The following is a 126,334-nucleotide window of genomic DNA, read 5'->3' as shown; positions in this document are numbered from 1 at the left end:
ACAGCTACACAATATGGGTCAGATGGTGACTTTTCCGTCTCTAGTGGTGGAGGAAGACCCAAAACGCAGATTAGAACCACCAACCTTCCGTAAACTAGCTGGATGGCTTCCTCACATAAGGAATTCTAGGTTACATTATACCAATTCAGTTCCTTCTTTATTTCACATAAACAATGAAATCTTGAGACCTCATTTTCAGTACTTTAGAGCATTTCAATGATATAAAAACCATACATGATCATTTAGTATGACATGTCTTCTTATCAAAAACAAAAAGATATTGACATTTTATGCTACAAATAAGAAAAATAATCTGTTCTGAAAAACATCACCCTCTTAAAATGCTCCCATGAAAATAGCCGTTTAGCAATTACGCGTATGTAGACATATTCCCAAAGAATAAAACTAAAACCTTGAAATTCACAATGAAAATAGTCCAGAGCTTTTCTCAAAACACTAACCATTAAAAGTAAACCAAAAATATAACTGCCATATCCTGATATGACTCATTAAACCAGGTTTCATCAACAGCATGGAACTACATTTTGGACTACTTCACTGTGTAACACTGAGTAATCACTTCCTGTTTGGTGTTAGCAGTCCTTCTACACCCACTGAGAGAGTTTCCGAACTCACATCAGTGAGGTGACAAGCCAGCGACCATATCAACTCGGGCATGGATTCCTAGATGTATGAGTACCTCTGTGGTGTAGTGAAATTTTAAGAGACAAGCAACCAATCTGAGATTTTAACGTATTTTTGGAAGAAAATTATCAAAGATGTTAGTTTCCACTTAGTATAGTGGGCGTTTTTTAGAATGCGAAACATACTTTATTGACAGAATCATATAACATTGATTCTACGTTAACTTGTTGAATTCAGAAATAAAAATAGTTGAAAACACCTATCTTCAAATGGTTTTTGAGTGTTTTTATGTGATTGAACAATGTTTCAACAGTCAACATCTGAAGTCAGTGGACCCAAACAGGCCCTAGATTTTGTACTAGAATATAAGAATTAACACTCTGCAGGTACAGCATAAGATACGTTATATTGAATAATATACATTCCCCCAAGGCCAGAATACGCTGCAAAAATTTGTTTTTCGTGTTTGTCAAAAGAAAGTTTTATAAGAAATGGCTTTATGAACAATTCAATAAGAAATTTTCTAATAAAAGTAAAATATTTCATATTTGACAGATCTGGTTGGTGGACTTTTTAAAGTTTACTACTTTCAATTCCTAAAAGTTTTAATACTTTCAAGAAAAGATACATTTATCCAGTGATTTTATATCAAAATCAGTCAAAACTGTTCGTCCGTTTATTGCAACGCATATTTTAAAGTAAACTCCTCTGAAAATCTTTAAAATCTGTTATAACATGACCGTCTCAAGCATAACGTATCTTATGCTTTTTGCAATGTTTCTTAAATTATTGTTTAAAGATAATTATTAATGTCTCATACGAAAAAAAATCATAATCCAAAACCATTTATATAAAGTCAAAATATTACTGGTTACAGAATTTCTCTCACATGTTTAAAATATTTGACATATATCACCTTCAGTAACACACAAAAGCAAGGAAAAACGTAAACAATTCAATCAGATATTATATGTTCAATGAATTTACTTTTAAAAAAATACACATGTAGTGTTTTTCTTTCTAACCTTTTTAAAGAATACACCATCATGATCATGATCTCAGTCATATGTCGTATCTTAAGAATATTCAAATATGCAGGTTCAGACACTTACAATTTCATTAACGTTTTCAGGTTCTTATAAAGTTATAAATGATGGATCTTTTAAAGTATTGAACATAAATTGTATCTATCTTTCGGCCTCTTTCATATATCTAATATATTCTATTCCTTTCTCTTTTGTGCTTGTTGGTGTTTTTAATATGTTCACTGGCCGTGGGATTCGGTCTTTTTTTAGACTCTGTCCTTTTCAGATAATCAAAATCAGATTTCTTCGCTATTCATTTCTATTCTTTCTGCCTTACATTATGCATGGTTGATATTATTGGTGACAATAAAAGAATATGAAATGTAGATTTACTGATTGTATTGCAAACATATGAGTTTTTCTTCCATTGCTACACTTTAGAACAAAACAAGAGATTTTCATAAGACACGTTATGATTTTCGTAAGATACGTTACATAACTGGCCTTGTTCAGCATACTCAATAGGGGAAAACACGTCTTATTAGCTTATGTTTTGTCTAGATATACACTAGAAAAGTTTATTAACCTACATTTTCTTAAATCAGAATTATAAATTACATGTATAAATAATGTGTTATTCTTTCATAATATACGTTATAATGCATAAGATACGTTACATAACTGACGACTGTTTTCAGTTTCCTAAACGACCAACTTTGGCTAAAGAGACCGTCAAAGTTAATTCCACATCAAGTCTAAATGTATAACCTGTAATAATATTGTCAAATATCATGTCCAATACAAGACATATTTAATTACTTCTCAGTTTTTATAGGCTATTTCTAACACTTTCACTAAGTAAGCATTATATGTGAACAAACATGTTCGCGATGTATTTTGCTTCCACCAGATGTTGTTAAAGTACCTAATTGCGCATACATCGATTTACGTGATTAGTCGTTGTGAATTAATCAATTATTGTATCTTACTTGCATCTTATAAAATGGAACCCCACATAAAAATGTTCATCTTTTTTATTACATTTCCTTCACATATATAAAGCAGGCATAGCTGGCTTAATAATAATACGATTTGTGGCCACCCTTTCCAAAAGTTATTTTCATTTTCTTGCAAACTCTGTATAACGTATCTTATGTATTTTAGTTAAGTTGGTCTGCAGTTCGCAGTTCGCAATTCGCGTTTCGAATTGCGAACTGCAAACTGGTCTGCAGTTCGCAGTTCGCGATTCGAATTGCGAACTGCAAACTGGTCTGCAGTTCGCGATTCGAATTGCGAACTGTAAACTGGTCTGCACTTTACGATTCAAATGTCAACGTGCAGTCTGATCAACAATGTCCTGCACATTGCTGACAAGAATGCATTTCACAGTTGGTCTGCAGTTCTCGTTTCGAACTGCGAACTGCAAACTGGTCTGCAGTTTGCGATTCGTGTTGCGATCTGCAAACTAGTCTGCAGTTTACGTTTCAAATTTCAAAGTGTGCAGTCTGATCAGCACTGCCCGGCAAATTGTAGACAAGAATGCATTTCACATTTGGTCTGAAGTTAGCAGTTCGCGTTTCGAATTGCGAACTGCAAACTGGTCTGCAGTTCACGATTCGAATTGCAAACTGTAAACTGGTCTGCGCTTTACGATTCAAATGTCAACGTGCAGTCTGATCAACACTGTCCTGCGCATTGCAGACAAGAATGCATTTCACAGTTGGTCTGCAGTTCGCGTTTCGAATTGCGAACTGCAAACTGGTCTGCAGTTCGCGATTCAAATTCGAACTGCAAACTGGTCTGCAGTTCGCGATTCGAATTGCAAACTGTAAACTGGTCTGCGCTTTACGATTCAAATGTCAGCGTGCAGTCTGATCAACACTGTCCTGCGCATTGCAGACAAGAATGCATTTCACAGTTGGTCTGCAGTTCGCGTTTCGAATTGCGAACTGCAAACTGGTCTGCAATTCGCTATTCGAATTCGAACTGCAAACTGGTCTGCAGTTTGAGATTCATATTGCGAACTGTAAACTGGGCTGCAGTTTACAATTCAAATTTCAAAGTGCAGTCTGATCAGCACTGTCCAGCGCATTGCGGACAAGAATGCATTTCATAATTAGTCTGCAGTTTGCATTTCGCGTTTCCAACTGCGAACTGCAAACTGGTCCGCAGTTCGAATTGCAAACTGCAATCTTGTCTGCTGATTACAATAAAAATTTCAAAGTGCAGTCTGATCAGCACTTTCTTGCGCATTGCAGACAAGAATGCATTTCACAGTTGGTCTATAGTTCGCAGGTTGTGTTATCAATTGCGAACTGCAAACTGGTCTGCAGTTCGCAGTTCGCGTTTCGAATTGCGAACTGCTAACTGGTCTGCAGTTCGCAGTTCGCGATTCGAATTGCGAACTGCAAACTGGTCTGCAGTTCGCGATTTGAATTCGAACTGCAAACTGGTCTGCAGTTCGGGATTCGTATTGCAAACTGTAAACTGGGCTACAATTTACGATTCAAATTTCAAAGTGCAGTCTGATCAGCACTGTCCAGCGCATTGCGGACAAGAATGCTTACCCTAAGTTACCCTAAACGGTGTTATATTATGCTAAAATCTTTAGATAACGTAGGTAGAATCACCTGGGCTACTCAGGTCAAACACTTGTTATTTTTGTATGGTTTGGTTATGTTTGGGTTTCACATGATGTTGGAAATATTGACTACTTCGTTAGTATTTTTCGTCAAAGACTCATAGATTGTCATAAACAAAACTGGAAAGAGTCTATCGAAGAATCAAGTAGATGTCACCGTTATAAACATTTTAAAACTTTATTAAATACAGAACGTTACCTTACAATAAATTTGCCATTTAAATACAGACTAGCAATGTCAAAATTTCGTTGTTCAAGCCATAAGCTGCATGTTGAAACTGGTAGGCACAACAATACACCTTTTGAATCTCGTATCTTCGTATCTGCCAATTTTGTTATAATAGAAGTAACACTAGTATTGTTGAATGAGAATATCATGCTTTTTTTTCAATGTGAGAAATTTAGTGAGATCCGTAATCAGTATACAAAGTTTTTATAACATACTTAGCTCTGATAATGAAATGGTGTTATATCTAACAGCATTGTATCTTAAGAAACTCTTAAATAATGTTTGACCTGTTAAATATGATATTCAGCAGCCTATGTTTACTAGTCGACTGTGTGCTGAACCTATGAAAATGTATTTTAACTTATCCGATTGTATATGTATACATTTTGTGGGATCACAATTGTTTATATATTTACTTACTATATATTATGTAGTGTATTTTGGCCATAAACTTTTGACTTGACTTGAATTGACTTGACTTGACTGTCCAGCGCAATGCGGACAAAAATGCATTTCATAATTAGTCTGCAGTTCGCATTTTGCGTTTCCAACTGCGAACTGCAAACTGGTCCGCAGTTCGCGTTCCGAATTGCAAACTGCAATCTTGTCGGCTGATTACAATAAAAATTTCAAAGTGCAGTCTGATCAGCACTTTCTTGCGCATTTCACAGTTGGTCTATAGTTCGCAGTTTGTGTTTCGAATTGCGAACTGCAAACTGGTCTGCAGTTCGGGATTCGTATTGCAAACTGTAAACTGGGCTACAATGTACGATTCAAATTTCAAAGTGCAGTCTGATCAGCACTGTCCAGCGCAATCAGCACTGTCCAGCGCATTGCGGACAAGAATGCTTTTCATAATTAGTCTGCAGTTCGCATTTTGCGTTTCCAATTGCGAACTGCAAACTGGTCTGCAGTTCGCGTTCCAAATTGCAAACTGCAATCTTGTCTGCTGATTACAATAAAAATTTCAAAGTACAGTCTGATCAGCACTTTCTTGCGCATTGCAGACAAGAATGCATTTCACAGTTGGTCTATAGTTCTCAGTTTGTGTTTCAAATTGCGAACTGCAAACTGGTCTGCAGTCCGCGTTTCGAATTGCGAACTGCAAACTGGTCTGCAGTTCGCAGTTCGTGATTCGAATTGCGAACTGCAAACTGGTCTGCGGTTCAAGATTCAAAATAAAAATATATTTGAACGTTACTCTTATACTTTTAAGTAATAGGTCAGTATTTGCTAAATATAAAATTTTGAGCCGTTCCATGAGAAAATCAACATAGTGGGTTTGCGACCAGCATGGATCCAGACCAGCTTGCGCATCCGCTCAGTCTGGTCAGGATCCATGCTGTTCGCAAATGGTTTCTCTAATTGCAGTAGGCTTTAAAAGTGAACAGCATGGATCCTGACCAGACTGCGCGGATGCGCAAGCTGGTCCGGATCCATGCTGGTCGCAAACCCACTATGTTGATTTTCTCATGACACGGCTCATTAATATTAATGGTCTGCACTTCCTCCCTCTTCAGTAGAACTGCAAAGTGCCGGCAAGTCTGCGGCTCCTAGTTTTCGATTCGAACTACGAACTGCAAACTGGTCTGCAGTTCTCAGTTCGCAGTTCGCAATTCGTAGCTCATAATTCGAATTGCGAACTGCAAACTGGTCTGCAGTTCGCAGTTCACGATTCGAATTGCGAACTGCAAACTGGTCTGCAGTTCAAGATTCAAAATGAAAATGAATTTGAAGGTTACTCTTATACTTTAAAGTAACAGGCAAGTGTTTGCTAAACATAAATGTGAAAAGTCTGCACTTCCTCCCTCTCCATTAGAACTGCAGACAAGAATGCATTTCACAGTTGGTCTACAGTTCGCAGTTTGCGTTTCGAATTGTGAACTGCAAACTGGTCCGCAGTTCGCAGTTCGCCTTTCGAATTGCAAACTGCAAACTGGCCTGCAGTTCGCAGTTCGCGATTCGAATTGCGAACTGCAAACTGGTCCGCTGTTCGCAGTTCGCCTTTCGAATTGCGAACTGCAAACTGGCCTGCAGTTCGCAGTTCGAATTGCGAACTGCAAAATGGTCTGCAGTTACTTAGCGATTCAAATTCGAACTGAAAACTGGTCTGCAGTTCGAGATTCGTATTGAGAACTGTACACTGTGCTGCAGTTTACGATTCAAATTTCAAAGTGCAGTCTGATCAGCACTGTCCAGCAAAATGTAGACAAGAATGCATTTCACAGTTGGTCTGCAGCTTGCAGTTCTCAGTTCACGTTTTCAAATGCTATCTGCAAACTGGAAAAGTAAAGAAGAATTGAAAAATCTTGAAATAGAGCTTCTCTATCTTGCAGGATTTTTTCCAATGTATTTAGTAACATTTTTATGGAGGAGCCGCCCATATCAATTACCGGTGACGAATATAGATAAGCTTAAATATAAACAATGAAAACATGTAGAAGTTATAGCATGTTTGTCACGGGATGTAACATTTCATGTTCTTTAAACTTAATAGTGACGTGCGCCGCGCGTAGCGGGGAAACTAATACTTTTCCCTGGCGGTATCGTCTGCTGTTTAATTGAATTGGATATCTTCGGCAATGAACGTGTTATTACGAATATTAACGGAGATGTCCGAGGCACTTCAGCCTTGCCCGTACAGTCTTTGTGAATTCTTGTCATGTAGGTTACATTCTACCAATTCAATTCCTTATTTATTTCATATTAATAACAAAACATTCAGACCTCATTTTCAGCACTTTAGAGCATTTCAATGATATGAAAACCATATATGGTCATTTAGTATAACATGTCTTCTTATCAAAAATAGAAAAATATTGACATGTTTTATGTTGTATATAAGAAAAATAATCTGTTCTGAGAAACATCACCCTCTAAAAATGCCCCCATGAAAACAGCCGTTTAGCAATTACGCGTAGGTAGACATTTTTCGCAAAGAATAAAACTTATTCCAGGAAATTTACAATGAAAATGGTCTAGATCTATTCTCAATACAATAAGCAATAAACATAAGCCAAAACTTTAACTGTCACCTCCTCATGTCACTTATTATACCAGACCTGGTCAATAGCATGGAACTACATTTTGGACTACTTCACATGTAACACTGAGTAGTCACTTCCGGTTTGGTGTAATCCGTCCTGTATGACTAATCTTCTTGGTTTGTTTTATGAGTATAAAGGAGAGCTAGAATGAGAGAAAGAAATTCACTGGTGTTCTCTTAGTACCTTTTACTGCCAAATTCCTTCTACGCTCAGAGTAGTTAATGTACTCTTACGAGCAATACAGTAAAATTCATAGAAAACTGAATTAAAATCATTTAGAATTCTTATGATTACTTCAATTAATTCACCAGTCGGTGTGGCAAGGAATATTTTGAAATATCTTTAATATTGTAGTTTGTATTTCTTTACAGAGCGCGTGAATTTATTTTTTGTGAAAACCTTGTATTATTTTATCTTTATTTTATCAGTTGATGTATATTGTGTAATGTTTCAATGTAAAGACATTTACACCCATTATAAGGATCGTCTACAGCCAAGTATGGCCTAATGTAACTCTTGAATGGCTTAAAGCCCAACTCGTTTACTGTCATGATGTTATAACATTTTTATTTATGGAATGTTTTTAAATCAAATACATTTCTATTGTATTTAGGACTTATTAAAAGGTCATAAAACACATGAACTGACATATAAAAAATAACATAAAAAATCTTGTGCAGCTTTTGCAGTAGTGCGTTGTTCCTGTAAAATAATTCAGCTTTACATTGTGTGATTTCTATTACAGTACATGTGTGTATATCATTTCAATTTTAAACAAAAATTATATTGCCCTTTGTAAATAAAATCAACGAAAGATTAATTGTAAGATTAATCAAAGAACTGTTTCATTTGACGGAATTTGCCCGGATACTCAAAAATGCTCATCTCACGTCTGACTATAGCTCACCTGACTTTGGATTATTTCTGACATATAAAATATTCAGATTGTAACCTACAGGTCAATGCAAGCTTGACATATCTGCGTCGAAGCCTGTATTGATTGTCCAGTCAGAGATAGAGGCTAATTTTGCGATGAACTGCACCTGAGACGGGCTAATTTTGCTATGAACTTTACCTATTTCTAACTTTCTGAAACAGAACAATTTGATAAATAGTAACGAATATTAACGAAAGTAGTCCACACACAAGCAAAGTACGCAGTCGTATTTTGACAGTGTTTAAAGCGAAATATACTGGACTTATTGTACAAAATATTCATAGATAGTGTCATATAAAGAAGAAAGTCCGTAACTCGTCCCTGGCAAAACCAGCATATTACATACATCTGCTAATAAAATACCAACATTTAACACCATTCTTGCCGCCGCCTTCGGATATGTCCAAAGGTAGCACTGGAATGGCTCATCGACAGACCCGTTTTATTGTCTTGGTATTATAATGAAATATGACATAAGAAATCTGCAAACGGTCAGTACTAGAGCCTGGGCTTTGATCTTGGCTTAGAAACATTACTTTATAAATCTTGTTTGGTTTAATGTAAGTGGGGCTTTGATATGTGCAGGTGTCTAATACTTTTAGAGATTTTATCTATTTGTGCCATTGATAAGTAATTTGAATTAAATTGTCCATAACTAATTGGAACGACGACTTTTTTGTCGCAGTCGAAATTATGCACTCGGCACTAAGACCTGCATGATTGGTCAACATACCTTAAATGGGCGTAAGAAGAGAGTTGCGTTGTTTGTCTGTGCAAAATGTAACCAATCAAAGTGTTTAAATGATCCAATGGGGCTAAAGTGATTGAATATATGTCTCGCAATTTTCTTAAAAAAATATATGGACATTAAACAATAAATGTCAAATAACTTAGTTGACTCCTTTATTTGTTTTAAGGTCATTTTTTTTACCAGTTCCAAATGATCGCTAATCAAAGTTCAATGCATTATTCACAATTTTAATTGTAAACCGCATATACTAGTACATTATGACAGAGAATGTTTAAAGTCCAGTGATTAATCCTTTTTTGTATTGTATTAAAAACCGCTAACTTCAGGCCGTCTTTACGTATCTTTAGAAAACATCAATTTTTCCTACAACTACTTTTCAGAAAAGCTCTGTTACAAATGATAATAACAAGAAAATGGGGGTTGGATATTCCTATTAAAATGCCAGCCAGTTGTGGTCTGCTACCCTTAAAATAGCGCATATTTGCTCCAGTCCGCAAAATAAACATTTACTTCCAGTTTCGATCTGCAAAACTTGCCATGTGGGGTGTATGAACAGTAAACTGTCTCATTCCATGTAGAAAGTATTCCAGTAGTGCAAAAGTGTGATTTATTAAAGCACTCGTTCTACACGAATGTGCCCAAATAAAATTGGTAAATTAGGTACCATTTATTATGGACTGATTTCGAATATACCACGAACATTTGTTTTACCAATTTACTGACCCTATTCCGAAAGGACAAAACATATAATGTATATGACTCTGATTAGAGTAATTGAAATTATTATTATTATACCATGTTTATATATAGTCCTTTTCATGATAAGCCCGTTTAAAGGCGTTTTACATAGCACAAACGCAGCCACTCTGGTCGCGAAAGTAATCTGACACCGAACGATCTCACCAGATGAAGAGCGAGATCCCTCAGAGCAGATGGAGAGAAATCGTGTATTTAGATACAGACTCTTTGTGGAAAGACAGACTGGTGCTTTGATATACCTTGTGCATAGCAATGACACTTTAGAAGCCTTCTTTTAGGAGAAGACCCGGTACAGGTCGCTTAGTCAGACCAGCTTACAGTTTACAATTTCGATTCGGATAAAGTGACTGCAGCTGAGGGACCATAACCTCTTTTAAGCAAAAACTTACTAAGTACGAAATTCTAGGCATAAGAGTAATGTTCCAATATACTTTCATTTTAAATATTGAACTGCAGACCAGTTTGCAGTTCGCAATTCGAATCGTGAACTGCGAACTGCAGACCATTTTGCAGTTCGCAATTCGAATTATGAACTACGAATTGCGAACTGCGAACTGAGAACTGCAGACCAGTTTGCAGTTCGTAGTTCGAATCGAAAACTAGGAGCCGCAGACTTGCCGGCACTTTGCAGTTCTAATGAAGAGGGAGGAAGTGCAGACCATTAACATTAATGAGCCGTGCCATGGGAAAACCAACATAGTGGTGTGCGACCAGCATGGATCCAGACCAGCCTGCGCATCCGCGCAGTCTGGTCAGGATCCATGCTGTTCGCTTTTAAAGCCTACTGCAATTAGAAAAACCATTAGCGAACAGCATGGATCCTGACCTGAGTGCGCGGATGCGCAAGCTGGTCTGGATCCATGCTGGTCGCAAACCCACTATGTTGATTTTTTCATGGCACGGCTCAAAATTTTATATTTAGCAAATACTGACCTCTTACTTTAAAATATAATAGTAACCTACAAATTCACTTTCATTTTGAATCTTGAACTGCAAACCAGTTTCAGTTCGAATTCGAATCGCGAACTGCAGACCAGTTTGCAGTTCGCAATTCGAAACGCGAACTGCGAACTGCAGACTAGTTTGCAGTTCGCAATTCGAATTGCGAACTGCAGACCAGTTTGCAGTTCGCAATTCGAATCGCGAACTGCGAACTGCAGACCAGTTTGCAGATTGCAATTCGAAACACAAACTGCGAACTATAGACCAACTGTGAAATGCGCAAGAAAGTGCTGATCAGACTGCACTTTGAAATTTTTATTGTAATCAGCCGACAAGATTGCAGTTTGCAATTCTGAAACCAAACTGCGGACCAGTTTGCAGTTCGCAGTTGGAAACGTGAAATGCGAACTGCAGACTAATTATGAAATGCATTCTTGCCCGCAATGCGCTGGACAGTGCTGATCAGACTGCTCTTTGAAATTTGATTCGTAAATTGTAGCCCAGTTTACAGTTTACAATACGAATCCCGAACTGCAGAGCAGTTTGCAGTTCGAATTCGAATCGCGAACTGCAGACCAGTTTGCAGTTCGCAATTCGAATCGCGAACTGCGAACTGCGAACTGCAGACCAGTTTGCAGTTCGCAATTCGAAACGCGAACTGCGAACTGCAGACCAGTTTGCAGTTCGCAATTGGAAACACAAACTGAGAACTATAGACCAACTGCGAAATGCATTCTTGTCTGCAATGCGCAAGAAAGTGCTGATCAGACTGCACTTTGAAATTTTTATTGTAATCAGCAGACAAGATTGCAGTTTGCAATTTGGAACGCGAACTGCGGACCAGTTTGAAGATCGCAGTTTGAAAGCCGAAATGCGAACTACAGACTAATTATGAAAAGCATTCTTGTCCGCAATGCGCTGGACAGTGCTGATCGGACTGCACTTTGAAATTTGAATCGTACATTGTGTCCCAGTTTACAGTTTGCAATACGAATCCCGAACTGCAGACCAGTTTGCAGTTCGAATTCGAATCGCGAACTGCAGACCAGTTTGCAGTTCGCAATTCGAATCGTGAACTGCGAACTGCGAACTGCAGACCAGTTTGCAGTTCGCAATTCGAAACGCGAACTGCGAAATGCAGACCAGTTTGCAGTTCTTAATTGGAAACACAAACGGCGAACTATAGACCAACTGTGAAATGCATTATTGTCTGCAATGCGCAAGAAAGTGCTGATCAGAGTGCACTTTGAAATTTTTATTGTAATCAGAAGACAAGATTGCAGTTTGCAATTTGAAACGCGAACTGTGGACCAGTTTGCAGTTCGCAGTTGGAAACGCGAAATGCGAACTACAGACTAATTATGAAAAGCATTCTTGTCCGCAATGCGCTGGACAGTGCTGATCAGACTGCACTTTGAAATTTGAATCGTAAATTGTGTCCCAGTTTACAGTTCGAAATACGAATCCCGAACTGCAGACCAGTTTGCAGTTCGCAATTCGAATCGCGAACTGCAGACCAGTTTGCAGTTCGCAATTCAGATCTCGAACTGCAAACTATAGACCAACTGTGAAATGCATTCTTGTCTGCAATGCGCAAGAAAGTGCTGATCTGACTGCATTTTGAAATTTTTATTGTAATCAGCAGACAAGATTGCAGTTTGCAATTTGGAACGCGAACCGCGGACCAGTTCGCAGTTGGAAACGCGAAATGAGAACTGCAGACTAATTATTAAATGCATTCTGGTCCGCAATGCGCTTGATTAGTTTGCTGTTCGCAACACGAATCGCGAACTGCAGACCAGTTTGCAGTTCGCAGTTTGAAACGCGAACTGCAGACCAACTGTGAAATACATTCTTGTCTGCAATGCGCAGGACAGTGTTGATCAGACTGCACGCTGAAATTTGAATCGTAAACTGCAGACTAGTTTGCAGTTCGCAACACGAATCGCGAACTGCAGATCAGCTTGCAGTTCGCATTCGAAACGCGAACTGCAGACCAACCGTGAAATGCATTCTTGTCTGTAATGCGCAGGACAGTGTAGATCAGACTGCACGTTGACATTTGAATCGTAAAGTGCAGACCAGTTTACAGTTTGCAATTCGAATCGCGAACTGCAGACCAGTTTGCAGTTCGCAATTCGAATCGCGAACTGCGAACTGCGAACTGCAGACCAGTTTGCAGTTCGCAATTCGAAACGCAAACTGCGAACTGCGAACTGCAGACCAACTTAACTGATATATCTTATGTGTTTATTTAAGAATTCCAGTCGCGGTTGATAAACTTGCTTGTGTCTAGAAAGTATGTATCCTACTATGAAATAACTTGCAAAATGTATACAGCTATGCTGCGTGTTCCATTTAAAAGTTATATGAGGTTCCATAAAACTTAAATGATAGGTTATTTTGTAAGTTAAATTTGCATAACGTATCTTACTTGGAAATCGGGACAATGGATTAATGGAAAATGCAAAAGGATATCACTCAATACAGTAAAAGTTTGTGTTTTAAATTCCACACTTACCCTAGTTCTTTTAGTTCAGGCTTTATGCGCAAGTGTACAGTACGCACTGACTTTGCAAAATAGCTTGCATTATACACACCTATGCTAGGGACAGGCAAAAATGGTCAGAATTGGGCTATATTTGGAGCTACTGCTGATGAATGACTAAACATATCGCGCAAAAATGTTGTCCTGGTGTCACCCCATTATTGTTCTACATTATAAATATATAAGCACAAATACCGATGATCTACCTTTTAATATATAAGCTTGGGACAGGTAAAAAACGTAATGTGACGAGTTAACGTAGAATCAATGTATATCAGAGGAGGACATGAGCAAAATTAAATAAGGAAAAAGCAAAATGTAAAGATTTTTGGTGGGTAGTGTGTGTGTGGAGGGAGAGTGGGGGCGGTGAGCAGGGAATGTGTGTGGCAGTGGGGACATGACCCTAAAGAGCAATATACTAAAATTATCTTTATTTGGGTGGGGAGATGTAATGTTGTAGGCTGCACATCGCATTAACATCACCCGTCCATATTCCAAGATTCAGGTCAATATCTTTGATATTTTTAAGTATGCTCTGGACATGAAAATGATGGGCAGATTTGACATTGACCTTTGACATAGCACACAAGTTCATGCACTCTGCACATCGTCTTATCACCACGTACCTACCTACATCCAAAGTTTGAACTGGATAATATGTTTTGCTCCGGACACTAAATATTAAGGACAGCTCAAATTGTGACCTTGACCTTCAACCTACAGACCAGGTTCATGTTCTCTACACATCGTCTCATCACTACCTACCTACATGCCAAGTTTGAAGTCAGTACATTGAATGGTAATAAGTAATGCTAAGGACCTTGAACTCAAATTGTGACCTTGACTTTCGACCTTCAAACCCAGTTCAAGCGCTCTGCATATCGTCTCATCGCCATCTATCGATCAATTTATTACAGACCGACAGACAGACAGACAGACGTATGCGCCATCACATAATAATAGTAATAGTAATAGTAGTAATAATAATACAATAATAATCACATAATACAAAAACTAAAATTCCTTCTATTTGATATGGCAAAAAAGCAACCCTTCTGTCATTACTTATTTACAATGTGTGAACGTTGCAATTCAACAAGTTGTGTAGACACTTATTAACAAAAGAAATAAGCGTTTTCTTCCAAAAATTCCTAGGCTAATCGCTCAGTGCGCGTGCCGGAAGGACACATTTTTCATTTGAAAGTTACTAGTTTCATTTGGTATCTCGCATGTTGCCTTAGAGGGATCAGTCCCGATTTTCGTCGCTTCGCCGTGAAAATGGACTGGATCGATTCTCTAATAATGCATGCATAAGGGAAAGCATGGTAAACGGTCCACTTAGGCACTGTTGTAGAGAAAAAATTACAACCGACAGCTGTATCTCCATTTTTTACTATTTACTAAGTCTTATTTGAGTACGCCGTCGCTATAAAACCATAACCTATGCATTTGAAATAGAGCGAACGCAGTAGGCCAATGGTAAAGCTGTCTGACTACGAAACCAAGGGTCGTGAGTTCGATCCCCCGCTCTTCCAACTAAAAATAACTACCATTCGGATAAGAGTTCCGTGTATGGGTTCTTTACATCTGTCATGCTAAATTACATGGGAAGCTTCTGGCATTTGAGAGTCTTCTTTATCTTGCACTATCCTCCAGAGTAGCCCATATGGACTACCTATAGCGACTTTAAAGGTGGTCAATCACATTTAAACAACATTTAATGTCATTTTTTACTTTTTGTATATTCTGGTAGAGAATTATTTAAGGAACAAAAAGACCGATTACATAGAGTTAGATTCCTATTTGAAATGTATATTTTATTATTTTAATAAAATTTTGTAATTACTCCCCTTTAATATGAAAGTGTATAAAAAGCTGGGTATTTCTTTTTATTTCGATACAATGTCTAGTTTTACATTTGCATTTGATAGACATATCAACTATTGAACAATCTGAACCAAAATGCAAGTTTAAAAGCTGTGTGTAGCTTCTGAATTCATTTATTTCCAATCTATCTTGGTTGCGCAACCAAGATAGGCAAAGGGAGGTAATAATAATTTTTCAAACTTGTGTTTCTTATGAATTCCATCTAAATACATAATTTTTAATGCAAATATTTTACAAATATATTACAATATGTCTAATATTTATACATTTCCTTAGGCAAAGTATGTTTATCAAATTTATACTTATGATAAAATAACTCTATCTTGGTTGGGCAACCAGGATAGGAAAATGAAATTTTAAAAATACCTCCAGTGAAAATCTTATTTGTATTAAGTGTTAAGTGAACATAAATGAGTGTAAATGATCAGATGCTAAAGTTTCGAACAAATCCGTTACATGGCCAAAATCTGATTATCCACCTTTAATGGTCCATGATGCTTTATTTTCTATCTTAAACTGTCCAAATAGATGTCATGCGTAATTACATGGTTAGAAAAGCACTGCTTTTAATAGGGAATCGATCCTACCGAATCCCTCTACGGTAACATGCGATATATTCCAAATGAGATATACTATCGAACTAAAAAACAAAAAACTTGCTGAACTTCCCTGGTGAAGTTCCGGTCTAGATTACAGACACACTCTGATTGGCCGATGTGAAAATGTATGTCCGTCGTCATTTTACTACACGTGTACGCTTAAATATTTATATGAAGCATAAATGTGCAAAATGAATTAAATAAACAGGATAGATGTATACCAATGTATGATTTCAAATTCAAAATCATATACAAGATGAATTTCATTCATCATTTCGAGTCTTATCGTAAAACTGTGAATATACTGCATTCTGTTTTTGTTTGTTTACATTTCGCTTAACATGTGCACACTGCCGTGACCTCTAGACCGGATGTTCATTAGGGGAGTTCACGCAAGTTTTTCTGTAACGTTGACTAAAGCATAAAATATATGGAGCATCTCTGCAATATGGAATATTGAGACAATGTGACAGGTGCACGAATGAAGATAAATTATCGCTTGTTTAATATCAATAGTACACATTTACTGAACTGCGTGTTTTAGGTATGACATACGCGATTGAAATGGGTTAGTATATTTCCCGTTCATGATCATGGTTCTTATATGATACCTAGGGGTAGGGTATAACATGTACTGAGGCATTTTCTTTCTGGTCTGGTGCCAGTGGTACATCCATGTAGTCTAATCATGATCTGCATTGTTCGCCATTCAGCCAGTAACTTTTTGTACGCATCCCTTTTAACAGTTAATGGTACTGTCCAAACTGAAAGGTAGAAAAAATCATTATGGAAATTTAGCAGGGTAAGGGTTAAAGAAGCCATTGTCCAGTTACCCGACACAATTCGAGTTACTGAACCACTTGAGAGCACCTTCGATGTATTTATGATAATATTTTTACCAAGATTTCATTCTTACTCTCGGATGCAATAAAGAAATACGGTCATGGGGTAAAATGTCTAAAAATGAATTATTCTAACGGTTCGTTGTTATTTTTAACTGGTGGTATTATTATTATTATTATTTTTTTTTTTTTGATAAACTAGTATCAATTAGAAGTAACTCATTTATTTCATAAAAGTATATTTTTATGTCTTTCATTCATTAAGTGCAAAGCGTCAGGGTGGCCTTCTGTTAATGAAATACAACAACGCGCATCTGCATAACATATATAAAAGCGCAAGTATATACGCGAATTTTATACATTGACACCAAAATTGTTGGAAGTAATTCCGGTGACAGTTTGATAAGTTTAGATAAATGTGATTAGAAATGTTTTACTCTGCGCATCGAACAGTTTTAATACAGTCAAATAGACTCTTCCATAATGTCGACGTCCAAACGTCATGACAATACGTGACGTAACCTGACGTTGCTCACTAGCAACCGCACACTACATCTTGGTATTGTAAACTACTTTCACAATGGCCGGAGAAAAATCTGGCTGTTTTACCTGGTGTGTAAGGCTGAAAGAAGCCTGTAATGAAAGGGTAAGACATCTTTGTTATATAAATGAAAAACGCACATTAAAGAACAACATTCTTCCGCCAGGTTAAGAATTTGTCAATGATTTTTATTGTCCATGAATGATCACGAATGAGTCATTATGTGAATGTACATTTTTAGAGTGAGAATTCACTGATTTTTAAAAGTTTTATAACAGTCATTCTGCTTATTAAATGTTTCAATATATAAAACAAATTTCTGTATTATTTCTGTATAAAATGGCATACGCATTTTATTACTTTTTTTTTTTTTTTGCTTTTACTCTATCATATTTTTCCCTGTAATACATATACAAACTTCAATATATACATCACAGATTTGGAAAAAAAATAATCAGGAAAGAAAAAAGAAAGACTTCATAGTCATATAGTCTTCTACTTCGCGGAAAAAAAACATTTAGATAATATATTGTTTTATTTATGTCCTTTGTATGAAAAGACTGTTTTGCATCTTGTAAACAGCATCATATTTTAAGAGTCGTTGCTAAAACAAATCTAACTGCATTCATCTACATGATAGACATTAAGTTTTAAATTACTAATGTGATATATTCAACAATAAAAAGTTGTTTTTTAATTTCTCTAACAGTGGGCGCGGTTTATCAACAGACTCCGCCGCCGATTCTACGCAAGAAGAGGCCAAAGAGTCGACCCAGCCAGTGTCTTAAATGAGACTGGAACAAAAGATATGGTGCTATCTAAAACACCACGCAGATCCAACATAGTGATTCCTGACATACTTGCTGGAAACAGTGTCACAGGTTTTTGATTTTAGTTATATCATATAAAGATCTATATTTAAATATGTTCTTTGAATGGTTGGGATGACATGCTTGTGCGGATAGCTGTAGGAATTCTCTAATCTATTTGTTTGTTTTTGGGTCCAGGGCCGTTTTTCACCAGTATTTCAGTTACGAGAACATTCAAAACATATCTTTTTAAATTGTTTAAACTATGTACGCTTTAAAAATTAAAATGAACGTGTGAGTTTAATTTGAAATTTTAAACGAATGTAGTGGGCAACATGGTGCACTCGGTAGACGCATGTTACTGTACGAAGTGTAACGTGTTGGAGCCCTCCAAAACCCTTTGATAGAACAGAACGAACCAAATCATGACTATAATCCTCAAAAATGACTCTAATCATCAAAATCCTAATTTGGACCCTAAACGTAACCCGAAAATGTATCACTCTTTACCTCACTTTGTTACCCTACGCCCCTTCCCCCACCACGCACATGGGATAATACATGCATTTTTAGTAAACACTTAGCCTATATGAAATCGTATTTAACTTGATTTCAGCTTCTGATTTTGTGTATATCTCGTAAAATACCCCTTAATTTATTTTGTAAGTGATGCCTTTTTTTATCCGCAGATGAACCACTGAGTGTTGGAAATGTGACTGACAAAGACTTTGACAGACAAGGTACTCCTTTTTTTCTTGGAAAATAGTTCCACAGAGTGCTCACTGCATATATTTTAATATATTCATGTTTCTACTTTAAAACACAAGCTCTAAACACACATTCCTTTCCTGTGCTATTTTTAAAAACATTTGTACTAATGGTTTGAAAATATACACTGTCTCACATATATGAAATATATCGTGAACATTTTGCATGGACATAAAAACGCTAAAATTTGAATTTTGTTTGCAACTAGAAACAACATAAATGCAGGAATCTTGTTAATTGTATGCGTTTCTGATGACATTATACATATTATAAGACTGGCTTTATTTACAATATAGTTGGGGACTACGTAGCAAGGATAATACAGACAGCAGCCGACACATTGAGGTCTGAGGATCAGTTGCTTAGCAACACAAGAATAATCACTGTGAACGCAGACGACAACGTTTCCCTGACTTCAAGCGTTATCAGCCGTAAGTGCATGTTTTCTTGGAAGATGATACTCAATACAATGATAGTCTTCCTTAAATTAAACATCACCTTGGTCATTGGTCAATTTTAAAAATGAACTAAAAATCAACGAATTTGAATCGGGTTTTCAACTTGGATGTACTTCTTACTTATTGTAACATATTTTCATTTCTGTCCATTTCGCCAAACTCAAATATGTAATCACCAAAAGGGTGATCTTGTTTATTGTAGTTTAAAAAATCCTCGTTTTATTTTCATATAAAATTATATCAGGTTTCTGTTGAACTTCAGAGATCGCAGACATTGCTGTGACTGACAGTTTGAGTAACATCGTCATGGAAGACGCCAACCAATCGGCAATCAAATTAAACAAATCGAGGACAGGTGTAGAATTCATGCGTAAGTAATCTTTGTACTATGTCACCTATCGAGGAGTCTAATAAATGCCCGATCCAGTATCGCTAAACCTAGCAATCTAGCCTACCCGTCAGGTAGTTCAAGAACTGCACCGCAAAGCAAATTCCAAAACATGCCTCCTCGTCCAGCAAATCAATACCTGTCCGAATCAATCTCGTCCGGCAATCAAGGACCAGTTTCCTATGGTCCAAAGCCCTCAATCCAATATTTGCCAGGTCCTGTCATTCATGACATGTACTTTCTAGCAATTTCAAAAGGTCAAGAACGGGATTGTCAGAATAATAGGCCTTTGAGAAAGAATTTTAAGTCTTTAAAATTCCAAACTAAGTTGGTAAACAAAATTTCACTTTAACTGAATAAACGATCGATTCGTTTATGATATTATGGTTGACTGTAATATGTCTCTCTTATGCATTTTCACATTTCTGTTACAGAGAAACATGGAACCGTTGCAGACGACAAGGATGATGCACCCTGGGTACCATCTAGCAAGGCTTAAAGCAAGTAAGTAGCAAGATCATACATTATATAATGCGATGTAATATTTTCGAATGTAAACAATGTAGCTTGACTGTTAATAGTTTATCATAGAATGCTGACTTTTAGTAGTTCACATAGAATGCCTCTAGCATTTCATTTGACTAGTGATAACAGTTTAAACCCAAGTCACGATCACCTATACTCTAGTATGTAATGTCTACTATATGACACGGATAATGCAGTTTAGTTGTAGAACAAGTTGACTTATTGTCGCCTCAGTTGAACGCTGAAATGACGAAATAGCGAGTAACAAGATAATTTTTCAGTATATTCCCAAAGCTGTTGACCAATCTGTTTATCTATTTATTTTCAGATGACACTGAAGAGATGCAGCCTATTTTACTTCTACGTTTTTTCTTTTTTTTTTCTTTTTTTTTCCTTCTTTCTTTGTTGTTCAAAATGTTGTTTTATGGAGAAGTTCTGAATTTTGAATAAAATTCATCGATACTTCAATGAAGTATTTATTTTTATTATATAGTTTGATATCCAAGACCTCCCACTGTCAGCAAAATAAAACCTGAGTTGCCCATAAAAATTAGCTCGCCTTTCTTTTCATCTAAAGAAAACTAATTCATAGGTTGCTAAATACTTCGAACCGAATCTATAATCAGATGCCAAGCTAAATATACTCAGTTTGATGTTCCTCAGCGTTAATTCATTGAAAAAGAAACATACCCTTCTAACCCCCACCACAGGTTAAGCTGAACTTATATCATACAGATACATTGCTTAATGATTCCTTACAAATCAGAAAAAAATGTGCAACATGTAATCCTAAATTTACCAACGGAAGCCTTTCATGTTCCGCATTTGATTTTTTTTTTTTTTTTTTGTAACTCAAATGTTGAGAAAACAGTACTTCAGTCTATTTGAACTTTTACTGAATATTTTTGCATTAATCTTCGCCTCTCAGATATATGAATATCTAGTTTAAAATCAAGTGTCATTTGAGCCGCGCCATGAGAAAACTAACATAGTGCATCTGCGCAGTCATGTCAGGATCCATGCTGTTCGCTTTCAAAGCCTATTGAAATTAGAGAAACCGTTAGCGAACAGCATGGATCCTGACCAGACTGCGCGGATGCGCAGGCTGGTCTGGATCCATGCTGGTCGCAAATGCACTATGTTGATTTTCTCATGGCGCGGCTCAATTGAAGAATTCTACACCCCAATCAAGACTTCGAATCTACATCATTGAGTGGTTCGAGATCAGTGACCTCAGCCACTCGTTCGATATATGCATATCGACAGTAGCATTGTGGAATGTCGGCTTCATGTATATGGTGTATACCAAATTTCATTTTATCCGATGTAAATTGTTGGAGGAGTTGAGTTCACCATGTTCTGATGCAGTTATAATGTTTAAAAGTACAGAAAGGGTTATACTAGTAACTCCAGAACGTATGATCAAACATGTAAGTCCTGACAACATGCGCATCTTAACTTCATGCTTATCATGTATACCAAGTTTCATTTCACTTGAATGGAAAATGTACGATTGTCTGTCTATAGTAAGTGTACATGCACTGCCGCTATAAATAAATTATGTTCGCTCATAATGCAATGGCTCTCTCTAGACTGGAAATAACCACTTCGTTCAGTTGATGCGGTTCACTTTCCAACACTATTCAGCTAGCCGTAAAAGATAAACAAGAGCTCCGCCAAGCTGGGCAATATACGCCCGAAGTGTTATATCAGAGGAAGACATGAGCAAAATTAAAGCAAAATGTAAATAATTTTGCTGGGTAGTGTGCGGCGGTGTGGATGAGGAGTGGGGCGGGGTGTAGGGAATGTGTGCGGCAGTGGAGACAGGACACTGAAGGGCATTATACTAATTTTTTTTTTTTTGCGGGGGGGGGGGGGGGGGGGTTGGGGTTCTTAATGGGGAGATGTAATGTAGATGGTTGTAGGCTGCACATCGTATTAACATCACCTGTCCGTATTCCAAGTTACAAGTCAATATCTTTAATATTTTAAGTATGCTCTGGACATGAAAATGATGGGCAGATTTGACATTGACCTTTGACATAGCACCATAGTTCATGCCCTCTGTGCATCGTCTTATCACAACGTACCTACCTTCATCCCAAGTTTGAACTGGTTAATATGTTATGTTCCGGACACTAAATATGAAGGACAGCTAATATTGTGACCTTGACCTTCAACCTACAGACCAGATATATGTTCTCTACACATCGTTCCATCACTACCTACCTACATGCCAATTTTGAAGTCAATACCTTGAATGATTAATAAGTTATGCTAAGGACTTTGAGCTCAAATTGTGACCATGACCTTCGACCTACAAACCCAGTTCAAGCGCTCTACATATCGTCTCATCGCTATCTACCTATCAATTCATTACGGACAGACAGACAGACAGACAGACGTATGCGCCATCACATAATAATAATAATAATAATAATAATACAATAATAATCACATAATACAAAAACTAAAATTCCTTCTATTTGATATGGCAAAAAAGCAACCCTTCTGTCATTACTTGTTTACAATGTGTGAACGTTGCAGTTCGACAAGTTGTGTAGACGCTTATTAACACAAGGAATAAGCGTTTTCTTCCAAAAATTCCTAGGTTAATCGCTCAGTGCACGTCCCGGAAGCCCGGAAGGACACATATTTTATTTGAAAGTTACTAGTATGGTTTCATTTGGTATCTCACATGTTACCGTAGCGGGATCGATACCGATTTTCGTCGCTTCGCCGTGAAAATCGACTGTATCGATTCCCCCTAATAATGCATGCATAGGGAAACGTATAGTAAATGGGCCACTTAGGCAACGTTTTAGAGAAAACATTACAACCGACAGCTATATCTCCATTTTTATTATTTACTAAGTCTTATTTGAGTAATCCGTTGCTATAAAACTATAACCTATGCATTTGAAATAGAGCGAACGCAGTAGGCCAATGATTTTAGACTATCTGAGTACGAAACCAAGGGTCGTGAGTTCAATCCCCCTCTTTTCCAACTAATTGGATAAGAGTTCCGCGTATGGGTTTTTACATCTGTCATGCTAAATAACATCGAAAGCCTCTGGAATTTGAGAGTCTTCTATACCTTGCACTATCCTCCAGAATAGCCCATATGGACTACCTGTAGCGACTTTAAAGCTTACAAACACATATTATATTCTTCACATACCATCTATCAATGAGGATAACTGTGTACAAATGCATCGTTTTAGATTTAGTCATATTTCACCAAATTCTGTGTAATCATGTATGTGTAACGACATTTTTATTAATGATGCAAGAGGTAAGTAAAAAGTTAGAATAATGAGATGTATTTTGTTAAATTTTATCGACATTAGAAAACAGAGATAAATTATTGAACGCCAATGACCAGGAATTGAGTGTGGAAGGAAGAATTGTGGGAAAAGGTACATACCAATTAAATCATGTTCTAGTTTGAAAATAAAGGTCTTAATGTAAGTAAACAAAAAAGTAAAGAAATTTCTGTCTGCATTAATTTTGTATTCTTTAACCCTTATCAAGCTGAACATAATTGATTCTGCCTTTGCGACCAGTGTAAATCATAATCAGTCTGAACATCCGTGCAATCTAATCACGATCTGCACTGTTCGCCATTCAGTTAGTAACTTTTTTGTAAGCACCCCTTTGTTTAACAGTCCAAACTGAATGATAGACAGGTTCATTTTGGAAATTTAGCAGGGTAAGGGTTAAAGAAGCCATTGTCCAGTTACCCGACCCAAGTCGAGTTACTGAACCACTTAAGAGCACCTTCAATGTATGTATGATAATATTTTTTAGTAAGATTTCATTCTTGCCCTCGAATGTGATAATGAAATACGGGTCTAGGGTAAAATTTACAAAAATGAATTATTCTAACGGTTCGTTGTTATTTTTAACAGGTGGTATGCATAGCGTCTGGGTGACCTTCTGTTGATGAAATAGAACAAAATGCATCAGCATAAAACAGATAAAATCGCAAGTTATACGCGAATTTTATACATTGACACCAAAATTATTTATTTTAATTTTGGAAGTAATTCCGGTGACAGTTTGATAAGTTAAGATGATTGTTATTAGAAATGTTTGACTCGTTTTAAAACAGCCAATAGACTTTCCATAATGCCGACGTCTAAACGTCATGACAATACGTGACGTAACATGACGTTGCCCACTAGCAACCGCACACTACATCTTGGTATTGTAAACTTGTTTCACAATGGCCGGAGAAAAATCTGGCTGTTTTACCTGGTGTGTTAGGCTAAAAGAAGCGTGTAATGAAAGGGTAAGTGAGCTTCGTTATGTAAAAGAAAAACACACATTTAAGAACAACATTCTTCTGTCAGGTTAAGAATTTCTCAATTATTTTTATTGTCCATGAAGGAGCACGAATGAGTCATTGTGTGAATGTACATTTTTAGAGTGAGAGTTCACTGATTTTTAGAAGCTCTATGACAGTCATTCTGCTTATCAAATGTTTCAATATATAAAACAAGTTTCTGTATTATTTCTGTATAAAATGACATACGCATTTTATTACTTTTTTTTTGCTATTACTCTATCATATTTTTCCCAGTAATACATATATATACTTCAATATATACATCACAGATTGAAAAGAAGAAAGACTTTATAGTCATAAAGTCTTCTACTTCGCGGAAAAAAAATCTTTAATAACATATATTAATATTTTGTTTTATTTATGTCCTTTGTATGAAAAGACTGTTTTGTATCTTGTAAAGAGTCGTTGCTAAAACAAATCTAACTGCATTCATCTACATGACAGACATTTAGTTTTAAATTACTAATGTGATATAATCATCAATAAAAAACTGCTTTTTAATTTCTCTAACAGTGGGCTCGGTTTATCAACAGACTCCGCCGCCGATTCTACGCAAGAAGAGGTCAAAGAGTCGACCCAGCCAGTGTCTTAAATGAGACTGGAACAAAAGATATGGTGCTGTCTAAAACACCACGCAGATCCAACATAGTGATTCCTGACATACTTGCTGGAAACAGTGTCACAGGTTTGTGATTTTAGTTATATCATATAAAGATCTATATTTAAATATGTACTTTGAATGGTTGGGATGACATGCTTGTACGGATAGCTGTAGGAATTCTCTGTTCTATTTGTTTGTTTTGGGTCCAGCGCCGTTTTTCACCAGTATTTCAGTTACGAGAACATTTAAAACATATTTTTTAAATATTGTTTAAACTACTTACACTTTAAAATGAACGTATAATTTGATTTGAAATTTTAAACGAATGTAGTGGGCAACATGGTGCACTCGGTAAACGCATGTTACTGTACGACGTGTAACGTGTTCGAGCCCTCCAAAACCCTTTGATAGAATATAACGAACCAAATCATGACTCTAATCCTCAATAATGACTCTAATCATCAAAATCCTAATTTGGACCCTAAACGTAACCCGAAAATGTATCACTCTTTACCTCACTTTGTTACCCAACGCCCCTTCCTAACCACGCACATGGGACAATACATGCATTTTTTGAGTAAACACTTAGCCTATATGAAATCGTATTTAACTTGATTTCAGCTTCTGCTTTTGTGTATATCTCGTAAAATACCCCTTAATTTATTTTGTAAGTGATGCCTTTTTTATCCGCAGATGAACCACTGAGTGTTGGAAATGTGACTGACAAAGACTTTGACAGACAAGGTACTCCTTTTTTTTCTTGAAAAATAGTTCCACAGAGTTTTTACAGCATCAAATTATACTGTAAAATATTTTAATATCTTCATGTTTCTACTTTAAAACACAAGCTGTAAACACACATTCCTTTTTTGTGCTGTTTTTAAAAATATTTGTACTAATGGTTTGAAAATATACACTGTCTCACATATATGAAATTTATCGTGAACATTTTGCATGGACATAAAAACGCTAAAATTTGAATTTTGTTTGCAACTAGAAACAACATAAATGCAGGAATCTTGTTAATTGTATGCGTTTCTGATGACATTATACATATTATAAGATTGGCTTTGTTTACAATATAGTTGGGGACTACGTAGCAAGGATTATACAGACAGCAGCCGACACATTGAAGTCTGAGGATCAATTGCTTAGCAACACAAGAATAATCACTGTGAACGCAGACGACAACGTTTCCCTGACTTCAAGCGTTATCAGCCGTAAGTGCATGTTTTCTTGGAAGATTATGCTCAATACAATGATGTCTTCCTTAAATTAAACATCACCTTGGTCATTGGTCAATTTTAAAATTGAACTAAAAATCAACGAATTTGATACTAGACTTTTGAATCGGCTTTTCAACTGGGATGTACTTCTTACTTATTGTAACATATTTTCATTTCTGTCCATTTCGCCAAATTGAAATATGTAATCACCAAAAGGGTGATCTTGTTTAGTGTAGTTTAAAAAATCCTCGTTTTGTTTTCATATAAAATTATATCAGGTTTCTGTTGAACTTCAGACATCGCAGACATTGCTGTGACTGACAGTTTGAGCAACATCGTCATGGAAGACGCCAACGAATCGGCAATCAAGTTAAACAAATCGAGGACAGGCGTAGAATTCGTGCGTAAGTAAACTTTGTACTATGTCACCTATCGAGAAGTCCAATAAATGCCCCGTCCAGTATCGTTAGACCTAGCAATCCAGCCTACACGTCAAGTTGTTCGAGAACTGCATCGCAAGGCATCCCAAAACATGCCTCGCCTAGCAAATCAATACTGTCAGGTAAAGCTTTCCAAATCAATCTCGTCCAGCAATCAAAGACCAGTTTCCTATGGTCCAAAGCCCCCTTGGACTGTCCAATTCAACAATCCAATATTCGTCAGGTCCTGTCATTTCAGACATGCCCTTTCTTGCAATTTCAAAAGATCAAGACCGGGATTGTCAGAATAATAGGCCTTTGAGAAAGAATTTTTAGTCTTTGACAGAAGTTGGTAAACAAAATATCACTTGAACTGAATAAACGCTCGATTAGTTTACGATATTATGGTTGACTGTTGGTGGCAAAATATGTCTCTCTTATGTATTTTCACGTTTCTGTTGCAGAGAAATATGGAACCGTCGCAGACGACAAGGATGATGCACCCTGGGTACCATCTGGCAAGGCTTAAACCAAGTAAGTAGCAAGATCATACATTATAATGCGACGTAATATTTTCGAATGTAAAGAATGTATCTTGACTGTTAATAGTTTATCATAGAATACTTACGAATGTAGCTTGACTCTTAATAGTTCACATAGAATGCCTAACTTTTCATTTGACTAATGATAACAGTTTAAACCCAAGTCACGATCACCTATACATTAGCATGTATTGTCTACTACATGACTCGGATAGTGCTATTAAGTAGTTGTAGAACAAGTTGACTTATTGTCGCCTCAGTTGAACGCTGAAATGACGAAATAGCGAGTAACAAGATAATTTTTCAGTATATTCCCAAAGCTGTTGACCAATCTGTTTATCTATTTATTTTCAGATGACACTGAAGAGATGCAGCCTATTTTACTTCTACGTTTTTTCTCTTTTTTTTTCTTTTTTTTTCTTTCTTCCTTTGTTCTTCGTATGTTCCAAATGTTGTTTTATGGAGAAGTTCTGAATTTTGAATAAAATTCATCGACACTTCAATGAAGTATTTATTTTAATTATATAGTTTGATATCCAAGATCTCCCACTGTCAGCAAAATAAGACCTGAGTTGCCCATCAAAATTAGCTCGCCTTTCTTTTCATCTAAAGAAAACTACTTCATAGGTTGCTAAATACTTCAAATAGTGTTTGTAATTAGGTACCAAGCATACTCAGTTTGGTGTTCTTCAGCGTTAATTCATTGAAAAAGAAACATACCCTTCTAACCCCCTACCGCAGGTCAAGCTGAACGTATATCGTATAGATACATTGCTTTATAATTCCATGAAAATCACAAAAAAATGTAACATGTAACCCTATATTTACCAACGGCAGTCTTTCATGTTCCAATTTTTTTTTTTTTATTTTTTTTTTTTTTTTGTAACTCAAATTTTGAGAAAACAGTACTTCAGTCTATTTGAACTTTTACTGAATATTTTTGCAGTAATCTTCGCCTCTCAGATGTATGAATATCTAGTTTAGAATAAAGTGTCATTTGAGCCGCGCCATGAGAAAACCAACATAGTGCATTTGCGAACAGCATGGATCCAGACCAGCCTGCGCATCCGCGTAGTCTGGTCAGGATCAATGCTGTTCGCTTTCAAAGCCTATTGCAATAAGAGAAACCGTTAGCGAACAGCATGGATCCTGCGCGGATGCGCAGGCTGGTCTTGATCCATGCTGGTCGCAAATGCACTATGTTGGTTTTCTCATGACGCGGCTCATTTGAAGAATGCTACATCCAAATCAAGACTTCGAATCTACATCAGTAAGTGGTTCGAGATCAGTGACCTCAGTCACTCGGTCGATATAGGCATATCGACAGTAGCATTGTGCAATGTTACAATTTGAAGAAACGTGCAATCAGTCTGAGATTTTAATTCTGAAATTCTTGAAAATATGCGTACGTCAACTTCATGTTGAAGGCGTATACCAAATTTCATTTCAGCTGAATGGAATCTGTAGGAGGAGTTGAATACATACTGTTCTGATACTTTGTAATATTTTGAAATCCCAAGAAGGTTTATGACTCCACATAAAAACAATAATAAAACATAGAATTCGTGAAATGTTGGAGCGGCAGTTATGGCTGAAGGGCCACGTGGTGATGATGATGACGAGAAACAACTGTTCGAAGGAAATGCATCGTGTAATAACAGAGATAAAGTTTAAGTGCTAAAACATTTTCCATATACTCCAATTAATCAAACAAAAATCTGAAACAAAGCGGGACCTGAATACGACAGATGGGAAAGTGCAATAGCTTTATCTATTCTTCGAACAGAGGAGTAAACTCATCATCTAACATTAGCAGCTGTACCTTACTATGAAAATGTTATAATGGGGGATAAATCTACAGACCATAAATATACACCTATATTTAATAACATGGAGTTGTCTCTCTTCTTTTTACTACACTGATATATTTTATGGATATGATTTTCTGTCATGTTGTACATTTTATGAGATAATTGACTTGCCTTGCAACAAATGTTCTGTAATTATCAAATGCCCAATAAACTGAAATTTAGAGAAACAAGAGATACCGAAAAACACAAGCTGAGCCTCGTTTCTAAAGTAAGATGAATAGATAAATCGGATGATAGCAGCACACTCGGCTATTCAGAAAAAGGTTAATTAATGAAAAATGACATAAACAGGTACAAAAGGGGCAACAATTTTGAATTATATGATGCTTAATGAGAAAACACATTACAACGTTGAAAAGGGGAACTAAATACCAAATAGAGTTATGAAATCTGTGCAGTGCATGTCTTGTCATCAAAGTGAACAAGTTTGTGGCGAACAAGAGCGTGAAGTTTCAATACATTCCGATATACCAACATACATACAAAAGTAGTTTCAATCCATTCCCTTTAGTGGTTTAGAAAAACTTAACCAAAATTTTTAAAGTCGAAAAAGTTAAATACGTATACCTTTGCAAATTTGGAAAACAGGGCTCAAGGACATGTGATCATCACCGTCGACAAGTGTGTAAAGTTTCAATATATTCCCACAGGTGCTTACTCATATACAAGCTTACAAACAACAAGAGCTACGCTCGTCTATTCTAGAACTTCATAACGTGACTAAATTATCTTATTACCCAGCGAGGCTGAAGTCTGGATTCTTTCATACCTAAAAACCAACAAACCCAAATCAAACCAAAACCCCACCCTGTTTTATCATTGTGCCCGGCGAGCACAGGTCCTGTATACCCGTCTTAAAAGTAATTACAGAGGCTTCAGCAAAACATTATTAATTCTTGTCTGTACTTGTGGTGTCATTGAAACAGCGTACTATCATCTGTGCATTTGTCCCAGCTTACCCGATACGGGAAGCAGAGCGCTTCGACAATATAAAACCTCTAGCGGATACTCTACTGCGACGATGTGTGCAACAAAACAAGCAGACAGATATTTAACGCTGTATGTATCAAGGAGATTCAACCACAGCTCTAGCTTTTTCGGTACGTTCAGTCAAACCAGTCATAACCATTTCTTCTCGAAACTACTTCTCTCCTAAACTCAGTTTTTGGGTTACTATACTAGGACATAACTATACAACATTAGTTGTTTCCCTCTGCTAGTTAGCACTAGTCCAGTATCCAATGGTAGAGGTGTAATAGTTTAGGTATAAACAACTCACTTTACATAAGACAAAGACATCGATCATTACTATAAATTCTCAGACGTGCAATGCTAGGTATATTCAAATTTAAAACATGTGTGCAAAACTTGTCCTTAACAGGAAGAAATTTGACAGTTCCAAACAAGCATTGTATGACTTACATTGGTTGCCTGTGAAAAACAAGGACTGAGTTTAAGATCCTTTCTTTCATGTACAGCTGTCACATTGGCAGAGCACCTACGTATTTAACAGAACTGCTCGCAGAGTATGTTCCTAGTAGACAAGGTTTGAGATCGTCAGAAAATTCTGAATGTCGTTATATTGTTCCAACAAGTGTAAAACATTCAATGATAGATGTTTCTGTACTATTGATCAAAAACTGCGGAATAAACTGCCGTTAGCACTACGCAAAAGTGAATCGCTTGATACATTCAAACAAAATCTTAAGACACTGTATTTTAGAGACTTTATGGCACTGTTTTACATTTTTTGATAATTGTTTTAAATGCAATAACAGCAGATGTTAGTTTTTAAATTTCTGTGAGTTTTTTTACATTTCATCATTCATATTTTAAGGCTTATTAAATTAGTTGTATAAATATGTCGTTGTATAGAAATAGGCGTTTATCAATAAGTTTCAGTTTTTAATCTTTTCGTACTCGTTGTAATCGCAACATTTCAAAATTGTATTTATACACCATTTTTCTTAACTTTGTAATTAGATAAAAGCAGCTGATTTCAATGTAATATACATCTATTTATGGTTGCACATTCAACGCTTGCCACCATTGCATGTTATTTATCTACAAGGAGGGAATCCATTTTAGTCAATTCTACCATTGCAATTATTCAATATTGTATGTAATTTATTACATTTGTCAAATTATGAAATAAATACGTTTAGTTTAGTTAGAATACGAAACTTCATTTCGTGACTACAACCAGGCTGATGGTGCAGCATTACAAGATTGTGTGACAAAGTGCTTAGATTTCCTACGCTTTCAAAAATTAAAACCGACAAAGTGTTGACCCTGATTAGAGCATGTGTTAATGTCTGTTTTTATAGAGTTTCTTTGTGTCAAAATGTAGAAACAAATAAAAAATAGAAAAGAAATTCTTTCTATCAATTATGTACAACTCCATTAAGTGTTCAGTCTAGACAGACAGTGTTGCACGTGCACATTGAATGTAATCAGAGTTTAAAATACCAGCTTTGACTTCTGGGATACACGAATTCCGCTTAAAAGATTATTCAATATTTATGAAAAGTCAGTCTTTTTGTAAAAAAAAAACATAGCAGGTGCATAATAATAAAAATGATAAAATCCTAAATGTTTAATTTATATTCATAATAATATTGTGTCAACGCGTTTCATCATAACTTATCAAATTCAGTTTTTGATAAACAGGGAAAAACGGTTCCTTATCAAAAGGAATGTTTTATTATAAATCTCTTAAATAGAAATCGGTGTCTTCACGACGGTGTGAATAATTGCATGCTTTTTTCATGCAAATTGATCGCCTATTTACACCTCGGACTCAATATAATGGGACCAGAAACAAAACAGAGATAAAAATTATGCTGTATCGCCTTACTGACATGATGGGAGTAAGAGTGAGGTGGTTAGGTGCACAGCATAAACCAGTTTAAGCTCGGCAGTGTTGGTTTTGCCACTGATCTTTCCAAGGCGATGCTCCACTGTGTTGCTCTGTTTGCTCAATTTGTGTTGCGCTTTGGAGAGGTTGCGTTTTTGAAACGTGACTTTATCTGCTGGATATTTATCATTGTTTATTCTCATATTTTTTCAGTCCATAAAATCTTTCATAGTAGTCAGATTAAAAAGTCAAAGTTAAAGATTGTGTTCATTGTAAACAAAATACATTTGGTTTCAAATAACTCTTATTTTCCATTAAAAAATCTTATATTTATTTCACTTTCAGTCAATCTTAGTGTACCAGTATGTCTGTCCTTTATCAAATGGAAGATAAAATAACCTTTTATCACATGTTTGACGTCGCGGAAATGAAATAAAGTCATTACGTAATGTTGGTATTACACAAGTGTAATGAAGGTCAGAGACTACCAATTCAAAAAAGTACAGGGAACTTACTGTTTGCAGGGAACTTACTGGGAATATGGTAAGTGTATTCCTGGGAATGAGGTAATGTTTGTCCATTCTAATTGGTCGGTCATGAAAACAAACCCAAAAAGTGATATTTTTTTTCATATTTTTACTGCGTTTACAGTAATTTATTATAGATCTATGTGTTTATCAGACGATTTATTTCCTGCCATGCCAACGATGTAAACAGGAGATCATCTCATTCACAAGAAAATTACTCAAATAAAGTATCACTATTCATATGTTTCTCGTCTGATATTTTGATTGAACTAATATAGTTCTTGAAAAAAAAATATTATCATATATACATGTTTCGATTTATGGAAGATCGTACACGCTATAATGTTAAAGTGGAAGTCTATGGGAAAACAACTGGTGATCTCTAACCTATAGAAGCTTGGACGCTAACATCGTTTTAATAATAGAATGTAAGATTCTTTCATTGGTTGTAGGTGCAGATGGGAATTTCCGGCCTCGAAGATAACTGTTTAGGCGGTAACGAGGTTCCTGCCGAGTTATCGCTTAAACAGTTACCCGAGAGCCAAATATTCCCATCTTCACCTATAACCAGTAACAGACTCTTTTTCTTGCATACCGATTTCAAGAAATGATAATAAAATCAATCGAACGGCTTTCTTTTTAGAACTATTTCCTATAGCAACGTTTTTAAACAAAGCGCGGGAAACTAGCGCAAATATGCTGTTTTAAAATATACTAGTAAATAAAAACTTATCCATCCAGAATAAAACGCTAATTTACACAATTGATTTGCAAACAGGAAAGCCGTCATGACGTTTCAGAGACAAATAACAATGTTTAGTTCCGGTTTTTGTTTTATCGGTTGCAGCGTAAATTATGAATTTTTGATAAAATAACGTGTTTTGAATCAAGATATATGCAATCAGGAACAAGGAGGAATGCCGAGGTATTGGACTTTTATTCCCTTTTTAAAAAAAAAAAAATATAAATTACTACATAAATCTGCTACATATATGTTATCCTTAATACGTCATATACAGCACTAGAGTCATCTTACACCCCGGTGTGTAAGATAGTTTTTTTCCAGCACCGGTAAAATACCGGAAATCCCCGTCTGGTATGCAAAAAAAAAAAACGTTGGTCAAAAATGATTGGCTATAATAGGTTAAGAAAGAAGAATTTTTGATGTTTCAGTATGAAAATTTTACTTCTGATAAAAAGAATATTACATTTGTGTCTTACCACATTGAATTTATTAAACTCGTTCATTCTTATTAAACTCGCGTTACCCATATAATCTGTATTCTCCATCATGTGAATAGTCTCGCACATATTGCCCCTAAAACACAAAACGAATATGCTGTTTTAAAATATACTAGTAAATCAAAACTTATCCATCCAGAATAAAAAGCTAATTTACACAATTGATTTGCAGACACCAGAACACCAAGAAAACACCATTAAGAATATCGTGATAGGACAATGATCAAACTAGTTCTGGTTGATGTTTCTTTTTTATATGCCCGAACAGATATATTATGTTATACCCCTGGTGTCCGTCTGTCCGTCCGTCCGTTAGCAATTTCGTGTCAGCTCTGTCACTCTTGAACCCCTTGAAGAATTTCAAAGTAACTGGACACAAATATTCACCTCATCGAGACGACGTGCAGAGCGCATGCTTTGGATGTCTCGCTTCAAGGTCAAGGTCACACTTAGGGGGTCAAAGATCATATATGACTTTGTTTTCTGTATATTGCTCTGCATTGCAGTGCTCTTGTTTTTATTTGGCATATTCCTTTTTTGTTCACTTACAATAACTTTTTTTTGGAATTACTTCCCTTTTATGTTACTATAAGTAGCTTATTTTAAAACTTTTTTTATTATTGTCCGTAGGGAAAAACCGAGACCACTTTTCCGTAATACAACATGGATGGTACCTCCAATTTTTAGGTGTATTTTGACATACCTGTACCGGTTAAAGATTTTTTTGTGGACTTGGAATATTTTTTTGTGGACTTAGAATATTTTTTTTGGACTTAGAATATTTTTTTTGGAATTTCTTCCCTTTGTTGTTCCTTTCCTTTGGGCTTCAACAGTCCTAACGCGAAGTTCGCTAGTATTGATAAAATACATGTATTTAATGTCAAGATCAATGTTGTTATTATAATCTGTTTCAACTTAGAGGTCAGCGTATCATCACAAAAAAATCAACCAAAGATAACGAATCTATGCAGCTATCCTACCTTTTTTACTAACTTTTATCTAGATACAGTAAAATGTTGAGCATTGCAACAAAGTGCTGAACATTAATTACTCCTAGTACAAGCATTGTTCTTGAATGCTTGAATAAACTTTTTAGCAGATCTAACACTGTCAAATATGAATTCATGGGCACAAAAGTATTTTAGTGCTCGTGATATTTTGAATATTTTTGACTGACATATCCGGACACGGTAAACATTTGACCATTGCACCAGACTGACGTGAAGATGACTGGCATTGACTGCCAGGAAAAAAAGAATAAAATACTGCAATTCAGTAATATGTACTGTTTCATCATCATGAATTCGAAAATAAATACTTCAGTTAAGTAATATATTTTTTGACAAATAAATGAAATCCACCAAAGGTACCATTAATTCAAATATCAATAAAAAATGCGACGTCTATGATACCCAGCATCATTTTGTTATTATTGACATCGAGGTACCAATTTTCAAACCCCTAAGGAATATGGGGAAATTACTTTTAATTATTGACATTTACAGATCATAATAATTTTTTTATCAAGTTAAATTATGACTTGAACATTTAAAAACAGTAGATTTATAGATCTAAATAAAGTAACGTATCTTTTGATCTTAATAGCAGTTATTATTATTACTATTATTTTATTATTATGATGTAAATATAGATATATAACCAATTGCTGTATCAATATTAATATTCTACGGGTTAAAATGTCATACCGGGGTGTCGGAGACTCTTTTTGGTAGTTTTAGTTCTTTGGGTTAAAACAATGATTTCTTTTTGTATTTTTGACTCTTTTCAAAGGAGGCGATCGCGCAATTTTCCAATTTTTCAGAAATTTGGACAAATTCTAAAATATAACTTATTTCTGACATTCTTATCAACAGTAACAAATATGCCGTGTCTGAATGTTTCTTAGGCATGCTGTGGCCGACGTATGCCAAATTGCAATCCGCTGTAGAATTGTAATTTTGTCAGTTTGCAGGCCAACTGTGGGTTTTATTGAGCGAAGGTTTTCTTCAAAAATGTCGAGTATGAAATTTGCAATATCGCTTGTCTGCCCTGAAGGAAATCATGATCCAATTAAGCTTCCTCATAGAGAACTTGTCTATGTTGGTAGATCACCAGATACTCGCATTGTTGATCCAAGATGCTCCAGAAAACAGCGTAAGCAAATACTGTGTAATTTAATTAGAGTTGTATTAAAAAAGTGATATTTATCACAGACACTAACTGTGACTTAAGAGAGAGAGAGTAGCGTCAGACAACTCCACAGTGACCACTGCCAACTTTCAGGCAATGTCGAGCTGTATCACGCTACTAGCTATATCATATGGATTGGATTGAAACTTCAGAATGCGAATGCTTATCAGTCATCAGATCTGAAATAATGAAGATAGGATACTCTCAGTTGTATTTCAGTTGTGGGCTTTTTTGACTTGGAAATATCGGTTGAAGTTTTGCATGCAAGCAGTTATTAATGCCATAATATAATTTTAATTTTAACTTAAAAAATGTTTGACCAAGTCAAAATCAATGACAATGGTGACAAATAGGAGAGATCCCCGTGATGTCATGCACTAACACCTGTTTATCTGGTGGTGGGCTAAACAAGTGTTTTTACATTTTATGTGTGTGGGATCGGAATTTTTAATACATTTTTCGCTAATTTATGGATGTTAAAAATTCAAAAAGTTTTGAAATGCTTACGATTTTCATATTTTCTTATTTGAATATCTTTTTAAAATGAAAAACCGTTTTAAATGACATATGATTTTAATAGCGGTTTAACGATGTTCCAGAGTTTTAGAAAAAAACACTACAAGTTAAGCGTTCATAATTAATCCATTTTATTCGAAATAATAATTAAAAGTAATCAATAAATTGCTTGTTTTATATCATTTCCATTGATCAAAAAATTATTGATATCATTTGTGTTTTAAGAAAGTTTAAGCCGTTAGAAAAACATCGCTGTTTACAAAAAAACATGGACGCTTGGCATCTGCCCACCCGACCATTGTCTTATCAGTTCTAAAAATAGAAAATACAACGGATTTGTATACAAACACGATTTCTCCTATACCCTAGAGAACCAAACCAAATTGAGAGTATGCTCTTGTAGAGTGAGGCAAATACTTGAGATGATGATGATGAGAACAAAAAGAGACTGGGCCTCAACAGAACAACATTATTTGACCAATGAGAATAAATGTAACAATTCTCGATAACCAATGAAGTAAGCCTCTTGATAACCAATGAAGTAAGCCTTCACTAATTAAGAGGAAAGACCCAAATGTACAGAATTATCCACATTAATATTAAAGCAATTTTAAGCTTGTTAATTAAATATTTTAAAATTATTAAAATAAATCATTTACTGTGATGATCTGACACACATTTCAGTTTCCATAGCTATTTTTGTATTGTTAAAAAGTTACATGTTTATTCTTTTTCAGCTTAGCAATTTTGGTATGTAATCTATATTGTCCTGTAAAGCATCGTAGGTGGGGAAAATGAGTTATGTATGTCTGTAAAATTGTTGCCGGTTCTTTACGCACAGTCTGGTCAGGATCCATGCTGTTTGCTTTCAAAGCCTATTTCAATTAGAGAAACCATTAGTGAATAGCATGGATCCTGACCAGACTGCGTGGTCTAGATCCATGCTGGTCGCAAATGCACTATGTCGTTTTTCTCATGGTGCGGCTTATATTATGACATAATGTTCTCTTGAAAGTTAAAAGAAGAAAAACATGTTACATTTTAAAAGAAAAAAAAAGAGAAAAAAATAACCCCAACTAGAAGTGAACCCATGGCCTTGAGAAGAAACTAAAGCATAGTGATATTGAGTAGGTCTCTCTATAAACATGGATATTATTTGATATGAGTGAATAAATATCATATTAAGAAAATCGTTACATTTGATTTACTGACTGATCATTGTCAGAATGATAGGTGTGTTAATTCATATTAAAAATATTGAATCACACTAGAGTTTAAATTGATCTGCTCAGATGATACTTTATCCGAATTGAGTTTAATAATATTAATCCAATTATAGAAATTACATTGTTTCTTGTATTTTTTTTACAGTCCAATTAACAGCTGATCTGAACAGCGGAGATGTGCAAGCTGTGCAGTTAGGTCAGAACAGTTCGGCTCTAGATGGTATTGAGATGATTAAGGATAAAGTATACACAATGAAACCAACTTCTACACTACATGTGCTCACTGGGTGCTTTCCGCAGAAACTTGATGTGAAGAAGTTGAAGGTAGTTAGATGATGTTCCAGGGTTTTTTTTATTTTTATTTTTCATTGAAAAAAGGGGAAGAGCATGCACCTATTATTTCACTAAAATTTTAGTGAGGAGGGGGAAGTACTTGGTATTTTGGTAACTGGGAAGAAAAGTATGACAGAACATCAATTTCTAGTGTAGGTTGTTGTGGAACATGTTCAAGTAACATGTATTTATACAATGTATTCTTACAATGGCAGAAGTGCTAATGGACAAAGGTAAAATTATGAATACCATGCCTATTCTTAAATTTATGTATTATCCAGCAGATGCAGGTACTAACTTGGATGAGGACAACTAGCCTTTCAGTTTATTATGTCTCCCACCACACAGTGGTGTGGGAGACATATTGATTTACTCCTGTCTGTGTGTGTCTGTCTGTCACAAACCTTGTCCTTACTCTTAAGTCGAACATTTCTCATCCGATCTTCACCAAACTTGAACAAAATGTGTTTGACCATAAGACCTCGGCCAAGTTCGATAACTAGCCAAATCCGCCCAGGCATTTGAATTATTGCCCTTGAATAACTGATTGGATCCAGTCATCTAGGCCATGATTGGATCCACTCATCTAGCCCATCCAGAGAAACAAGGCAGTTGTGGGAGGCATGCCCATCTATAGTTAAACTTTAAAAAAAATAATTTTAGGAATCAGATGATAAAAAACACAGACACAAATCTGCCTCAGATGTTGAAACAACGAACCATGAAAGAAGTAAGCACCGATCATCAAGCTCCGGTTCAACTCCGAAAAGTTCTGGTACATCATCATTGAAATCATCTGGTTATGGTTCATCATCAAACTCATCACTTTCTGGTTCAAAGTCAAAATCATCAAGTACGGATTCATCATCGAAGTCTAGCAACAAAAGGCCCTCCTCTGGTGAAATTAATAACAGTGCTGCAAAAAAGCCTAAATTGAATGGTGATGGACATTCTGGCAGGAAAAGTTCATCAAAAGATTTTGCAGAAAATGACGATGATAGTGAACATATGAAAGATGTCGCAGCAAAATTACAGCTTCTGAAATCAAGTGCAAAAAATAAGAAGACTCCAACTAAATCCTCAACTTCTTCACATAGAGAGTTAAAAGGTAATTTTGTTTGTGCCATATTGCACAGTTCTGTCAAAATGTTTTATCTTTAATGTATTTTGAAATATTGACAAGATTAAGGATTTCAGTATTTTTCACCTGTCATGGAATTCTTTGCTCATTTTTGTCAAGTAAAGACTTGCTTTTTTGAGATTCATTCTTTAGAGAAACACTGTTACCAGACAGTAAACCAGCAGCTGCAAAATGTGAAGTTAGATTGACTTTTAAAAAAGGATTGGTTGCAATTTCTATTAGATTTAATTAGATTTAAAAATGATTTGGTTACAATAGTGCTGTGCTATTAATCACCAAGAAATGGGTATTTTTGCAGGTAAAGAAATCTTTATGTTATCTGCTTCTACTTTGCTTCATATTGTTTTAATTTTGTGCCTCTTTGAAGAAGAAAAGGTATATTTATTATTTTACCCATTATGGTCAGTCAGTGTTTGTTGTTCCTTCTGTCCATCTATTGGTATTAGTCACTTTGGTTTCCAATCAATAACAAGAGAATACTTTGGCTTACCGTGATCAAACTTTCCAAGTATACTTGCTTGTGATCAGTAGTGAACCATATTGTTTAAGGAAGCATTTAATGGCCAAACTTTGAAAGGTCAAGGTCAGTGTGACTACAAAACCACAAAATTCCATGCCCACAAAGTTATTTAGTACGGTATATGTTTGAAAACTGTTATTTAAAATATAACTATGTAGCTCCAGAAAATCCTGCCAAACAAGAGACATCTACTACCAAGAATGGTCCAGTATCCAAGGGTCCAGCCCCGGAGTCGAGATGGGATCAGTATGACACATTGTACGTCTTTACTGCAAAAGGACTTGAAAGTAGGAGAAAGGTAGCTTATACATTGTAAATTTTAACTCAGAATGAGGTTTATCTGATTGGTAATAGTTCTAGTTTTGTATAGTATACATTTTTATACTTAGCATTACTACAAGACTTACTTCATATTGTTTTTTCAAGAAAAGGATATTCCAGAGGAATATTTTGTTATTTTTCAGTTGATGAAATAAGGGAACCACACAAATCTTCAAATATAAACTTTAAAGTCAGTCCTGTTCATAATTTTGAGACACCATGTCTTTTAAATAATAGAGGGGGTTTTCAGTCAGGGGGATTTTGATAGCCATATAAATTTCATGAAGGGGATTGTGATAACCCAGATATTTTTTACTAGAAGGACTTAATTTTCTGTTAATTTCGCAGAGAGGATTATGATACCATTTGTAAAGCTAGAGGGGATTTCATAACATGCCATATTTTTTTTTTTCAGTGAAAGAGACTTTGATCAAGGGGATTTTGAAATACACTGTAATATTCCCTGCTTCATTTTATAAGTTGTGCAGGTCTTAAATCAGGAGAGAGTATCCATTATGGAAAGTTTGAATGCTGCATGTACCATACATTTTATCTGATTATTTGAAGGAGCATTTAGGTGAAAACATACCAATGAAAATAACGAAAGTAGTGTTAATTATGTCAGGATGGGGTGAGTTAGAGGGGAATATGAAAATCTGTGTAAAATGCATGGAATGTATAAATTTCAGGTTGCAGCATTTGATATAGATGGTACAATCATAACAACACAGTCTGGCAAAGTGTTCCCAACACATCCAGGTGATTGGAGGTAATATATTACTGTTTTGGTAAAACTGTCTGCAAAAAAGATGCTTACGCTTTTATGACAACAAAACATGTACAGTTTTCAAAAATGAGGTATAATTGCTTTAAGACACATTGGAGATGTTAGAAATGTTGCATTGAGGTACAAATGGTCCATATCGCTTCATGTCTCTGGTAACAAATTATTCTCAGAATATTTCGTCTGAGAGCATTATTTTCTTCATTTATAGCAGTGTCATTCAGAAAAATGGAAAAGGTGAAATAACGTCTGATAGTTAAAAAGGCTCTTCACCCACTCCAACTCCTGTGTTAATATTTGCCTATTTGCCTCAAAAACCTCCAAATCAGCCGATACACTTACATGTAGATGGTATCATTTTAAAGGTCCATTACTAAGGGAAAGTGAGTTGGCAATATTTTTCATAGCCAGTGCATAGACTTCTGCAAGACACTAAATAATGAAGATTGGCAGGTCAAAATTTACAGAAGGTCTTTGGAACTCAAAGAAATGTATGTGTATTATGTTGAAATTTCAATGAATCGACAGAATGACCCCCCAGGTCTTTTTAACTTTCTTCATACTTCATAGAAAAATAATTGTACATATACTGCGATTTATTTCAAATTTTTACATACCAACTTTCATTTTCCAATAAAATGAAATAGTTTCTGTGCTTTTATAAAGAAATTAAAATGTTCACTTTCCTTAGTATTGGACCTTTAAAACACAATGAATTTTAAGTGAAAACTGACAAGTTCCTATATTTTATTGTCTGATCAATTCCTGATAGCTTAAGAATGTATATTCTTGCATACCAGACTGGGATTTCTGGTGATTTCACTCGGCAGAGCCTCGTTACCACTAGAACAGTTACCCTCGAGTTGCATATTCCCATCTGCACGTACCACCAGTAAAAGAGTCTCGTAATCATATGAAAAAAAGGTTAAAAGTGATTGATATAAAAGTTAAACCAATACTTACATGCAGATAACTGGGCAATTTTCATGAAACTTGTTCAATATTCAGACTTTGTTGAAGTGTTCTCTATGTCTTTCAGACTTGTGTATTACAAGGACATTCCGAAAAAATTAAAGAAGTTGCATGAAGAAGGATATAAAGTCGTATTCATTACAAATCAGGCAAGTCTTTATAAAAGTTTGATTTTGTTTATGGCAAAACGTAAGGAGGATATTTCATCGACATTACAGAACATCAATGAAAATACCAAAAGACATTCTGTAGAAGTTATGTTGTCCAAATATTTTCTGTGAGTTTTAAGCGATACCTGCTTGAACGTTTCTGGTTTCAGAATTACCTGTTGAAGTGGATGATTTTAGAGGATGGATAAACTGGACATGGATTGAATATAAATAGCTGTAATTAAGATTGTTGTGTGTATCTATGCTATATTTCAGATGGGAGTGTCTAGAGGTAAAACCAACATTGCTGATTTGAAATCCAAGTTTATAGATTTAGTGGATGACATAGGAATTCCTATTCAGGTTAGTAAAAAAGAAATTAGAATATAATACAGACAATATTGTGAAATCATTTATTTAATTTTCACATGGGGCCTCCGTAGCCGAGTTGTTAAGGTCACTGACTACGACTCTCTCACTCGTCACAAATATGAATTTGAGCCTCAATCGAGGTATTGAATTCTTCATGTGAGGAAGCCGTCCAGCTGGCTTACAGAAGGCCGATGGTTTTACTTAGGTGCCTGCCCGTGATGGAATAAAGCACAGAGACAGAGGGCACCTTGGATCTACCTCCCACAGCAAAGCTGGAAAGTTGCCATATGACCTATAATTTTGGCTGTTCACTTAAACCCCCCCCCCCCCCCACTCCCCATCCCCCAAAGAAAAAAAAAAGTAATTTCCCAGTCCCATAATTGTGTAGTTTTGACAATAATGGCAATTTTACAGGGGATGTAAATTCATGAATTTTGACCTATGATGAGAATATGAATAGGAATTTTACTGCTTCATTAGGATTAGTTAACATGGATTGATTCAGCCAAGAAATCCATGAAAATTAGTCCACAATGAAAATTCATGATTTCACTGTAAATGGAAAATAGCTAAGCTGATTAAAGGATAAACTCAGTTTTAAATTTGTGGCAAACTTGCTTATTGTTTACAGACTTTGGACTTTGTTGTACAGTCTGATTATGATCTGCACTGTTTGCCATTCAGTCAGTATCTTTTTTGGTGTGTACCACTTAACAGTTAATGGTACTGTCTAAATTGAAAGATGGACAAGTTCATAATAGAAATTTAGCAGTGTAAGGGTTAAAATACAAGGTCTCTGCTGCCATATCCATGTACTCATTTTGTTTCAACACTGTACAGTCCAAAATATATTGCGTACATTTAGTTTACTCATTTTGATCATGTTTATTGTCTCATTCTAATTAGGTGGTGTTGAAGTTATCCCAAATGATCTGTCATGGTTGCACTTCACTGTTACTGGATATACATTGCGGTTTCTGTGTATGTCAGGTTTTATATTAATGGTAATGAATGTGACTAGGAAGCTCAGTACGTTTACATCATTTTCTCCATGATATTGAAAAATAAAAATTCTTCAGTTCCTTCATTTGTTCAGTGTATTTTTAGATCCTGGTATCAACAAAGAGTGGTCTGTATAGAAAACCTTGCCCTGGAATGTGGAACTTCCTCACAGAAAAGGTTTGTATCTATATCTGGTCTAACAGGTGTGAGTTGCTGAATAGCATTGTGCCTTAGGACATTCATTTTCAGTGTTTATGTTTGTTTGTTTTATTGGTTTTATGCCGTTTTTCAACAGTATTTCAGTTATGTAACGGTCGGCAGTTAACCTAACCAGTGTTCCTGGATTCTGTACCAGTACAAACCTGTTCTCTGCAAGTAACTGCCAACTTCCCCACATGAATCAGAGATTGAGAACGAATGATTTCAGACACAATATCTGTTATCAGATTGTCACGGAGAACAAACGCCTTGCCCAGGGATCGAACTCATGACCGTGCAATTTGTAGATCAGTGCTCTCACTATTTAGCTAAGCAGGCGAGATTTTCAGTGTTTAAGCAGAGAAATAGTTACTGGGTTTTTCAGGATGTAGGTTTTCTGCATCCCTGACGCACTTTTGCTGCTTTGAACTCGCATTTTTTAGCGCCTCTGCGTCCACTGGACCCACAAAATCTGTCACGAAACTCCTTTGCGCTGAAACCTCCTTTGTGCCTTTTGATACTCTTTTTTGGTAATTTTTGCGATCAAAATTGTCACAGCGCTTGCGCAAATATGATACTGCATAATTGAAAGTGTCTGCTTGATGTATTCTAATCATGACTTCCCAAACCAGCAAAGGTCGCCAAGTTTCTGTTGCCGATATGTCATAGAGACAGTAAGACTATAGCCTACATGTAGGTCAGGGACGCAGAAAACCTGTGTCCGGGAAAATCCTGAACTAGCTTGCACAAGAGTGATTTATGCAAATAAGGATGTGAATGCAAACTATTACAATTCATGTATTTTCTTATGTATACTCACCTGCCCATGTAGCAAGATGAGAAGTTTTGATAAAAGGAAATATTGTATTCTGTCATGGTCTAGATTTTAAGACATGCTGGAATGTTTTCTAAATGGCTTTGAATGCTACATATGTTTATTCTTTATTTGTCAATAGAAAGTGTGTTCTTTATTTGTCAGTTAAATGTGTTCTCTCTTTGTCAGTTAAATGTGTTCTCTCTTTGTCAGTTAAATGGTGGAATTGAAGTGGAACTGTCACAGAGTTTTTATGTTGGAGGTATGATAGAAAATTAGACAGTTATGAAATTGACCAGTGGCAAGGTTGCATTGTTAAACTTTAGCCTCCTGGCAGCAAGCGATTCTACCTTTGTGACCAGTGCAGACAAAGTTCGCTATTCATTTAGTAAATTTCAGTGAACACCCTTCGAATAATAAATGGTGTTGCCCAAATTAATTGATGGACCAGTCAATTTTAGAAATTTAGCAGGCTAAAGGTTAAACTGATTTCCAGATTCAGTTATGTAACCTTGGAAACAGAAATCAGTGCCCACAACAAATGAAATCAGATGCTATAAATTTTCAAAATCCTTGCGGTTTTACCTGAAGAGATATATAAAAACTGGTATGTGGGCTGTGCACAAATTCTGTTGTTTCTACTGAGCTGATTTAATTTGATATGTGATCTATTAATATATTAAGGTGCAGATGTTGATAGAATGCCCTGTTGTAAGTTTTGAAGTTAATGACCTATACTTTTGTAGATGCTGCTGGCAGACCTAAAGACTGGGCACCTAAGAAGAAAAAAGACTTCTCTTGCAGTGATAGGCTGGTAACTACTTGCTTTATGCATGATTATATTGTATGTTTGTTGATTTTTTCAGTGTGAAGAAACATTATCTTTCTTAGTGGAACTGAATGCTGAGTGGTTAGCAAGATTCGAACATTGCCAGTTTTTTGGCTTGACTATTCATAGAATAGTCTAGCTATTCTACTCACCCTGGCGTCGGCATCCCACCTTGGTTAAAGTTCTACATGCAAGTATATATGGTTATAATTTAAAGGCATATAGCTTTGAAACTTATTTTTTCTTTTTCTAGGTCAATTACCAACCTCACTGGGTCAAGTCCCATAACTCTCACATGTATTTTGGGCAAATTATGCTCCCTTTTGGACTTAGAAAATTCTGGTTAAAGTTTTAAGTGCAAGTTACTGTCTGCAGAACAAATGCAGATATTAAATTGAAACTTCACATGCTCCTTCGGGGTTATAAAACTAGTTGATTGCATTAGGTCCCATAACTCGTGCATTTTGGGCAAATTATGCCCAGTTTTGAACTTAAAACTTTTGGTTAAAGTTTTGCATTCAAGTTACTATCTCCAAAACTAATGCAGGTACTGGATTGAAACTCTATAGATATTTTCACATTTACGGTAATATTTTCCTGCTTCTGGGACAATAATCCGAATAGTTAAGCATTGGTTGTCTTACGGACAGCTCTTGTTAGCTTGACTATTCGAAGAATTAGTAGAGCTATCCTACTCACCACAGCGTCGGCGTCACACCTTGGTTAAGTTTTTCGTACCAGTCCACATTTTGACAAAGTCTTTTGAGATAAAGCTTTGAAACTTTCAACACTTGTTTACCACCACCATGGCCAGTTATAGGCAAGAGCACATAACTCCATCATGGATTTTGGCTGAATTATGGCACCTTTTGACTTAGAAATCATGGTTAAGTTTTTCGTACCAGTTCATATTTTGACAAAGTCTTTTAAGATAAAGCTTTGAAACTTTCAACACTTGTTTACCATCACCATGGCCAGTTATAGGCAAGAGTACATAACTCCATCAAGGATTTTGGCTGAATTATGGCCCCTTTCAACTTAGAAATCTTGGTTAAGTTTTTCGTACCAGTTCGTATTTTGACAAAGTCTTTTGAGATAAAGCTTTGAAACTTTCAACACTTGTTTACCATCACCATGTCCAGTTATAGGCAAGAGTACATAACTCCATCAAGGATTTTGGCTGAATTATGGCCCCTTTCGACTTAAAAATCTTGGTTAAGTTTTTCGTACCAGTTCGTATTTTGACAAAGTCTTTTGAGATAAAGCTTTGAAACTTTCAACACTTGTTTACCATCACCATGTCCAGTTATAGGCAAGAGTACATAAGTCCATCAAGGATTTTGGCTGAATTATGGCCCCTTTCGACTTAAAAATCTTGGTTAAGTTTTTCGTACCAGTCCACATTTTGACAAAGTCTTTTGAGATAAAGCTTTGAAACTTTCAACACCTGTTTACCATCACCATATCCAGTTATAGGCAAGAGTACATAACTCCATCAAGGATTTTGGCTGAATTATGGCCCTTTTTGATTTAGAAATCTTGGTTAAGTTTTCCGTACCAGTTCATATTTTTTGTAAAGTGTTTGACATATGGCTTTGAAATTTTTATCACTTGTTCAGTATAATAGTCTCTACTGTAGGAAAGAGTACATAACTCTGTCATCTATTTTGGCTGAATTATGGCCCTTTTTTGACTTTGAAATTGGTTCTGTTTTCATACAAGTCCACGTTTTGTCAAAACTATTTGACATATGGCTTTTAAACTTTGAACACTTGTTTATCACTATTATTTTAATCCGTAGGCAAGAGTATCTAACTATTTTGACTGAATTATGGCCCTTTTTGGACTTTGAAATTGGTTCATACATTGCCATTTAGTGCAAGACTTATCGAAATCAAAGAAATACAGGAACATTGTTTGTCTAATCTATTTATTTCTTTTGTCTGAATATCTGTGGAAATATTTTGACCCCATTCTTCAATCAATTCTTCGAATAGTCGAGCGCGCTGTCATCAGACAGCTCTTGTTATTCTTTAAAATGGATCTGTTAGGCTGGTTCAGTGTTGTTCACCATTCATGCCTAAAAAAGTTCAAAGACAATAACTGAGGGGTATTCCAGCAACATTTTAGCTTGGAAGTAACATTATTACTGTTGTGAATGTGACTGTAAACACTATTAATTCAATTTCTGTTTATTTTTGCTTGGACACTGTTTATCATGACATTGTTTTGTAATATGATGATTTTTCTTCAGTTCTTAGAAACCTTTTGTGGCTTTTTAGCGCACCTGAGCCAAAGGCTCATGGTGAGCTTTGGTGACCGCTCAGTGTCCGTTGTGTGTTGTCCTTCATGTGTCCGTCAACATTTTCTAAAAAAAAATCTTCTTCTTGAAAACAACTGGGCAGAATTGCATCTTCACAGGAATGGTCCTTGGATGGCCCCCTTTCAAAATTATTCAAAGAATTGAATTCCATGCAGAATTCTGGTTGCCATGGCAACCAAAAGGAAAATCTTTAAAAATCTTCTTGTCCAAAACCGCAAGGCGTAGAACCTTGATATTTGGCATGTGACATCATCTTATGGTCCTACTGACTTACTTTCTTAATATTTTAGCATCAGTTTGATATTTGGAACATGTAGCTGATATTACTCGGGTGAGTGATCCAGGGTCATCATGACCCTCTTGTTTGTGGGAGATGGGCCTTTAAGCAAGATATGAATAAATTGTTTCCACTGCATAACATGTTTTCTCACGGCTTAGCTTAGTGACATCTTTTGTTTGCATTTACCAGAACTGTACATGTATGGTAGTTTAGCAATACTTCACAAAATGCTGAAATATTTTATACAGGTTTCCTATTTCTTTACTTCATGCACTTTCTCTTGATGCTTCACAGTTTGCATTGAATATTGGTATAGAGTTCAAGACACCTGAAGAATATTTCCTTGGTTACCCATCAACAAAATACAGCATGCCAGAATTTGATCCGGTATGTATATTAATTGTTACATCTGAGATAATTCTTAAAGTTGGGAGCTTGCTTGTTCTGGGCATTTATATAGCTTGAGATATTGCTCCTGCTCTCAGGTTCTCTATTTCCTTCTGTGCTTCGGTTTAACAGATTTTTATGTGTGTGATGTGCCTTTAACACCTATTTTTTGCAACTCCTAAGTTATGTAAAAGCAACCACTTGTCCTACCAAGCGTTCTTTGATTTCCAACCAGTTCTTACTTTTTTTTTCTCTATGCATAACTGACAACATTCTTTAATAAATTGGAAATGAAAGAAAAAATGAAATAACAAGCATTGCCCTGGGAGAAATCTTTATGGAGCACATGGCGTTATCTGAAGGTTAGAATGCACCCCCCTGTGCTCTACTTACTGGTCTAACCTTGCAGGCTAATTATTTAAATGTAAGGAAGTTGTGAAAAAAAAACCCAACATGAAGCAAATTGCTTTGTACAAGTTCAAGGTAAAGGATAACACATTGGGTGTTTTTGCCATTATGTTATTTTGTTAATTTGGAAAATAGTGCGGAATATTACAAACACAATTTGGATAGTTTTAGTTTTAAGATTTTTTTCTGAGTGAGAAATGGTCAAGAGGAGAGAGCAGCAGATTTCTAATCCTCTGTATCTGAGCCTCTAAAATACCATTGTTCTACTTGGATACAGAGTAGCTTTGATCTAATAATGAAAATTGAAGTTTTGCTGTCAATTTTAATTTCTACATTTCAGAGGAAAATCAGTCCAAAAACACAATTATTGGATCCAGCAGATGCTAGACTAACTTCAGGAAGCATGGAGGTATGTTGTTTGTGGCGTTTGCTTGAAATGTTTTACCGTAGTTCATGTTTTTCCTGTACTGAAATTTACTTTATCCTCTGAACTCATTCATTTTTGAGCCCCTCACCATTGTTGGTTAGAGCCTCACTTGGGGCATTGAATTCTTCATGTGAGGAAGCCTTCCAGCTAGCTTACAGAAGGTCGGTGGTTCTAGCCAGTGCCTGCCTGCATGAAATAATGCATGGAGGGGCACCTAGGGTTTTTCTCCACCATCAAAGCTGGAAAGTTGCCATTTGACTTATAATTGTGTCAGTGTGACAGTAACCCATCAGAAAGAATAATCATTCAGTTTTGAAGTGATTATGCATGTTATGTATTCTACAACAAATTACACTGAATTTCTTTCTTTTGGAGAATCTCATATACAAAGTAAGGATTTATAGTGGTATACACTAGGAAATTACTGAATATACTTGTTGATAAAACAACCGGGTAAAATGAAAAGTTGGTTACTGCTTCATTTAGAATGAAATTAAGAATTAGTTGTGAATTAAATATAGTCATATGAAACATGTTTAGTTTCTTTATGTAAACTTTGTGAGCACCTTGGAAATTTGTTTGTATGATTCAGTATCGTAGTTCAAACAAGATCTGTAGAGACTTTGCAAAGACAGTTCAGTGTGAGCTATTTGAAATCCGGCTAATGAAAGTTGGAAAATATTTGGTTTTTCAGGCCTTGTGGATGAATACACATATATTTAAAGTTTGTACTGTTTTACAGGTTATTCTGCTGGCTGGGTTCCCAGCATGTAAGTATACTGTTATGCCTTTTATTATCAATATTAATTAGTTTTAATGCCATGTTTGAAGAGTGCTGTACTTTCAGATATAGATAATATTTGTTTGATTAGGTCTTTGCTTCAGTAATGGTATTAAATTTACCATTTTGGCACCTGAAGGTAACATATACAGTCAAACCTGTATTAAACAGCCAGCCAAAGGAGGACACAGTCTGGCTGATAAGGTAGTTGACTGCTTAGGACAAAATTACATTTGAACAGGAAGTTAATTTTGGAAGTTAGCTGATTGGCTGCTTAAGGCAGGCGGTTACTTAACAAAGTGGTTGCTAAGGGAGGTTCAATGGTTTAATGCTTAACAAATGCTTTTGAGTTTACTGTTGAATTTGTATATTCTATTTTTTAGCTGGAAAATCATTCTTCGCAAAGAAATATCTTGAGCCTAAAGGATATGTTGTTGTAAACAGGGTAAGTAGAGAGAAAATGTAGTCGCTAATATAAATGTCTACCAAATGACAGTGGGTACTTCCCAACACATAAGCACAACTTAGAAAGGCCTTTGTTTCTTGTTTTATCAAATCTTGTGTATACGACATTGTCATTCACTGTACATTATAAACTAATCTGGCTTCATGGTCAAGCATTTACCAAACATGAATATTACTTTTTCTTATACAGTTGATAAATTTGTCATAACTTTTAATAGTTGTACTGTTATGCGATAATGTTTGCTTCACAGGGCCTTGATTAATGCTTTACAAATTCTTTTACTGATCACCCTGTTAGTTGGGCTGTCCAGAAATTTCCTTGTATGCCTGCAACTTTTCATCAGTTATCATGTTGTTCCTTGAAACAATTGATCGAATTGCAATAATTATTATTAGAGCAAGATCCCTTGAAGTATTTCATTCTTGTAGCTATTGAGTTGCTTTCTTACTTTAATTGCTTCATAACAAAGAATGATAATTTATTTTATATATATTAGCCCAGTTGTTCAAAAGCGTGATTCCCTATGACGAATTTGTTAAGGTCATTTGCCCGTCTGCTGCAGAAGTTTGTTAGTTTTACTCAGGTGCTTGCCTTTGCCTAAAACAATGTATGATGGTCCTTCAGAATCACCATATGCTCCAAAATTATGTCCGAGCAACTAAATAACTAACTGACGAAACAAATCATGTAATTTGTATTGAAGCACCTGTGCTTAACCCTAACCATGCTAAATTTCTATAATGAACTTGTCCATCTTTCAATCTGGACAGTACCAACTGTTTAAAGGGATGCATACCAAAAATATACTGACTGAATGGCAAACAGTGCAGGTCATGATCAGACTGCACGGATGTGTAGTCGGATCATGATCTGCACTGGTCGCAAAGGCAGAATCAGTTGTGTTCAGCATAAGAGTTAACATAAATACGTATAAAAATACCTTTCAGGATACACTTAAAACATGGCAAAAGTGTGTAGCATTATGTAAGGACAGCCTGAAGAAAGGAAAAAGTGTAGTTGTAGATAATACTAACCCAGATGTGGAGTCAAGAGCAAGGTATTATTCTGATATAATCATGTAGATATTACTTTTCTTGGTAACGTATTATTCGTAAAATTTAAAACAAAGGATTGTCTAATTTTCTGAAAATCAAGGTCAAATAATGGACTTAACAAAGATGAATGTAACAGTCTGAAATATCTTATAAACAGTTACTTAAAGACAAGAAACAAAAACTAGTACAAGCTTTTCCTAATGTTTTTCAAATTGTTCATTTGGAAAAACTTTTAGATGAAGGTAAGTTTTGACTGGACAATTCACTTCAATTCATTAAGTATGTCTTTGTGAAAATAAATTTTGATATCTTTGGAATGTTTTTAATACTTGTGTGAAACTAAGTCCTCTGGATTTCTTGGTTCCATCAATACAAGATATAAAATTCTAGCAAACAAGCAAATTTCCTATTCTTTCATCTTGGTAAGCGGACATCTGCTAATTCATATTCCAGTGCAGCAGTTATGGCATTCTACGAAATTTTGAACCCTCAAAAAATGATTTTACAGTATACAGTCTGAGAATGACAGTAATAAACTAAAGGTCGGCTTCCATGCCAAAGTGTTTATTGTCTTTGACTGAAACACCTGCCCCTAGAGTATGTGGGTTTGTATAGAATTCTTCAGCAGGCTTGCGGAAGGTTGGTGGTTCTACCAAGGTGCCTGTCTTGGCTTGAAGGGCACATGGGATCATCTTTCACCAACAAAAATTTAAAAAAGTGATCATATCACATGACATAAAATTTTTTGTAACTCTAAATTCAATAAAAACAAAAATCGAAAATGTTTTTACAGTTTTATGAATGAGTTTACATATTTCAGGTATATACAGGCAGCATCAGCCAGTGGGGCGCCTTGTAGATGTTTTGTTTTCACTACTTCATTTGAACATGCAAAGCACAATGAGAGGGTAAGATATTCCATGCTATATTGTGTTTCTGAAATATGACTTTACCACTTTTATATATCAGAGCTTACTACAGCATGAAAGCTGTACTAAAGCAATGAAATTCACATTAATTTATTAAAGTAAAAGTTGCTTAATAAACCATTCCCTATTCAGTATGACCACATGACCTTTTATATCACAATTGCTGGTCTATAGTTTGTGCTGTATAACTTGTCTTTAATCAGCACATGTTTTCTGGAGAAGTTAGTAAAAAAAGCCTTAATATTGTGAAGAACAATTTCTGATGTCATATAATAAAACACTTATTGAATGGCTTGTGGGTCAATAAGTCGAGTGTGTACTGTTGTTAAGATGTTTCAAAAAGGCTGAAATATCAACTGGCGAAAACATGCATTGTTATTGTTGCTTGCTTAAAATGTTAACACTGTCATTCTTCAAAGAAATGTTTTTACATGTACATAGTCAACATTGTATAAAATGAATCATATTTTATACCAATTCAATGAAAACAAAAGTCACACTCCTGAAATAAAACAACTTGAATGTCCACTATAGATATTACTCTCATTTTGAACTCATTGGAGGCTCTAAATACCATAACAGACTGAGTGTGATTGTAGATTTAAGAGTCCAAATTTTCTGCCTTTGATAAAGTTATAGTTGTTGCATTCCATTGCCTGTGACTGTTTTGACCCCATAGGTGGAGCTTTATAAAGGTCTCTGTTCGTGATTGATCTGTGATTGTTTTTTTTTTCGAAGAAAATGTAGAGCTATTGCACTCGCCCCGGCGTCGGCGTATGGTTAAAGTCAGATATCTCTGTTACTGTCAAAGCTATTGGCTTGCAACTTAAAATAGTTATTTACTATCAAAGTTTACACCAGGAGAAATAATCTCCATAACTCTGATTTGAATTTTGACAGAATTATGCCCCTTTTTAACTTAGAATTTTTGGTTAAAGTTTTTGATAAAGTCAAATATCTCTGTTACTATCAAAGCTATCCGCTTGAAACTTAAAATAGTTATTTACTATTAAAGTCTACACCAGGAGAAACAATCCCCATAACTCTGGTTTGAATTTTGACAGAATTATGCCCCTTTTTAACTTAGAATTTTTGGTTAAAGTTTTTGATAAAGTCAAATATCTCTGTTACTATCAAAGCTATTGACTTGAAACTTAAAATACTTAATTTACTATCAAAGTCTACACCAGGAGAAACAATCCCCATAACACTGAATTGAATTTTGACAGAATAATGCCCCTTTTTAACTTAGAAATTTTGTTAAAATGTTTGATAAAGTCAAATATCTCTGTTACTATTAAAGCTTTTGACTTGAAACACAAAATAATTATTTACTATCAAAATCTACACCAGTAGACAAAATTCCTTTAACTGGTTTGAATTTTGACAGAATTATGCCCTTTGTAACTTAGAATTTTTAGTTAAGTTTTTGATAAAGTCAAATATCTCTGTTACTATCAAAGCTTTTGACTTGAAACTTAAAATACTTATTTACCATTAAAGTCTACACCAGGAGAAACAATCCCCATAACTCTGTTTGAATTTTGACAGAATTATGCCCCTTTTAACTTAGATTTTTTTGTTAAAATTTTTGATAAAGTCAAATATCTCTGTTACTATTAAAGCTTTTGACTTGAAGTTCAAAATAGTTATTTACTATCAAAGTCTACACCAGGAGACACAATTCTCATAACTATAATTTGAATTTTAACAGAGTTATGCCCCTTTTTAACTTGGATTTTTTTTTTTTACTGGCAAAGTTCAAATTCAGAGTCAAGCACTGAGAAAAGTCGAGCGCGCTGTCTTAACGGACAGCTCTTGTTTATATTGCAAGCCAATACCGTACGATACAAAAAATTATCATTATACCAGACATTGACAATAGTAAGGTAGCATTGTGATGCGTATTGTCGCTGGTATTTTACAATTTTGCCAATTTTCAGATTGATTACAAAAAAAGTGTGCAGCATTAGATCACTTAAAACAGTATGAAGAAAAAATTGTTAAAGATAAAAAACTGTGATTTATTTCTTAAATATTGTGTTTTTTCTTTATAATTGGTAATATGAGAAAATAATTTTATTTCAGTTCCGGGAGATAATTGACAAGACACATGATGCAATCAATGACATGATTATGAACTCCTTTAAGTAAGTTCAGTTGTAAAATTTGAATAATTTATCGATACTTACCTTCAGCAGGGAAGACACGTGCCTACCTCAAGATATGATACAAATTTGTTTCAGGAGAAATGTTTTATAAAAACTGTCTAATTTTTTTGGCCCACATACATATTCATAATTTTAACATGTCCAAAACATTGCAGAATGATAATAATTTCACTTGGACAATGATTACATTGTACTCGGACTTTAGCATAGACACCCTGTGTGAAATCTCAAACTTTAAACTAAAATCAAAGTATAGTAATAAATTCATTTAATATATCAATAAAACTTCAAAAAACTGCAGTTTGAAGCATCATCTGTGGCATATGCAGTCAAAATTCTAACTGGATTTCTGAAATAATGTGATGTTTATATTCTTAAAAAAAAAGACTTATCAAGAGCCTACAAGTTTCTGTCACTCGTATCTCAAAAAGAATTTGACTTATAGCAGTCAGTAAGTAAGGTAACTATTGTCCTACAGACACAAATCTAGATGAATAAACTATTCCATGAAATTATCATAAAGGAAAAAACTAAATTGTAAATGTTTGAATCTTAAAATAGTAAACACTTTACCAGATTGCCAGATTGTTTAGATTTTTAGCTCACCTGTCACAAAGTGACAAGGTGAGCTTTTGTGATCGCGCAGTGTCCGGCGTCCGTCGTCCGTCCGTCAGTCCGTGCGTGCGTGCGTGCGTGCGTCCGTAAACTTTTGCTTGTGACCTCTCTAGAGGTCACATTTTTCGTGGGATCTTTATGAAAATTGGTCTGAATGTTCATCTTGATGATATCTAGGTCAAGTTCGAAACTGGGTCACGTGCCATCAAAAACTAGGTCAGTAGGTCTAAAAATAGAAAAACCTTGTGACCTCTCTAGAGGCCATAATTTTCAATGGATCTTCATGAAAATTGGTCAGAATGTTCACCTTGATGATATCTAGGTCAAGTTCAAAACTGGGTCACGTGCTTTCAAAAACTAGGTCAGTAGGTCTAAAAATAGAAAAACCTTGTGACCTCTATAGAGGCCATATATTTCACAAGATCTTCATGAAAGTTGGTCAGAACGTTCTCCTTGATGATATCTAGGTCAAGTTCGAAACTGGGTCACGTGCCATTAAAAACTAGGTCAGTAGGTCAAATAATAGAAAAACCTAGTGACCTCTCTAAAGGCCATATTTTTCATGGGATCTGTATGAAAGTTGGTCTGAATGTTCATCTTGATGATATCTAGGTCAAGTTCGAAACTTGGTCAACTGCGGTCAAAAACTAGGTCAGTAGGTCTAAAAATAGAAAAACCTTGTGACCTCTCTAGAGGCCATATATTTCATGAAATCTTCATGAAAATTGGTCAGAATTTTCACCTTGATGATATCTAGGTAAAGTTCGAAAGTGGGTCACATGCCATCAAAAAGTAGGTCAATAGGTCAAATAATAGAAAAACCTTGTGACCTCTCTAGAGGCCATATTTTCCATGGGATCTGTATGAACGTTGGTCTGAATGTTCATCTTGATGACATCTAGGTCAAGTTTGAAAGTGGGTCAGGTGCCATCAAAAACTAGGTCAGTAGGTCAAATAATAGAAAAACCTTGTGACCTCTCTAAAGGCCATATTTTTCAACAGATCTTCATGAAAGTTGGTCTGAATGTTCATCTTGATGATATCTAGGCCAAGTTCAAAACAGGGTCATGTGCGGTGAAAAACTAGGTCAGTAGGTCTAAAAATAGAAAAACCTTGTGACCTCTCTAGAGGCCATACTTGTGAATAGATCTCTATAAGAATTGGTCAGAATGTTCATCTTGATGATATCTAGGTCAAGTTCGAAAGTGGGTCACGTGCCGTCAAGAAGTAGGTCAGTAGGTCAAATAATGAAAAAACGTTGTGACCTCTCTAGAGGCCATTTTTTTCATGGGATCTGTATGAAAGTTGGTCTGAATGTTTATCTTGATGATATCTAGGTCAAGTTCGAAACTGGGTCAACTGTGATCAAAAACTAGGTCAGTAGGTCTTGAAATAGAAAAACCTTGTGACCTCTCTAGAGGCCATACCCTTGAATGGATCTTCATGAAAATTGGTCAGAATGTTCACCTTGATGATATCTAGGTCAAGTTTGAAACTGGGTCACGTGCCTTAAAAACTAGGTCAATAGGTCAAATAATTGAAAAACCTTGTGATCTCTCTAGAGACCATATTTTTCAATGGATCTTCATGAAAATTGGTCAGAAATTTTATCTTGATAATATCTAGGTCAAGTTCAAAACTGGGTCACATGAGCTCAAAAACTAGGTCACTATGTCAAATAATAGAAAAAACGACGTCATACTCAAAACTGGATCATGTGGGAAGAGGTGAGCGATTCAGGACCATCATGGTCCTCTTGTTTCTTTTAATTTATTTGTGCTTCAAAATGAGCACACAGTTGTATAATAATTTTTAAAGTATTAAATGTCTTTAAGAAATAGTGAATTGATGTAACCTGATTTTTTTGCTTAAATATACATGAAATCATTTTTTTTTTCCATGTTAAAATATAACTGATTTTTTCCTTTCAATTCAGGAAGAAGTATGTCCTACCCGAAAAGAAGGAAGGTTTTTCAGAAGTTGTGAAAGTGAACTTTGTTCCGAAATTTAAAGACCCTAAATTAGAGGAACTTTATAGAAAATTTCTTCTAGAAAAGTGATAATGATCCAGGATAACTGTCCATTGTGAGCTGTTTTGAAAACTATTACTGTCAGTGATAGGGAAGAAAGAATAATACCTTGAAGAAGTTGTCGTCTTTTTCCATCTGTGAAGAAGTTATTGAATATTTATGTTGATGAAGACATTGAATATTCATGTTGATGAAGCTATTGAATATTCATGTTGATGAAATTATTGAATACTCGTGTCTAATATTGTCTGTGGTGCCATCTGTTCATGTATAAACATGGGAGACAAGTTGCTACAGATGAAAGATAGCTTTGTGTTCCTTTTGTTATGAAATTTCTGTCCTGTCTCAGTTTATATATCAAGACTGTGGCACAGGATTTTAACAGTCTGAGTAGGAAAGAACTGCACAAGAAGAAAATAGAGTTGATTGTTAGAGTTTGCTTTTAGAGAATTTTACATTGCATTTTCTTTTGGGCATTAAGCTAGACTTATGGTTCATGTAAGGTATTTGCAAATGAAACTTTCATTTTGGAATTTTACGCTTAGTAGACCTTTGTCATATACACCTGGGCCCGGTTGTTCGAAACTTTAACCGGCTGTTAAACTAACCTCCGGTTAAATTTTGATTCAAAATACTAGGCTTGGTGGGACACACTAGTATGATGTATGAAGCTTAAAATAGAAAAACCAATAAACAACATTTCTCAAGAACCACTTGATGGATCTTCATCAGACTATGTTGCATCCTTGTATAGACCTCATTCAATTTTCTTTAAATGATACTGCTTCACCTCTTAGCTAAAACTAGAAATACTTTCAGACAACTTTATATTTGTTTACAAAACTTGATCTGTAGCATCTAAGATTCAAGATACAATATGTCTTGACATATTGCTGGTAAAATGGTCCTAGTCAGATGAGCTACTTGGGGCCATTATGGCCATCTTGCTTTAATTTCGTGTACTTTCTGATTTTTACCGGTAACTGTCATAAGTTCAGCTTAACTGAAGATGTTTAATAGCTAGGACTCAACAAAAATTTCAAATATTTGGGTGTCTCTTTACTTGGGAGAGGGTCTTCATTTTGGGGAGAGTTTGCTTTTATCAGCTATTGTCCAGATTCTTCTGTGTTAAATTGGTGGTTAGAAGACGGCCTTCTTGCCTTCTGTAATTACTATATGGGTTTGAGAATTACATTACTTGAAAATAAAAGTTGAAAAAGTAATGCAGCTTTATATTTTCACTTTTCTCCAAAAGAACTTAATATTACAGTAAATTTGCATCTGTTTAGTGTCTCTGTGAAAAATAGAGTTATCCTAGTAGACTGTAGAATCTATACAGTCTGTTCATCCCTTAGATCAGCCTTGCTTTTTTTGTATATTTTATTTTCCATTGCCTTTTTGGCAGAAAAGGGGGACATAGAAATTGGCAATCAATTACACTTTGTATTTGGTCCATAACTGTTATCAAGCAGCACGACAGTCTGCCTTTGTGACTAGTGTAGATAATGTTCAGCAAGCACCTCTGTGCAGTCTGATCATGATCTGCTCTGTTTGCCATGCAATTAGTGTCTTTATTAAGCACCCCTTTTAACAGTTAATGGGACATTCCAAACTGAAAGATGGACAAGTTCATTATAAAAATTTAGCAGGGTAAGGGTTAATATCATTCAAAACAAATATTACAATGAACTGTGTGTCATTGAGGAGACCCAGGCACTTAGCTCCAAGATTTGTCATAACTTGAAACGGTCAAGGAATTGTGCTATTACATTGAAAAGAAGATCTCTATTAATACAGTGCGTTCTGTGTAAGACCCAGGCCAGTAACTTGCCATGTCCAGATTACTTGAGGACAAAGGTGTACAGGGTTGCTTTTGTCATACCCATAACTACCATCCATTATCTAATTTGATTACTACTTTGTGCAAATAATCACAATAAAAAGACAATGTATTGCGCATCAGACCAAGGCCAGTAGGTCAAAGGTTAATGTCACAGTTTAAAGAGTCAGTTCAGTGTTGTGTCGATAACTGTGCCATGAAGCAATTTTCCAGTTTCTTGGAACAAATAATTCAGATAAAGGGACTGTTCTATGCAAGAGTGTTTAGTTTTCAGTCAATAACTGTGCCATTGTTAAAGTGAATTTCTTATTTCTTGAAACATGTTTCAAATAAAAACCTTAAAAAGTCTGTTGCTCGCAAGACCAAGGTCAGTAACTTCAAGGTCACACTTGGTTTATAGATGTCACGGTACAGACTTGGTCACGTTAGGGGAGAGGACAAGGACTTACCCAGGCTTTAGAAAAATATACACACCTGTGTGGGATGGGGTATCCACTTCCCACTGGTCAGGGTACGGGGGCCTCCTCTGGACTTTTTTTAAATATCGACTTGATTATATGGAACATCAAATTTGACATGGAAGTCTCTTAAAAAGAAATTTTGTGTCATTTTTGCTTGCAGGACAGTGCCTGCAGGAAAATTTCTTTTTGGTGTTTTCTTTCCTTTGAGTTAATTTATTGATCTTTAGTTTAGTTTAATTTTAAAATGTAAACAAGCTTCCGTCATTGGTCATATGATAAATTTGAGACAGGTAAAGTTGTGTATTTTTATGGACTTAGTATAGATCGTTACTTATTTTCATGTGTCAGTCATTGGTAGGGGATGAATATATGTTTTGTTCTTACTTAGAAAGCGTGTAAGACTGGCAAAACTGCAGTGAGACTAATCATTTTTGGTGGGTGGGGAAGTTCCAATTTCGAAATTAGTTTTTTTGCTTTCTTTTTTAAGCTTATCGGTTTATGCTCTTTCCTTCTGAGCACCTTAGCTGGTGTGTCTGCTCGTGTCTAATTCAGATGTTTGTAAAAACGTTTTTGCTACCTTGATGTACACTTTCAGATTAAACCAACCCATTTTATCAGGTTGGAAACTTCACCTGTAATAAAGGCAGTATTGATGGCCTAGCTTATTAAATGCCGAGTGTATAAATAGTGTTAAAATACAAATTATTTCAATTCTTTTAATATTTCACAGGGTGAGATATGTCACGGTATAGAACTTGAATAATAAAACGGGGAGAATATGTGCAGCCATACCGGGACTCGAATCCGGGGCCTCGGAATACCGTTCCGATGCTATACCGACCGAGCTACCCGGCTGCTTACACATATTCTCCCAATTTTATTATTCAAGTTCTATACCGTGACATATTTCCCCACTATTTTGAAATTCGTCGGCGAATTTCAGCGGGTACTTTATATATTTATAAGCAATTACAGGCGTTGGAGACTAACCAGTGTAATGCCGTCACGGTCCCATGTTGGGCGCCAAATGTCACAGGGTGAGAAAAATGTGCAGCCAGACCGGGACTCGAACCCGGGGCCTCGGAATACCGTTCCGATGCTCTACCGACCGAGCTACCCGGCCGCCTACACATATTCTCCCCGTTTTATTATTCAAGTTCTATACCGTGACATATATAAAACAGTAGATAAAATATAGTAGTGCTCTTTCTTGGTCGCAACAAAAAATTTGACGTTATCGTTAGCGATTGACGTCATCCTTAACATGATTTCATTCAAATTTAAGAGTACGTGTTTTAATGGAGAAAAGCATATTAGACTTTATGCTCAGATATTTTATAGTTGTCAGCCCTCTAATTAAGCCTTACCCGTATCTGCATTTTACTGCCATACTGGTAGGAAAACTAGGACATTAAAAAATCCAAAGAAGTCATACTGGTCAGACTTACTTCCTTTAGTAAATTCAACATTAATATTCATGTAGAAACTTCAAATGGTTTGAATTTAATTAATAATTTTAGATAAAAGACTTAAATCTTCGAAAATATGATGTGACAGGTGCGAGGAGATATCTACCCTGACACCAGTTTCAATAAACAACAATAAACAACAGACTGCCAATTTCAATGAATTGCAGAAACAGATCAGATATTTAATACATATGTTACTATATAAAGTAACAAAAATGAAGGTGTTTTCAGCAGGTTATTGCTTTCACGCACTGATTATCACTTATCGGCCCAAGCAAAAAAGTCATAATTCACCCGTTGAACATGTGCGTGTGAAACCAATGGCTAGGTAAAACGTCATCATGGTCAGTGCGCTTTCAACATGGCAGACGAGCGGACGTTGGAATTGTTATTGGACATCATAATGGTCTGTCAATGCTCTACAATATGTGGTGTAAAACAACATGATTTTTTTCGCGGAATGGCTCAAATTAGGCTCAAGTTATGTGTTGTTCCACATTTCTAGAATGGCGAACAATATGATTAGGTTGATAGGTACATAAATTATGATAAATATAAAATCAACTGAGTTCCTTACCGTCAAGAAAGTATGTAATTTATCTAAATGTGCAAGAGTACACAGGTGAGCGCTTAAGGGTCAATGACCATCTTGTTTTATGATTGGAATTGACTAAAGGCCCGGTAACCAGACGTCTTAGTCCGACTTATTTTACGGGATCCTATGAAATATTGAGTTGTTTTTCTTATGGGCAAAATCTCCACTCCTGTCAAACGCTGCTGATTTGGGTTTTAATGCTGATGACATAAATTCAAATAAAACTTATAAGTGTCACATAAATTCCTGATAGACTTATGTAAAAACTGTCAAGTATTTTCAAAAATTACTAATTTTCTGTTAATTAAAACCTTAGTGATGATGTATGTACTGTACTCATAGAAGGTCCTTGACGATGATCATGAGCATTACGGTTTATTTCATTTCGTCAAAGGTCACTGTTGGTATATAAAAGCGGTCACACATTAAACCGGAATCCACCTAAAAACCGGAATACAAAACCTTATTTAGTTATGGTATCCAGAACAAGTACTGTACATAATTAACATTTCCCCCATCTACAAGGCAATATGCGCAAGCAATAAAACCAATATTGTTACATGACTGTGTACTGTAATTTATCCTCTATTATTTTGGTCCTCCGAGGTTTTGACGGTTAGACTGCCTGTCAAAAATATATAACAATCTAGCTGACCGTTTAATTATTTTGACTACCATACCTCCAGACCTCCAGTATAGAAGTCCAATAATCAATATTATGTATGGTATTAATTACCAGTGTTTCTGTATTTGGGTAATTACATGTTATTTGTAAAATTTTATTTAACAGTTAGCTTTCACACAGGGTTGGAGACATATTGAATATATGTAATTTGAAAACAGCTTTGAAACAAAAAAGATGCTCCAAAGCATCTCAATGGATCCAAAACAAAAGGAAACTTCATGTAGAATAATTTCAATATTTATTTGAACTTGTAAGATAAATTTGTGCTTCTTAAATTAAGTCATTATCAAGCTTTTTATTTCACAATTCAAGGGAAAATAATGCTTAAACTTTTACAATTTTAAGAAGAATTGCACTTGTTTTTCACAAAACTGAAAGGCAAGGGTCTCTTCACAAAATAGGGAAAAAGCCCATGTGCAGTCATTGAACAATCAAAGCTTGAATGTGACAACCCATTTCATCTAAAACAGACAGATGTTTTCTCGTTGAGCAGAAACATAGGGATTATTCGTAGTGATTCTTAAAAGAAAAGAGTCTCTTCACTAGCATTGGCTTTTTTAAAATGAGAAGAGATGCAGAGTTGATACTTTACAGCTCAGAAAACACAAATATTTACCTTTCTCACTTTACAAAAAACAGTTTAGCTGAAATTTACCACATACTGAACAAACAAATCAAATTATGCGTGTACATATTAAATGATAATTGGACACCTAGGAAAACCCTAAAGCGAAGACTAGAATGGAGGCTTAAGGCATAATCTAGTCCTTAGTAATGGTACATATAGGCACAACGTGATAAATTTTGACTATCCCTGTCCCATCACATTTTATAGGGATCATGGCAACTATGAAATGTCAGATCTTAAAAAAAGCCATCACAGCCAAATAAGGAAGGCTAGGCATCTTCATGGTCACTATCTCCTATGGTGAAGTCATAAATTACCAGATTATATGGTTTGCCACAATATGCAATAAATTTTAAAACGGACAATAACTGCAAGTGTAATTTTCTAAACACTGCGAGGAATCACATGATCAAAATAATCTCTAAACCAAAATGAATTTATGAATGATATGGGATAATATTGAAGCAAATTTTGCTGTAAATCTAAAATATAGCCTATCATATGGCAACATAAATGTATCCTAAAACTACATAGATTTCAGTCACAATCACTTCCAGATTAACTAGAACACTTCAAGAAACTGAGACTTCTTATTTTTAGCTCGACTATTCATAGAATAGTGAGCTATTGCACTCGCCCATGCGTCGGCGTCCGCGTCCGCGTCCCGATTTTGGTTAAGGTTTTGTATGTAAGCTGGTATCTCAGTAACCACTTGTGGGAATGGATTGAAACTTCACACACTTATTCACTGTGACAAACTGACTTACATTGCACAGATTCCATAACTCTATTTTGCTTTTTTACAAAATTATGCCCCTTTTTCGACTTAGAAATTTTTGGTTAAGGTTTTGTATGTAAGCTGGTAACTCAGTAACCACTTGTGGGAATGGATTGAAACTTCACACACTTATTCACTGTGATGAACTGATCTACATTGCACAGGTTCCATAACTCTATTTTGCTTTTTTACAAAATTATGCCCCTTTTTCGACTTAGAAATTTTTGGTTAAGGTTTTGTATGTAAGCTGGTATCTCAGTACTTACTAATGGGAATGGATTGAAACTTCACATACTTGTTCACTATCATGATCTGACATGCACTAAGCAAGTCCCATAACTCTACTCTCTTTTTTTTCAAAATTATGCCCCTTTTTTGACTTAGCAGTTTTTGGTTAAATTTTTGTATGTAATCTGATATCTCAGTATCCACTAATTGGAATGGATTGAAACTTAACACACTTGTTCACTGTCATGATCTAACATGCACTGTGAAGGTCCCATAACTCTACTTGGCATTTCTACAAAATTATGTCCCTTTGACTTAGCAGTTTTTTGTTAAGTTTTTGTATGTAAGCTGGTATCTCAGTATCCACAAATTGGAAAGGATTGAAACTTCACACACTTGTTCACTGTCATGATATGACATGCAGTACAGAGGTTCAATACCTCTACTTTGCATTTTACAAAATTATGCCCCTTTTTCAACTTTTGTATTCATTCAATTGACAAGGCTGTTGAATAGTCGAGCGTTGCTGTCCTCCGACAGCTCTTGTTCTTAGTGTTTGTAATTACAGGACATCTATCATTATTGTCAACTACATAATAATTTAACAACTTTCATTAGTCATATGTTAGGTTATGTTTAAATATCATGGCATGGTAGGAAACTTATTCATGTTTTTCAAAATAACTTTGGCTTAGAGATAATTTAGATCATGTGATTCCACACAGTGTAAAGGCTTGGATCAATATAGTCAGAAGTATATGAGAATGAATCATAACTGCCTATAGAATATGATTTAATTCAGCTGTTTATATGCAGGATTGTAACTTTTTATACACCCATGAAAATTGGACATATTATGTGATCACTTGAGGTGGCGGGAGGCATCCACTATAAATTCTGGTATTTTACATAAGTCGAACCATATTATTAAGTGTATTCAACCTGTATTCTGTCAAGTCTAGATGTTAAGCACTTTAAATTTTTAGGTATAGCTGAAATGTGTTGGTATGAATATATACTCATTACTGCATCATTGTAAAAAATTGCATTGACTGCATCATTGTAAAAATTGGATTGACTGCATCATTGTAAAAATCAGATTGACTGAATCATGGAAAAATCTGATTGACTGCATCATTGTAAATATCGAAAAATCGGCTTGACTGTTGGCATTCAGTAAGGATTCTGCAAATATTATTACTGAAAGTATATCTATTTAAATTATTGATATGATTCAGCACAATTTTGACAAGTTACGACTCCTGAGGTGAGTTGATTACATCTGTGCATTTTTCTCTAGATGACACACTGCATTTAATTGTTGATTTCAGGCTGGTACCCATTATCAGGTTAATGTGAAAGCACAAGAGTTGTCATCATTGCCATGGCATTATCAAGGGGAGGTCACCAAGGTTACGGTGCGGTGAGAGAATACAGGGATGATCCTAACTTTCAAGATTTCAGAGATGACAATGGTAAATAGTGATAGACTGCCTAGATTGTATCAACTGTAAAGTTCTGCAAGTTTTTCTGCCAGTATCAACACTGACAATATATGGTTTCTGGCCTTTTTAGCTCACATGCGGTCAAAAACTAGGTCATTAGGTCTAAAAATAGAAAAACCTTGTGACCTCTCTAGAGGTCATATTTTTTCATGAGATCTTCATGAAAATTGGTGAGAATGTTCATCTTGATAATATCTAAGTCAAGTTCAAAACTTGGTCACGTGCCTTCAAAAACTAGGTCATTAGGTCAAATAATAGAAAAACCTTGTGACCTCTCTGGAGGCCATATTTTTCAATGGATCTTCATGAAAATTGGTCAGAATTTTTATCTTGATGATATCTAGGTCAAGTTCAAAACTGGGTCACATGAGCTCAAAAACTAGGTCACTATGTCAAATAATAGTAAAAATGACGTCACACAACTCGGTCATGTGGGGGACAGGTGAGCAATTCAGGACCATCATGGTCCTCTTATTTTTCCCCACCAGCATTGGTTTTATTGGGAAAATATCTCCATAAATTGGCTAAATTGGGAAAAAAAATGAAAATTAACATGGTACTGAAAAGTAGAAATTTTGCTATAGAACCTACATATCGCGAAAATTAATCCTCGCGTAAATATTCACCATTAGTATAATTCAAATTCAAGTAGGATACCATTTCAAAAATTTTGGGAATACCCTGCGAATATACAGAAGCGGTCATCGCTACAACAAAAGCGGAATACAATCTACACACACAAACATAACTCAAAATTTCAGATTCGGGAAATTTTGAACTGGTGAAAATATGTGCTTTAAAAAATTACAGTATATGTGTATAGAATTTTGTAGGATGATATTTTGAAAATGGGCAAAGGCAGCTTTATAATTCTTCGAACAAAATGTAAATTGCTGCTGTTTGCTTAGGTACGAAAATAGTGATATGAACACTAATAATGTATTAAGATTATTGTAAAATAGCAGAAAAACTAAAAAGATCCAGTTATTTGGGAATTTCAAGTTTAGACCATATATTTTGGCTTTGGGATTCCCTCGGTTTACTGGAGGTAACTTTATCGGGATTAAAGTAAATACATTTGTATTTAGGCTGTAAAGCCACTATTTAATTGCTATATGTTAATTATGTCTCCCCCAGGAGACATATTGTTTTTGCCCTGTCCGTCCGTCCGTCCTTCCGTCCGTACGTCACACTTCATTTCCGAGCAATAACTGGAGAACCATTTGACCTAGAACCTTCAAACTTCATAGGGTTGTAGGGCTGCTGGAGTAGACGACACCTATTGTTTTTGGGGTCACTCCATCAAAGGTCAAGGTCACAGGGGCCTGAACATTGAAAACCATTTCCGATCAATAACTAGAGAACCACTTGACCCAGAATGTTGAAACTTCATAGGATGATTGGTCATGAAGAGTAGATGACCCCTATTGATTTTGGGGTCACTCTGTCAAAGGTCAAGGTCACAGGGGCCTGAACATTGAAAACCATTTCCGATCAATAACTAGAGAACCACCTGACCCAGAATGTTGAAACTTCATAGGATGATTGGTCATGAAGAGTAGATGACCCTTATTGATTTTGGGGTCACTCTGTCAAAGGTCAAGGACACAGGGGCCTTAACATTGAAAACCATTTCCGATCAATAACTAGAGAACCACCTGACCCAGAATGTTGAAACTTCATAGGATGATTGGTCATGAAGAGTAGATGACCCCTATTGTTTTTGGGGTCACTCCATCAAAGGTCAAGGTCACAGGGGCCTGAACATTGAAAACCATTTCCGATCAATAACTAGAGAACCACCTGACCCAGAATGTTGAAACTTGATAGGATGATTGGTCATAAAGAGTAGACGACCCCTATTGTTTTTGGGGTCACTCCGTCAAAGGTCAAGGTCACAGGGGCCTGAACATTGAAAACCATTTCTGATCAATAACGAGAGAACCACTTGACCCAGAATGTTGAAACTTCATAGGATGATTGTACATGCAGAGTAGATGAACCCTAACGATTTTAGGGTCACTCTGTCAGGGGTCACGCTGTCGATCGCCACTTGAGCCATTTGCGACAAAAAATTAAATGTGGCTCCAAAATTTTCCAATTGGCGAAAATGGCCCGAAGCTATGTCTGTCTGCAAAACTACGAATATTGCCAGTTTTACGAACCAAAAAGTGTGAAAAATCGATAATCTGTGTAGACACAACATCCGTTATTGAAAGGGAGGGAGCTAATTTGCAATTTTTTTATTTGATCAGGCAGTTAATTGGCGATAATTAGATAATGGAATAACAAACTAGATAATTATAATCATCATTTTGTGCACTTGATACGATTTTATGAGCAGTCGGTCGTTAGACAAATTTCCTATGATTGCCGAGGGTTAGTTTGGGCAAAAACAAATAAAAATGCTTTAGACAAGCAGAAATTGTAAGTATTGAATAGCTATGATGAATTGATAGAAAAGCAATAAAACATAGGTATTTTAGCAAATATTTAATTCTAACTTACGTTTTCCGAATTTGTCACCCATTTTCGCGACCGTGATTTTCGTATATTTCTGTCATTTCTGACGAGATTTTTCAGTGCAATCTTAATAAAAAGTCTACATTTAAGAAAAATATGACAACTGTTGTAAAAGGAGCTCTCATTTTGAAGTATTTTTCGAGAATAAAACATGCGAACACATCGAACCCCACCCACTTATAGGCAATGTGCAAAATAAGACACTGTTTTTTTTTCAAACATTTTTTTTTTCTTTTTTGACATCTTTATTTCAAATGTGATTTTCAGAATTTTTTATTACATGTAAATGGCAGATGTTTATAAAGATGATAATTTTAGAAAGAAACACAAATTGATTTTTTAAATAGCTTTTTAAAGGGTTAATTACTAAGAAATATGTAATAACTACATTAATTTCTTGAGTACTGGTAGTATGAGTACTTTGGTACATATAATGTAGTCCTACAAGAACGTCAATGCTATGCGCTTCGCCGTTGTTGGCCTCATAATTTTATCTTCGGAAAAAGCAGTGGCTCAGAGAAAAAAATTCCCAGTGTGACCCCTGGGGTCACTCTGTTAAAGGTCAAGGCCACAGGGGCCTGAACATGGAAAACCATTTCCAATCAATAACTTGAGAACCTCTCGACCCAGAATGTTGAAACTTCATAGGATGATTGTTCATAAAGAGTAAATGACCCTTATTGTTTTTGGGATCAATCCGTTAAAGGTCAAGGTCACAGGGGCCTGCACATTGATAACCAGTTCCGATCAATAACTTGAGAACCACTTGACCCAGAATGTTGAAACTTCATAGGATGATTGAACATGCAGAGTAGATGACCCCTATTGATTTTAGGGTCAGTCTAATAAAGGTCAAGGTCACAGTGGCCTGTTCATGTTAAATCATTTTTTGGAAATAACTTGAGAACCACTTGACCTACAAAGTTGAAACTTAATAGGATGATTGGACATGCAGAGTAGATGACCCCAATTTATTTTGAGGTCACTTGATCAAAGGTCAAGGTCACAGGAGCCTGAACAGTGACTTGAGAACCACTAGGCCACTAGTGTTGAAATTTAGCGGGATGACTGGACATGCCAAGTAGATGATCCCTTTTGCAGCCAACCATCAGTGTCTCTTTGACTTTAGCTCCTGACCCCTATTGACTTTGTGCCTATAGGACTTTGCATTGGGGGAGACATGCGCTTTTTTACAAAAGCATTTTCTAGTTTACATTGTAGTTACATTAAGCTGCTTAGTAGTCAGATTGCAATATTTTGAATTGAAAGGTTGCGTGTTCTGTGACAATTTGACAACATAAGCTTTATCTGATCTTTTATTCTCCACTTTTGATTCATTTAGAGAGGTTGTCACTTAAAAATGAAATAGTCAGCACTGATACAGAATCTGGAAGCACTGGTTATGTTTACTCTGCATTGTTACATAACTGATATGCTGCTGAAAAATGATGTTAACCGGTATCATGCTGGACAAGATTGATTCTACCTTTGCGACCAGAGTAGATCATGATCAGCCTGCACATCCATGCAGTCTGATCAAGATCTGCACTGTTCGTTATTAAATCAGTATGTTTTAGGTTTTAGGTTAGCATCCCTTTTAACAGTTAATGGTACTGTCCAAATTGAAAGATGAACTAGTTCATTATAGAAATTTAGCGGATAAGAGTTAAAACTAAAGTATAATCAAAAGTATTGAAGATTTTAATTTCTTGTTCATTTTTCATTTCAGGCAGATCATTTGATGAAGAGTTTTCACAAATTACGAGAAATATATCCAGTATAAACAATGGAGGTATGTGCTTCTATAAAGACCTAAATCAACCATGCTTTGTTTCTTTCATAATATATACAGTCAAACTTTGTTAACTCAAACTGGATAATTCGTACACCACCCTTCTCACGTACTCGTCAGGTCTTGGAAAAATCCCTGTGTAATGAATTTTGTTCGATAACTCGAAACAACCAATCATCTCGAACAAATTTTGCTGGTCCCATCAAGTTCGAGTTAATAAAATTGACTGTAATAATAATAATTACATGGAACAACAAGCTTTTGTCTCTATTTAGCCATAGCAAAATGTGAAATCTACTTGTAGGAAGTCATTTTAAAGTTTTCTTATGTCTTTTCTCATAATGGTGATTTATCATTATAATTTGTAATTGAATTATTTTATAAAAAAAATCACTGCTTAGTCATATGGCAAGGTACTGTATATTATTTTTGTTTTTAGCTTGAGGATTTTATTTTAAGGACCATACACCCAAGAAACATTTGCGAACACTTTATTTCGCGGTTTTATGAAAAAAGGCGATTTAGCTGGGACAGAGATTCACGGAATTCATCAGACGCGAAATGTGCAAGAACTTAATTAAGCTTTAAACAGTAACTAACAGTCACAGGTAAAATGACAGGTATCTTAAGCATGTAACAAACATTCACAGAAGATGGTTGTTTCGCGACTATTAAACATAGTGACCGCGAAAGTCGCTAACTTAAATAGCGCAAAACCATTACAGTAATTGCCAATATGCTAGTTGTGGTCTTACATAAACTTGTTTAGAATATGATTATTTCCCTATTATTATTTTAAGCTCACCTGTCACAAAGTGACAAGGTGAGCTTTTGTGATCGCGCGGTGTCTGTCGTCCGTCATCCGTCCGTGCGTCCGTAAACTTTTGCTTGTGACCACTCTAGAGGTCACATTTTTCATGGGATCTTTATGAAAGTTGGTCAGAATGTTCAACTTGATGATATCTAGGTCAAGTTCGAAACTGGGTCACGTGCCGTCAAAAACTAGGTCTGTAGGTCTAAAAATAGAAAAACCTTGTGACCTCTCTAGAGGCCATAATTTTCAATGGATCTTCATGAAAATTGGTCAGAATGTTCATCTTGATGATATCTAGGTCAAGTTCGAAACTGGGTCACATGCCGTCAAAAACTAGGTCAGTAGGTCTAAAAATAGAAAAACCTTGTGACCTCTCTAGAGGCCATATATTTCACAAGATCTTCATGAAAGTTGGTCAGAACGTTCGCCTTGATGATATCTAGGTCAAGTTCGAAACTGGGTCACGTGCCCTCAAAAACTAGGTCAGTAAGTCAAATAATAGAAAAACCTTGTGACCTCTCTAAAAGCCATATTTTTCATGGGATCTGTATGAAAGTTGGTCTGAATGTTCATCTTGATGATATCTAGGTCAAGTTTGAAACTGGGTCACGTGCCATCAAAAACTAGGTCAGTAGGTCTAAAAATAGAAAAACCTTGTGACCTTTCTAGAGGCCATATATTTCACAAGATCTTCATGAAAATTGGTCAGAACGTTGACCTTGATGATATCTAGGTGAAGTTTGAAACTGGGTCAACTGCGATCAAAAACTAGGTCAGTAGGTCTTGAAATAGAAAAACCTTGTGACCTCTCTAGAGGCCATACCCTTGAATGGATCTTCATGAAAATTGGTCAGAATGTTCACCTTGATGATATCTAGGTCAAGTTTGAAACTGGGTCACGTGCCTTAAAAAACTAGGTCAATAGGTCAAATAATAGAAAAACATTGTGACCTCTCTAGAGACCATATTTTTCAATGGATCTTCATGAAAATTGGTCAGAATTTTTATCTTGATAATATCTAGGTCAAGTTCAAAACTGGGACACATGAGCTCAAAAACTAGGTCACTATGTCAAATAATAGAAAAAACGATGTCATACTCAAAACTTTGTCATGTGGGAAGAGGTGAGCGATTCAGGACAATCATGGTCCTCTTGTTTGTTACAGCAAATGTGATAGAAAAAGCTGCTAAAGCGATAGGGACTGACAGGGATAATGGACAAGCTGGTGATAAAATGTAGGTATTTGTCTAGATAATAATTGAGCTGCGCCATGAGAAAACCAACATAGTGGCTTTGCGACCAGCATGGATCCAGACCAGCCTACACATCCGCGCAGGCTGGTCTGGATCGATGCTGGTCGCTAACAGTTTCTCCAATTGCAATAGGCTTTGAAAGTGAACAGCATGGATCCTGACCAGACTGCGCAGATGCACAGGCTGGTCTGGATCCATGCTGGTCGCAAACGCACTGTTATTATTATTATTATTATACCAGATTTATATAGCGCCCTTTTCATGATCAATTTCACATTCAAAGGCGCTTTACATAGTTCAAATGCAGCCATATAGGGCGCATAATTTATCCTCTACTAGTACAGACACAGAGCGATATGACTAGAGGGAAAGAGTGAGACAAAGCCCCCACGACAGAGAGATCAGAAATCAGATACAGGCTTTTCCGGCTAACTTAGCCTAGTTCGTTGCGAATAGACAGCCTGGTTCTTTAACGTGCCCAGTGTATAGCACTGATACACGCAAGGATTGCCTGGGTTCCTGACCAGTACACCTCTAGTTGGGTGGGAAACACTGAAAAGCGTTTCTGAAAATTCCCGAGTAGCTGCCGGGGATCAAACCCCCGACCTCAGGATTGGAAGACCAGTGTGCAAACCACTGAGCTATATGTCCACTATGTTGGTTTACTCGTGGTGCGGCTCATATATTGATTAACCATCTTTCTTAGATATCAAAAATTGTTAGAAAAAGCAAGAAATGTCTGTGAAGAAAGACAGGCCATAAAGTAAGGACGATTGTTGATAACTTTTGTTATCACATACACTGAGACAAAAATGTGTTCATGGATGAAAAGTTTGAAAAATTGTAATACGTGCAAATAGCTGGAAAAAGAAGTGCAGATATATTTTTTAAATCATTTTTACAAGATAAAAATTCTAAGAAGGTGCTTTTGGAAAGATCAAGCATTTATTTTTTGCAGTTTGTATAAAATGAATATTATTATTCCACATTGCCTGTGGGTCAAACAGTGTTGAAAATTTTTTACACTAAATTTTCCATAGTTTTACTATAACTGTACTTGACTATTTACAGCCATCATGTATCTCAAGATACTGCCAAAACTGTGACTGCAACAACTAGATTGCTGAAACAACTAAGTAAACGTAGACTAGACAGAGTAAGTACTTAATTCCTGATCACCATGGAAACTAGTATACTAGAATAGACAGAGTAGGTACGTAAATCCCTGATCACCCTGGAAACTGGTAAGCTAGAGTAGACAGAGTAGGTATGTAACTCCCTGATCACCATGGAAACTGGTATGCTAGAGTAGACAGAGTAGGTACGTAAATCCCTGATCACCATGGAAACTGGTATACTAGAATAGACAAGAGTAGGTATGTAAATCCCTGATCACCATGGAAACTGGTATGCTAGAGTAGACAGAATAGGTATGTAAATCCCTGATCACCATGGAAACTGGTATGCTAGAGTAGACAGAGTAGGTACGTAAATCCCTGATCACCATGGAAACTGGTATACTAGAATAGACAAGAGTAGGTATGTAAATCCCTGATCACCATGGAAACTGGTATGCTAGAGTAGACAGAATAGGTATGTAAATCCTTGATCACCATGGAAACTGGTATACTAGACAGAGTAGGTATGTAAATCCTTGATCACCATGGAAACTGGTATACTAGAGTAGACAGAGTAGGTATGTAAATCCTTGATCACCATGGAAACTGGTATACTAGAGTAGACAGAGTAAGTATGTAAATCCCTGATCACCATGGAAACTAGTATACTAGATTAGACAGAGTAGGTACGTATATCCCTGATCACCATGGAAACTGGTATACTAAAGTAGACAGTATAGGTATGTAAATCTCGGATCGCCATTGAAACTGGTATACTAGAGTAGACGAGTAGGTACGTAAATCTCTGATCACCATGGAAATGGTATACTAGAGTAGACGGAGTAGGTACATACATTTGTAGTTTCCTGATCACCATGGAAACTGGTAAACTAGTGCACACAGAGTAAGTACTGAATCCCTGATCACCATGGAAACTAGTATGCTAGAGTAGACAGAGTAAATACTTAATCCCTGATCACCATGATAACTAGTATGCTAGAGTAGACAGAGTAAGTACTGAATCCCTGATCACCATGGAAACTAGTATGCTAGAGTAGACAGAGTAAATACTTAATCCCTGATCACCATGGTAACTAGTATGCTAGAGTAGACAGAGTAAATACTTAATCCCTGATCACCATGGAAACTAGTATGCTAGAGTAGACAGAGTAAATACTTAATCCCTGATCACCATGGTAACTAGTATGCTAGAGTAGACAGAGTAAATACTGAATCCCTGATCACCATGGAAACTAGTATGCTAGAGTAGACAGAGTAAATACTTAATCCCTGATCACCATGGTAACTAGTATGCTAGAGTAGACAGAGTAAGTACTGAATCCCTGATCACCATGGTAACTAGTATGCTAGAGTAGACAGAGTAAGTACTGAATCCATGATCACCATGGAAACTAGTATGCTAGAGTAAGAGTAAGTACTGAATCCCTGATCACCATGGTAACTAGTATGCTAGAGTAGACAGAGTAAATACTTAATCCCTGATCACCATGGTAACTAGTATGCTAGAGTAGACAGAGTAAATACTTAATCCCTGATCACCATGGTAACTAGTATGCTAGAGTAGACAGAGTAAATACTTAATCCCTGATCAGCATGGTAACTAGTATGCTAGAGTAGACAGAGTAAGTACTGAATCCCTGATCACCATGGAAACTAGTTTGCTAGAGTAGACAGAGTAAGTACTTAATCCCTGATCACCATGGTAACTAGTATGCTAGAATAGACAGAGTAGGTATGTAAATCCCCGACTATCATGGAAACTAGTAGAATAGCCTAAACTTATTTAATATCAAACTCTACACTAGGAGAAACAATCCTCATAACTCTGATTTGAATTTTGAGAGAGTTATGCTCCTTTTTATGCCCCCAGCATCTACTGATGCGGGAGGCATATAGTGATTGTCCTGCCCGTCCGTTCGTTCGTCCGTCCGTACGAGGTTAACCAAATGGGACCGTTTCATCAAATACCCCTTACTAGAATGACTTGATACTAATGAAGATGTAACCTGTGACCATTCCTCATCTTCAGACATCACCTGACCTCAGTTTGACCTTGACCTCATTTTGGACTTGAGGTTGCTTTATATTGGCCATTTCTTAGTTAACCAAATGGGACCGTTTCATCTAGCATCAGTACCCCTTATGAGAATGAATTGATACTAATACAGATGTAAACTGTGACCATTCCTCATCTTCAGACATCACCTGACCTCAGTTTGACCTTGACCTTGACCTCGTTTTGGACTTAGGTGCAAAATCTACGGACAAGGGTGCCACTGGGGGCATCAAGCGTTTATTGAACGCAGCTTCTTGTTAACTTAGAATTTTTCTGTTAAAGTTTTATAAAGTTTTTTACTGGCAAAGCTCTAATTCAGAGTCAAGCACTGAATAAAGTCGAGTGTTCTGTCTTACGGACAGCTCTTATTAAATTGGCTTTTGTTTAAAAGGTTTTGCATGTAAGTATATTCCTTATAAACTACTTGGTCAAGTTCTTTCAAACTTCACACATTACTTTGGCATCATGGTATGACCTAATGTAGTAAGTTTCATTGCTCTAGTTTACATTTTAGCAAAATTAACCCCCTTTTGTAACTTAGAAAATATTGCTAAAGCTAGTATTAGGTGAGAGGGCTTCAGATTGTCACACCACATCCTTCTGCATTAACCCTTAGCCTGCTAAATTTCTAAAATGGACTAGTCCATCATTCAATTAGGGCAGTACCATTTATTATTCAAAGGGGTGTTCACTGAAAACTTACAGACTGAATAGTGAACAGTTCAGACCATGATTAGCCTGATCTTGGTCTGCACTGGTTCCAGAGGCAGAATTACTTGCCGCCAGCAGGTTAAAGCTTTACATGTATACATAGTTTAATATGTATGTAACTTAATGCTTATATGCTTGAATTGTTTTCTTTTCAGTCTCAGAAATTACAAATTGATAAAGTGACACATGATTTTCAAGAAAGTCTTCAAAGATTTCAATCATTACAAAAGGTAACATACTAAAATTAATGAGATATTTTGTACTTAACCTAGTATAAGAACTGTTTAATGACAAGAAATATTGAAACTGTAAAAGAGATTTGGGGCAATATTTTCATAATATGCTTGGGAGAAACTTCATAAGCCATACTAATTAATATATAAGATGATGCAGTAAATCTTACTGTGCAAAGGTTTCAACTGCTCTGTGTAGAGGGTCAGCTATTTGGATCAACCAGGGATGTTGACAATGTCATCTGATTACATAATTATTTTAACACACACGTTTATACATTTTTACATAACTGTTTTTAGATATGCTTTACATTTTTACATGGATGCTTTTAGATATGTTTTACATTACTCATAGAGTTCTTTACATTTTTACATGGATGTTTTTGGGTATGCTTTACATTTTTACATCAATGTTTATGCTTTACAGTTGGCGTTTGCAATATGACTTCTTCTCGGCGATATATGACCATTTTGTGTCGATTCGCCGTAAAACCCAACTCACTCACTCACTCATCTGATTACAAACTTCAGTCTTTTTGTTCGGCTTTAAACCACACAGACGCAAGTTAGGTCCTACACTAACTTTCCCAGCTTTAATGTCGGAGGAAGACCCCGAGGTGCCCCTTTTTTCAGGCATAATCAGGCTTCTGGGTAGATCTACCAGTTTTCTCAAACTCTCTGGATAGAATTTATGCATGTAGAATTCTACATCTCTTATAAGTTTTGATCAACAAGGTATGGATCAAGTGATTTAAAATAAGTGACTGTTACCACTCTGCATTGGAGACCCCTTTTTCTAAGGAACAGACAATAGATTACCTCCCTTAGATTTTAAGATTTTATCAGATTGAGGGCCATGTAAATTTGTATTAACTTACTAAATTTCTAATAGCAGTGCTTGTAATGTGTTTGTTACAGAAAGCAACAGAGAAAGTGAGAGATGCAAGCAGGAAGGAGGCACAGAAACCAAAAAAGTCAGCTTGGCTGGTATGTTATTTTACAGTTCAGTTAATATTTAAAAAAAAAAAAATGAATAAAATCAATGTTTAGATTTGTACTTCTGATGAACAGTAGCAAATTATTCAGTAAGAATTGGTTCAATTTGAGGTCCATTGCAACACCATGTTTTACAAATGTAAGACAGATACAATTTTATGTGTAGGTGTATAAATATGAAGATATATAGAAGAATTCTGTATTGTGACCACCTCATTACTAAGACAAACACATAATAAAGTTTTAAGGACCATTGTATCTGACGTCCTTTTCCTATGAAGCTGTTAAATAATTATGTTTTTAATCCCCCGCCGTGGCGGAGGGATTATAGGAATGGTCTGCGTCCGTCCGTCCTTCCGTCTGTCCTTCCGTCCGTAACACTTTCGTGTCCGCTCCATATCTCCTAAACCCCTTGAAGGATTTTCATCAAACTTGGGTCAAATGATCACCTCATCAAGACGATGTGCAGAACCTATGAGTCAGCCTTGTCGGTTCAAGGGCAAGGTCACAACTCAAGGTCAAAGGTTTGAGCCTGCCATTTTGTGTCCGCTCTATCTCCTAAACCCCTTGAAGGAATTTTATAAAACTTGGGTCAAATGATCACCTCATCAAGTCGATGTGCAGAACCCACGAGTCAGCCATGCCAGCTCAAGGTCAAGGTCACAACTAAGGGTCAAAGGTTTGAGCCTTCCATTTTGTGTCCGCTCTATATCTCTTAAACCCCTTGAAGGAATTTTATAAAACTTGGGTCAAATGATCACCTCATCAAGACGATGTGCAGAACCCATGAGTCAGTCATGCCGGCTCAAGGTCAAGGTCACAACTTAGGGTCAAAGGTTTGAGCCTTCCATTTTGTGTCCGCTCTATATCTCTTAAACCCCTTGAAGGAATTTTATAAAACTTGGGTCAAATGATCACCTCATCAAGACGATGTGCAGAACCCATGAGTCAGTCATGCCGGCTCAAGGTCAAGGTCACAACTTAGGGTCAAAGGTTTGAGCCTTCCATTTCGTGTCCGCTCTATATCGCCTAAACCCCTTGAAGGATTTTCATCAAAGTTGGGTCAAACGATCACCTCATCAAGGCGATATGCAGAACTTATGAGTCAGCCATGTCGGCTCCAGGTCAAGGTCACAACTGAAGGTCAAAGGTTTGAGCCTTCCATTTCGTGTCCGCTCGATATCTCCTAAACCCCTTGAAGGAATTTTATAAAACTTTGGTCAAATGATTACCTCATCAGAACGATGTGCAGAAATTATGAGTCAACCATGCCAGCTCAAGGTCAAGGTCACAACTAAGGGTAGAAGGTTTGAGCCTTCCATTTGGTGTCCACTCTGTATCTCCTAAACCCCTTGAAGGATTTTCATCAAACTTGGGTCAAATGATCACCTCATCAAGAACTCATGAGTCAGCCATGTAAACTCAAGGTCAAGGTCACAACTGAAGGTCAAAGGTTTCAGCTCTGTATCTCCTAAACCCCTTGAAGGATTTTCATGAAACTTGGGTCAAATGATCACCTCATCAAGACGTTGTGCAGAATTCATGAGTCAGCCATGTCAGTTCAAGGTCAAGGTCACAGCTAAAATCAAAGGTTTACCCTTTCACTATCCATAGCAGTGGCGGGGGATTTAGCTGTCGTTCAGACTCCTTGTTGACAAGAAATTTGTCTATGGTTTTATAAAATAAGCATAGGGGTAGGAAGTAACTTTTGTTATACATTTAAAATTCAGTAATGCTATAATTAGTATCAGTTGAAGGTGTTGCTGATGGAGAATACTGCAAAATGAACATCTAATTGTACCCCCCGACAACAAAGTTGTAAGTGGGGGTATACTGGTTTCAGGTTGTCTGTCTGTCTGTCCATCTGTAGACACAATCTTGGGGGCACCATCTCTCCTCATCCCCTTGACACAGTTTAATGAAACTTCACACAAGTGATCAGTAACAACAGTAGTTTTGCATGGGGCATGTTAGGTTCTTTCAGAAAAAAAAATTGCAGAGTTATGGGACTTTGTTTTTTTTGTTACTATGCTATATACATAGACACAGTCTTGTGCGCACCATCTCTCCTCATCCCCTTGACACAATTTAATGAAACTTCACACAAGTGATCAGTAACAACAGTAGTTGTGCATGGGGCATGTTAGGTTCTTTCAGAAAAAAAATTTGCAGAGTTACGGGACTTTGTTTTTTGTTACTATACTATATACATAGACACAATCTTGTGTGCACCATCTCTCCTCATCCCCTTGACACAATTTAATGAAACTTCACACAAGTGATAGTAACAACAGTAGTTGTGCATGGGCCATGTTAGGTTCTTTCAACGACAAAAATTGCAGAGTTATGGGACTTTGTTTCTTGTTAACATACTATGTACATACAGTCTGCATATGCAATCTTGTGCGTGCCTAATCTTCCAAACCCTTGCACACAATTTAATGAAACTTGACACAAGTGATCAGTACCAACCCTAGTTGTGCATGGTGCATGTTACGTTCTTTTAGATGAATATTCTGCATAGTTATGGGACTTTGTTTTTTGTTACTATACTGTATACATACAGTCTATATACATACAGTCCACATAATTATGCAATCTTGTGTGGGTCAAATTGCAATGTACTGTGTCAGTGCATGCGGGGGGTACATTCATCACCTTTAGTGATAGCTCTAGTTTTAACACTGAGTCATAAATTTGAAGTGGCAAATTTCCTTCTACCTTTATTGTGTGAAATGGTATTTTCTGCAATGTTTTGTGTTAAGATTGGGAAATATATTTTTGTTTTGCATGATTTGTTAGCAAATAAAACACCATTTTGATTTCATATGCTTAGTAGCCCATTATACCCAAGGTCAAGGTCACCAAGGTCTTATAATTGGGTTATTTTTAAGGTAAAGTTTTTCGGCAACCTTTGTTTTTCTGTCATATCTTTGTTACTATTGCTTATATTTTACTGTAATTTCACATAAACATTGTCCAGTATACAAACAATATATGTGTAGGGGCTGAGCCCATTATACCCAAGGTCAAGGTCACCAAGCTGTTATACTTAGGTTATTTTTAAGGTTAAAGTTTTTTGGTAACCTTTTGTTTTTGAATTTCTGTCATATGTTTGTTAATATTGCTTATATCTTACTGTAACTTCACATAAACATTGTCCAGTATGCAAACAAAGTATGTGTAGGGGCTGAACCCATTATACCCAAGGTCAAGGTCACCAAGATCTTATACTTAGGTTATTTTTAAGGTTAAAGTTTTTCGGCAACCTTTTGTTTTTCTGTCATATCTTTTTTTACTATTGCTTATATCTTACTGTAACTTTACATAAACGTTGTCCAGTATGCAAACAAAGTATGTACACTGTACAGGGACTGGGCCCATTTTGTCCAAGGTCAAGGTCACAAAGGTTTTATACTTAGGTTACTTTTAAGGTTAAAGTTTTTCGGCAACCTTTGTTTTTCTGTCATAACTTTGTCACCTTGCTTATATCTTACTGTAAGTTCTCATAAACATTGTCCAGCATACAGACATAGTATATGCGGGGGCTGGGCCCATTATATCAAAGGTCAAGGTCACAAAGGAGTTATACTTGGAATTATTTTCATGTTAAATTTTTTCGAAAGCTTTATTAATAAATATATCTTTGGTACTTTAAAAGATAATGACTTGAAATTAAAAGTATTTGTTTATAATCATCATCTGCATGTGTGGTTACATACCCCATATCTCTAATTGTATTTTTGACAGAATATTGCTCCTTTTGTACTTTTTTTGCAATCTTCGCTTTCTGGATATTACTTTAATGCAATAGAAGATAAAGACTTGAAACTTAAAATGTATCTTTAATAATTCTTTATCACCATCATCTGCATGTGTGGTAACAATCCCCATAACTCTGATTTGTATTTTTGACCAAATTATGCCCCTTTTATACTTAAATTTTTTAACAAACTTTGTTTTCTGGACATAACTTTCGTACTATATAAGATAATGACTTGAAACTCAAAATATATCTTTACCATCATCATCTGCATTTGTTGTAACAATCCTAATAACTCTAATTTGTGTATTTGATGAAATTATGCCCCTTGATGTAACTTTCTTTTATAGTAGAGGTCTCTTATTCAGACATATATTCATTTTACTGTCAAGTCCCCAAATAGTGGAGCGGGCTGTCTTACAGACAGCTCTTGTAACATGTTGGAATTACACCAGGAAGGGATACTAATCTGGCATTCTTTTTTAGGCATAAATGGACGCATTACTTCCCTTGGCGGTAAAAGTAGGTCATTTTGCAAAACGTGTTTTTATCGACAAGTAAATACATGGTAAAATCCTTCTTTGTTTATATAAAAGAAAATTTTAAAAGTGTTAGAATTACGAATTAACTTTTTCCCCAGGATGATGAGGATGATGAGCCTTTGATAGAAGATGATAGTAGAAGACAGCAGTTGATGGCTCAAGAACAAGTGATAGATGATGATCTGGCTTTAATAAGAGAGAGAGAAGAACAAATAAGAGCTTTAGAGGTAAGAATTTGGTACATGTTTAAAATGAGTTGTCATCTCTCAGACTTAATTATAAACTTGAACACAGTCTATCTTAGTAAATCATTTATTATAAGGTAGACTAGCCACTAGACTGATAATTAAGATATTTCTATGATTTTTTTCTTTTTTTATGTTCATAGAGACAAAAGCCAGTCTATTCTAGAGATTTTCTAAGAGGACTGATGTTAAAATTATCATTATCATTATGATATTGGACATAGGATATAGACTGGCTCAGTTCACTACATGAAGTCATTAAATTAAAAAAAAATATATATCATAGTCTAGGAGCTAGTCTAATTATAAGGAGGCTAGATTTATGGTTAATCATACTGGACAGGCTGTGGCTCAGGGAGGTACCCCCGGTACATCAGATGTGAATGAAAAATTCCAGGACCTAGGTGGTACATGACCAAGGAGAACAGAAAGTAGTTTCAGTTACATATTTATTACTATTTCAGGGAGATTTATCAGATGTAAATGAAATATTTGAGGACCTAGGTGCATTGATACATGAAAAAAAAAGGAACTAGGTTCAGCTACATTTATATATGTACTATTGTTTCAGGGAGATATATTAGATGTAAATGAAATATTCCGGGACCTAGGTGCAATGGTACACGACCAAGGAGAACAGATAGATACTATAGAAGCCAATGTAGAAAAGGCATATACAGATGTAGAACAAGGCACGGGACAGCTGTCTAAAGCTGCTACATATCAAGTATGTTCATTTGTTATCAGATAATAGGCAGGGCTCATCCAGCTGGCTTATGGAAGGTTGGTGGTTCTACCCAGATGCCTGCTTGTGATGAAATAATGCACAGAGGGACACCTGTGTCTTCCTCCACCATAAAAGCTGGAAAGTTGCCATGCCATATGACCTATAATTGTGTTGGTGTGACATTAAACCCAACAAAAACAAAACAAAACATATTTACTTTGACTATTAAAAGTACAATTGGGGCCTCTGGTGAAGGATGTGCTAGCTTCTAATCACTTGCTCCATTATTCTGTTTGCTCGGGCCTTGCTTTCTCCTGTGGGTTTGAAACCTCACTTTACTGTGATTTCGAATTCTTACATGGAAAAAAAGTCTTCCAGTTACGCTAAGGAAGATTCCAAGGTGCCCACTTATGCCTGAAATAATGCTAGGGTCTTTCCTTGCCTTTAAAAGTCTGACAACATGTTGGATGACCTAAAATTGTCTTGGAGTCACTTAAACACACAAAATCAAGCTATAGGTTGAATTCTTTTAGATGAGGTAGGTGTTCACCAGGATCGTGGCATTTAAGTCTTTCTATCGAAGGGAGATTGCACTTGTCCCATGGTACATAGGCACTTGCCAACATATAAAGCTGAATATTAAAATAATGAATTGTGCTATGAAACAAATGTTATATTCAAAAAATTATAGATCAAATGTGGTATTGCAAGTTGAGCCCTGAAAGTACTCAATCAGTTTGTGAAACATTTGTGTAAGTTAATGGTACTGAGGAATTTGTGAAACAAATTGCTATAGGCAAAGACTTACTGAACTTCTGTAGCAATTAACATTTAAAAGTTTATCTTTAGGTCTGTTTTGACAAGTTTTTGTTATACCTCCGGAAACAAAGTTTGATTTTTGCCAGAGTTATTGTCCCATTTTGACCTAGAATTCAGTAAAATGTTAATGTCTGTTTGGACACTTAAAAGGATGGCTTGATTGAATTTGTTTTTTGGTAAATGGGTATAATGTACATAGATATAAAGTACAGGCCAAGTTTGAGTTTGTTACAACCCACCATTTTTTGGCAAAGTTATAAACCCATTTCGACATATTTGGTTGGCTGTTTGAACAGGTGAATGAATGGAATTTATTAAATATAGTTATATGAACATATGATACAGGCCAAGTTTAATTTTAGTTACAAACCACCAATTTTTGGAAGAATTATAGTCCTTTCCTGACTAAAAACTTTGCAAATGTTGATGTCTGTTTAAGAACTTCTGAAAGAGTTAATGCATCATATTTTGGTAAATTTGTATATGATTGTAAAATACAAGCCAACTTCGATTTCAGTTACAATCCTCCATTGACCTCTTTTTGACACAAAAGTTGGTTGTCACTTCAGTAACTCTGAAACAGATGAATGGATTGAATCATTATACCCTTGTGAACCTTTTACACATATAGTTCTTAAAATCAGGTTGTTTACAGACATTAATGAGCCGCACCACGAGGAAACCAACATAGTGCATTTGCGACCAGACCAGCCTGCTCATCCATCCTGACCGGACTGCGCGGATGCGCAGGCTGGTCTGGATCCATGCTGTTCACTTTCAAAGCCTATTGCAATTAGAGAAACCGTTAGCGAACAGCATGGATCCTGACCAGACTGCGCAGATCCATGCTGGTCGCAAATGCACCATGTTGGTTTTCTCATGGTGCGCCTCAAATTTTTATAGCAGCTGTAAAGCAGGGCTTTATTTCTTACTGGAAGGTGATATTATTGGGGCAATAATTACTCTGCCAAAGAGCTGACAGTACCAGTTTTTCAGTAAATGAAATTGATGAAAATATTTTGGTTTGAAATATACATGTATAATTATGCTAATTGAATTGACCCTTAACATGAGTCATTTGTTTCTAGGGATTTCGAAGTCTGTTTACTTTTTGTCTCTTTCAGAAAAAAGCGAGGAAGAAGATGTGCTGTTTAGTTTTGATTTTTGTGATAATAGCCGCCATTATAGCCATAATTATAGCTGTATCAGTTAAAAAATAGACTGGTTATAGTCTTCACGTGAATTTTAGACAGACAGACTGGGACCAGAGTCATAACTAAGGCTGTGTCAGTTAAATTTTCTGAAAAAGTAGATTGTATACTGTCTACAGAATAATTTTGGACTGGAATTTCTCGTCGAAATAGACTGATGCATGAAAGAAGCAGAAATGGTGCATGAATGAAGCAGAAATGAGATGTGATTTGTTTTTATTGAAAATACTCTTTGGTCTAAAAGACCAGTTAGGTTAGATTTAGATAAGGTTATGTTGTTAAACTATATACATTGACTTGATAGATTAAAACTTAAATTAAGATGTATTTATTTACTGATAAACCAGAGCAGATAGCAGATAATGGCATCAAAATTTAAGAGTGAATAGCAGCTGCAGAGTACCATTTCTGTGTAAATCGAACATTTATCTTATAGCATAGGCTATTTTTAGCAAGGCATGTGAACTGAATGGATAAGAAATAGAAAGGTTTGCAATATTGTATCATTTGTTTAATTGATTATGTATACATGCATAGAATTCATAAAACATTCACATATTTATTGTTACCTACCTCTAGGGTGTAGGGAGCCCGAGTAGCATAGAAAAATCACAATCTATCTCTTCTAGTAGTATGGATTTTACGATATTGACTCAAAATAAGGAGGGAAAATTTTGCAACTGAAGTCATATCCAAAATAGCACAAATATTAACCCTTTCCCTGCTAAATTTCTGGAATTGACTGGTCTATATTTCAATTTGGACAGTACCATTAACTGCTACCAGGGGTGCTTACAAAAAAGTACTGACTGAATGGCAAACAGTGCAGATCTTGATCAGACTGCATGGATGTGCAGGCTGATCATGATCTGCACTGGTCATAAAGGCAGAATCATGTCCAGCATGATAAAGGTTTAAACAAACAAAGTGTTTCATCAAAAAGAAGAATTTAGTACACATTCATTTTTATGGGGTTGTTAGCCATTAGTACTCGTATTTTCATGGGGCGGCTCTCAAGTACTCGTATTTCATGAGGTTATGAATTACATTTATCAATTTTTAGCTGAAGTTGTTTACTTTTGTTTCATCGAATCAACTTAATTATTTGATTACAATGATAGCAGTAGTGCTACTCTATAAAGTATTTGTACGATGTTTGGAATAAACAGTAATTTAAGTCTATGTAAACATAGTAAATAATAAGCACAAACTTAGAGCAATGTCTAAATGCCATAATAGACTGGTAATAGCATTTTAGAGAGCTGTAACATTTTTCGGTTGAAGATAACTATGGTAATTTGGCTGAAACAAATATTTTTTGTTATGCCCAGGTTTTTGCAGATAATTGTAGTTTTATCAGCATGATTGTATTGTTATACAAAATAATAACTAGAGAATATTTGTTTGTTGCAGTTTTAAGATTGAAATATCATCATGATATTATATGTGTATGTATGTGTTTTTGTAAAGCACTTTTGAACGTACATATTTTGTATGAAAAGAGTGCTATATAAGTTAGGTAGAATAATAATAAAAAAAAATATGAGCCATGCCATGAGAAAACCAACATAGTGGGTATGCGACCAGCATGGATCCAGACCAGCCTGCGCATCCGCGCAGTCTGGTCAGGCTCCATGCTGTTCGCTTTTAAAGCCTATTGGAATTGGAGAAACTGTTAGCGAACAGCATGGAGTCTGACCAGACTGCGCGGATGCGCAGGCTGGTCTGGATCCATGCTGGTCGCAAACCCACTATGTTGGTTTTCCCATGGCACGGCTCATATATCTTTCACCAGTGAACAACAGATGTAATACTTCCACTAGTGTCATAGCCAAGAGGGAAAATGTAAGATGTGGTGTTCATGAATGAAAGATACTTTTATCTTGCAAGTTTAAAAAAAACAAACAAATTTTCTTTTTATTTCATGTTTTGACTAAATTTTGCCACTTTATTGTTTCTTACCAAGTAAAATGTATTTTTTTTTCTCTGTGAAAATAACATAATGATATATTTCACTCTAATATTTTGATAATTCACTTGAAAACATGTAATAAATTTAGACACAAACAGCATGGAGATAGGTCAAATGTATGCATTCCATTTACTTTTTGCTGTTTTGTTTGATGTCCCTACTTGCTTTGTTATTTCATAGGTTTATTTCTGTGGCGACAGTCTTTAAAAACTTTTCAAATTGTTGAACTGAGCTTTTATTTGTGTATGGGTTAAATGCCAATTTTTTTTTTTAAAATATAGTACTGATAGTTATGCAGAGGTGGATGGTTTAACTAACCACTAATCATTGTGCCATAACTGACTTGTTCTCCACAAATGACAACTACTCCATATGAATTAGTTGGAGGAGTGGATAAAATTGAGACAGATTGTCTTGTTTATCATTTCCATATTGATATATTCCTCACCAGGGCATAATTATCAAACTAACAACCTCTACATTTAGGGTCATGTTTTCTTTTTTACCAAGTTTTTCAGTTTGGCTCTTACAAACTAAACATACTTCATAGCTTGAGCTCAAAGTATTTAACCCTTACCCTGCTAAATTTCTAAAATGGATAGGTCCATTCAATTTGGGCAGTACCATTTATTATTCCAAAGGGTGTTCACTGAAAATTTACTGACTGAATAGCGAACAGTGCAGACCATGATCAGTCTGCACGAAATGCAAGCTGATCGTCTGCACTGGTTGCAAAGGCAGAATCACTTGCCGCCAGCAGGTTAAATGTTAACATGGTATGTATGATGAATTTGCTTAATTTATTTTGCTGCTAGATAACAATCAGTTTCATACATTCACACACGTTGTAGTTTTTTAAAGTTGTAATTCTAGTACATTTAACCATTTATATACAGTTAAACTTTCTTTGCTCAAACATAATGGGACAAGCAAAATTTAGTAAGAGTTTTCCTTAGTTCGAGCCATCAGAAAGATATACTACATGTATATAGATATTTCCTTCACAGACAATTATGCTTTGAAAAAAGAAATGATTTGATAAAGTTCTAAATTGTAGATCAATATTTCTTTCAAATGTGCAGAACTACCTTAAACAGCCACCTGTCTTAAGCAGCCAGATTGTGTCCCTTCCATGGCTGGCTGCAACTAAGGTTTGACTGTATCATTTACAAGGTCCTTGGTTTTGCAATGATTAAATTCTAATTTTAATGTATATGAATATATATTTTTTGCAAGTAACTGGTGTTCACACAATTTCGCCTATGGCGATTAACTTGGTCAATCCATCTTGTTTATGTACATTTGTACAATGTATTTTAAAGTGATAGATACATCTTTAATGAGGTGTCTACAGCATGTTTTCATCTGTTTATGTTAAATGAAAGATAAATCCACGATATAATTATACGTTGTTTATTGTTTATTTTTATATATGTTATGTGCTGTCTAACATTTATAGAATATTTTCTTTTTTTACATGTAAATAAAAGACAAAAGAATAATTTTAAAAAAATGTTACGTCTTTTTCATTGTGAAGTATCGTTGTTTAGTGTTTTAACTGAATAACAGATAATGTTACGAAGCTGTTGGTGTCCAGTTTCATAGCTTCTGCCGATTTTAAAGAACTTTAGATATTGATTAATATTTCCACGTTCATATCCAGTTCTGAGTGTGCAATATAATACTGCACTTGACAGTAGCCCGCCCGCTTAGCACAATAGGTAGACTAGCTCCTAGACTATGATTTATCTTTTTTAGCACCAGGTAGCATTGCTCAGGTGAGTATTTGTGATCGCTTGATGTCCGGCGTCTGTCTGTCGTCTGTCTGTCAACAGTTAGCTTGTGTATGCGATAGAAGCTGTATTTTCAATTAATCTTCATGAATTTGATGTAATCTAGGCCGAGTTCGAAAATGGGTCATCTGGGGTCAAAACCTAGGTCACTAGGTCAACTCAAAGAAAAACCTTTTGTATGCAATAGAGGCTGTATTCATGTATTTTGGTCAGAATGATAACCTTGATGACATCTAGGCCGAATTCGAAAATGGGTCATCTGGGGTCAAGAAATAGGTCACTAGGTCAAATCAAAGAAAAACCTTTTGTATGTGATAGAGGTTGTATTTTTCAATTGATCTTCATGAAATTTGATCAGAATGTTTGTCTAGATGAAATCTAAGCCGGATTAGAATATGGGTCATCTGGGGTCAAAAAATAGGTCATTAGGTCAAATCAAATAAAAACTTTGTGTATGCGATAGAGGTTATATTTTTCAATTGATCTTCATGAAATTAAGTCAGAATGATTGTCTTGATGAAATCTAGGTCGAATTTGAATATGGGTCATCTTGGGTCAAAAAGTAGGTCACTAGGTCAAATCAAAGGAAAACCTTGTGTAGGTGATAGAGGCTGTATTTTTCAATTGATCATGAAATTAGGTCAGAATGATTGCCTTGATGAAATCTAGGTTAAGTTTGATTATGGGTCATCTTGGGTCAAAAAGTAGGTCACTAGGTTAAATCAAAGAAAAACCACGTGTAAGTGATAGAGGCTGTATTTTTCAACCAATACTCATGAAGTTTTGCCAGAATGATAGCCTTGATGAAATCTAGGTCAAGTTCGAATATGGATCATCTGGGTTCAAAAACTAGGTCACTTGGTCAAATCAAGGCAAAACTTTGTGTATGCAATAGGGGCTGCATTTCACACTGGATTTTCATAAAATTTAGTCAGAATGGTTACCTTGATGAAATCTAAGTCAAGTTCGAATATGGGTTGCCTGAGGTCAAAAACTAGGTCACTAAGTCAAATCAAAGAAAACCCTTTTGTATGCGACAGAGGCTGTATTTTTCAATTGATCTTCATGAAATATGGTCAGAATGATAGCCTTGATGAAATCTAGGTTAAGTTCGAATATGGGTCATCTGAGGTCAAAAACTAGGTCACTAGGTAAAATCAAAGAAAGTACTTGTTTATACTCAAGGCTTTTGCTCCAATTTTAATGATAATTGGTCAGAATTTTTTCCCCATGAAATCACTAGGTCAAACATGTTTACACTGTTATGGTGTGCTTCTCAGGTGAGCGACCTAGGGCCATCTTGGCCCTCTTGTTACATTTTTATGGTTAAATATAGCGAACTGAGTCAGACTATATCCTATGTCTAATATGATAATTTTAACATCATTCCTCTGTGATAGAATAGACTGGCTTTTGTCTCTATGAAATTGAATTCGACAAAAAAGGGGAATAATGTAGAAATATATTTATATATTTTCAGTCTAGTGGCTAGTCTACACAATAGGGAGAGCTCAGATCTACGGATCGCAGGGTCGTGAGTTCGATCCCTGGGCGGGGCGTGTGTTCTCCGTGACGATTTGATAAAATACATTGTGTCTGAAATCATGTGTTCGCCACCTCTGATTTATGCGTTACATGCGGGGAACAGGTTTGTACTGTTAAAGAATCCAGGAACACTGGTTAGGTTAACTGCCCGCCGTTACATAACTGAAATACTGTTGAAAAACGTCGTTAAACCAAAAACGAACAAAGCACTTGACAAAAATGACCATGCCCTATAATCGACATTGTTGTCTAACGTATTTTTGGTTGTGGTCAGCTTTGTTTCTGGTTTAGATAACAGTGCAAAAGAAGCTTAAGGTCCTATAAGGTACTCCTAACAGTTTCGGCCTCCGAAGATTTGGACCTTTATTGCAAAATTACATGAATCAGTGATAATGTTCATGATGTGTATATGCACTGGAATGTCGTTAAAAATGTGCAAACGTCCGAATCAAGAGAAAAGTTCTTAACATCATAACCTACATGAAATTTTAGTGCAATTCCAGTCAATCTGTAGTAAAAGTGTTTTTACATGACACCACATTCTCCGCTCTATCAATTAAAACAAAACGAATTGTAAATTATTACAAATTTACAATTTGAAACTGGTGATAGTTGCACCACGGAAATGTTGACAGCTCCTTTGCTTATCACCACTTTCTGGTGGTGAGGCTAGGGTTTAGGAGCCGTGTCAATGTACTCAATAATTTGTCTGAAGAACTACACATTTAAAAACCCGCTTATCGGGTGAAACCTTATGTAGATACATGTACCTTTTTAATTATACAGATGTGTTCTAAAACTTGAATACTTCCTTTTTAGTTTGGTTCTGTTGTAATTATGACTTTATAAGCAAACACGTTGTATATGACGTAATTTTAATGTATGGTATACATGTTTTCGTAATAACATTACATTGTATTATAGAAAAGATTTATTGCGAAACGTTTATACAATTTTTAAAATCGCTGCTCCACAATTAAGGTGCACAACCATGTTTATTAATATTTCCAATCACTCTCTTCTTTCACGGACTCAAGTCTGTTTATATTTTTACCACACGAAAGTTCACCTCGACGTAACGCATTGACGTTAACTTCTAGTTCCCCAGCGTCTATACCAAACACAGTCTTCGGCCTTTTATCTTCGCCTTTCTTCCACATTTTGTTAGCATAACAACCACTGACAACGCCATGCAACACCGCTATGATTGAAGCCATAGAGGAGAGCAACAGTGCCCAACTCGGGTCACCGTCGCTAGTCTCGGGCGCCTGGGAAGGTCTCAGTCCTGCCTTTTTCTTGTAGAATATCAGAACAGCAAGAATAATTACCCCGCCTGAAAAACAAAAACAACTGGATCACCTCGGTCTTTGTCTATGGACACAGAAATATCCGATGTTTGACGATTGAAAAAAGTTTAAACAAGGAAAATGACAGTTCTAAACGTAAATCACAAATAAAACCACAATTGTACGATTCGGTATTTCTACATGTAGCTATTACAAAGCTTTATGATTTTGCAGATTTTTTTCTAAATTATCCTTGTTTGTTAATTGAACAATCCATTTAGGGAAATTCATAAATGTAACTGTTTTATACTATCAATCAAGTAAAACTTCAAATATGTAAATTATGTCTACAATTCATTGGTTACATGTACATTTGTATAAGTGTTACTGCATTTAATATTCGGTATTACGGTTTATGGTTGTATGTCGGTATATTCATCCTCCCAGTTGGTGAAACTTCGTGTTTGTATATAGAGTTTGGAACCTTTTTGACATTGCATTCGGAACCAAAGTATAAATCCCACGAGTATTTAAAATGTACAGAAGGCAAATAACGTTTTGTGTTACCCGCCCTCCACCAATGTGCACCATGGGTTCGGAACTGTTTCATGTGAAGAAACACCAAACCGGCTAACAGAAAATTAGTGGTTCTATCCAAGTCGCTGCCCGTGCCTGAAATAATGCCCTGAGGGGAACCTGGATTTTTTCGCCACCATCAAAGCCTGAAAAGTCGCCATATGTCCTACAATTTTATCGGTGTGACTTAAAGAACACACCTACTCAAGTTCCGTTGACATAATTCCGATAAGCAGAGATAGTTAAAAAAATGTAATTAAAAAATTGTAAGGATTTGGGGTTCTTAAAGATGTATCGCCCGTTTCCTGATTGCCTTCACCATTAATCATATTTATTTATTTATTTATTTATTTATTTATTCAGATCTCATTATGCACATTACAAATAATTGGCAAACTTTCGTTCTATTATCTGATCACATAGTCCAGCATAATAATATTTACTATACATGGACTGAGTGAAGCAGAACCCAACCACAAGACGATCGCAACCAGCTCAGGATATTTTCGTTACATTAAGGCAATAATGTGATCATCGTTGCTATTTACCTGCGCCCGAGCTCAGCAGTACACACAGTTTCCGGAACACCAGTCCATGTTTCTCGTACACGATATAACGGCACGTGAATAAGACCACAACAAGAAGGAGTAGGTCAGCAAGAATAATCAGAACCGCAGGACCAATCAACCAAGCTGAAATTTACATAGCAGAAATATCATTAAAGGCGTTCTGGTCCAAAAAATGTTTTAACGAAACTAAAGGCAACGACCTTTAAAGCAAACAACTATAAAATCATAGTGAAATACAAAATGTATATCTCTTTTACCGTGTTCAGACTACGTTTTTAATCCTATATTAACTTGGGTTTATTTTGTGTGTTATAACTGGTTTTACAATCCCAAATCCACAGATCTTACCTTTTGGCGGAAGAATACCATGTGTTTCTCTTTTGTATCAAACAATTGATGCTATGGCTGGCAAAAGTAGTTGGAGTGTTGATGAAACAAAAACATTAAATTTTTCTCTTTTGTATCAAACAATTGATGCTATGGCTGGTAAAAGTAGTTGGAGTGTTGATGAAACAAAAACATTAAATTGCGATATGGAGTCATGCTGATGCTCAAAGTGGACTATAGATGGAATGAACAGAAATTCTTAGATAAACACGGAAGTTTAAACATTGATGACTCCTTCTTTTTTCTGTTAGCCTCCTTCTTTGTAACCATTTTTGCTTATTGCAAAATATTTGTTTACTTTCAACATTGCATGTATATATTTAAACCACATTTCTTTGCCTAGTGTGGACGCAAACTAGATTATATTTTGATGGGTTTTAAATGTCAAATACCAATTATAGCCAATTAGTGCCTGATAAAAATAAAACCGATCCGCTAGTGTGAACACGGTATTTGTTGACTAAAATAAGCGATATTGACAAAATTTGAATGCCGTTTAAAAGCATAGGTACAGTTCGTTTTAGTAAACATCATGTTTGTAAACATTAAAGATTCCATTTTTTAACCTTAACTCAGGGTTCCATATTTTAGCGTGTCTTGTATAAGAAAAACGTGAACTCAAGCTAATACAAAACATAATCAAAAAGTAGAAAGGTCATTTTGTAAGTAGAGAAATTTTGGTTTGAAAACGTGTAAACACGCATGACCTAGTAATCGAACTGTACAATTAAATTTCGGTGCGACTAATTAGGTTATGTGTACTGCATCACGCTTTTGAAATAATGATCTTACACATATATTGGAAGTTCCATGTTGTTATAATGTAGTGTCAATACGTTTTATCCCCATACTGTATATATACTTGGGTGTAATAAAGATCATGTTTTGTTCAGATCTTTACTGAATTGCTTGTCGGTCAATAGTCGAAACTATTACCCAAGATTCGAAGAATGGCTTACTGGTCAATATTTTTGACTATTTACCGGCAAGCCGTTCATTTAGAGATTTATTACTTGACATTAGAAATAGATTTAAATAAAAATTATGACTTAAACCCAGAAAAAATAAATGCTGAACTATAGACCGGTCAATATCACAAACTATGGACCGACAATTTATATATATTGTAAGCTGTTACTTTTTTATCTTCTTATTTTTTTCGATGTTCTGAAAAAGATAAAACCTACCTCTATCACCATTCATCCGTGATGACGTAGTTACGCACGTGTCATTTCGACAGTCGATAATGACCCAAATACCATAATAGAACGTCAGTGTTATAGTTTCGTCTTCTCTCTCGTGCACGACCCACCAGTACGGAAATGCCGTCCCAAGCACGTGCAACACAAATGCGACTAATCCAGAGAAAAGCATCGCGGCGTCAAAAATTGTAGGTCTTTTCAGCCGTATCATTGTAAATATTTTCAACTTCCAACCAATTTCACATCTTCTAGACAAATCAGTTTCTTCTTCAACTTTGAAAGATGTTCGGTTCTGTATTCTCATTACAGACGTATAAATCAGACGTTATTTATTGTTACCTATTACTGATAACAACTTGAAAGGCGAGCGTATGTATACAATTAAAAAAAGAACAAAATTCTACTTTGTAACCTTATTTTATTAGTGTAGCTGTCTGTTATTATCCATACGGTCTTTGAACACCATTCTTCCCTTTTTGAAATATTGATCTCTTAAAGTAACTGATATACTGTTTTCGCCTTTGAATATAAAGCTTTAGGGATTATTTATTATGCTAATATATTAACAAAATGATCCTTTGCGTGACCTTTGGGTCGTAATTCCATCACCTACACCGTTTAATCTTTGTTTAAGTGTAAACAACATAAACCAAGAATGGAAACTGATTTTTGTTTTCGTTCCGCGATAAATATCAAAATAAATAACACAAATAAATGCAAACGAATTGAATAAAAAAAAATACAGCGTCTTTTAAATAGTTTCGATAGAATTTTAATTTCGTATGATTGCGTTAACAATTGTGATCTACAATTAAAATAAAAATATCCAAAAGCCTTTTTCTCCCTGTCCAATATACGTACACTTTAAAAACTCATATCCCCATTTTATTTTGCAGTCATCCTCACTTCAACAGTACACGATTAAATAATAGTCAAGTACACGTATCATAAACTAATAATACCGAAAGAGGGAAAGACATAAAATGATCAAATATTTATTACTTTTACGTAATTGAATGTCCAATTAGGTTCATTTATCTTCTTGAGAAATAAATCCACAGCTTTAGCAAGTTTAATTATATATGTTAAGATGTATTTTACATCATTATGCTCAGCAAAAAACCATTTAAATTTAATTGATGACTTTTTGTTACATCTTATGTGCATGTAAAACGTTGCACGTCGCAGTCACATACCAACACGCATGTGGACAATTCGTGAGCAACCACTTTTAATTACACTTAAGTTTCATTTCAAAGTATTACTCGATGGCAAACTATGGAAAGAAAAAAAAATGGGCCGCGCCATGAGAAAACCAACATAGTGCGTTTGCGACCAGCATGGATTCAGATCAGCCTGCGAATCCGCGCAGTCTGGTCAGGATCCATGCTGTTCGCTTTCAAAGCCTATTGCAATTAGAGAAACCGTTAGCGAACAGCATGGATCCTGACCAGACTGCGCGGATGCACAGGCTGGTCTGGATCCATGCTGGCCGCAAAGCCACTATGTTGGTTTTCTCATGGCGCGGCACAAATGTAGACTGGTATGATGTAAACATTGGCAGCAAACAAGATAAAAACCAGGAAAATCACAGATAAGTATTCATGTAAACTTCAGCAAACAGTCAGAGAATTAATTAGATATAAGTCTATAGAGATCAATCAATGACACATTCACGTAATGATCCAACTTTGCATTTATCTATACACATGTAGACGCCAGTAAAAAGGAACAATGAACTAACTCTACTCTATGGTTAAAACTTTTTAATAAGTCATTTCATTGTAATTTCAATTTTTAAGGTAAATATTGAAGAGTTTTTTCTTGTTAGCTCTTCTGAGCACGATTATAATGCTCAGTGCGAGCTATTGCGATCGCTCTCCGTCCGGCGAGCCCACGGCTGTACTTTTTCTTTGATGTCATTCATTCTGTAAGCTTTCGTGTGGTTATTGTTTACGTTGCTTAAAGAAAAATTGGGAGAACAAAAGTGTAGCCACATAAATATCCATTTGTAGGAACGTCCGTCCATCCGTCGTCAGTCCAGACTTTCCTGTAAACAGGGATGCTCCTTGGATGGTCTTCTTTAAAAATGTTCAAACAACTGAATTCCATACAGAACTCTGGTTGCCATAGCAACCGAAAGGAAAAACTTTAAAAATATGTTTGTCCAAAACAACTAGTCCTAGTGCTTTGATATTTGGTATATAGCATCACCTAGTGGTCCTCAACCGATATTGTTCAAATTATCCCCCCTAGGGTCAAATTTGTATAATCCATATAGGGATTTTTTAAAAAAAAGTCTTCTTGTCCAAAACCACAGGACCTAGGGCTTTGATATTTGGTATGCAGCACCATCTAGAGGTCCACTACTACGACCTCTCAAATTATCCTCGTATGTCAAATATGGTCCCGCCCTTGGGGGCACGTGGTTTATATAGACTATATAAGGAAAAACTTTCCAAAACCATAGGGTCTAGGGCTTTGATATTTTGTATGTAGCATCATCTAGTGGTCCTCTACGAAGATTGTTCAAATTATCCCCAATGGCCAAATATGGCTCCGCCCTGGAAGTCACATTTTTTATACAGACTTATATAGAGAAGACTTTGAAAATCTTCTTGTCCAAAACCACAGGGCCTAGGGCTTTGATATTTGGTATATTGCATCATCTAGTGGTTATCTACCAAGATCTTTAAAATCCTCCTCCTAGGGTCAGATATGACCCCGCCCTGGGGGTCACATGGTTTATATAGACATATATAGGGAAAACTTTGAAAATCTATTTCTACAAAACCATATGGCCTAGGGCTTTAATATTTGGTATGTAACATCATATAGTAATCTTTTACCAAGATTGCTCAGATTATCCTCCTCGGGTCAAAACTGGCCTCTCCCAGGAGGGCATATTGTTTAAATAGACTTGTATATGGAAAACCTTTAAAAAGTCCTTGTCTCAAACCATAAGGCCCAGAGCTTAGACATGCTCTAGTGGTTCTCTACCAAGATTATTCAAATCATGATCCTGGGTCAATATATGTCCCTTGTTTTACACTGATCTATATAGGAAAAATCTTCAAAAATCTTCTTGCCAGTAACCGAATACAGGGACGTACCAAGGCATACGCCTATACGCCTATGCGTACAATTCAAATTCCGCACCGTTAAAAAGTGAAGCGGCTTAAAATGCTAAATTCAATAAAATGTAAAGCCTAAGGAGGTTAGTTTGACTAAGTTCATCATTTGAACAATATCATCTGAATGAGATTGACAAATTCGTTTTTGAAGTATTAGACTGATTTGTGTTTTTAATAATCGTGAATCAAAGGTAAGAGTAGATTTCTTGGAAGCATAGAGCCTAGCAAACACAGCCAGAGACACAGATCGCCAAATAGGCCTGCCACAAATAAAAACACGCACGCACGTACATAAACTGACAACGAGGACAAAACGAGCGGATGAAGGAACACATTAGGCACTGCCCAGAAAGGGTCAGTGGCAACACATTCAAACGATATATATCTATTTAGGTCTTTCTTCTTTCTAAATCATATACTGCTTACAAGGAAGCAATTATACAGATGAAAGCTAGTCTTACTGACAGTGTTTTTTGTTCTGTATATCATATTTGCAGTTTGCAGTTTCCAATTTTGATCAGTGGACTCAATAATATTGTAACCAATAGCTCAAAAGTGAACACACTTCGAATAGTAAGTACGGGTGTCGATAAAATTATATCAATTATTTCAAATATCATATATTTTTAATTGAACATGTAAAAGATTTTCACAGCAATGTCATATGATCTTAATTACACGTGTATAGTGTGCATCCCTTGGTTAAAGTTTTCTGTAGAAGAAATTTCGCATGGATATGTCTCACATAAACCAAAATGCTCAAGTGACACATTCGAACAAGCGTATTAATGCCATAGAAAATATGCAGGTAAACCCTGAAACGTCTGTAAAGTTTATTATTCGATGATCAATTAAATTAAAGTAAACTTGCAATATTTTACAAGTTCGTGTTAGTGTCTCAAAAGACATATCCAGCTTTTAACAATGTTTAATGTTGAGATCGAGGAAGACCCCGGGTACCTCTTTAGCTAAGAACTGGTACCTGGAAAAAGCCATGAATTGTTAAAAAAAGTCAGCTTGATGGCTTACTCATATAAAAAAATAGACACATCGTGCGGGGTTTCGAACATACAAAGATACGAGCGGATACAAGCTACAGACCATATCTCAAAGGAATACTTGATCCGAATTTTACATTTGGAAATATGAACAATTACTACTTATTGTTTATGTAAACATACAATTAGAGATTTTCAGCTTACTTCGACGCGTACTGCGGACCACGGACTACGAACTTACTATAGGGGTTTTCTCAATCTGTATATGAGGAAGTTATGCATAACTGAACGGTTGCATATTTAGCAACCGGTTCTTATGCCGTAATAGTGTTTTCATTTAAAATATCTGAGAAAAGACAGCTATAAGATTTATTTTATTGTATATGAATTACCAATATATTTTCTTAACAGTGTATTTATGAACAAGATATGTATCGCAAACTTCTTTTTTATTTGAAGTGCTGCAACTTATTTATATGCTTGCTGTCAATTTCGTGAGGTTCTAGCTAGTATTCGCTAGCAGAGAAACGGCTGTTGATTCAACGATCAACATACCCTATAAACAAGAATTTGAACCGATGACCTTCTGGTGAGGAGAAAGACACTCTTCCCCTGCGCCGCAAGAGGTTCACCAGCCCTTAAGGTAGGGGATCACAACAACATTTTTTGTATCAAAAATGTATATAGTGTATATGGAGCAGTGTCTTTCGTATTATAGCACGCGCAACGCTGAAATGCTATTGTACGACGCACAATTTTGAATATGCACGGTACGATGCGTGACATTGTAATGCATCGCAGTAAAAATATACCGCGCGTGGTATTATATATTCTTAACCATTTCAAACCCTACAAATTCAAATTTATACGATACTGAATTCATTCAGTATTCCCGGTCACCCTATCATGATATTCATGATGGCTACATAATGAATTTTTAAACCAATATAGACCTTGAGTTTTCATGAGTTTAAATCTTTGTTCAAATTCCCTGAAGGCAAGTATCTACACATACCTCTTTTTTGCATGTGTCCGACTAAAAAGACTGTAAATAATAATAAAAGGCTAGTCTCGACTTCAAAGATTCTTGTATCAAATGACCACACAGAATTGCTCAAATGGCGTCATAGGAGTTGACTAATTCAAAAATATAATCTCGTTGACAATTCTATGCATTTACTGGCCATAAAACATTTTTGGAATATGATCGGATTTTGACCTTTGACGCTTCACAGGCCCTTTCTTCGCGAAACAATTTTCGGTCTCAGCTGGGTTTTAGATTAAAATGATGACAGCTAGTCAAAGTTTGATGGTACTTAAAAATTAAATTCCAGTTGAGACTGACAATCCATACTGAATAGTCACTTGAAGATAGTCATGAATTTAAATCTGAAATTTTAACATGCAATATTAACTAATTCAGGATGTTGCCGCTAAATCATGGTAATATATCGGATCTCGTTTCGACAGGGACGAAAGATGCATGTATGGGAATTGACCGTATGTTTTGACTTAAGAATTGAATGGTATTTTTCTGCGGTTCATCCATGTATGAACTGTCAGGAAGTTTACACCTAATTGGTGTTTATGTAAAAAATAGGTGTACACTTCCTGATAGTTTATACATAGAAGAAGCGCAGAAAAATACCATTCAATTCTTATAATTACAACTATAAAAACTTCTTCCATTTGTTTCCTATTTGAAAAATATCCAACTTTTTTTCGGAAACGAAAAAGTAGTCCGTAAAATTATGAATATTAATCACATCTAATGAATACGTGAAGGCTTCATTGAGAAATGAAAGTTGGTCACTTGTGCTGAAGCAGTCAACCAGAAACGCGCAAATCTATGAATTGAGTAATGGTTGTGATTATAAAGTGTTGAACTAAATCATTTAAGGTATTTCATTAAACTTCTCAGGATTTTATGTAACATTCTACAGTTATCAAAATTAATGAAAAACAATGACTTTTTCAGTACAGAAGTCTACGAGAACACGGTATTTAACTATGCAGCAAAAATTAAACGGACGTTTGTTTTATTCAAATGTATCAATTTTTTTTCACAATAATATTTTGTACTGCCTTTTACTTATGTTGTTGCTAGGAAATACAAGTCTAGGAACCGTATGGACGGACACAAATTAAACCCAGACTGTTGTTTTTTTTATAGGAAACGCCGTTATTTTCAAATCCATGTTTCAATTTGACTTTTTTAATTCATGAACATATTAAGGTGAAGTATTATCGTTGCACCGGGGATGTCGTTAGCGTCGCGCAGAAGAAATGTCTCAATATCAAACCAAAATGTTAAAGCATACGGATATTTGAAGAACATGCTAAAGGCAAGTAAAATGCGACAGAGTACCGGTATTAAGCTGAATCTAGAGGCATCCTACATTTAGACATTTGTGTAGCCGACTCGTTTAAATGTGACAAGAACTAAAAATAATAGAGTATGATATCTGAAAATTGCGATTACATGTGTTAAATGTAGCCTGTTCACTATCCATATATTTTCAAACGTACGTATTGTATTAGCAGATAATTATATCACAATACACTAATTTCTACAATGAAGGCAAAAGTAACTACACATATAGGTAAAAGAAACATATATACCATTAGTATCTTTTTTCTTGCGAACCTTTAAATATTTTTAAAAAAACCCTACTGTAAGTACGCAGTCCGCTGTCCGCAGTCCGCGTCGAAGTAAGTTGAAAATCTCTATTAGCAGGAGTATGCAGTAGGTTTAAAATAAGACAAAATGCATGCATTGCTAAACATAGTATAAATATTATTAATAGTACAAAAAGTCTAGCCAATGATTTATATTTAATATACAATTATACTGTCTGGATGTTTTAAATTTAGAGCACCATTTCAGATGGAATATTTTGCCACAAACTTTGCGAAACTCTGTCATAACGAACCTACGGAGGTGAAGGCCCCGGGTTCGATTCTTGGCCATTCCCATTGCGGTGTGTCCTCGGGCAAAGCACTTTATCACGATCGCCTCAGTCGACCCAGCTGTAAATGGGTACCAGCAAATTGCTGGGGGTAAGGTATAATTGGTTTTAACTGTTCTTAAAAATAGGGTCGCTAAAAAACTCTACAGAGCTTATATTCATGGTTTCACAAAGCGACGGTAAATAAAATTGACCTTTGTAAAAGAGGTTCTGTTGTGCATATCATGTGAGGAAGCCACCCAGCATGCTTACGGAAGGTCGGTGGTTCTACCTAGGTGGAGAGTTCCCATATGACCTTAATGTGTGTCGGTGCGTAATTATACCCAACAAATCTATTGTGCATACACATTTTTACGGCAAATATACCAACATAACACTATATATAAGTCCATTGAACCTCAGTGTACTCAATTTGGGTATGTCGGAAAATTTGTTTGCACAAAAACAGTACACCCTTTTCACTCTGCTGTTCAAGTTTCAAATGACGTGTTAAATTGACAAGTCTCGAGTAAGAAAAAAAGTTACGCTAAATATGACTCTTGGCGTTGTATTGAAGATTGTTTAATTTATATCCAAATCCGGATACTGAAATACCATTTAGCAATAAACGCAGTTTGAATTTGCGTTTGCCAAAATACATTAGGCGTAAAAAGAAAATTGTTTGTTTCCGGTATCCCGACCTACCCTAAATTTTTGGCCCGACCCTAAATGTTTTTATGGCCCTGGAAAATATTTTTTTCAACTTTTTAACAAAAAGATGCAAAACTGCACTTTTTATGCGTTAAACATAGCCAGTGATGTTAGAAATCAACTTACTGATGCTCTAAAGGCATAATCCCCTTATTTGTAATCATTTTTTGACAAAAAAATAATTTCCGAAAAGTCCCCCTTAATAAAAAAAAATTCCAAAAAAAAAAAAAATTCCGACCTACCTACCCTAATTTTTTTGAGCATGTTACCGGAAACAAAGATTTTTTTTTTTAGGCCTTAACTAGAAAAATGTTACGTTTCGCGCGAGAAAACTTGAAATGGTACATACATTTATCAAAAAAAGTGTCAAAATGCGGAATGACGCAGATGTCATGCATTTAAGAAATAATTTAGAGCAAAACAGTGCTTTATCACTATTTATACACGATGGGCGGTTATACGTCGGGCGTAATAATTTCACGAGGGCGCAGTGTATAAATACTGATAAAGCACTGTTTTGCTATAAATTATTTGGATTCTAATATGTTCTTTATTGTAAAATTTATATCAAATATGACGGAACTGTTTCTTCGCGCAAGCATGGCGCCAATAGTAGGTATTTGTTAAAACACGCCAGGACCGAAAACGGTAATACGTCTTGCGGCAGAATTCAGTTCGAGCGAAAATTATTGCGAATTATTCAGCAGAGCGAATAACTAATTCAGTATGTGTTAAATTAATCAAAATATTTGTGCAATGTGACATTTCGTTTAAAATATATTTTATGAAATTTGAAAGCGCTATTCAGTCTTGATGCGTACAAGGCGCTAAATATTACGTTGACGTGACGTCAACATAACATCGTTGTGATGATAAAAGCATTGTTAGCCTTATTAGAATATTAAAATAAACATTGACGAAGATTTCAAAAACGATAACAACAAAAAACTAGTATATCCCTAATGTGTGAGTACTGCCTATGAAATCTTCGCATTGTAGAGGACATAAAATAAACAGATATGATAATAACAGCTTTGCACCCTGGGTTCCAGTCTGTCGATTTTTCATGTGCTTCTCTTCGGCAAATTGTTGATACTATAAACTAAACAACGAGTATATATGAAATAGCAAGTATGTTATGAAAAAGCAAAACATATCAACGTGAATCCCAGGCTAGGTCCGAATATGAGATTTGTTCAAATGTGTAACAGTTGAGATTATGCAAGACAAAGGAGTATAAATATAATATATTTTTATAGCTCTTTGGGTAAGAGTTTAAATGCAGTTTCCCAAACAGACACATTCTTAGGTTCCTTTGGCGATACACAACATGCCTGTGCGAGTCTTGGCAGTTACACAATAAAATATATCATAGAATGACACAGTGTTATAGTGACCCAAATATTTTGAAACATAACTATGTATTTACTGTTACTGTTGATTCAAAGTTGTTGTGTCCTGGAGTGTATTGTATAGAGCAATTCACAGACTGACTCTGACTTTTCAACATATTAAGTCCGGCATAATTCATTTTAGCTCACCTGTCACGAAGTGACAACGTGAGCTATTGTGACCGCTTGATGTCCGTCGTCCGTCAACAATTTCTAAAAAAATCTTCTTCTTGAAAACCACTGGGCAGAATTACACCAAACTTCACAGGAATGATCCTTGGGTGGCCCCCTTTCAAAATTATTCAAAGAATTGAATTCCATGCAGAACTCTGGTTGCCATGGCAACCGAAAGGAAAAAAATTAAAAATCTTCTTGTCCAAAATCACAGGGCCTAGGGCTTTGATATCTGGTGTGTAGCATCATCTAGTGGTCCTCTACCAAAATTGTTCAAATTATCCCCCTAGGGTCAAATATGGCCCCACCCAGGGGGGTCACATGGTTTATATAGACTTATATAGGGAAAACTTTGAAAATCTTCTTGTACAAAACCACATGGCCTAGGGCTTTGATATTTGGTATGTAGCATCATCTAGTGGTCCTCTACCAAGATTGTTCAAATGATCCCCCTAGGGTCAAATATGGCCCCGCCCCGGGAGTCACATGGTTTATATAGACTTATATTGGGAAAACTTTGAAAGTCTTCTTGTACAAAACCAAGTGGCCTAGGGCTTTGATATTTGGTATGTAGCATCATCTAGTGGTCCTCTACCAAGATTGTTCAAATTATCCCTCTAGGGTCAAATATGGCCCCGCCCCGGGGGTCCCAAGTTTTACATATACTTTTATAGGAAAACAAGGTTAAAAATCTTCTTGTCTGAAACCACAACACTTGGACCTTTGATATTTGGTTTGTAGCATTTTCTTATGGTCCTCAACCAAAATTGTTCAAATTGTACCCCTTGGGTGAAAAGAGGCCCTGCCCTGGGGTTCCCAAGTTTTATATAAACTTGTATAGGAAAAAGCTTTAAAAATCTTTTTGTCTGAAACCATACGGCATAGGCTTTTGATATTTGGTATGATGCATTGTCTTGTAGTCCTCTACCAAAATTGTTCAAATTATGTCCCTGGGGTTAAAAGAGGCCCCGCCCTGGGGTCACTTAGTTAATATGTGAGTTATATAGGAAAAATACTTAAAAATCATCTGATCCTATTTCCAGGACTGTTTAATTATAATTACCTGATGACCCTAAGTAATATGATGTCACTTGACTGTGACCTTGACCTACTGACCTACTTTCTTGTTTTTTAAGATACAGCATTGAAATTTTGATGACATAAACAGTTTTGCACACAAATCGTAAAACTGAATTTCATTGACCATGAATGTGACCTACTGACTTTCTTAATATTGTATCATCAGTTTGACATTTGAAACTTGTAGCTCATATTACTCAGGTGAGCGATCCACGGTCATCATGACCCTCTTGTGTTATTTATCGTTATATCGAAGTAATTCAAGGAAAACTCTGCGAAATAGATATTAAACATTCTAAAGTCTTAGATAAAATTATTAATGAATACTAGTACGGGCCAAGTATCGTGTCAGAGCTATCGAGCTGTTGAAGCACACACTTTCCAGGGTAAAGTTACCTAGGACTCTATAAGAAAAATTAGGTTCCCAAGGAATTAAAGAAACTTTTAAAGGAAAGAATTTTGTGAATAAACAAAGTGATATAAGCAGTAAATATTTTTATTTGGGTAAAATTTACATGTACTTGTGACTTAGTGAAAAGTTATTTCAATGAAATTCAAAGTTTGATAATGAAATTGTATGATATAATTTTCTTTTCAGTTTCTTCCACATTATCATAGTATATTTAAAGGGAATTAATAACACATTTCCCCTCAAATTTTATTCATAGTATTCATTCTCAAAAATTCATAAAGAAACAGTTAAGAATGTAACCAAAGACATAGAGAGTAACCAAAGTCTTAAGATATATCAGGAAGGTCTAATACGGGATATATAGAGTTTAACCAAAGTAACCAACATTTTCAAGGTGTGTCCCAAAAACACAATCCGCTCTTTCCTTCACAAGCATCTCTACTTTGTTCGTAGCTATGCTCAAAATCATCCAGTTACGCCCCTAACTGCAGGTATTAAAACTGCAATACAAATGTCCCGTGCAAATTGCGGTACTTTTAACTGCAGCATAAATGAAAGCCAGTAACGTCCCTTTATTTCAATTACACCATTTACTGTCAACCACGAATCATTTTAATATTATAATAATATTTAGTGCAAACTTTGTCTATCAAGCTGAAACCAACCAATTGCAATTATATAGACTTATCTGTTAAACTGTGAGAACTTGTTGTTAGGGCCTATTTAAGTTCCATATGTCTTCAATTTGTCAGTATCTTTTAGCAGGTTGAGAAAGGTGAGTAGTCGTCGGATATTTAGTAGACTGTGGCTAGGGGTCCGCCAACCGGTCCTTTAGACAGTCCGTACAGGGCTGTCTAGAGGTCCGGTTATCAGTATGAATACTGAGAATGGTATTTACTAAGAGGAAACTACAAAGAGGAAACAATATTTTATCTTTAAACAGTGTTCCCACTCAGATTTTTTTTCAGGGGTAAACTTACCCCCTGGGTACAAAAACTGGGGGTAAAACACAAATTTTGGGGGTACGAAATTTGCCGTGAAGCCAAACGCCGAAAGCTTCAACTGCGACATTCTTGCAGATGAGATTGTTTCCGGGGACCCGGATGTAGATCGGTAACCGTTTAATAAGTGTACATTCATTTACCAATGCGTTAAAAGATACAACCCGTCTACATTTTTCTACAACCGAGAGCTGTAAGCCAATCGATTCGCAGATGACGCACTGCGGCAGTATTTCCAAGGTTTATTTTTGTTCACATAGCGTGGGATTCCAGCTTAGCGGATTTTTCCCCGGCAGTTTCGTACGCGCGCGATCTCGCACCGGGTAAAAAATACTTGTGTGAATTTTATTTTTATAACGTGATTTACGTAGTATTTTACGTGAGTGGGAACTCTGTTTAAAAACAGGAGATGATTTCAAAAGTTTGCTCTTATTTATCTTCTCGTTTTAATTTTACATTTTAAGTGATAAGAAATAAAAGTATTTATAATTCTTTAATCAGGAAAAATACGATCGCAAATTTGATAAATGATAAATAGCAGTTTGTATGCCGTTAGCCTTACTTCTTTGGCTTATCGGGATGACTTCTTTTATGATCTGCTATTTTATAGTTGCCATCCCTCTTAGCCTTACCAAAGAACTATAAAATACACAGAATGGCAACTGGAGATAATCTCGCGACAGCTCGTGTTAGTGTGTTATCTTATTTCAAAGTGTTTGCCGACTTGATCAGTTGTGATCAAATCAACAGACGCTTACTGAAGTATAAAACTGGCGGTATGGCCAGCGCATAATAAACCTGAATTGCAGGGTTCAAATTTAAGCTCGCATACTCGCGAAATGCAAGTGCAAATTTCAAACTGCGAGGTGATATTTCAGACACCAGCATTTTTTTGCTAGTGAAAATTTTTGGCTGATTAATGTGCATTTCCAACAGTCATCTCGATCTTACACTGTTCTTTCTTTAACAACTCGCGGTCATTGCGGCGCATTGTCATTTGCAGAACGAATTTCGGAGCACTCTTTCATCTTTCGTCGTAAACGGAAGTTTATACTCGATACATGTCCCGTGCGCATGTCTTTTCAACTGCTGACAAGTACCTGCGCTAATTTTGATGATGTTTACTGCATCCGGTGGGTTTTTTGGTAATCTATAATAAGTTACTATTTACATAGCGCAGATACGATTGGCTTGACTCGTCACGTGGATGTTTGTGTTAATGTTGTAATAAAGTGACAAGTCGCGGAAAATTCAAGTTGTTTTTTCATTTAGCAAGTTAAAAAAATACCACTTGCGAAAAAATGCAAGTAGAAAATCTGGCTAAATTCGAACCCTGAATTGAGTTCGTTTTTCGAACTACAGCTGTTGATTTCTCAGAGTTCCAATCATAAATTCATTCCTTCCCCTTGCAGAAGATACTAATAACATTAAAAAAGCACCATTATCATAATAAACAAATGACCCTATAGAAAGTAATCCTTATTTCAAAGCGTTTGCCGACTTGATCAGTCATGATCAAATCAACAGATGCTTATTACAACGAGATCTCATTCAGTTAGTTTAGTTTATACTAATTTGTTTAAGCTCAATTGTGATGAAAGCTTTAGGCTTATTGTAACCACTCTCGAGTCCACTTCCTGGAAAAACCAGTACTGGCGTTATATGAGAAGTCATGGTCGTGACCCCAGTGGGGCTCGAACCCACACCCCTGGATTGAGCGGCAGACACCTTATCCACTACACCACTGCTCCCCTTCAGTTGCCATGTGATGTTGGGGGATTTGCTCTATATGCCTTTCAAGTTGGCGATCCATTTATTTTTATAGTTGTTTGGCCTTACCAATATCCAAAGAGCTATAAAAATAAATAGATCGGCAACTTGAGAGGCATAAAGAGCAAATTTCACCAACATCACATTTGGACTGAATGACATCTCATTTTACCTATGTATGAAACAGACAGCAGTAGGGTAAAAATTTGTGTAGTGAAAAATTTTCTATCAGATCGTTTGATTATAATGATAATGGTGTCTTTTTAATGTTATTATATTTTCAACATGGGAAAGGAATGAATTTATGATTGGAAGACTGAGAAATGAACAGTTGTCATTTGAAAATTGGACCTGATTCGGGCTATTACTTGCCGGCTGTATTGCCAGCGTTATCCTTTAATATTAGCTGTATCTGCATTTTACTGTTAGGAAAATGATGACATTAAAAAATCCAAAAAAGTCATAAAATACTGGTCAGACTTGCTTGCTCCAATAAATTAAACATTAATATTCATGTAGAAACTTCAGCTGGGTTGAAGATACCACATAAGTTTAAATATTAAGTGAATTAAATCTTTGAAAACATGATGTGAACAGGTGCAAGGAGATTTCTACCCAGACACCGGTTTCAGTACACTGCAGATGACACTAAATTGCTGAAACAAAATACAGAATATACATTAAAAAATGTTAGTGAAGCAACTTTATGCTTTAATGTCAACAAAAATTCATTATCAGAGATGTATTTATTACAAAATATATTGTACATGTACCAGAAAATGTTCCCAATGGAATCTGAGTGAGAGCTAATTATATATAGAATATTTACAAAAAAAAACTTAATTTAAACAGCACATTTATGACAGCTAATCGTAACTTTTACCTTACCAGCAATTACCTTAAATACACTGGTAAAACAGTACATAATAGCACATGTATATTGATTACCAGACCTCTAGACTCTAGGGTTAAAAACAGATGAACCAGCTGTCCACAAAAAACAGATAAAACAGATGTTATTAATAATAACCCAGTTAGAAAAGCACTACTTTCAATACTACACATAAATTTGTACAGTGAGTGCTGTAAAGGGAGGTAATCAAAAACAAAATGTATTCAAATTTTTTTTTATCAGTACCGCATTCATACCTTTGACAAAACTTACCTGGTAGTGTTAGAGAAAACAGTGATTGAAAATAGAATTTTACAAAATATAGATGTATAAATCCCGCATGATAACTCAAACAATAACATATTTGATAATTATGACTTTTCTTCATTAAAATGTTTCAAATGTTGCAGGGTAATATTATACAGTTATTGACTCGTGAACTTATTATTATACAGAACTTATTTATGTATAACATTACAGTATGCTCTTAACTTCTATCATTGAGAACTTTTTTGAGTTCAGCGATGCATGAGAACCATAACAATCAAACTATAATATAAACATGCTGTCATTTTAATTATCATGCGTGAGTAGTACATGTATATATTTTGTTCATAACAAAAAATGTTGTAGCCATATTCTATCTTTATTATGTTTTGCAGGTTTTACAGTTATGGAGGGAATACAACAGAAGGTTGTTTTTCTAAGTCTGTACATGAGCTATTTGTTAAGTGTGTACACAAGGCGTTCTGTGACATTTGCACTGCCTGAAATTGCAACTTCAGAATCTCTAGACAAAAATCAATTAGGTAAATTGCATTTTTAACTTATTTGAAACAGGCTAAAAAAAACAGAAAAGCGAAATTTATATTTTTATGTAGATTTTGTTGTAGGGTATTATTATATAATGTAAAAGCAGAAATTTTCGCGAGGGTTTAATTTTCGCTATAATCGCTAGGCCCTGCATTTCGTGAAAATTAATCCTCGCATAAATATTCACCATTAGAATAATTCAAATTCAAGTATAGGATACCATTTTTACAATTTTGCGAATATTAAACCTATCAAAAATACTCAAAATTTTTAATTCGCGAAATTTTGACCCAGCGAAAATATGTGCTTTTACAGTATAACCTATCGCAGAGTAACGCATTTTAGATTGGCTAATATATTAAGGGTGTAACGATATATCGAAATTCACTGTATTGCGATACATTAATCTGGCGATACGCATATCGTATCATAGGCCTGTTTTACTATACAGAAACAATACAGTGAAAAGTAAAAACGTTGAATGAAAACTTTCATACAATCAGTGTTAAAGATAATAACTAAACAAATGTATCATTTATAACTGTTTCTTTAACTTTAAAGCAAAATTTTAAAAGTTTCAGATAGTTATTTTCATGGGATTTTAGTAGACTCGCATTTCACTGAGAAAATTTCAAAAATTGGTTTTTATGGGTTCTTTATAAGCACAGTTAAACTGGGACCCACCCGCTTAGCTTAGTAGGTAGAGCGTCGGTCTACGGATCGTGGGGTCATGAGTTTGATACTCGGGCTGGGCGTATGTTCTCCATGACTATTTGATAAACGACATTGTGTCTGAAATCATTAGTCCTCCACCTCTGATTCATGTGGGGAAGTTGACAGTTACTTGCGGAGAACAGGTTTGTACTGGTACAGAATCCAGGAACACTGGTTAGGTTAACTGCCCGCCGTTACATGACTGAAATACTGTTGAAAAATGGTGTTAAACCCAAAACAAAAAAAAACAACTAAACTGGGACAGCTTCATATATTGATTTTCATGGGTTGTTAGTTTATACAATGTATACAAAATCATTCTTCTCTTCTAGGTATGATACTCAGTGGTCAAACACTGGCCTATGCTATGAGTAAGTTTGCTTGTGGAATAATGATGGACTTTGTCAGTCCACGTCTAGCCATGTCTGCCGGTCTCATTGCTTCAGGAATCGCATGTATAATGTTTGCAAGTAAGATGACAGATTTTTTTATACTTCAGTTTTCTTTTAAACATAGTATAAATTATATTATTAATATTACCGTTTTACTGTAAAATTTCATAACTTTTTTCCATTGCTCCGTGGGTGTTAATACCAACTGATATTTTGTTGAGCCAGCTTGCAGAAGTGAAGACATAGTTGTCCAAATGGCTGTTTGGTGTATGCGTCAGTGCATACATCTGTGCGTGAGTCCATCCGGATTTGTTTGTCCGGACAATAACTTTGAAAAGCAAGGATCAGTCTTGTTTATATTTGGCATGAATGTTACCCTAAGTGAGACAGAGTGTCATGCGCAAACCACAGGTTCCTGTCTCAAAGGTCAAGGTCACAGTTGGAGGTTAAAGGTCATGTCAGATCTTGTCCAGCCCATAACTTTGACATGCATTGAGAAATCTTGTTTATATTTGGCATGAATGTTTAACTCAATGAGACAGACTCTATCTCAAAGATCAAGGTCACAGTTAGGGGTCAAAGGGCAGGCTCGACATGTTGCCCATGGGCTTCTAGTTTAGCATTTAAGGATATGAAAATCATCTACAGATTCAAGTGTGAGGGCTGGTTTTGGTCAGCTAATGTTTTGAAGTGTTATTGCTAATGTATAAATGAAAATATTGCATTCCTTTTTCTTCACTGTGAATGTACATAATTTTTATTGTTAAGCTTTTGTCAGAAAGTTTTGTTTAGTACTTCAAAAGTCTTATTTTTGTCAATTATTCCTTTGAAGTTTGAACTTTACTTCTCTTCTGTTTGCAGAGGTTTTTTTAATGTGTTTTTTATGCATGAACCTTTAAGAAATTCCTAATAATAAATGGAACATTTGCATTACAGGTTCACATGGATCATTGTTTTTATTTACAATATTTTGGATCATGAATGGTTTATGCCAAGGTCCAGGATGGCCTGCAGCTGCTGTTATAATGCGCAAGGTGTGTTACTGGAATTCCAACAAAAAGTCTCACGTATACCTCCACTATTCTGTATTCATTGATGTTTGATGTCAAAAACTTATTTTTTTACCCAGTATTTTCAAATCTTGTACCGATTGTAATGAAAAAATTCTGCTTATAATAATTACTTTGAACTAGCAGAAAATCCAGAAAAATAATGTAGAATAGAAGAACTGGCACATTTAAACAACCAGTATGCACTTATTGAATGACTTGCCAGTCAGCTGTCAAAACTGTTGTTCAAGGTCCAAAGGACTTAGGGCAGACAGTATTGAGTAATGACTTGTATGTCAATAAGTGTTTGTAACATCAGAAAAAAAAACATAATTATTTTAATCACCCAGCAAAATTTAGTGTTAAGCTATAGACCAGTAAATGGCACAAACTGTGAACATGTTGTGAAGTATAAATCTCCTTTGTTTAGACAGTTGCTTGAAATTTTTAACAGTATATTATATATGAGCAGTGCCATGAGAAAACCAACATAGTGCATTTATGACCAGTATGGATCCAGACCAGCCTGCGTATCCACGCAGTATGGTCAGGATCCATGCTGTTCGCTTTCAAAGCCTACTGGAATTAAAGAAACTGTTAGCGAATTCATGGATCCTGACCAGACTGCGCGGATGCGCAGGCTGGTCTGGATACATGCTGGTCACAAATGCACTATGTTGGTTTTCTCATGGCGCGGCTCATATACACTTTGGAACCTTGAGTTAATGATCATACAAAATTATGCATAAAAAGTTAAGAATTGTTGATTCAGTCTTGCAATGTTACAGTGGTTTCGAGATGAACAGTATGGGACGGCATGGAGTGTATTGTCCACATCGATGAATGTCGCTGGAACATGTGGACCCCTGATTGCAGCATTTATTATCACTTATTCTCACTGGAGATACAGTTTACTACTTCCAGGTAAAGGGTCAACTTTTATTTAGTTCTGTCATACAAATAATTACTGAACCTTAAAGTTCCATAACTTTTTCAATTTCATGTAAAAAAAAGTTGAAGTAGCTGTTCAAATAGTTGTTATACATATTAATATGGTTAGAAAAGCACCACTTTCAATATTACAAACAAAACTATAAAATTAGAGTCATAAAGGGAGGTAATGGTAAACAATGCATTTTATGGTATTTTCTATTACGTTAATTAACATTCAAACCTTTGACAAATATTTGGAGGAAAAAAATAGTGAAAATAGGATTCAACAAGAAATTGACATACAGTCGACATTGTATTAAGAGACCACCCAAGAGACTGCTAAGAAGTGGTCTCTTAATGGAATGGTCTCTTAATAAATTTCAGTCAGATGAAAAGGAAAGTTATTTTTAACTGGTAATGTAACTGTATTTATTATGAACATACATGTATGGTTTCAAAATCTCTTTTAACATCGTGAACATTTTCCAAGTCCACAAACCGTGAATTTTATCGCTAGATTGTTTGTCAGTTCGACTGATACAAAGGTTAATTGCATTCAGTCACGTGCAAAAAGTACCCGCTAATTACACAGATGAAGAAATGCCCGGTAGAATTTTGGTACCCGGTCGCTTAATAGATACTTTTGTCGAATATTTTACCTGTCAGGACTACATTAATGTGGTCGCTAGTCGTTTAATAAAAAAGTCGTTTAATGGAATGAATTTATATACTGAAAACGTTCGGGAGGGATTTTGACTGGTCGTTTAATACAAAAATCGCTTAATAGAGGTGGTCGCAGGTACGATGTCGACTGTATATTTGATTATGTGACAAAAAAAAGTGACAGTCACTGTATAAGGGAAGGCATCATGAATCTTTAGCAATGTTAATAACATATTACTATATAATTATTATGTAACCAGTTCTAGACACTTACGTTAGTTTAATGAAAATGTCTGCTCTTTTATACTGAAATCAAAATGTATTCTGCAAATTTATTCATTGTAATGTTTTGAGCATATGTATTAATAGAAACCTAAAAAAACATTAAAATTCACTAGATTTCTATTACATGTATTATGAAATCCCTCTGTACATGAATAGGTACACAAGTGATCTTTCATCTTGGAGGTCTCCCTCCACCTTCAAAGCTGGAAAGTGGCTATATGACCTATAAATGTGTCGGTGCGATGTTAAACCCAACCAAATAAATAATTCTTATGCGCAAGTTAAAATGCACAATATCATTGTAAATATTTCAATTATGTAACAACAGGCAAGAAAAATTATCTCTAATATCTACCATTGTGTGGGAAGTATTTAATACTGAGTTTTTCATTCCACACTTTCTCTCGGGTAGGGAAAACCCTGTCTTTGTTAGAAAGGAGGAAGTTTTTGTCAAAGTGCCAAAATTCCAGGGTCCTTTTGATCTTCCTGCATCATTTAAGCTATGACATATAATTGTGTTTATGTGACTTGACCATACACAAAAAGAAAAAACAAAACAAAAACAAAACTCGCATACAGGCGTACGGAAGTTGATCCATTTTTCTGTTGTAGGTGTATTGGCCATGATGTTTGGTTTCATCCAGTTTTTCACAGTTCGGGACAAACCTGGCAATTACACAGCAGAAGAATCTAAGAAAAAGAAAAACGGAAATGAAAGTATGTATGTATGTAGAATAAGAAATAACTAGTTATTGTAAGATAATTTAGAATCAATTTGTATTTTGCAGTTACCAAAATGCCAGGGTAATTTAAAGGCACTGACATATAGTACCCAATGTAGGACCCCACGTTGTTTGAGTCACATAATGGGTCTAAGTGACAGCCAGTTCATTTATACAGGGATGAATGAATTTGAACATAACTTTTATTTTCATGTTTTAATAAGCATGTAATAATGAAAATGAATAATGACTTCTTGTGGTTTATCATCTGATTTATCATTTAGATGCTTGGACCTCTTTGCCTAATGCCCATGTGGTTTTAATTCCTTAGGCTACATGTCTGAACTGAGAACCATTGCAAATCAGACATTAAACAATGCAGAAGCATTTCTTTCTTAATAAAATAATGAAAAATCATACTCTCATATTATCAACTTACATTGATCTAAAACACAGATTATGGATATAATTTCTGAAACCATCCAACTTGCAAAAGGCAGGTGCCGGCCCGTAATGAAATAACACCCTGTGGGGAACTTTGGATTTTCCTCCACCATGAGAAGGTGGAAAGTTTCCATATGACCTAGAATTATGTCAGTGTGATTTTAACCTTTAGTCTGCTAATTTTCTAAAATGGACTGGTCCATCATTCAAATTGGTCAATACCATTTATCATTCGAAGGGGTGTTCACTGAAAATTTACTGACTGAATAGTGAACAGTGCAGACTATGATCAAACTGCACGGACATACAGGCTGATCTTGGTCTGCAATGGCAGAATCACTTGCTGCCAGCAGGCTAAGGATTAAACTCAACAACTCATGAATAGATCCCTCATTACTGATACAGGTATCTGTTTCACATGCAATTGTGTTTTTTTAAATACAATATATATTTCATACATCAAGTCAATATGTTTTGGTATTTCAGGTTCACAGAAAGTGATATCTAGGAAAGAGTTACTGAAGTTACCAGGCTATCTTGGTGTGTGTATTACCTATGGTATTGTGTCAGTAGTGCAGTTTGGTACCCTGCAGTGGGCACCAGTGTACCTTGTTAATGAACTAGGACATTCCATAATTACAGGTAAAGTACAACTTTACACAAGAATTGTATAAATAGAAGTGACAAAAAGAAAATAGCTTTTAGAGCAGACATGGAGAGTTACTAGTAAGGGAGCCTCTGTGGCCAAGTGGTTGCAGTCATTAACTTCAGATCACTTGCTTCTCACTGATGTGGGCTCAAACCTCACTGGGTGTTGAAGATTTGAAAAATAATTCCAGCGGGCTTATGAAAAGTTGATGATTCTTTGCAGGTGGGCACCTATGCCTTAAACCGTGCCTTTAGGGGCCCTGGGGTCTTCCTGTACCATTAAAAGCTGGAAAGGTTGCCATATGATTTTAAGCCCAACAAATTAGAAATAACTAAATAAAGGGCTAGTGGTAAGATATTAGTCTTTTGTACAAGGGGTTGCAAGTTTGTTCCCAGTTCCTCCAACTTAAATTGCTAGTAGTCTTTCAAATGGGATTTTAAATCTCTGTCCTGGGTCTTGCTTGTTAAATAACAAGGCAAAACTTTTATTACATGTGGGACTTCTTTGCCTTGCACTAACCTCCAAAATCTAAAATGACTATTAAAGGTCCTTTTATGGATGAATTGCTAATATGAGTTATTAGTGATGACTTAAAATAAACTTTATACACACACAGGGAACAGTTCCATCTTGTTGATATAATTCCAAGGAACAGTTCCATCTTGTTGATATAATTCCAAGGAACAGTTCCATCTTGTTGATATAATTCCAAGGAACAGTTCCATCTTGTTGATATTATTTCAGGCAGCAGATTGTTCTTGTTGATATTATTTCAGGAAATAGTTCCATCTTGTTGAAATGATTAATGCAACATTTTGTTTTTGCTGTTATAATTTTTGGGAAGAGTTCCATCTTGTTGAAATATTTTATGCAACAGTTTGTTCTTGTTGATATTATTTCAGGAAACAATCCAGTCTTGTTGAAATTATGTCAGGGAATAGTTTCATTTCGTTGAAATAATTCATGCAACAGTTTGTTTTTATTGATATTATTTCAAGGAACAGTTCCATCTTGTTGAAATAATTTATGCCACAGTTTGTTTTTGTTGATATTATTTCAGGGAACAGTTTCATTGTGTTGATATTATTTCATTGAACAGGTCCATATTGTTGATATTATTTCAGGGAACAGGTCTATCTTGTTGATACTATTTCAGGGAACAGTTCCATCTTGTTGATATAATTCCAAGGAACAGTTCCATCTTGTTGATATAATTCCAAGGAACAGTTCCATCTTGTTGATATTATTTCAGGCAGCAGATTGTTCTTGTTGATATTATTTCAGGAAATAGTTCCGTCTTGTTGAAATGATTAATGCAACATTTTGTTTTTGTTGTTATAATTTTTGGGAAGTGTTCCATCTTGTTGAAATATTTTATGCAACAGTTTGTTCTTGTTGATATTATTTCAGGAAACAATCCAGTCTTGTTGAAATTATGTCAGGGAATAATTTCATTTCGTTAAAATAATTCATGCAACAGTTTGTTTTTATAGATATTATTTCAAGGAACAGTTCCATCTTGTTGAAATAATTTATGCCACAGTTTGTTTTTGTTGATATTATTTCAGGGAACAGTTCCATTGTGTTGATATTATTTCATTGAACAGGTCCATATTGTTGATATTATTTCAGGGAACAGGTCCATATTGTTGATACTATTTCAGGGAACAGGTCCATCTTGTTGATATTATTTCAGGGAACAGTTCCATCTTGCTGATATAATTTCAGGGAACAGTTCCATTTTGTTGATATAATTTCAGGGAACAGTTTCACCAGTAGTCTTGAGATAGGTGGAATATGTGGATCACTGATTGCTGGATACTACTCTGATCATCTTCTATCTCAGGTTTGGTACATTGAGATATATAGTTTTCTTGAAGGACATTTTTACAGTGTTTCAGGTAGCCTAGTGTTCCAGCTGATACATCCCATCAGTTAACTTAGCATTCCAGCTGTTACATCCATTCATTTAGCCTAGTATTCCTTCAGTTAGTGTAGTGTTCTATCTGTTAATCCCTTCAATTAGCCTAGCTTTTCAGCTGTTACATCCCTTCTGTTAGCCTAGCTTTTCAACTGTTACATCCTTTCTGTTAGCCTAGCTTTTCAACTGTTACATCCCTTCAATTAGCCTAGCTTTTCAACTGTTACATCCCTTCTGTTAGCCTAGCATTCCTTCAGTTAGACCAGTATTCAAACTGTTACATCATGTCAGGTACCCATGTGTTCCAACAGTTACATCTCATCAGTTAGCCTATTTTCCCTCAGTCAGTCTAGCATTCCAGCCGTTATATCCCTTCAGTTAGTGTAGTGATTCAGTTGGTGCATCCCTTTAGTCTTCAAGTTAGTCTAGTTTCCAACTGTCACACCCCTTCAGGTACCTATGTGTTCCAATATTAACATCTCTTCAGTTAGCCTAGCATCTCTTCAGTATGCCTAGCATTCCAACTGTAACATCCCATCAGTTATCCTAGTATTTTAATTGTTACATCCCTAAGTTACACTAGAGTTTCAACTGTTACATCCTTCAGATAGCCTAGCATTCCAACTGTAACATCCCATCAGTTATCCTAGTATTTTAATTGTTACATCCCTTCAGTTACACTAGAGTTTCAACTGTTACATCCTTCAGTTAGCCTAGCATTCCAACTGTAACATCCCATCAGTTATCCTAGTATTTTAATTGTTACATCCCTTCAGTTACACTAGAGTTTCAACTGTTACATCTTTCAGATAGCCTAGCATTCCAACTGTAACATCCCATCAGTTATCCTAGTATTTTAATTGTTACATCCCTTCAGTTACACTAGAGTTTCAACTGTTACATCTTTCAGATAGCCTAGCATTCCACTGTAACATCCATCAGTTATCCTAGTATTTTAATTGTTACATCCCTTCAGTTACATTAGAGTTTCAACTGTTACATCCTTCAGATAGCCTAGCATTCCAACTGTAACATCCCATCAGTTATCCTAGTATTTTAATTGTTACATCCCTTCAGTTACACTAGAGTTTCAACTGTTAATCTTTCAGATAGCCTAGCATTCCAACTGTAACATCCCATCAGTTATCCTAGTATTTTAATTGTTACATCCCTTCAGTTACACTAGAGTTTCAACTGTTACATCTTTCAGATAGCCTAGCATTCCAACTGTAACATCCCATCAGTTATCCTAGTATTTTAATTGTTACATCCCTTCAGTTACACTAGAGTTTCAACTGTTACATCTCTTCAGTTAGCCTAGCATCTCTTCAGTATGCCTAGCATTCCAACTGTAACATCCCATCAGTTATCCTAGTATTTTAATTGTTACATCCCTTCAGTTACACTAGAGTTTCAACTGTTACATCTTTCAGATAGCCTAGCATTTCAACTGTAACATCCCATCAGTTATCCTAGTATTTTAATTGTTACATCCCTTCAGTTACATTAGAGTTTCAACTGTTACATCCTTCAGATAGCCTAGCATTCCAACTGTAACATCCCATCAGTTATCCTAGTATTTTAATTGTTACATCCCTTCAGTTACACTAGAGTTTCAACTGTTACATCTTTCAGATAGCCTAGCACTCCAACTGTAACATCCCATCAGTTATCCTAGTATTTTAATTGTTACATCCCTTCAGTTACACTAGAGTTTCAACTGTTACATCTTTCAGATAACTTAGCATTCCAACTGTAACATCCCATCAGTTATCCTAGTATTTTAATTGTTACATCCCTTCAGTTACACTAGAGTTTCAACTGTTACATCTTTCAGTTAACTTAGCATTCCAACTATAACATTGCATGAGTTATCCTAGTATTTTAATTGTTACATCCCTTCAGTTACACTAGAGTTTCAACTGTTACATCTTTCAGATAACTTAGCATTCCAACTGTAACATCGCATCAGTTATCCTAGTATTTTAATTGTTACATCCCTTCAGTTACACTAGAGTTTCAACTGTTACATCCTTCAGTTAGCCTATCATTCCAACTGTAACATCCCATCAGTTATCCTAGTATTTTAATTGTTACATCCCTTCAGTTACACTAGAGTTTCAACTGTTACATCTTTCAGATAACTTAGCATTCCAACTGTAACATCCCATCAGTTATCCTAGTATTTTAATTGTTACATCCCTTCAGTTACACTAGAGTTTCAACTGTTACATCCTTCAGTTAGCCTAGCATTCCAACTGTAACATCCCATCAGTTATCCTAGTATTTTAATTGTTACATCCCATCAGTTACACTAGAGTTTCAACTGTTACATCTTTCAGATAAATTAGCATTCCAACTGTAACATCCCATCAGTTATCCTAGTATTTTAATTGTTACATCCCTTCAGTTACACTAGGGTTTCAACTGTTACATCTTTCAGATTACTTAGCATTCCAACTGTAACATCCCATCAGTTATCCTAGTATTTTAATTGTTACATCCCTTCAGTTACACTAGAGTTTCAACTGTTACATCTTTCAATTAGCCTAGCATTCCAACTGTAACATCCCATCAGTTATCCTAGTATTTTAATTGTTACATCCCTTCAGTTACACTAGAGTTTCAACTGTTACATCTTTCAATTAGCCTAGCATTCCAACTGTAACATCCCATCAGTTATCCTAGTATTTTAATTGTTACATCCCTTCAGTTACACTAGGGTTTCAACTGTTACGTCTTTCAGATAACTTAGCATTCCAACTGTAACATCCCATCAGTTATCCTAGTAAATCAATTGTTACATCCCTTCAGTTACACTAGAGTTTCAACTGTTACATCTTTCAGATAGCCTAGCATTCCAACTGTAACATCCCATCAGTTATCCTAGTATTTTAATTGTTACATCCCTTCAGTTACACTAGGGTTTCAACTGTTACGTCTTTCAGATAACTTAGCATTCCAACTGTAACATCCCATCAGTTATCCTAGTATTTTAATTGTTACATCCCTTCAGTTACACTAGAGTTTCAACTGTTACATCTTTCAGATAGCCTAGCATTCCAACTGTAACATCCCATCAGTTATCCTAGTATTTTAATTGTTACATCCCTTCAGTTACACTAGAGTTTCAACTGTTACATCCTTCAATTAGCCTAGCATTCCACTTCAATATCAGCTTCATAGCATTATTATGGTTAATCTCCCATCATCTCCCATACAATTTGAATACAGGTGTATGATTAAATTACATTTCACTATCAGATGGTTAAAGTTCAGTTAAAACATTAAGTTCAATGCCATACAATTAAGTTTTAAAGTGCAATTGATATATGCACAGTGTATAAAGCTTTAAGATTTTCTGGTAGATTACCACAATACTGTGAACATGAACACCTTAAAGGCTTCTTAGAATCATTTATTTTTCATGTTAGTACTAGGATTACCATAGCTGTGATGTAAATATTTCTGTTTTTATTTGTGTAGATGAAGGATGAGCCATGTCAGAATGTACGTCAGTATGTTATAGCCTGGTTTGCTAGTGGTCTTGTGGGCTTTCTGTATATGCTTACATATTGTGTAACAAATTATTCATCACTGGTAAGTGTAGTTTTTATACACCTTACGTCTAACTCACTTTTTTACACTCCTCATTGCATTCTTGAAGAAAATATATTTGCCCTGAATTTACAAATATAAAAATGTCATGGAAATTTGTAAAATTCAAATTTCAGGTCTGTAGTACATTTTTTAAAAGCTGCATGCATGGTCAGTAGTTCTGGCCTTTCCTTGTAGGGATATCTGCAGAATCCCGAGGGAATGGTTGGTGCCCAAGCCCAGTAGGGCCTCAATAGCCTAGAGGTCGTGGGTCCGATCCCCTGCCGTGTCATACTAAAGATGTGAAAAATGATACCAGTAGCTCCCTTGCTTGGTGCTCAGAATTAGAGGGGAAACTGGCTTTTCTTCTCTCATACCCTTGTGGCGACGGATTCCATCGAGAATGAGGTGTCGAGAGTGATTAATATATGTTGTAGAACATGCTTCACAATCGGCCTTAAATAAATTAGTATATTTACTAAACAGTAGGGAAAGGGTACCAACATACCTCTAGGATTCTGCTGATGTTATAATATGAAAGAAGCATGCGTAAATGCTATTCTAGCATAAATCAAGTTTAATATAAATCATACAAAAAGCAGAAAAAATGAATATGTTAACCATCAGTGTCATTAAATGTTCATGAAATGCATGGGTATGTCAGAAGTGTTTGATCACATTGACGCCATTTCCTTTTAAATCATCCTTAATAAGTTGATAATACTTCTATGTTTAGCCATCGAATATGCGTATGTAGAAGATGGTGTAACCTTTACCATGCTAAATTTCTATAATGAACTTATCCATCTTTCAATTTGGACAATACCTTCGACACTGACTGAATGGCGAACAGTGTAGATATGATCAGACTGCACGCATGTGCAGGCTGATCATGATATACACTGGTCGCAAAGGCAAAATCAGTCATGTCCAGCATAATGTTAAACAGCACTTGAGTGCTAAAATCTGTTAACACATGCTAAGCTTACTTTCCTGTTAAATACCACCTGAAAATAACAAATGCAGCAGTTTTATGCTAGAATCTGTGATAAAATATTCCCATTGTTCAGCTGAACATAGTCACAAAAAAGTCTGTAGGTGCAAAATAATCATCTGTACAAATGAATGAAAATCTGTTCTGATTCATGTTTATTTTGTTTGGTTTAACAATATTTTACCGACAGTACTTCACTTAATATACACTAGGTGGTGAGTGAATTTAACCAGCATTCCTTGACTCCTAAATAAGTACCAGCATGTTCTATACAATAGACTGACATTTTTCCCCTTAGATTTATTATCACATAAAACAGATCCCAAAATCAGTGGAAAAAAAACACTGGTAAAGCAAAATTAAGGGGAGCGGTGTTCTAGTGGATAAGGTGTCGGCCGCTCAATCCAGGGGTCGTGGGTTCGAACCCACTGGGATCACATCATGACACCAGTGCTGGTTTTTCCAGGAAGTGGATTCGAGAGTGGTTACAATAAGCTTGAAGCTTTCATCACAATCGATCTAAAACAAATTAGTATAAACTAAATTAATCTTAGCCTGTATAAATCTAGTCTAAATTTCTATCTTAGAAGGTTAATGAATATGAGCTTTGATTGAAAGTATTGTCCTCTAACTACTGAATCAACCTAGGCCATTCTGACAGTTTAAACTAAAGATGTTGAAATTGAAAGAAAATAACAATCTGCAAAGATATGGTTAAAAATATTTTATCATTTTCTTGTAGATGTGGATAAATATGATAGGGTTTGGTCTAGGTATGACCATATATGGTCCTATATCTATTTATGGAGTTACAGCTATAGAATGTGCACCAAATGAGATGGCTGGTACATCTCATGCTTTTGCTGGTTTATTTGCCACAGGTAAATATACAAATCTTTTGAAATAATAAATGTGAATTGCTGGCTAGAAAATTACAAAGTTGTGTAAACATTTAGAAACTGCTTGATTATTTTCTTTAATTCATATGGTTGTTACATTACTATTACGAGGTGATTTTGCTAATAAGACATTGGCTATGTTCATGCAACATGTTTAAATTCTATTAGTTTATACTATATGCAATAATTGCTGTCCTAAAGTTGAATAGTAAATTTGTGTTTTCCCATTAACAGTTTAAATATCTTTTTTAAAATATGAAGGTTGTTTATTGACAAGCAAAATTTTAGTAGACACGATTTGACTGTTATAGTGAGGAAATAAAATGTACAACATCACTCATGCCCCTGGCACTTGCTGAAGTGGAATTCTGTGATAGTTAACAGAATATACTCCATGATTCAAAAGAATCAGACAATATAACGTTCAGTCCAGGTGTGGGGAGAATTTTTACACCAGTCACATGAAACTTGAAGAATGTTGTTGTGATAGTTAATAAAATATGTAAAGAGTAGAATAAGATACTCAAAAATACAGTTTTTAGCTCGACTATTCAAAGAATAGTCTAGCTATTCTACTCACCTTGGCGTCAGCGTCGGCGTCACACCTTGGTTAAGTTTTTGCATGCAAGTACATACAGCTATCATTTAAAGGCATATAGCTTTGAAACTTATTTATTCTTTTTCTAGGTCAATTACCAACCTCACTGGGTCAAGTTCCATAACTCTAACATGTATTTTGAGCAAATTATGTCCCCTTTTGGACTTAGAAAATTCTGGTTAAAGTTTTACATGCAAGTTACTATCTCCAAAACTAATGCAGATATTGAATTGAAACTTCACATGTGTCTTCGGGGTTATAAAACTAGTTGATAGCACCAAGTCCTATAACTCTGACCTTCATTTTGGCCAAATTATGCCCCCTTTTGGACTTAAAAAATTCTGGTTAAAGTTTTGCGTGCAAGTACATACAGCTATTACTAAAAGGCATATAGATTTGAAACTTACTTTATCTTTTCCTAGATCAATTACCTACCTCACAGGGTCAAGTCCCATAACTCTGACATGTATTTTGGCCAAATTATGCCCCCTTTTGGACTTAGAAAATTCTGGTTAAAGTTTTGCGTGCAAGTACATACAGCTATTACTACAAGGCATATAGATTTGAAACTTATTTTTTCTTTTTCTAGATCAATTACCAACCTCACTGGGTCAAGTCCCATAACTCTGACATGTATTTTGGCTAAATTATGCCCCCTTTTGGACTTAGAAAATTCTGGTTAAAGTTTTGCGTACAAGTACATACAGCTATTACTAAAAGGCATATAGCTTTGAAGCTTATTTTTTCTTTTTCTAGATCAATTACCTACTTCACTGGGTCAAGTCCCATAACTCTGACATGTATTTTGGGCAAATTATGCCCCCTTTTGGACTTAGAAAATCCTGGTTAAAGTTTTGCATGCAAGTACATACAGCTATTACCAAAATGCATATAGCTTTGAAACTTATTTATTCTTTTTCTAGGTCAATTACCAACCTCACTGGGTCAAGTGCCATAAATCTTAACATGTATTTTGAGCAAATTATGCCCCCTTTTGGACTTAGAAAATCCTGGTTAAAGTTTTACATGCAAGTTACTATCCCCAAAACTAATGCAGATATTGAATTGAAACTTAACATGTTTCTTCGGGGTTATAAAACTAGTTGATAGCATCAAGTCCCATAACTCTGATATGCATTTTGGTCAAATTATGTCCCCTTTCGAACTTAAAACTCTTTTGATATGTAACATTTTGGGTAATAATTTCCTGCTTCTGTGACAATATTTCGGATAGTCGAGCTTGGCTGTCTTACGGACAGCTCTTGTTTATGTTAGATGTCCGGTCGTTTTTCACACTTTGGACATACATACAATTGCACCACCTGATTGCAACACATCAACACAGCTTTTGAGAAATATTATGATTTTTATTAAAAAACAACAACACACATTTGAAATATGTGACTATTATCTATGTATAATTGAATATATATTCAGCTTGTATCTTTATAAAGATCCTACATTAGTTATTTTCTTTTCAGTTGGACAATCAATGGCAGGATTGCCTCTCAGTTACTTCGCAAAGTTCTGGGGTTGGAGAAAAATGTTTATTACAGAAATTCTTATGGTTGTGTTGATGGCAGGATATCTGTTTATGTACACAAAATCTTGTCATGTACAACGTGAAACCGCCACAAAACCAAAGAGTGACTGATAAAACTTTACACTGAACAAAACTGTTAACTCCTCACTTTTATTTTAGTTGTTGATTAATTTTAGTTTTATTTATGTTTATACTTAATTTGCATTTTTAACCTTAAGCCTGCTGGCGGCAAGTGATTCTGCCTTTGCAACTAGTGCAGACCAAGATTAGGCTGATCTTGGTCTGCTCTGTTCGCTATTCAGTTAGTAAATTTTCAGTGAACACCCCTTCGAATAATAAATGGTACTGCTCAAATTGAATGAAAACCAGTCCATTTTAGAAATTTAGCAGGGTAGGGGTTACTCTTATTATGCTGTTACTTAAGTTTTTATTGCAGTGCATGAAAATCGCTTTTAGTACAGTCCAACGTAGGCTAACATTCACCTTTCATAGACAAGTACTTGTCATTAACAGTCACCTTTAACTCCCCCAACTGATTTCCTTCTTTAGATTAAGGCATTTACGGCTACCTACTTTATGCAGTCAGTGGAGACTCTTATTTTCATTCCCAGATGCAGCTTCTGTCCCGATTTACCTGACACGTGACGCCTATTTTCTACTCAATTCTGTACTTGTGGTCTGGATTACAGAAACAATTGTACTTTTTTGAGTCGGCTAAAGGCTGAAAGCCTTTTGACGAGTCCTTGCTGTCCAACGATTCTCTAAATGGACCGAATAACATGTGAAGGGATGTAGTTCCATTAGATTTCTCAAATTTCAAACAGTTCACTGCATGAATGAAGTTAAGTTGTGTCAATTCCCTTTGCTATGACCAATATACGATGTAATCTGTCATATTTATGACTTGTAATTGTGCAATTCTCGAATGTAACTCATTAAGCATAAATGTGCATTTTAAGAATTGCGCAGGCTTACAAAGCTTGGGTAACATCCAGCGAAAGACAAAAAATAGTTCCACTGCAGGGCTCCAGATAAGATGCGTATTAGCGTAAATTACGTATAGAAATAATGCAAATACGCATGTCTAATAATTTCTAAGCGTATAAAAACGTATATAAAATTACAGAAACGCACACAATGCTTTTTTAAAAACAAAATCTGAATCGTCTGGATGCGTTAGGTAACATAGCCGATCAGCCTTAATTCTCCCACATTGAACGTAAACACGCATCGTATGATTTCTATAAACTTTGCGTGGGTTGAATTTTGCAGTCAGTAAACGGATAAATTATCGGAAGAAGAAGCTCTTACTGGTTTGTTTAGTTACTACTGATATTAAAAATGATTTTAATTCTTATTTTTCGAGAAATAAACAAATCGGCGAAACATTAAATTGTATTTTCTTGTAGTTTTTGAAATCGAAAGTAGATCGTCTATGTTTGGCGAAACGAAACAACTTTTTTATGAAAAGATTTAAATAAGAGGTAATTTAACCGTAAACTTCAATGTCCGATACTGCCAATTGCTGCTAAATGTCTTCGTATCATCACAATTTGTAAAATATATTGTTCAAACTGGAGAAAAGTGTAATCGTATCCGGATATAATATTTTGGGTAAATATCGAGCTGTGTTATGAAATTTTAAGAAAAAAACTAAAAACAAACTGAAACTGGTAGACTATACTGTCAGTACATCAATTATAGCCGATTCAGGCCTTTGATTCTTTTTTGTTAATCTTAAAGTACCAAACGTGTCTTCCATTCAGTAATATCAGAATGTCCAAATGTTATAGATATGTGTTATACTTTCCACAGGAAATGTTTGTACTCCTAAAAAAATCACTGTCTTCGTTATATTGTTGCCTGTCCTTAGCAGCCAATTTGTTCTTTTCCTTTGACAGGCTGCTCAACACTTTTTTAATGACTGTATCATTTTGCAAGGAATGTTTTTGTCACTAAAAATTAGGATAAGATAGCTTTGATTTTGAGAAAAATATCTTGTATTGCTTCTTTTTTTGAACATTAAGAAAACTGAAAGTATGAATCC

General features: G+C 35.6%; 6 protein-coding genes across 7 annotated transcripts; 5 read left to right on the top strand and 1 right to left on the bottom strand.

The window, feature by feature from the left end:
* Nucleotides 1-17,379: 17,379 nt before the first annotated feature.
* Nucleotides 17,380-20,925, top strand: LOC123536997 (uncharacterized). The gene is made up of 7 exons (XM_045320528.2): nt 17,380-17,498; nt 18,103-18,274; nt 18,892-18,942; nt 19,267-19,401; nt 19,691-19,798; nt 20,251-20,320; nt 20,670-20,925. Exons 1-6 carry the CDS (start codon nt 17,433-17,435, stop codon nt 20,313-20,315), a joined length of 597 nt encoding a protein of 198 aa, XP_045176463.2. The 5' UTR covers nt 17,380-17,432; the 3' UTR covers nt 20,316-20,320; nt 20,670-20,925.
* A 3,596-nt stretch (nt 20,926-24,521) lies between these two features.
* LOC123537602 (uncharacterized) lies at nt 24,522-27,899 on the top strand. The gene is made up of 7 exons (XM_045321425.2): nt 24,522-24,635; nt 25,206-25,377; nt 25,987-26,037; nt 26,379-26,513; nt 26,816-26,923; nt 27,403-27,472; nt 27,835-27,899. Exons 1-6 carry the CDS (start codon nt 24,570-24,572, stop codon nt 27,465-27,467), a joined length of 597 nt encoding a protein of 198 aa, XP_045177360.2. The 5' UTR covers nt 24,522-24,569; the 3' UTR covers nt 27,468-27,472; nt 27,835-27,899.
* A 7,852-nt stretch (nt 27,900-35,751) lies between these two features.
* Nucleotides 35,752-58,439, top strand: LOC123536382 (bifunctional polynucleotide phosphatase/kinase-like). Of its 2 annotated transcripts, none has more exons than XM_045319521.2 (18): nt 35,752-36,131; nt 38,055-38,236; nt 38,906-39,350; nt 40,062-40,201; nt 40,914-40,993; nt 42,048-42,129; nt 42,406-42,492; nt 43,609-43,680; nt 44,729-44,777; nt 45,262-45,329; nt 48,242-48,334; nt 49,083-49,151; nt 49,912-49,939; nt 50,334-50,395; nt 51,364-51,473; nt 52,292-52,379; nt 54,489-54,550; nt 57,123-58,439. In XM_045319521.2, the coding sequence occupies exons 1-18, from the start codon at nt 35,873-35,875 to the stop codon at nt 57,244-57,246; spliced, it is 2,100 nt and encodes a 699-aa protein (XP_045175456.2). In that variant the 5' UTR covers nt 35,752-35,872; the 3' UTR covers nt 57,247-58,439. The 2 variants fall into 2 exon arrangements, with proteins under 2 accessions (XP_045175456.2, XP_045175457.2); XM_045319522.2 differs by having other exon boundaries at nt 35,753-36,131; nt 38,055-38,233.
* Nucleotides 58,440-59,744: 1,305 nt separating this feature from the next.
* LOC123536179 (syntaxin-12-like) lies at nt 59,745-85,190 on the top strand. The gene is made up of 10 exons (XM_053528936.1): nt 59,745-59,807; nt 65,232-65,375; nt 69,658-69,720; nt 71,701-71,770; nt 72,860-72,944; nt 75,850-75,924; nt 76,846-76,914; nt 81,327-81,455; nt 82,045-82,200; nt 84,144-85,190. The coding sequence occupies exons 2-10, from the start codon at nt 65,285-65,287 to the stop codon at nt 84,237-84,239; spliced, it is 834 nt and encodes a 277-aa protein (XP_053384911.1). The 5' UTR covers nt 59,745-59,807; nt 65,232-65,284; the 3' UTR covers nt 84,240-85,190.
* Nucleotides 85,191-90,398: 5,208 nt separating this feature from the next.
* On the bottom strand, nt 90,399-94,617 carry LOC123537312 (uncharacterized). Its single transcript, XM_045320988.2, has 3 exons — nt 93,546-94,617; nt 91,951-92,094; nt 90,399-90,873 (listed from the first exon to the last, which is right to left on the bottom strand). Exons 1-3 carry the CDS (start codon nt 93,862-93,864, stop codon nt 90,539-90,541), a joined length of 798 nt encoding a protein of 265 aa, XP_045176923.1. The 5' UTR covers nt 93,865-94,617; the 3' UTR covers nt 90,399-90,538.
* A 10,386-nt stretch (nt 94,618-105,003) lies between these two features.
* LOC123536471 (glucose-6-phosphate exchanger SLC37A4-like) lies at nt 105,004-125,618 on the top strand. Its single transcript, XM_053528935.1, has 11 exons — nt 105,004-105,183; nt 108,734-108,880; nt 109,931-110,068; nt 110,927-111,024; nt 111,828-111,963; nt 113,533-113,637; nt 114,573-114,728; nt 116,496-116,581; nt 120,143-120,256; nt 121,990-122,128; nt 124,226-125,618. Exons 2-11 carry the CDS (start codon nt 108,745-108,747, stop codon nt 124,396-124,398), a joined length of 1,281 nt encoding a protein of 426 aa, XP_053384910.1. The 5' UTR covers nt 105,004-105,183; nt 108,734-108,744; the 3' UTR covers nt 124,399-125,618.
* Nucleotides 125,619-126,334: the final 716 nt, after the last annotated feature.

This window comes from Mercenaria mercenaria, chromosome 17 (genome assembly GCF_021730395.1).
Source record: "Mercenaria mercenaria strain notata chromosome 17, MADL_Memer_1, whole genome shotgun sequence".
Taxonomy (NCBI): domain Eukaryota; kingdom Metazoa; phylum Mollusca; class Bivalvia; order Venerida; family Veneridae; genus Mercenaria; species Mercenaria mercenaria.
The sequence above is the reverse complement of the archived record's forward strand: the minus strand, read 5'-3'. Positions and strand labels throughout refer to the sequence as shown.

Bases quoted from the DNA above. Each gene is read 5' to 3' on its own strand.
- LOC123536997 (XM_045320528.2), top strand. From the start codon at position 17,433: ATGGCCGGAGAAAAATCTGGCTGTTTTACCTGGTGTGTAAGGCTGAAA. The intron at 18,275-18,891 runs GTTTTTGATTTT...TTTTATCCGCAG, and splicing joins TGCTGGAAACAGTGTCACAG to ATGAACCACTGAGTGTTGGA. The intron at 19,799-20,250 runs GTAAGTAATCTT...TTTCTGTTACAG, and splicing joins GACAGGTGTAGAATTCATGC to AGAAACATGGAACCGTTGCA.
- LOC123536471 (XM_053528935.1), top strand. From the start codon at position 108,745: ATGGAGGGAATACAACAGAAGGTTGTTTTTCTAAGTCTGTACATGAGC. The intron at 110,069-110,926 runs GTAAGATGACAG...TTTGCATTACAG, and splicing joins CGCATGTATAATGTTTGCAA to GTTCACATGGATCATTGTTT. The intron at 120,257-121,989 runs GTAAGTGTAGTT...ATTTTCTTGTAG, and splicing joins TAACAAATTATTCATCACTG to ATGTGGATAAATATGATAGG.
- LOC123537602 (XM_045321425.2), top strand. From the start codon at position 24,570: ATGGCCGGAGAAAAATCTGGCTGTTTTACCTGGTGTGTTAGGCTAAAA. The intron at 25,378-25,986 runs GTTTGTGATTTT...TTTTATCCGCAG, and splicing joins TGCTGGAAACAGTGTCACAG to ATGAACCACTGAGTGTTGGA. The intron at 26,514-26,815 runs GTAAGTGCATGT...GTTGAACTTCAG, and splicing joins GACTTCAAGCGTTATCAGCC to ACATCGCAGACATTGCTGTG.
- LOC123536382 (XM_045319521.2), top strand. From the start codon at position 35,873: ATGTTTCTTAGGCATGCTGTGGCCGACGTATGCCAAATTGCAATCCGC. The intron at 40,202-40,913 runs GTAGCTTATACA...TATAAATTTCAG, and splicing joins GACTTGAAAGTAGGAGAAAG to GTTGCAGCATTTGATATAGA. The intron at 48,335-49,082 runs GTATGTATATTA...TCTACATTTCAG, and splicing joins GCATGCCAGAATTTGATCCG to AGGAAAATCAGTCCAAAAAC.
- LOC123536179 (XM_053528936.1), top strand. From the start codon at position 65,285: ATGGCATTATCAAGGGGAGGTCACCAAGGTTACGGTGCGGTGAGAGAA. The intron at 65,376-69,657 runs GTAAATAGTGAT...TTTTCATTTCAG, and splicing joins AGATTTCAGAGATGACAATG to GCAGATCATTTGATGAAGAG. The intron at 69,721-71,700 runs GTATGTGCTTCT...TGTTTGTTACAG, and splicing joins ATCCAGTATAAACAATGGAG to CAAATGTGATAGAAAAAGCT.
- LOC123537312 (XM_045320988.2), bottom strand. From the start codon at position 93,864: ATGAGAATACAGAACCGAACATCTTTCAAAGTTGAAGAAGAAACTGAT. The intron at 92,095-93,545 runs GTAGGTTTTATC...TGTAAATTTCAG, and splicing joins ACGGATGAATGGTGATAGAG to CTTGGTTGATTGGTCCTGCG. The intron at 90,874-91,950 runs GTAAATAGCAAC...TTTGTTTTTCAG, and splicing joins ACTGCTGAGCTCGGGCGCAG to GCGGGGTAATTATTCTTGCT.